At 33.2% G+C, this 144,179-nt stretch overlaps 1 protein-coding gene across 4 annotated transcripts; it reads left to right on the top strand.

Moving 5' to 3' along the window:
• The first annotated feature begins 73,103 nt into the window (after positions 1-73,103).
• On the top strand, positions 73,104-136,890 carry LOC143249396 (neuroglobin-like). 4 transcript variants are annotated; one of them, XM_076499183.1, is made up of 7 exons: positions 73,120-73,242; positions 86,416-86,442; positions 88,157-88,387; positions 119,390-119,682; positions 129,317-129,487; positions 131,986-132,046; positions 133,960-136,890. In XM_076499183.1, exons 4-7 carry the CDS (start codon positions 119,477-119,479, stop codon positions 134,134-134,136), a joined length of 615 nt encoding a protein of 204 aa, XP_076355298.1. In that variant the 5' UTR covers positions 73,120-73,242; positions 86,416-86,442; positions 88,157-88,387; positions 119,390-119,476; the 3' UTR covers positions 134,137-136,890. The 4 variants fall into 4 exon arrangements, with proteins under 4 accessions (XP_076355297.1, XP_076355298.1, XP_076355300.1 ...); XM_076499185.1 differs by lacking the exon at positions 88,157-88,387 and having other exon boundaries at positions 73,125-73,242; XM_076499184.1 differs by lacking the exon at positions 86,416-86,442 and having other exon boundaries at positions 73,138-73,242.
• The last annotated feature ends 7,289 nt before the right edge of the window (positions 136,891-144,179 follow it).

Here is a 144,179-nt window from a genome sequence, read left to right as displayed (position 1 = left end):
AACACACATGTAATGGTAAGATATTTTCAGAAATAAACGAAGAGCGGCATTACAGCATTTAAAACAGCGATGGTAATATTTTATATTTGTCTGAATGATTAGTTCTGTACATATATTTCTTTATATAAGAAAAATTGGTAAAGTGCAGTTTTAAACAATTTAAATTATGTCTCCACAAATCAGAATTAGGGTAAGAATAAAATTTTGTAGAATTGACGGCAACTGCCTGTTGTGGAGATATAACAGGCAGTTTCCGTTCATTCTCCTAAGTTTCATCATGAATACCCTGCCTAAACACTCTATCAAAGAATAGGGTAAGGATGCTCCTAAATTATGTTTTTATTCCTTAGTTATGTGGGAACTTAATCCTTCATCTGAACTGTAGAAATAAACTGATGTGTTAACTTAACTAACCAGACAAATATTTTATAATTCTTTGGTGCCAAGCTGTTTGTTTGCTGAGAAGTATACAAATATACAATGGACTACCTGTGATGTGCCTACCACTGTTATCGAAACCCGAATTTTAGCGTTAAATATTTCATACCTGCCCCTAAACTATTTGGGAGTAAAAAGGGGCTGTAGAGTGTTAATATAGCGTGTTTGGTTGTTATAGCAACTGCACGTTACGAAGTAAACAGAGAAATTTCTACTGTCAGTACGTTTTTTATCTTCTGTCCACGAGTAGTAAGTATGTTTGTTATTTTGGTCGTCACAAAATACAAAATGTTCATTTAGTAAAACATCTGTACTAATTTTTCAATCGAAATAATTTGATTCTGAAGTGTATCTGTTTGCTCAAGAAAAAAGAAAAGAACGCTACCTTGCGAGATTATTTCTACTGATGACGTTTTCTATGATGTAATTTCGTGTGTTAAATCTTACACTTACAATTATACATTAGTAGTCGATATTCCGTTTTGTTATGTTGATTATTGCATCACTCGATGATTTCAATGCTAATTTGGTTAAACTCAGATGTTGAGTCGTTTGGAAAATTCACTTATCAAGAATGTCGTTAAATTTTCCCTCCGCTCCGCAATAAGATGTTTTCAGGTAAAACTATAAGCATTCTAGTTTGATATATTGAATCAATGCGTATATATATTGTTGCAATATATAAAGATTGTATCAAAAACTTGGAGATGCTATTGCGATCTTTTATCCACAGCAATAAAACAATAATTAACATTGTTTGAACTTCTGGGTGCGACAGGAAACTTTATAATTGTTTCAGTTGATGAAAGGAGAGATTTGATTACTGACTTTAAGACAGAAATCAGCTTATCCTGAATTATTCAGTACAGTAGGAGCTGAGAAAAATAGTTATCTTTTCCGATTACATTTTAGCCAACGTTGAATTATTAGTTCAACAGACGATTTTAAGATTAACTAGTCATATCTTGTGAGGTGAAAAAGTAGGGAGTTTTAGCCATGCATTAAACATGCATTTTAAAATTATCTGTATCCATATGTTTGTGATATATATTATTCTACTATTGTTTGCGATATTTTATTGATGAATATCTATTTATTCTATATTCTATATTCAATCCACATTATTTTAAAATTTCTCTAACGAAGCACCTATAGTAAATGTATCTTCTCTAGGTAAAATGATATATTTTAAAGTGTTTTTACCCTTAAAGAACTCTCATAGAGGATATTGTAAGTATTAAATGTTTAACAGAAGCACTTAAACACGACAAGCAGTTACATTACATCGATATAATTCAATGATTTAAAACTATTGCACAATATTTCGTTTCTTAGTTATAGATATTGATTTTCTAAACTTTTCAAAGACAGCTTCGCTTAATTTGAACTTTTTATAGTTTCTTTTATTGACTTCTACCACGTAATTTTAGGTACAAAGGATTACACTGTTCTCAAACATTATTCGTGCTTAAAAACAAGCAAAAGAATAAGATATATGTATATCTATTCTTTTATCAGTTTAAGGTATTGAATTTCATATATTAATAAATCAGACTCGTAATTAATAATATGAAAGTTAAACTTTATTTTTTTAATTAACAACTAATAGAAAAACGTGCCTACATTTATAACGAAAATAAACAATAAACAATTTGAACACCAAGAAGAACGAGCAGAGCGCAGGTTTCACTTTTCATTATATGGGAAATTGATCACTAAAACTACAAAACACGTTATGAAGTCATGCCGTTCCTTTTAAAGTCTCCGTTTGGTGTTTGGTGGAGTTTATTTGCTTGTACTTTGCGTCTTAGTATATACTGTGAACTTTGACATTACATAAAGCAACAGGTTGTTGATCAGCATATTGTTAACACAATTTAAACAAAAATTATAAATTCTTTGAAATAAAATTTAAAAAAGTTTTCAAAGAAGTCTTATAAACAGACAAAAGTGTTATTAGTGAACTTTTCGCTAACGATTCAGCAAGTTGAGACATGCTCGTTTGTCACTATAGTTACATTGCACAAATGGCTTGTTTCGTGTTGTATTTCTTTAACACTTCATGTTTCGTACCGTATGGAATCAAGTGCATCAAGTGTACTGCGACGAGAGGATCAATACGCATGAACCAGAGGAAGTCACAGAACTCGTTGGATGAGGCATAAAATAGGCGCCAGGATAAAAGGAAAATGAAGATGTTACATTCGGATGTAGCACGTGGAAAGCGTAAGCTTCCGTTTCAAGCTGTATATCACCTCCAAACTACGTTTAATTCATATATTACATTTTATAGAAGAAGAAAAAACCCGATAAAGTGTGTATTGGTAAACTTGATGGTCATGACAGTCTTGGAAGTAGTATTTTTGTGTGGATATTACAACAAACATCATACATAAGTATTACAACTACATTAACAAAATTTTATTGTGACAAGTATAGATCGATATATAGATAACCTATCTAGCTGGAGTAATATAGAAAGTTTAAATGCTACAAAAATATGATAAAAATAAAATTTTCGGTGTTTTTACTTTCTCGTTTCAATAGTTTTTGTAGCATTAAAACTTTCTATATTATTATAGCTAATTAGGTTACATATGTACCGATATCTACTTGTCTTTATAAAAATTGACAAATAATTATTGTATTTCATTGCTCCTTTTTATTAGCTATATTGTTTGTGCACAAAACGACATCAAGCTTGGAGCGCGCATATACCTCATTCTAATTTATTACTCATCAAGATCTTTACCAACTTATCTTCAAATTTTATTACATGACGAAAGTAGTGTATCGTCCACACACACACACATATATATATACAAGTACCCTTTTCAGTAGAAGGAAGGAATCATTTGGACTCCAGACAGGAGAGTTCTACTAAAGAATTAGAACATTAAGGCTCATCTTCTTCTTTTTTTCTGTCTGGAGAAAAGTCACTTAGTTACTTACTTCGAAGAAAATTCGTAAAAATAGTAAAATTTTGGTTTACTCCATAAACACGTATGATTCCCAGATTGCCCCTGAAGAAGAAAGGTCCACCTTTCGAAAGCGCTATAGTTAAAATTTTTTATTTCAGTTTTAAGCATAAAAAGCTTAATTTTAGCTCGTCCAATATTGTGAAATAGTCATTTTTAATGTTCAGAAACTTTAAAGGTGTGTTTAAACGGACGACGTTTACTACCACCATTTTGTTTTATCCCGATGCATGCTATTAATTACTATTGTACTCCCCAGTGCGCAACAGCTCAATAATGATGTTACAGATACTGTCATGGTATTTTAGTAACTTAACCTAAAAAAAAATTCTCGTTTATACAACAACACAAATAAATATTAATGCTGGTTTTCTACTTTATTTCTTGTCTTCCTTATTTAATTTATTTTATAAAAAGGAATCAAAGTTTTAAATTTTGTAAGACATCATAGGAGTGTTGTTTTATTTTTAATATAAAGGTAATTTATTTAGAATGATGTTTTAACGCCCCCTGGTGGGACAACGGTAAGTCTTCGGAATTAAACCATTAAGATTAGTTCGACTTCCCTCAGTGGGCACAACAGATAGCTTGATGTGACTTTGCTGCAAAAAAACACACATACAGTTTTATTACTTAAATTCAGAAATGATTGATTTCCAGATTAGCATGTTTGTTTTCATATAGACACAGGAAAGACTTTAAACTAATCCAATGAGAGTTTTATACAAGAGTTTTGTAATTTCAAAAATATGTATATTTATATATCCTCCTAATTTGATGATGGAGTGTGTTGTGCTAAATTAATGGATATATGTTGAGATTACATCAGTTGGATGTCCTATGTAATACAAACAGTTCTTTTAGAACTAGGATCAATTAGCTCTGGACAGACAACATATAGTCTGAGCATCTTCAGTAAAATATCAGAAACGAATTTTTAATTTGATTTGAATCCTTTTAAAATATGGGGATTTGAAGTTCCAACATGAATCTGTTTCCAACCTATAATTTGAATTGCAGACAAGGATGAAAAATACTTTACAATGCTATTTACATCTTAAATAATTCTATTTCATCTATTTGCAAGTTACTAAATCTATGCATCCATTTTCACTGTTGACATTTCTAAAGCTATGTATGTTAACATCACCTAGCTAATTCCGTTCACACATCATTAACCACTGTGTTCATGTTGCTAACTGGTCACACATGCACGTGGTTGTTACACAGTGCAGTTAAACAAATTAAAAGGGACAATTTTTGCCAATGTTTCATAAACGTAGTCTGCTTATATGAGGGGCAGTAATTTTTGTTACTGTAGCAACGATATATGTGATAACAGTAGGCTTTTGTCTCTAACATATTGTACTTGTAAATAATCTATTAACTATATACAATAATAGTTTGAATGTATAAAATATCAAAAAACAAATCATTACAAACAGTTTAACACGAGCATACCCATTCATTCATCTGACTACTTCTGTTTAATTCATTGTTTATAAAGAAAATATCACACGTTACATATCATGGCTAATAACAAGATAAAAAACAAATGTATGAGTTGAGTTGCGGTTCAATGTTTCCTGCATAATGAAATTCATTTAATTGAGTTAAACATTTGTTTTATTTTGTTTTCTCGAAATCATAGCTTTCTAAAAACTGTACATTTAAAACGTATCTTGAATTGTATCTTGTAATGTAATATTACTTTCTTCGATAGTGATATGTAATGATGAAAATAACAAGATATCGATACATGTCTTGAAAAATCTGATATCCTATCACAGCAAATATTGTGACATTAATTGGTAATTGGTTATAGGAATGCCATCTAATTTTGAGATACCTTAAAGATTAAGGTATGTAGCAGTGAGAAAAAACACACATTAATAAACGTATATACTTGCGTTTATCGAAGCTAATATCTAATCCAATTAGCGTATCATGTTTCATTTTGCATTTATAAACTGCTGTGATCGAATATCAATATTTTTTACTGCCCATTAGGATATTTCACTTCACGATTTAAATTAACTGACGAACGAGTTTTAATCATTACAGTATAAAGTTAAGTGTTGTAACGCTGTAAACTTTCACAAATTGATAACTAAGAAAAAGTCCACTTCACTCTATTAAAACCTTGCGTCAATTTGGTTTCAAGGCAATTTTATTTCCTAAGAGGATATTTGTATTTTTTCCTCAATATCCAAATATAAAAAAAGATACTGGAAAAAGTTTGAAACTTATACAAAGAAGAAAACTTTTCCTTAAACCTAAAGTATAAGTGTTTGTTTTTGTTTAGCATGCACCCTCAACTATTCTGTTCAAAACGAATAGAAGTAACAAAAAACATTTAGATCATTATATTTTTAGCAAATCACAAACGTAATTTGATACGCCTTCTTAGCAAACAGAAATTAATGAGAAACGCTTTCCTATGTAATTGTATACACATGAAAGAGCATCGCAGAATGTCACAGTATAGATCTTCTCTTTTGAAGAATACTACAAGACATCATTAGCAAGACTTTTAAAATTAATAAATTAATTTTGAATCATATTTAGGATTTAAAATCACATCTAATTGCGTTGATCTAAACCTCACGATGAAAAACCGCATATATTTCTAGCGTAATATAGCACTCGATATTTTCATTACAAGATTATTGTTTGTTTGTTTTGGAATTTCGCGCAAAGCTACACGAGGGCTATCTGCGCTAACCGTCCCTAATTTTGCAGTGTAAGACTAGAGGGAAGGCAGCTAGTCATCACCACCCACCGCCAACTCTTGGGCTACTCTTTTACCAACGAATAGTGGGATTGACCGTCACATTATAACGTCCCCATGGCTGAAAGGGCGAGCATGTTTGGCGCGACGGGGATGCGAACCCGCTACCCTCAGATTACGAGTCGCACGCCTTAACACGTTTGGCCATGCCGGGCCCATAACAAGATTAAATGAGGTTATAAAATCTTTCATATACGTTTTCTGACTTTTAAGACACTAATATATTAAAATATATTAGTCAGAAACCATACTTATATACATATATACACAAGATAGAAATATATAATAATTTTAGCAACGTTTTCACTGCTTATCTTATTACAGATTCTGTTCGTAACACCACTAGTTTCTTTCGTGACAGGTGATAAATATTGGTATTAAAGATTATTATTTCAAGATCGTTCATGGTTATTTTTCAAAATTATATCGTAGATAAAAACTTCATCAGGGAAGATTTTTATGCCGTTTTTTACACTTATTTCCAGTGTAGCTGGTCATAAAGCTTAAATAATATTTTCTATGGTAAATAGTTTTCCATTATTCAGTGGAAAGAAAAAACAGAGCAGGCTTTTCGCTGCTCTTTGTTCTGCCCGCCGGGGAAAGCTATACGACATTAAGTTTTTCACTAAGAGATTAATGAACGTGACACCTTTTGGCTACAAACTGTTATTCGTAGTTACTGCTTAGTAGGTTCTATAATTGAACCAGTAATTAAAAGAATGAAATTAAAAGTGTTAATTTTTCACGGTATTATCGCAGTGTAACTTTTAGGTTCTTCTTACTTAGTGACGTAAACAACTTCAAATATGAAGACCTCTTATTTTTGTGGAATAGTTTTACAGAGAACTTCACTTTCTTGGTTTAACAATCAACAATACATATATAACATATAAGTGAATTACAAAAATGAGGCCACATATAATATAAATAACTGTGAAACAGTAGCATAAGTACGTTGTACCTACTTTTCTATCAAGCTGTCTTTAAACTCCAGTCCTTGTTCATCGTGATATTTGGTTAATTTTTATCGCTGGTGTTTGTAGAGCTTTCTGTTGCTCTAAATCCAGTCCATGCACCTTTTATATGTAAAATTGGTAATAATTATGGAAATGATAACGGAAAACGTGTACAAAAGGAAACCCACACCATACCACCCCTTTAGTATGTGAAAATGAACACTAAAGTACTAGCACGTGATGTAAGTTCACATAATAAGTGATCGTCATCGAAAGTGCCACATCAATATCAAGTGTGTAAACGTATAGATATTAGTAGCAGGTTCGGTGTATTGATTTTGTTCTGGGACAATTTCGTATGTTTCAATGATATTGATTTTATTATAGTTCTGAAGTTATTGATATGTTGTTTCGTAAACGAGGAGACATAGAAAATTCATGGCATGAAGCTATTTTTCTTTTAAGAATATCGTTTCCCTAACGTTAACGTGATTTGATATTATGTACCTTATTCTACTTTATAAACTATGCTCATGAAATATTTAAAATTGGTGTTTTCTAAACGAGGAGTCGCCATTCTCAATTTCCTATTTGGTTGATAAATTTGTGTGCAATATTATACATTAGAAAACATTCGATGCACCATGTTTGTTAGGTATAACTTTGAATTTTTGTTAGTTGCTATATCATTTCTTTTATTCGTAATGAGGTATGTTAATTCAAAATGTAATCGTGTGTATTATTCATTTTTAAAGACATCATTAATACTAAATTACACAACTAATAAATATAGAAATATTTATATGTATCTTAGTTATAATTTATATCTAACGTCATGGCCGATAAGTTGAAAAAAAAAAAGAGTGAAGTATATTAATATTTTTAGTTTTACACATAATTTATTTTTCTATAAATATATGAAAATACACAACTGACGCATAAATAAATATTTATCTCAATATTAGTTATAATTTGTCCCCCATTGGCATAGTGGTATGTTTGTGGACTCATACCGCAAGAAACTAGGCTTCCATATTTATGGTGGGCAGAGCAAAGATAGCCTAGTGTGTAGCTTTACACCAAATCCCATGTACATTTATCAAAATACGGACAAATAATTGACCGAAAATCCAAAAATAATGTTTTTTGTCAGTTTTCACCTTCAAAAACACTCAAAAGTAAACAATTCCACCTTTCTCTATGTCAATGTTTCGTGTGCATGAAAATTTGTATTTATTGTAATTTTCATATTTATTAATGAAACTATGACTGCACAGCAACCCCAGATTTACATTGTTAGGGTTTTTTACCGATGATCCCGTAAAAACCTCAAAAAGGTGACATAATTAGGTTTTGTTTGTTTGTTTTTGAATTTCGCGCAAAGCTACACGAAGGCTAATTGCGCTAGCCGTCCATAATTTAGCAGTGTGAGACTAAAGGGAAGGCAGCTAGTCATCATCACCCACCGCCAACTCTTTGGCTACTCTTTTATCAACGAATAGTGGGATTGATCGTCACATTATAACGCCCTCACGGCTGAGAGGGCGATCATGTTTGCTGCGACGGGGATGCGAGCCCGCGACCCTTAGATGACGAGCCGAACGCCTTAACCCACCTGGACATGCCAGGCCCATAATTAGGTGCGTTGACAGTAGTATGCTATAATAGCAGGTAGTTTCTATCTCCGTTATTTAATGAAGCAAACTATTACAGTTCACCTAGGATATTTTTATAACTTTTATACATTCATCATGCGTAAGAAGGATTAAAAGTAGAACAGTAGTCAAGAAAGTTGGCTAAGTTCCTTTTTATCTATCTGATTGTGCTGAGGTACCAAACAAAGGTGACTCACCATCGCATAGGTATATGTTTGTTTGTTTGACTGTAACATTATAACGCCCCCACGGCTGGGAGGGCGAGCATGTTTGGCGCGACTCGGGTGCGAACCCGCGACCCTCAGATTACGAAGTGCACGCCTTAACACGCTAGGCCATGCCGGGCCCAGGTATATGATAGGGCACAGATCTAATTAAACAGCTGCCATGCAAATTGCAATGGAGTGGTAAAGATATACCATGACTGTAATACAGCATATATTAAAAGATTAAAGAAACAGATTACATAGCCTTCACAAAGTCTGTGGTAATATTGAATAGTGAGTGTCAGAAAGATTAAAAGTTAGTCAAGATTCTGAATTTCAACATTTCATAGTCGATACCTAGATACACACTTGTCAAACTGGATGATGATAAGAGACTTCAAATTATATTCAGTGCTCGTAGTGATTTGTACAAATTATCCATTACCTTTAAGAGGCTAAAGGAAATTACACTAAAAGAGATTGCAATGACAGAAATGCTTTATTGTGTATGTTGATCATGTATTGATATTTAATCAAGTCTTAAGAGTATACTATTTAACACTTAAGACTGGTCTTTTATCAAATAAGAAAAGCAATCTTGAAATTAAAACCAAGGAAATGTGCAATCTTAACACACATGTGTACTTTGTCAGTTATATTGTTGTTAAAGACATGGTGAAGATAGTAATGATTCAAGATTGGTCTCAACCATGAAAATACCATTTTTTTTGATTTTCATCATACTATTTACACGCTAGGAATGTTTTTTAAATATTACCATACCATTATTTGCTTTCGCTAAAGATGATTCATATTTTAGAGGGATTGAAGAATGTGATCAAACATTTTAGTACTTCAGTTGAAGCTCCTGTGTTGACATGTTCGTAGCAATATCATGAATTCCTGCTAGATTCTGATACCAATAGTAGTGGAGTTGGGGCAGTTATTACAGTTGTATGACAGAATTTAATATTTTATCATATACTCTGCTTGTACATCTATGGTATTTGAAAGAAAATGCCACATGATAAAAAGAAACTGCTTGTAACTGTGGTCTTCATCAAATACCACTGATATTACCTGAATAGTAGAATGTTTCCTATTCACATGGATCATGTGACATTGAAGTGGTTCACAAATTAAAAAACCCAGAAGGAATGACTGCACACTGAATCACTTTAGATGACTTTGTTGTACTGCAGTACCCAAACCAACACTAGGAAAACACCGGTATATTGTCTAACTTTGCTGCACAGTAAGACACTGTTCATTCATTGAACGTTTATATCCTAGACACCATGTATGAGTTAGAGCCATTTCCGCTGTTGCAAATCAATCTGTACTGTAGAAAATTCTACCAAACTTGGATACCAAAATCCAAGAGTCGCGGGTTCGCGCCCGCGTCGCGCTAAACATGCTCGCCCTCCCAGCCGTGGGGGTGTATAATGTGACGGTCAATCCCACTATTCGTTGGTAAAAGAGTAGCCCAAGAGTTGGCGGTGGGTGGTGATGACTAGCTGCCTTCCCTCTAGTCTTACACTACTAAATTAGGGACGGCTAGCACAGATAGCCCTCGAGTAGCTTTTTGCGAAACTCCAAAACAAACAAACAAACAAGGATACCAAAATTGATACAAAAAGAGTTGTGAAAGAAGCAATTTAAGGTCCCTGAGCTAACATGGGTGTTTTTGCCTTGCAGAAAGGTAAAAAAGTGACCATCACAGATTGAGGAACATAATTCAGGCGCATATGGCTTTTGGTATTTATATTAAGAGCTACGACTGAATATAGGAAAGCTGCACCATTGTTAAGAATTATTAAAATGCGGTTCTAAATTTGTGTTTTGGCTAAATAACTTCCAGAGCTTATAGAAAATAAGTACGTCAAACTCTGCACAATGTATCTAATACGACTGTATTAGCTTGTTTTGGCAGGTTTACTAGCCACATACATGCAAGTCAAGACATTGACCATTTGCGCAAACATTGTGCAATGTGTGCTTATTCAAAGAAAATTCCTATCTAATCAGAATAAACTCTAGTAGTTATTGGATCGCAAATGCAGAGATCCTCTCCCATAAATTAATGAAGTAATCAGTGTATGTTGTTCATAGTCAGTGATTTCACTAACTAGGTCAAGCTTATCTATTGGCAGATACATCAGTATATTCTGTAGCTAATGCATTGTTGGGATACTGTATAGAAAATTAATTTCAGTAACTAGCTAGCTGATCTCTGAATTGAGTGGGTGGTGTTGATAAGACAAGTACTTTGCCATATCACCCCCAGTTTGATGATTTAACATAACAGTTAGTTACAAAATTAATGGGATCAAAATGGCTGCGAAGCTCTTATTTTCTGAGCTATTGAGTAGAATTTCAACAAACGATATCTACAGAATATCAAATGATAGATGTTCCATTGCTTCACAGTTAAGGCAGCTGTTCTTAGGATATTAAGTGCATAGGTGTAACATCTGTATAACTAAAGATAATTAGAAGAGTTTAGGTACTCAACTGACAGTGGAAAATATTTACTTAATATTTTGTTAAGGTCAGGGATTCTTTATTTAATAATACGAAGACAATGACGGAGTTCAATAGCTAGTGAGACATAGTTAACGAACGGAGAGGGAAGAAGTCTAATACACATATGTGTACGAGTGTAAACTGTTTAAGAAAATTATCTGAGAATACTTTGTCTGCACGAATAATGCACATTAGTATACCCAAGTCTTTAAAACTGTGTGTTGAACAAGGTAATACTTGCCACACTCTATGTCAAAAAGCAACTTTACATCATAACATAACTGAAACACTGCTATGAATGAAAGCTTTAGTGTCTGAGTTTTCATTTTAATATTTTGGTTTAACTTTAAATTTATATATATAATATTAATACTAAACAGTTAAGTAAAATAAAACAAAATCAAAAGGAAGAACTGCGTTTGAAACAACAAATCCAAACCTCTGACTAATGTCAGTTTGTTATAAACAAAAACAAGCCTAAATAAAAATTAAAAATACTGCTCTAATCGAAAAAATCCCCAAGGTACAGGCTAAAATGTGGGATATAAAATGCACCCTAGGTTTTAGAGGTGACTGAAGAAGTGGGACCCACATTGTGATTAGTGTATCATTTTTGATTTTTGTTTGGGCTTCTTTTTGTTCATAACAACTTACACATATATACACACACATACGTGCATGTTGCGCCATACGTAAATGTTACATAAAGTCCTCCATGAGGAATGTATGACACAAATGAATTAATTACATGTAGAACACGACTATCAAACGAAATATGGACGAAAATGAAGGACTTGCTCTCAATTTTGAGACTGAAATGTAAAGTAAACTGATTATTTACATGTACTACATTTTTTTTAAAGATAGAGTGTATCAACATGCTCATTAATGTTGGTAAGAACATTTTTCACATTTAATACTAAAATAATCAGAAGTTAGTAAATATTCGTTGAAGAGATAATAACAAGGGGTAAGCTCAAAATACATTAGGAAAAATACAGTTTGACCTGGGTGTTTGATAATAAAAGTGAATATTCAGACAGTGAGTACAAAACCAGGGATAGTAAGTATTCATGTAGTATTGCTTTGAAGTTGCCACTGGTCTATAATAAATTTGAATAAGAAAGTGGTTTGGTGGAAGAAATCCTTTTTATAAATGGATTGCCAAATTCAGGATTTAGTGTATTTCTTTTATTTGTGCAGACACTTTCTCCCACTTATTCCTGATTGGATACAATCTCTATTTCTATGACAACCAGGGAGTAATGAAGGGAAAACCTCATCATAATAGTAATGACAGTAGGCAGCACAGTTGAGTGTTGACAAAGCAAGAAAGCCGTTGAAGTTTGGGGAGTGGAATATCTACATGTAAGTTCAAAGGATACTTTGTTCATGGGCAATATAGGCTCGAGTACGTGCACGTTTGTAGAAATTGCACTTTGACAATGTGGTACTTCTCATACTATATGTATAAATGGAACTTTAGACTAGAAAGTAGATATAACAAGAGTATTATAATCTTAAACCACAGATATGCATATTCCATCAATAGGAACAACTACACTGTGAGGCCTAAGATAGCATTCCGAAAGTTTAAATTTGACAGAAACTCAAGAAACCTTGAAAAGGTTTTATTCTAATGCCTCAAGCAACCAAGTCATGAAAAATTATGTTCCAAAAATTGTCAACAACTGTAAGCAGTTGTACTGTCAGTCACCCAAACAGTTTAACACCCACCATTTTGAAGTAGCACTGGGAGATTTAAATCACCAGATTGATTGAGCTTTGTGCATTTTATAACCAGAAGGAGAAATATCGATTTTATGAAGTGCAACAACTCATCATCTCGGATTAGTTTGCTAAAGTATAACAACTCACCATCTCAGGTGAGTAGGTGCAGAAACATAGAGCTCAGGTGGTCCAAAATTCAGAAGCTCTGACTAGAGCAGAGGAAATAATCCAACAGATCACTGAATTGATCCCAAATTCGAGTTCCCTGCTGTTGGACTTGCTGTCAGAACACTAATTTTGAATTACCTTCTGTTCTGTACAGTAGTGTCTTATAACGTGATTTTAATTTTTTTTTGTTGCGATTCATTTTTTTATGCAAACGACCATCATAGAAATTGTGCATAATATAGTTTTTGATAAAATACTGCAATTTATGGGAAGAGAGGCGCAGGTGGTGTGATAACAACCAATGAAAGTTGCTCAGATATCTATAAAATACATTTAGAAGGTAAAAAAACAGCTGCAAATACCATAAGAATGCATTATTATCAATGAAAATTATAAACTGTTTTTGGAAGAGCATGTCTCTAGACATTCTGGTAAAAATAATAACTTTTTTTCTCTAACAGTACTATCGTCTTTTATATATTTCTACTTATATAGCAGTAATATGGTGTGCAATATACATATATATATATATATATATATGCGTTGTTTTATTTTTTTATATTTTGTCTGAGTGCAGTACTCATGAGTTAGCTACTGAATCACTTGCATTATTGAATATGGAAATATTTTGTGTATAAAACCTTAATTTTTTAAAATTATTTTATATAGAGAATATAAAATGTCATTTAGCCTTTTCCATTATTCTTGGATGTGTAAAGTTTAATTTTTTATGCAAAATATTTATTTTTGTCATTTTTAGTTTATGCCTTTCTATCAAGGGCTTTGTTTTGTTATAATGTAATTATAAGGTCATTTTAAGTTGTCATTTCATTTAATATCAAAATATTTTTCATTTTTGACCTGATTTTATGAAGAATTTATATGTAATGTCAAATAATTTATTTTTTAATCTTAATTTATTAGTCTTCAGTGTTTATTAATTGGGTTTATTTGGTACTTTCAACATTATCTCACAGGGTTGTTTTTGTTTTTACGAGAAAGGGTATATATTTTTTCTTTAAATTTTATTTAACATTTGAAAGGTTTGAATTGTGTTATTTATGATGTTAAAGGGCATGCTTCATTTATTTATATCTCGTTAGAGAGACATACTGTTATTCTATTGTTTCTTTTTTCCTAAATACTTTTAAATGGACCACCATTCTTTCATTTCTGGGCGGATAGACTTGAAACATGATAGGGCTAAACCTTGGTCTAGAACGTCCACCATTTTTCTTTCATTTGGAGTTAGGCCTTTTTAAGGATTTTATTGGATCAAAAGTTAAACGTTTATTTTGAGTTCCTGCACAGTTGTATTCATAGCAATCAATACGAAAATTAGCACAAATATAAATATTAATATGCCCTACACAATGACATATAAAAATGTTGGAATTGTTCATGTTCAGTCGTTTTATGGAGGTCAGAGTACACAAAAAAGATAATTTTTGGGTTTTGTTAATTAATCGCTCACATTTTGACTAATTTACATGGGATTTAATACAAAAATACTCTTCTACAAAACTCATATGTTGAGAAACAAAAATAATGGACTTGTTCATTTTCAACAATTATAGAATGGTGAAGATGCCATAAAAATACAAAACATAAAAACACGATTATACACAATTACTCCACTGTCTTTCAGCCAATTTACGTGGGATTTGTTACATAGGTACTTTCTACATGTTCCACACATAGACAAACATAAATGTGGGATATGCCTATTTTTTGTTATTTTAGGAGAGTCATAAAGTTAAGAACATCCATTATAATTTTAGGGGTTTTAGTAAATTATTGAGCCATATTTCGACGTATTTACTTGGAACATACTACAAAAATACTCTTTTCAGGCCGCAACACAGATATAGGCAATTTTGAAATTTTTTTACTTTCGCTTAATTTTTCAGTGAGAAAAGCATAGTTTGTGGTTTTTAGTGAAATATTGATGTGTCTGTCAACCAACTTATATGAGATTTGGTACAAAGATACCTTCTTAAAGATTCCAAGCAGTGATATAAGTAGTCCTCGGTTTGTCTGTTTGTTTTGAAATTCGCGCAAAGCTACTCGAGGGCTATCTGCGCTAGCCGTCCCTAATTTAGCAGTGTAAGACTAGAGGGAAGGCAGCTAGTCATCACCACCCACCGCCAACTCTTGGGTTACTCTTTTACCAACGAATAGTGGGATTGACCCTCACATTATAACGCCCCCACGGCTTAAAGGGCGAGCATGTTTAGTGCGACCGGGATTCGAACCCGCGACCCTCGGATTACGAGTCGAACGCCTAAACGCGCTTGGCCATGCCGGGCCAAATCCTTGGTATATCTGTGTATTTTTGTGGTCTTAAAATTGGCCATGTTGGGATTTTGTGGCAGAATGATGGTGCATTCACCAGCGAATGTTGGCCACTTTAATTTAATTTGCTTTATGAAGGGTCTTTTTGTTCCACATTTCAAGTTTTTGTAATATTGTGTTAGTTCCTAGTTCTTTGGTATGGGATTTCTTTATTATAGATGTAATATTGACGGATTTATTAAAAAGCTTGCGCTGTTTTGTATTATAATGTATTTTGCTTTTATATGAAATGTCTGTTTTGTTATTTCTTCGATATATTTTTAAAAAGCTTACGTTTAATGTGAAAGGGTTTGTTTTTCATTTTTGTATTTCGATGTTTTAATGAAAGGCTTATTTAGTTTCACTTTTTTTTATTTTATGTTTGATAACGTCATTGTATTGTGCAACATTTAGTTTAATTTTTGGTCTGTAATCGTTTGTGGTAAAACTATCTTACTTTCATTTTTTAATTATACTGAGTAAGAATTTTACAAGGGCAAAAGTAAATTACGCCAATTTCTTGATAAAATGTTCGGGTTTCATTAGATTTTGAATGACTAAATTAGGAACAGTCATGAACTATGCGAAAGCAAAGGAAGATATGTAGTATGCAACATACTCACTTATTTACCAAACTGCACAAAGTTACTTGTGCTTAAACATTCTTTTTAAAGAGCATGTTACAACGAGCAGTTGTGCGTATGCGACAAAGAGAAATAAAGTTTGATATATACATAACTAATATAAGATTAAATCGACAAAATATATTGTTTTTATTACTTTTTTAACATAGACATTGTGTTTCAATTCCGTCCAAAGTTCTCGTCAACACTAGATATAACAGATGCGGTATGTTTAACATGTTATTATTAAACATTTATCTTTGTTGTCATTTAGAAGTGCTTATAAATAATTACTAGTATGTTCTCCTCTTGTGGACGCTGTGTTTACTGGACCAGCTCAAAGACCAAAGAGACTAACGTTAGGATATATAGCTGTTGTTGTTGTTGTTTTGAATTAAGCACAAAACTACACAATGGGCTATCTGTGCTCTGCCCACCACGGGTATCGAAACCCGGTTTTTACCGTTGTAAGTCCGCAGGCATACCGCTGATCCATTGGGGAACAGGATACATAGCATTACAACAAACAAAAATATAGTGTAAAATAATTTTAAGATATCGACGTTACTACTGATACGTTGTATTGAAGTTTCATATTTGCCCCCTTCTTCCAAAATAAAAGGGTGTACATATAACTCAAAGCTTTTCCTACTATTTTGAGTTCCCTGGTGGAACATCGGTAAGTCTGTGGATTTATATTGCTAAAGCAGAGATTCGCTTTTTCTCGGTGACACAGCCGATAGCCCGATGTGGCTTAAATATAAGAAAAACGTAAACAAGCTATTTTGTTGCTTATCCGTTTTAATCCCCCTTTCCCTCCGGTAAAAACGTGATAAATCGCGCCCTGGGAAAATGGCTTCCCTAGTATTATATATAGCAAACACGAGTATGGCTGACATGTTATTGTAAAGTGTTCCGTATTTTCAATAGGAAGTTTCTGTTAATAATCCGTAATTAATAATGTCAAAATAATCACTGTTCTATTTTAGTGCTATCTTATGAAACAGACGTTACTGATGCTTAAATCCAACATTTTCGAGAAATGGTTTTTATTTTATATCGTGAAGCTAATTAATAAGTGAAGTTTGATAAAAGAGTACAACAAAGAGTGCCGTAAGTAGGTGTTAGTAAATCGTTCGGCTTTGTTTGTTCTATTATTAAACACGATGAGCTGTCTGTGCTGTGATCACCATGGATAACAAAACCTGGATTTTATCATCTCTCGGCTTAAATATCACTTAATACATAAAATAAAAAACTATTAAATAAATACAACCATCTTTATTGGAAATATTCAACCTTTCATTCTGAAACGTTTAATTAATTCAGAATGTTTACAGCAATGCAAATAGATAATCTCTTTCTAATATTGCCACATTTAATACAGCAACATATTACGAAAGAAAAGTTTAACGTTTGATCATATTTTAGTTGTTTCTATTCTTATCAAGAGGATATTCTAACCTGAGGAAGTTATGTATCTCAGGATGGCTGGTGTGGGTATTAACACTTTTACTAATAAAGCTAATACCCATACCACCGTCCTGAGTTACATTTTTACTTTAAGTGGGTTTTTCATCATCACGAATCGCTGAGGAAGTTATATTTACAATTAGTTTTTCAAGTAATTTCTTTCTCAGGTTGCCCCCCCCAGTAGCACAGCGGTATGTGTGTGGACTTAAACATTAAAAATCGAGTTTCGATACCGGTGGTAGGCATAGCAGAGGTAACTCATTTTGTAGCTTTGTGCTTGACTACAAACAGACAATTTCTCGTGTTTTTAGTTGTCAAATTTTAATTTCTTCCCAGGAATATTGTACCAAAATATTAGGAATAAAGAACGATTACTACGATTTTGGGCACAATGAAAGATTTATTAGAAATTCCAGCCAACTAGTGTCAATAGAACATTCATTAGCCTAGTGTTATCAAAACTATTCGGCTGAAATTTCTAATAAAGATTCTATCTTCATTTGTGCCAAAAATATCGTAATTGTTTTGTTTTTTTTTTTTTAATATTTAATCTTCTAGGAATATTTGGTAACTCCTAACATTAGACAGCCTGAATGTTATCGTATTTTAAACAGTAATCACCAAGCTGATAATTTATTACTTTTAATGATACAACAAATATTGGTTATATTATAATAACTGTTTTATTCAAATAATATGTATGATTTGTGAAACGTTGAAATAAATTATGTATTTCATACTTTCCTTGTCAGATAAAACTGTCTAAACTGTGAGACGAGCAATACCGATATATCTTTATGCACTTAAATGATAGCACATTAAAGAAGTTAGGACCATGTATCTAATTTTGTGTGTTATATTTAAACGACAAATATGCGAGTTATAGATTAAAACTTAGTATAATGGACGTAAGAGCTTATTTGGACTGCAAACATAATGGATTTATAAAACGTGAAAGAAAGAGGTATTATAGTTTATCATAATGAACTTGAAAAATACTGAAATAGAATTTCTAGATTGTTTGTCCGTTTTCTATAAACGATAGAAATTGTTGTTTTGGGCACGTGACCTGTCTATATGTGTCCAATTTATTCGTTTTATTTATACTGTCATATGAGTAAACAACGAAATATTCCCTAACGTGTGACACATGTCTTGATTTGTATGTCGAAGGCCAGTTTTAAACTCCAAGTAAAGTACTTGAATAATTTAATTTTCAAAAGTTTTGTACTATTTCTAAACTAAAGAAAACTTTCATTACTTGTGTAAAGTGAATGTTAATTAGAGTTTATTATTATAAAAGAAATTACTATAGTAATCAATGTTTTTTGTTACCAACACTGAATTATTATCGAAACTTTTATCACTTGGTTCTTCGACTAACTATATAGTATTGCAAAATATATTTGTTCATTTTAAACATAAGATTTTCTTCATGAATTGTAATATCATTCAAACAAATTGCGTTAAATAATGTTTTTTGACAATTTGTTATTATATTCTTGTCACTTGTTCTATAATAGTGATTAATAATATATGGATAATTAATTATGCTATAATTGTGCTATATATATAGCATAATGTAAGTTGTGATCTCATTGAAACATATTACATTAAATAATATTTTGAATACTGTTCTTTTGAGGAAGTCAACCCTAAAATTAAGTAACGTGTATAAATATTTCGTCACAAACTAGTATAAGTTTTAATCAGTACATGATATTTTAGGACGATTTAAATATATAGTCATGTACTGTATGCACCAGACTGAGTAAGATATAATCCTTTTAGGACGGGAAATGTAATAATGTGGTACTAAAAAGCTTTAATCACTTGACTAAGTAAATTTTAATTATTGCATTGTCCTTGTAGGACTAATTAATGATAATAAAATGTAATGTTATTTTTCAGAATCTGCCTTTATAAAACATGAGAGAAAGTAACATGTGTAAACTATTTTGTTGTATCAAATCAAATTTGGTTTGAATTTCGCGCAAAGCTACACGAGGGCTATTTGCACTAGCCGTCCCTAAAGGAAGGCAGCTAGTCATCACCACCCACCATTAGCTCTTAGGCTACTCTTTTATCAACGAATAGTGAGATTGAACGACATATTATAATGCTCCCACGGCTGAAAGGGCCAGCGTGTTTGGTGTGACGGGGATTCGAACCCGAGACCCTCAGATTATGAGGGCCGTGCCGGGCCTATCAAATTAGTAAAAGTGTTATTGCATAATAAATGTTTTATTGACAATGTAAATTGTTGTATAAAGTCGAATTAGTAAAAGTACATGTTTTAATTATTGCTTGATATCGGCTTAAATTTACAGACATGTATTGTGTGCCTGTTAAAATGTATGTTGTGATTATGTTATAATAAATAATATTTCATGTCATTTGAAATTCTTGATTGATTAAAATTTAATTACTGTATCATATTTTTAAGACTAATTAATTATAACTGTACTAATTAACTAATAATTTAGCACTGAAAATATTTAAAAATAAGTTTTAATTATTGTATCATTCTTTTTAGAATTAATTAATTAGTCTCAAGTGTCTTTTTTATAACAATTTTATTATAAATGATTTAAATAATCAGTGTTAAATTTCCTTTTTGGGATGATTAATTATAAATTACTTAATTAATTAATAACTAATTATTAATTAATGTCAAGCATCCTTTTTTAGGGTAATTTAATTAATTAATTGTAGACACGATGAGACATTTATTGTACGAGTTATGGCCGCGAACTTTGAATTATGACCTCGTCATATTTGATGACATTTTCACCTGAGGTAATCAATCACGTGAGGCGGAATTCTTCAGGCAGTAAAGTGCGGTCCTTACTACTAGAAAGTCTTTTATCTCTTCTAGTTAAGCTCCTATTTCAAGTATTGAACGATTTATAGATAGATATAGTTGCTGTAACACAATAAAATAAGGTTAAAACTAATTTGACGTTTAAATTACTAGTTTTATTTTTATAGGTGTCTTATGGTTAAAATGTTGCCAATAATAAACTTATACTTACACTATATTATTTTAATCTAATTTAAACATTTAAAAAAAAACACCTTTATACTGATCAGTGATGTCGAGAAAACCCACTTGTAGAGAAATATATATGTAAAAACGGCTCGTTTGGGTTGAGAAAATTTTTTACGTAGAGGAGTGAACAACGTTTCGACCTTCTTCGGTCATCGTCAGGTTAACAAAAAATGAGAGAGGTAACTGACCGGAAGCTGACCACATGTTTGAAAGGGGTTGTGTAACTGAGTGTCGGAATGTAGAGGGCGGGCTTAGATGTTTGAATATATAATTTTATATTTATTTTATTATTATTATTTATTATATTATTTTTAATATAGATATAAAGGTGTTCCTTTGTATTGGTTTATTTTGGGGCTTAAGTTGTTGTATAAGTAAGGCTTCTTTAATTTTGCGTTTGCTTATGTTTGTTTCTTTATTTGGTATTTGGGTGTTTTATATGGTTATGTGTTTATTTGACTTGCAGTGTTTGAAGACTTTCTATATTCTTTGAATCTGGTTTCCATTTTTCTACTTATTTCTCCAATATAGAAGTCGTGGCAGTTATTACATTGTATTTTATAAATAATGTTGGTGTGATATTTGTCAGTGTAGTTTTTACATAACATAGACCTTGGTTTTATGCCTGGTTTTTAAATAAATTAGGTATTAAATGGAATGTCATATTTTGTTACTACTTTTTGCCAAATGTTGGTTATCTTTCTGCTGATGTCGGGAATATATGGTATGCAGCAGTATATGGTTTCGTGATCTTTTTTTTTTGTGGGATATATTTACTTTTGTTGGTTGATTTTGCTTTCTGTCTAGGTGTGTGCGTATAATGTTTTCTACAGTTTGTGCAGGAAACTTATTGATGTTGATGAAGTATTGTTTTATTTTGTCCAATTCATCGTTAATTTTATCTGGTGAGCACAGTTTTATGGCTGTGTTTATTTGGTTTCTTAGTATGTTGAGTTTTTGTTTTGTTTCATGTGCTGAGTCCCAAGGAATGTATAGTCCAGTATGGGTGATTTTTCGGTGGATTTCTGTTTTAATTTGTGTATCGGTTCTTGTAATTTTGAGATTAAGAAATGACATTTGATTGCTTCCTTCCTGTTTACATGTGAAGTTGATGTTGGGATGTATAGCATTAATGTGATTGAAAAAATTAAGTGTGTGTTCTGTAGATGTGAATCCCGCAGTCGTGTCGTCTACATATCTGTACCAGTATAGTGGTGTGCTATAATGCTGTGCTAATTGCTTGTGTTTCAACTTGTGTCATAAAAATATTGGTTAGAACTGGTGATACTAGGTTGTCCATGCTTAGGCCATTTGTTTGTATATAGTTATGGTTGTTGAACATGAAGTTTGTCTTCATCGTGGTGAATTCTATAAGGGTTACTAAATGGTTGCTGGGAATGTCTATAGATGGGTTAGGGTCTCGGATATAGAGTTCTAAGGCTATTTTGCAGGCTTCAGCTGTTGGAACTTCTGTAAAGAGGGATATAACATCAAAACTGGCCATTAAGGCTTTATGATTAAGTTGATTAAGATTAGACTTGAAATTAAAAGAGTCTTTGATGAATGAGCTGGCTGATGTTGCATATTTGGAGAATGCTCATACTATGTATTTACCAAAATTGTAATTAAACGATTCATATGTGGACATTATTGGTCGTAATGGACAATTTGGTTTATGAGGTTTGGGGATGCCGTATATTTGTGGTGTGCGTGAGTCGGTTTTACGTAGGTAGGAATAAAGTGTTTGTGAAATTGTGTTGGTTTTTTTCATTTTTAGTAGTATTTTGTTTAGTTGCGTTTCGTGTGTCTTTGTTAGTTTGTATTGGTTTAAATTTGTTAGTGTCTGATAGGATGTTCTTCATTTTTTGGACACAACCCCTTTCAAACATGTGGTCAGCTTCCGATCAGTTACATCTCTCTTTCTTTGTGAACCTGACGATGACCGAAGAAGGTCGAAACGTTGTTCACTCCTATACGTAAAAAAATTGTTCTGAAGCCAAACGAGCCGTTTTTACATATATATCTTTATACTGCATTTTCAGATTAAATTTATGCAGTATGGTCCAGTCTTTTCCAAAAAGCATAGACTATACTTTCAGAAGTTTTAAAGGACAAACTGAGTTTTCCAGTTTTGTCTTTATATTAGTATATTAAACAATATTAGTGCATGTATATTTTATATGTATGCTGAAAGATTTTGAAGTAAAGTGAAATAGCTTTCTCAAAACAACATTCGTAAGTGTATTAGGAAAACTTTAAGTAATATTGTTGATATTATCTATACTTTTATATTGTAAGTATATTTACAGATGTTGAATTAATGTGCAAATTATAAAAGCAAAAGTTGTTTGAAAACATAAATTTATGTCCTATAAACAAATATGTTGCTTCTCACTTATAGAAAAACTTACAATAACAATATGAGTGGATTGTATGTTGTTTTTCAGAGGAAAACCACATACATCAGGATATTTACTGCGAGGAATTGATCCTAGAATTTAGTATTTTAAGTCCGCAAACCTATCGCTCTTCCATTGGGTTTGGTTTCCTTTTGTTTGTTTTGAATTTACACGAGAGCCATCTGCGCTAGCCGTCCCTAATTTAGCAGTGTAAGACTAGAGAGAAGGCAGCTAGTCATCGTCACCCACCGCTAACTCTTAGACTACTCTTTTACCAACGAATAGGAGAAATGACTGTCACATTATAACGCCCCACGGCTGAAGGCGCGAGCATATTTGGTGTGACGAGCAATCGAACCCGCCACACTCAGATTATGAGTCGAGTGCCTTAACCACCTGGCCATGCCATGCCTAAAATTGTTGAAGTAAAGATTAATTTTAATATTCCAGAATAAGCTCTTCGTTTTTCTTCTTAGCACATAAGCTTACTAGCCTTTTCATTGGTTATGATCATGATAAAACTCAGGTATTAGATCAATGAAATTTACTCATAGGTCGCCCATTGTACATCTTTGTACTTAAAAACAGATTATTCTAAATTGTTTTATGCTTTCAATATAACAGAAAAAAATGGAATTGGTGGTTTAATTTATCGTTGTCAAAACGACTTTTAGCAAAGCCAACAGCATTAATTAATAAAAGTTAAGAAAAAAATCAAATATTCAGGTCGGAGAAGAAATTACGAAATATTTTCTAGCTTTTATTAACCAGACATTTCATCATTTTCTAGATATTAGCATAAAAGTGAAAAATGACTTGTATGGTAAATTTACCGTCTATGAATTAATTTTATGCCGTATATTATCTCTATTGTTTTATATTATGGCCGTTTAGAACATAAAACAATGTTTAAAACTGTTGGATATTTCAACATCGTACATACAAAGAAACAAAGACAAATGTTTTCCGTTATGCTAATGAAAATATTTAGTAAGTTAAATTGTTTGTTAGAAAGTGCAACATTGTATATTCTGTATATCCCATGCACTTCTTTATTGTTGGAAGACGCGTTCTGGGCCAAGCGTAATCGGATGTTTAGCCTTCCAGAACTGTGAATCTGACAATTCACCGTTCATGGTCCATTGCCACAAATACGCGCTCGACACTGAAGGCGAAGGTGTACTATAAAGAATTTGTCTATCACAAATATTGGAAACCGGTTTTTAGCGTTGTAGATATACCATTGTGGCACTGGCGTACGTGTACTATAAGAGTAACAATCAAAGTCACTTTTCGATTATATCAAAGAAGCTCAAGAATTTGAATAAGTGTTGTTGACTACCTGACTCTTCCCTATTTTATCAGATCAAATAATTGGTGTAAGTGTTTTTGACTGGCTGACTCTCCCCCCCCCCTTCATTTTATCAGATGAAAATTAGGAACGGCTAATGCAGGTAACTCTTGAGTAGCTCTGAACAAAATTTATCGTTCTAAAATTTAAAGAAAATAACATTCTGTTACGTCAATCTCACTTAATGAATAGTTTTTTGATTATATAATTCGATGCAAAGTTATTCCAGGAATATCTACGCTATCCGTTCTCAATTTTGATGTAACATACCAGAGATTAGTGAGCCAATCAACACCACTCACCCTGATTCGTGACAGAACTTAGAGTTATGAGAATATTAATGTTTTCATCTATAATGTATAATTGAAAACCATGAATATTTTGTGGAAATCTTAAAAAGCTGAACTAGGATTTACTTGAAACAGTGAAATCTGCAGGGCGCGCTTTATTATTTATTTTTTGGCGCTAATAGATTGCAGTCCACGAAACCTGAGATTCACATTCCGACACGGTTAATGCGTTCGACTCGTAATATAAGGGTCGCGGGTTCGAATCCTTGTCGCACCAAACAAGCTCACCTTTTTAGTTGTGAGAGCGTTATAATGTTAGGTCAATCCATCTATTTGTTGGCAAAGATAGCCCAAGAGTTGATGGTGGGTGGTGATAGCTAGTTGCCTTCCCTTTAGTCTTGCACTGCTAAATTAGGTACGGATAACGCAGATAGCCCTTGTTTAGCTTTGCGCCAAATTCTAACATACAAACAATAAAACAACTACCTACGCTTAGATGCAAAAGTTTGAATTAGAGGTTGTCAAAACTTCTTTCACGAATATAAGTAAGTTCAGTACTTTGAGTTTTTGTATCTCAACATGTTTTAGAAACAACGTTCACAATGTGCACGTAATCTTTTCTATGTCCACTACAGTGATTGTACTTTACATTTTAGCGTTGCAATCTTTTAATTACAGATCCAGCATGGAGAGGCGGTTAGGACACTTGACTCCTACTTTGAGGGTCGCGGATTTGAATTCCCATCATACCACTTTATCTGAAATTAAGAATTTTAATTTATTATACGTTACTTCTAAAATATCGTTTGAATTATAATAGCAAATAAAAAATTAATTTTACTTATCTTTATGTTAAGATCTCAGCAAAATACACAAACACCGAAGTCGAATCTAAGTGACAAATCGTGTATTCTTGTATAAGTTTACGTTCAAATGTAGTTAGTTCACATACAATAAATGCAACCACAGTGAGAAATAATCAACTTCTATATTTGATATTGTAAGAAATGTTCTGTAGATTAAACATAAAAATATAGTCATTTGAGCTAATTTACAAAACACTAAACTAAATAATGTACAATTTTACGAATAGAAAAACATGAAACACATTAGAAAAAATGGAGTGAATTGGCTGTAATTATACAAAAGTAAAATACATCAAATAAAAATTAGATTTGATAATTAGTACTAAAATCATGAAACTGTATAAAAAAGCAAGTAAGTTTAATGTTTGCAGATAAGAACGAACAATGAAACAAACATGTAAGCAATGCAATACATTGCAATGTCAGTAACGCAATAAATGAAACTGCTGGACAGGTCAATTTTAGTCATGAAAAAGAGATAAAAATAAGGATGTTTAACATTACACCCAGAAAATCAATTGCGTCAACCACTACGTAAATGTCTAGCAAGTGAAAGGGACATTCACTTTCTGCCTAATCCTCCTCAATGTGACTGAAAACTGATCCATGAACTCAAACTTGTTGTCTTTTTTTTTGCAAGTACCTCCAATCAATTTTTCTCCCTTGCCTTGTGAATTCTGTTAAATCAGATAGGGCACTTGTACATATCTTAATCTTATGACATACATCTCACATGACACAGGTATTATACCCTTTCTTATGATAAAGAAATTGCTCATCGATATCTTTCACAGAATTTCCAAACTTATAACCCAAGTTTCTTAACATGAAAGTGTTTCACGAAGCTCTGTCCCATGTACAAAAACTAGTTTTATCAGGAATGTTTAACTATGTCCTAATAAACTGACTTAACCTTTACTACCTACTTTATAAACAAATAACTAATTAACAGTTTTCTTCCAGATCTCTATCAAACCAATAGCACATTCTTCAACGCTTATGATGGAATATGGTTTTTCTGAAAAAAATCTCAGCATACGTATGCATCCAAGCATTAGTTAGATATAGTAGGGGTATAGTTGGTTTTAGAGGCAGTCACTGAAGATAACATTTTGTTTCATAGACCAAAACAGTATAAACACTTAAATGAAACTCTTTTATTTTTAAAGAGGTAAGTAGAAGTTTTTAAGGGCAACAGCTATTGAAACTTCATGAAGTTTTGTAAATTTGACAGGAATGAAATTTTCGTGAGTAAATTTCCCAACTAAACATCAAATTCTCACATATAACAAACTTAATATACCACTTCAAGCTGAGGCCCTTATAATTACCACTTCACTTGAGTTTTCCTCTTCCACACTTTGCAGGGGAGGGAATATGAGAGAAACATTGATAACACAGCAAAAAAGTTTTAGGTGTCGTGAAGCGGCATTAGAACGTGCCGATTAATTGAGTGTGTGTTTTTCATATAGCAAAGCCACAAAGGGCTATCTGCTCAGCCCACCGAGGGGAATCGAACCCCTGATTTTAGCGTTGTAAATCCGGAGACATACCGCTGTACTAGCGGGGGGCCCGATTAATTGATTTGTTTGCGATTTAATTGACTATATATAAAAAGCTTAAAACAATGTATTACTTAATATAGTTGCACTGATTTATTATTCTGTTCTGTAATTACTGTTTTCATTCAAAGATACTGATGAAAGTAATTAAATCATGCCTGCACCAATGAAAACTTGACTAATATTAACAGTTGAAAGAAGTTAGAACATACATAATTTAAAAAATGGATTGTATGTTAAGTTTTATGATAGTTGGAATACTAAAATAAAAGACTGAATTTGTTATAAACCATGTACGTGAAAATATAATACAGTGAAACGTTCGCTACAGGTACGTGAATATTTGATTGAAGTTCAACTCCTTACACTACTTGACCTCGATCCTGTAATGGAAACCTAGAAGGAAATGGGATGTTTCTGAGCTCTATTTGTTTCTAACACAGCAGAAATGGTAGCAGTAACTATTTATGATAAAAATTAACATGTCAACATTTTCTTAACTAACCAGATAGGCCTACAGTATACATTAGTTTACAGTGTGTTTGCGTGTTTTTCTTATAGCAAAGCCACATCGAACTGTTTGCTGTGTCCCCCGAGAGGAATCTAATTCCTGATTTTAGCGTTGTAAATCCGTAGACTTACCGCTGTACCAGCAGGGGATATTAATTTACAGCAGTATTTAAGTTGTAGATAACGTAACATATACACCGCTGGCCACAATCTTAAGGCCAATGAACATAAAGAAAAATATCCATTTTACGTTGTTAGACTCAATCACTTATTTGAGGAGAGCTTCAAAAGATGAAAATAAAAAAGAGAAAATAGAAATAAAAAACTTTTTTATCATTTAATAGGGAAAATGTAAACATTATGAAATTAGTCTAAGTACTAGCTGGTCAAAAGTTTAAGACCATACCAAAAAGAACTCTTAAACAGGGTAGGAAATGCCCAACAAGAGGTCTCAGTAGTGAGTTGTACAGCCGTCATTGCGAATAACTTCTGGTGATGACTAGCTGCCTTCCCTCTAGTCTTACACTGCTAAATTAGGGACGGCTAGCACAGATAGCCCTCGAGTAGCTTTGTGCGAAATTCCAAAACAAACAAACAAACAAAGCGAATAACTTCAAACATTCGTTTTGGCATGGTCGATATAAGCGTTTGCACAAGGTTGGCTGGAATGTTATTCCAAGTGGTGAAGATGGCTTTACAAAGATCATGCACCGTTTGGAATTGATGTTCACTTCTATAGACTTCCCTCGCCATCCACGCCGAAACATTTTCAATGGGGTTCAGTTCGGGCGAACACGCTGGATGGTTCAAAAGAATTACGTTATTCGCCATGAAAAGTCTTTTGTCCTGCGGGCATTGTAGATTGCAGCGTTGTCCTGCTGAAAGATCCAGTCATTTCCACACAAACGCGCGCCTTCAGTCAATAAGGATGCTCTCTCCAACATGCCAATGTAGTCAGCTGCTGTTTGACGCCCCTGTATAACCTGAAGTTCCATTGTTCCATGGAAGGAGAAAGCATCCCAGATCATGATGGAACCTCCTCCACTGTGTTGTGTAGAAAATGTCTCCGGTAGGATATCCTTATCGTGCCAGTAACATTGAAAGCCATCTGGACCATCCAGGTTAATTTTTTTCTCATCAGAGAACAAAACCTTCTTCCACTTTTCTACGTTCCATGTTTGGTGCTTCTCAGCAAAGTTTAACCAAGCTGTTTCGTGGTGTGGAAGGAAGCGTAGAATTTGAAGACGTTTACGGTTTTTAAAGCCTTTCTCTCGTAGATGCCGTCTTATTGTTCTTGAGCTGCATTCTGCATCCGTAAGGGCCTTAATCTGGTTCGACGATCGGCTGGTGTCTTGCTGGACAACCCATCGAATCCTCCTGCTCAATGTCGGCGAAATCTTCTTTGGCCGACCATTTGAAATTCTCGTTCCGTATCCCTCAGTGTCTTTTAAGAAATTTGCAACAGTAGTTTTACTACGCCCAATCTCACCAGCGATGGCACGTTGAGAAAGACCTTGCTTTTGCAGCTCGACAATTTTGCGACGTTCAAACTCTGTCAACTTTTTACCCTTTGCCATATTTTTACCCAATGTAACACAGGAGATGTCAGTGGGAGGTGTTGACAACGCTAATGCTTGAACACAAATGACTAAATTTCGTTACGTGTTTACCGATTAACGCTTTGTTTCAGAATGGTCTTAAACTTTTGACCAGCTAGTATTTAGGCTAATTTCATAGTGTTCACATTTTCCCTATTAAATGCTAAAAAAAGTTTTATCTTTTTATTTTCCCTTTTCTTATTTTCATCTTTCGAAGCTCCACTCAAATAAGAGGTTGAGTCTAACAACGCAAAATGCATATTTTTTTTTTTTTTACGTTCATTGGCCTTAAGATCTCGGTCAGCAGTTTATATACGTATATGTATATATAAGCAGGTTACTATAATTTATATTCTTAATACTTAAAATTAAATGCACTTTTATCAACATTTATATATTTATGAAAGGAAACTAATTCTTTCTTATTTTTCTGCAAACTTTCAAGCACTCAAATACACATTTCTAAAGTATTTATATTTTAGACGAACTGATGCTCGACTTCAACACGCACATTAATAGCAGTTCTCATTCCAAGCTGTCTTCAACCTTTCAGTTGCTCATCGGTATGTCTGAAGGCTTATAAAGCAAAAAAAAACGACAAGATAATACAACAATCTTCGTGATGGGCACAGCACAGATAATAAATTGTGCGTCTTTGTACCTTATAACAAACAACCAAGCAGCTTCTCTATAAATTAAGTAAGAGTGTAATCCACACATACCGATTTTTATTCACAAAAATGCAACGTTTTAAAACTATGCGACATATACCTTTCAAATCTAACTAATGGATGAATATATGTACGCTAATAAAAACGAAACCTATGATCTCTACTGAATGAATATGTGAAAATGTGACCAACATTAGACCGGGGTTACTTACGCACTTAAACAAACTACTGCTGTTTATTCATTTGAATTAACATATCCTTTTTGTCATGAGATAGTTCAGTACAGTAATAACGTAAATGTTCATTACAGAAAAACAAAAGTGGTCTGAAGTAAGTTATCTTCAATTTCTTTGAAAAATCCTTAATTAAAAGACGTTAGAAATTTTACGTCTTAACTTCTATTGTTTATTTCTATAAAGTACTAACTTCTATTATTTATTTCTATAAAGTACTAACTTCTATTATTTATTTCTATAAAGTACTAACTTCTATTATTTATTTATATGATTGAAAATTTACATTAACCAACGGTTGATGTTGAATTTGTATTTTTTATATCATGAGGGTCCGGCGTAGCCACGTGATTAGGGTGCTCGACTCTTAATATGAGAGTCGAGGGTTTAAATCCCCGTCACACCAAATATGCTCTCCCACGAATATTTCCAGATTTGAAAAGATAAGAATTCTAGAAAAAATTATTGTTGAAAATCAACACAATGACAAACTCACGCTCTTAAATGTTTATGTCTTAAGTAACCCGGGTATACTTACCACTAAATTGTATCATAAATCCACTTTCGCTAGATCTTATTCACAATTTGAAAGCTTTAGTCCTTTAATATTTAAAGAAAATCTTGTTAAAATCCTGCAACACAGAATATTTAAAACATAAGAAGTTGAACGCGTTAAATAAATGCTTAGAATAATTTTACATGTCCATACAAAAGTTGAAAAAATTGATTACGCTATCTATTGTTACGTTAAATATTTTAAAGAAAGCTGTTACTTTAGTCATAAATTACTTCGGCTCATTTTTATACACAATTAACAAGAAAAATATGAAACAAAAATATCTAAAAGTTAAAATATATGTATTTCAAACAGACTCTGAATTAAAAGTTTTTCAACTTAAAAAGCAAACAACATTCTTTCAAAACTTTATTAATATTACAGTAGTTCATTTGTCCGAGGTGCAACTAGAAATATATTGAATCAACTAACAGGAGTTCCTACAGTAGAACAAAATAACATTGTAAGATTAAGACTTACAACAGAAATGGTATTACCAGCCATTATATAAACGAATGTGATGTTGTTCCTATCTCCAGTTTCTCCTGTGTCGGCCCGGCATAGCCAGGTGGTTAATACACTCGATTCGTAATCCGTGAGGGAATTATAATGTGACGGTCAATCTCACTACTCGTTGGTGAAAGAGTAGCCCAAGAGTTGGCGGTAGGTGGTGATGACTAGCTGCCTTCCCTCTAGTCTTACACTGCTAAATTAGGGACGGCTAGCGCAGATAGCCCTCGTGTATTTTTGCGCGAAATACAAAAACAAATTCTTCCGTGTCGTTTTCCATTCCTGGGAAGACTTCATTCTTAAAAAGATAGAATATGTTGTCTTCAAGCTAAGAAAACCAATTCTACATCGTCAACTGTGAACATATAAAAAAATAAAAACGGAACATGAACTTCGATTGTTGAATAATGATTGGAAAAGAAACAGGTAAAAAAAATGATTGCTTTCATTGTTGTTAACTACAACTCTACATAATGGGCTATCCGTACCCTGCACACAACGGATATCGAAATCCGAATTTTAACGTCAAAAGCCCGTTGACTTAAAGGTGAGCCACTGGGAGGAACTTCTAAACAAGTGAAAAATGTTTTCAATTTAAAAAATTCAAACAGTTAAATAGGTGAGATAAATAAAAAAGTGATATAAAAATATTACAATCATACATAGTGATATTGGTGGAGGGTATACATTGGTACACTCCTTATACCAATCATACATAGTGATAATCACTAATTTTTAGTAATGTGCATACAACCACCATTTCTGTTCAAAATAAGAGGGCTTGCGCAGAGTAATGGGGCGACAGTGTTTAGAAAGTATGCCATTGCCAAAAAAAATATTCTTTATTCGAGTCGAAATTGTAATAATTATTGAAAATGTTAGATAAAAACTATAGAAAATTAACTTTTGTATTTTATAATTACTATTAAATATCCCTACCATACATGTAAACATTAAAAGTAATTCTCACATCAGAGTACCTTGTCCTAAAAAACAACTAAATTAACCCATTGACTTTCCTTTGAATATGTTCCAATTTTATACCCACTTCTAGCTGACAGCCTATGGAATATGTAATGGAGAAATCTGGACTAATATATGAATTTTATGATATGAAATGGCATTTATTGTACAGTTATTACGGTGTTGAAGTTCGCAGTTTATTATAGTCTTATCTGTGTTTTAGTACTTTATGAATGATTTTTTTCTTTTCTTCGTGAAGCTAAATTCATTGTCTTTTATGATTTTATCAATAAAATATTGAGGATAACATTTAATTTTAAGTTTATATCGAAATTTCTCCTTGACTTTTAATTTAATTTTTTATGATACGAATATTATTAATACATTTACCATGATTAACGTGTGGAAGGTAATGTGAATGGTCATGTGTAAAAACGGGTTTTGCGCAAGTTTTACAATAATTGTTTGTTTGTTTTTGAATTTCGTACAAAGCTACACGAGGGCGAACTGCAATAGCCGTCCCTAATATAGCAGTGTAAGACTAGAGGGAATATAAGCTATCCATTACCAACCACCGTCAACTCTTGGGCTACTCTTTTACCAACGAAAAGTGGGATTGACCGTAACGTAATAACGCTTCCACAGCTGAAAGGGCGAGCATGTTTGGTGTGAAGGGGATTCGAATCAGCGATCCTCGAGCGCCCTAACAAATATTGCAAAAAAGTAATTTTCCGATTTCCTATTTTTCTTTACTGTTATTATTAAATGTTTATGGTACTTTTTGAGTAAAACGAAACCTAACGATAACTCAAAATTTCTACTCGTAACTTATGAAGTCAGTTAAAAGGAGTCATGTAAATAAATAATATATGTCTTAAAAATTCTAAAAAAAATCTACAGCTTGGTTTCGTAATTCTATAATTCAGAGGCTCACTCTCAGTTCATTATTTTACACTTCTCAGATGGACTTGTAACTAACAGCAGAGGGTACGAAATTTTTCACTTAGCAATAATGAAGGTTTATCATCAAGAGCAGAACACTGTCATTGATAAATAACCTAACGTTCCATGGTGTACGGTGCATGTTTTATTAAAGTTTTTTTCTTATGGAACAGATAGTCGAAGTGCATTACATTATCACCAGGGGTATTTTATAGCCTTTGTCGAAGTCAGTAATGAACATTTTGAGAGGTTGTCACGTAATTTCATATTCAAATACCAGTTCCCAGTGCTATTGAATGAAGTCTGGTTTTACGAACCATTTTAAGGAATAGATATAGAAGTTCAATCAAATAAGATATGAACCTTGTCGTTCCATAGTTACCGCACGCTCCGATAATCCCAGAAAAGTATGCAAATGATAAACAAACAAACGAACCAAATCCTCTGCAGCCACACTCTTGTTCTTGCTGGTAAATAAAGAATGTTTTCTGAAACGACACAAAATTTTGTTTGACAATAATACAAACTTCAAAGCTAACATTCACGTCAGAACAGTTTTCGACCCAATAGTTATATATTTTTTAGTTGCACGTGTTCTTTCTTCATTGAATTTTTTACTATGAGTCATAATTACCATCTGTTATGAAAAGAGCTAACTTTTGAGCTACGTAATATTTTTCTGTGATTATGTCATATTTTTTTATCAATTTCACACACACAAATAAGTATAAACGTGTATGCACCTGTGAATATTTATTCTCTCCTGTAAATGCTTATTTATCTGTCTCGTGGGCTGTGCATCTTTCCACTAAATTAAATATTTGCGGAAGTGCAGTGCACAGGAGCACAGAAGGAAGAATACGTGAACGTCCGTTAATAATGGGACTTTTCAACAGCGAACCATAATATAAATAGCATACATTCCTATAAAATATTCGTTTTGAGTTTATAAAAAACTTTCTACAATATATTGTAAGCGAAACAGCAGTGTGGACTTACATCCTCAGAATCAGTCGGTCCACAAGTAAAAACTGCTCATTCACGTACCAGCATACCAACATATTATTTGCATACGTTATTCTAAAAGTGAGATTATGACCTGCTTTCTCTAGATCCATCCACACAAATTAATATTAGAGATATACCAACCATCACTCGCATACACATATGCAAAATAAACTCAACCATAACTTTGCTTTTAATAACTTACAAAAGGTTGCGATAATCGCATATTAATCACTGTCATGTTTAGTGATGTATACGATCACTCAAGTCTACTTACTAATTAGTTCAGTTTTATTAGTGTCACTACCAATATGCGAAGAAAATCCAGTTTTTGCTAACTTCTTTGTCAGATATTGGCATGATGAATTGTCAGTTAGTTGGATATGTACATTTATTTTATGTGACTTGTACCCGATTATTTTATTATTATTAAGGCCCGGCATGGTCAGGCGGGTTAAAGCGATCGACTCGTAATCTGAGGGTCGCGAGTTTGAATCCCCGTCGCACCAAACATACTCTCCCTTTCAGCCGTGAGAGCGTTATAATGTGACGATCAATCCCACTATTTGTTGGTAAAAGGGTAGCCCAAGAGTTGGCGGTGGGTGGTGATGACTAGCTGTCTTCCCTCTAGCCTTACATTGCTAAATTAGGGAGGGCTAGCGCAGATAGTCCTCGTGTAGCTTTGCGCGAAATTCAAACAAATAGTATAATTAAACATTAATTTTGCTTAGTCTCACCCTCGTTATATTTTCGCTTGAGTGCAGTATAAGCTTTGAGCTATTGGTATTATATAAAACTTCTGGCTAGTGAGATCAAGGTGACTTTTTGAGAGTGACATATTTTTCTTTAGTATACTCTTATTTCCACTACGTTTCGACTTCATGACAAAAAGTTGGTAGATAAACAAGCAATGGATATAGCTTAATTTTTTTTAAACTTAAGTATTAAGCACAAAAATGGCCCTGTTTCTTAAATACATTTTTTTTTTCAAAAACTCAAGCAAGTATTGAATAATCATACGAAATCTGTATAATTTCTTCTGACATGATTCGTTACTCAAGAAAGGATTTGCTTATTAATTATCTGTATCTGTGTATGTGTTTGGTAAAAATTCAAGCTGAAAATAACAGTACCTTCTTACCGATTATTATGTCATTGTTACCACACGACAATAATAATTTCGAATGCCTTGGATAGTTGGTCACAATGTCGCTAGATGACGCTAAAATATATGAGGTTTTTTGTGTTTTTTAATATGGACTTTTTATGCAAAAAATACCTATATGATATTTTTTGTATAATATTTTTTTTCTTTTCGGTATTTTAAGGTCGTAAGCATGTGAAACGTATACTAGTCAATCAGGTCAAAGACCCCTGATGTTTAGGAATACAAATTCCTAATTTAGAAGTGCTGACCAAAGTGGGAGAACGAGTGAGTAAGAACAAGCTACACTTAGACTAAACGGGACTGACTACTGCAGTTATAAAGTTACACAGTTGAAAGTAATGACTTTTTAATATCTACCAGTGTTTTAAGTGCATACTAAATGTAAATATGTTTAATTTACTTATTATGGTGTGTTCCTTACGACAGTCTTGGCATGGCCAGGTGGTTAAGGCACTCGACTCGTGATCTGAGGGTGGCAGGTTTGAATCCCTGTCGCACCAAGCATGCTCGCCCCTTCAGCCGTGGGAGCGTTGTATAGTTCGGTCAATCCCACTATTTGTTAGTAAAAGAGTAGTCCAAGAGTTGGCGGTCAGTGGTGATGACTAGCTGCCTTCCCTTCTAGTCCTACCCTGCTAAATTAGGGGCGGCTAGCGCAGTTCGTCCTCGTGTGGCTTTGCGCGAAATTCAAACCAAACCCTTAATGCAAAGTTAAGGTTTACACTTTGATTTTAGCGTGTTCTGAACGATAAGTGGAGGATCTAGAGTCATATTATGGTACGATACGATTAAAACTCTCAGATGATACATTGTTTACGTTTTTTCTAAACGTTTTTCAGTCAAAAGGAAAAATATGATCGTGAGCATGATACTTTAAAGTTTTATTTCATCAATGAAAAATATTACAAGACAATATATGATGTTATTAGCGAATAACAATGTTATAGACTATATTTATATCTTCGCTTATTTACTTTTCGATTACGTGTTGCAACATTTTTCACTATGAAGTGTATCCAAAAAATAAAAAAAGGCCTAGTGTTAGTTAGTGCTATTCTAGTGTTAGTTCTTCTATTATGATTTTACCATTCAGCGGCACAGTGATAATTCTGAAAGTTTATAACCTTAACACTGGGTTTCAATATCCATGATGGGTACAATACAGATAGCCCATTGTGTAACTTTGTGCATTGCATAACTACGAACAAACTTTCATGATTTCACAAATAACAAGTAATGGAGTGGTCAAAGGCAGTTAAAAATGGTGATATATTGCTTTTTGATGAGGATAGATAACTTAGCTTTTTTCATCATGAAGGCTTTGCATATAAACACACTTCTTGTTCTGAAAAAGACTCGAGTGTGTTTTTATTAAAGCAAAGCTATCTGTTGTGTTTGCCGAGGGGAATCGGACTTTGAATTTAGCGTTGTAAACCCGACGACCTCCCGTTGTCCCAGAGGGGGACGTAAGATTCGAACTCACAAATCTATAATAATTTTATGCTGACATGGATCTTTTTATCTATGCAAAGTTATTAAAATAAATGCTTAAGTCTATCGAATACTCAATTTTTCTTTTTTTAATTTAAAGTTGTATATGATTACGTGTATAGAACATTCACTCACATGAATTTTAAACTCAATACATTAGCAAGTAACCACCGAAATCACAAAACCTTTTTATCAAGCTGTGACAGGTACTGCTTACACTTCTCAGAATATCATTTTTATTTCATCACCTCTTCAGTGTATTCTTTGATGATTATTTTGAGGGTCAAATCACATCATTCCATCTGACAAAAAGTACTCCAAAAATAAGCGGTGAGCACTCTTCATTAGCTGTCTTCTCTCTAGTCTATCATTTCAAAATAGGGACGATTAACGCAGATAACCCTTGTGTAACTTTGTACAAAATTCTGAAATAAACAAATGATATATTCAGACCTATCTAATTTTTTCAGGTTACTATGCATGCATATCAGTTTTGGATTATCTAACATAATTCAATAATATATACAGATAGTAAAACGTCGGCTGTTGCAACTGTTTGTTCCGCTAATTTACTCGCACTTGGTTTAGTCTTTTAATTTTAATTGAGGAAAGAGAAATACTTCTTATCAAGTTCTGTTTCTATAAGTGTTTATAAAATACTCTTTACATTACATTTTTACAGAATTATTGAGACGAGCTGTTAGGGTTATCAATAGTGTGAATATTAGAGCTATTTTTCTAGGCCTTATTATGTGTATTATTACTTTTACAACGTTTCGACTAGTAAATTCTCCTGTCATCACCACCTGTTATATCAGACGATAGACAAATGGTTAGACTGCCCATACTCGGATCACAGTTAAGGGCTTCGAAACTTGGTAATTCCACAAAAAGCTTTCTGGTCGTGACGCATTGAGAAAAAAACAACATGTATGTCATGACACCTGACAGTGTTGGGAAACTCGCTGATTGAAACGTTATGAAAAATAATAATACTACACATAATAAAAATAGGAATAATAACAATGAAATTGATTGTGTGTTTTGAATTTCGCGCAAAGCTATACTAGGGATATCTGCCCCTCATTTTGGAGTGTAAGACTAGACTAGAGGGAAGGCAGCTAATCATCACCACCCATTGCCAACTATTCGAGGGCCGCAGGTTCGAATTTTCGTCGCTCCAACAGTCTTACACTGTTGCCCCCCAGTGGCTCAGCGGTATGTCTGCGGACTTACAACGCTAAAAACCGGGTTTCGATACCCGTGGTGAGCAGAGCACAGATAGCCCATTGTATAGCTTTGTGCTTAATTTTAAACAAACAAACAAACACCTTGCCCTCTAACGTATAAGTATGAACTCTATCACTACATTGGAGTTTTACTTTTAGGGTCTTATTTACAACTCAGTTTCTTTAATTCGATGAATTGGGATTACATTCAAAATAATGACTGTCTGCAGATATTAAGTGACATTGTTTGTTGTTTTTTTTTAACTTCGCGCAAAACTACGCGAGTGCTATCTGTGTTAGCCGTCCCTAATTTAGAAGTGTAAGACTAGAGGGAAGGCAGCTAGTCATCACCACCCACCGCTAACTCTTGGGCCATTCTTTTACCAACGAATAGTGGGATTGACCGTTACATTATAACGCCCCCACGGCTGAAAGGGCGAGCATGTTTGGTGCGACCGAGATTCGAACCCGCGACTCTCGGATTACGAGTCGAACGCCTTAACACACTTGGCCTTACCGGACCATTAAAATACAAATAAACACGTTATAACAGTTTCGGTAGCAATAAGAACGCTGAACCACCAAAGGAAAGGGTGTACAAGTCAACTAAAAGTCGATAAAGCTTTGTCATCATTCTCTAAGGTGATATGTTAATCCTTGAGCTAACATTTTAAAGAAAATTAAAAGTAACTGAACCCAAACATGGCTCACTAGTTACCATGCTAGACTGGTGATCCACTATTTCCCTTACCACGAACCAAAATAGAAACCACAGTTTAAGCTGTGGGTTTGTAATGTGAATGACAGTTAAATCCCACTATTCAGAATTCGAAGGAGGGTACTGTTTATCTGTTTGTCCAACTCAACATTAGGGATGGTTAACGAGAATATCCGAAAGACACACAAACAAACAAAAGAGTGATTCTGGCTTGGTTCTATTTTATTACCAGAAGACGTTAAGAAGGTAATTTTCTAAGCAGGCATTTACAGCGGCTATTATATCGAAACCATGAAAATAGATTATCTCTCTACTTGCTTTATGAGAAGCAATATGAAATGTGATAAAATGATTACCAGCTATAACTCTGTATTGATTCGACACTCACGTACATGTTCGTAACATCGGAAAACAATAAACTTTATCATAATACATTTATTGTTTGGTTAGTAGAGTAGCGAATACTTTCTTTGTTTGTGACAGAACTTACGGACTTGTTTCTAATAAGTAGAGGATTCTTAACCGGTGGTCCTATGAACTAGGGTCTTCAGGGAAGGGCTTTAAGGGGGTCCATGAACAGAGGCAAAATATGTATGTTTTCTTGTATTATTCTTTGTGTGTGTATGTGTTAATGTGCATTTTTCTACGGAGGGAGACAATAGCTATCGAATTAGATTCTCAAAAGGTTCGTGACCCAAAGAAAGATTAAGAAACGCTGCAAAACAAATATAGCTCATGCAAATAAACAATAACATTTTGTAACATTTACTTTTCTCTCGGCAGTCATTGAAGTGGAGATACTAGCAAATCTCTGCGATGTAATTCAACCCAAATTTTCTTTGGAAAGTTTAGCATGCGCATGAAAATGTGTAATTGAGAATAAGTTTTTACTGGACCACTTTTGATCACAAGAAAACGCATTATGCTGCTTTCATGGTTATCGATTCTTTGTAATAAGATCTGATTTTCTTCAAAGTCGCAAGACACAAGGGGCATTTGTAAACATATAACATCTTGTCGATTTGACCGAAACAGTGAAAGTTCGATAATCTCTGAAAGAAAAAAGGTAGAAAAATAAACTGATACTTCGATCCAATTAAGACAGTTTGATACACACATTCTAAATCCCGATATGTAAACACGGCTTGAAAATTTAGGAATATAAATGTTTAATTTCATGTCTATTTTATACAGTAGCCATATTAATTTTAAAACAAATTTTCAGGCAACAAGATCAAGTAAATATAAAAGTTCAAGATCAGTATTCTATACATCCGAAAAATACCATTTACTGTCTGGAGCAAGTTGTGGAGATGTAGTTGTTTCTAAAGAAGCAAAACTATTTAAATAAAATTGAAACAGATAAAATCAGGCCATTGGTGGTAATAAATAAACTATATCACGGATATTGACCTTCCAGCTATCATAAATGTCAAATACATATGCAAACAGTGTAATAAAAGGAAAGATGTCTAGGTTAAAAATCTGTTTGTTTTTAAGCACAAATCTACACAATATGATATGTGTGTTGTGTTCATCATAAATATAGAAACTCGATTCTTAGCGTCATAAATCCAGAAGTTTACTGTTGAGCCATTTGGGATGTGGATGGATAGCTTAAGAATTACTATACATAACTGAGAAGATCGTGTGTGAGAAATGAAACTTACATAAACATGAAATACGACTTAGCAATAGTATCTATTCCACTATTTCACCTCTAAAGATAAAAAAGGATTAAAAGAAGAAACTGTTTACAGTCAATGCACGTGCATATATCAGCATACATAATAACAGTGCAGATTCAGTAAAATAAGTCCAGGGGGCGTAATGTGCACTAGAGTGTAAATAATTTTCACAGAAATGAGATTCAGTTTTTGTTTTGTTTTTCGAGTGGCAAACTTTATGACATTTGCGGTTCGATTTCTTCTTGTTCTAAACCTTCGATAGAATGCACACAACCTGCAGAATACGTTAGAAGAAAAGCCGACGTATTATCTTATGTACATATATAAAAGGCCATTAGTAAAATAAATTATACAATTTAATTAAGTAACAACATTAAAATAATTGATTTGAATATGCAACAATATGTATGCCTATAAAATAAAATCACTGTAAAAGCATAACATTTATATACGTTTGGTTTACTTCGCTAACTAGAGAAATTATTTAGTTTTTATTGCAACTTTGGGTTTATAGAGTGATTTTAGTTATTGCATTTGTCTTCCTACTTTGTAAGGATTCCATTTCTATTGACTACGTATTGCTAGCCTAGTAAAAATAATCTATATAAATATAATAGTAGTGTCTGTTGTATGTCCATAATTTCAAAGTTTATTGCACTACACCTGTAGAAATACTAAAGCTTATAATAACAAATGTTCTGTACATATCAATAAGCCATACACAATACTCTAAAGACAGCCATTGCAACAAAAAAATCATTAAAATATAAAACGTACTCAAACGAGGTAATTGGGTTCAGACTTAACTCCTGTTCCTCTCCCTTCGAGATGGGGCCAATGTAGCTATTGTTGGAGCCACCATAGAGTGATAAGGATTTATAAAAAAAAGGTAATGCAGCAAACAGGTTTCTTCTACCCAAGTTTATTCTTCTTAGGGATAGAAAAATGTATTATTATCTAAGTCGATAGAAGGAATGAACGTTGATGGACCATAGGAAAATGTAGTGCTGCACGGCTCACCCCAGTAACTCCCAAGCGTTGCCTCAGATTGGTTTGGCTTGTTTTGAATTTCGCGCAAAGGTAAACGAGAGTTATATACGCTAGTCGTCCCTAATTTAACAGTGTAAGGCTAGAGGGAGGGCAGCTAGTCATCATCACCCACCGCGTACTCCTGGACTACTCTTTTACCAACGAATAGTGGGATTGAACGTCACAGTATAAAGCCCCTACGGTTGAAAGGGCGAGTATGTTTGGTGTGACGGGAATTCGAACCCGCGACCCTCAGATTACGAGTCGAGAGTCTTAACTACCTGGCCATGCCGAGCGGGCCCTGATTGGGTCATATACCTCTAAGACGAAGTTCTAAATTAATTAACGTATCTAAGAATAACATGCATCGTTCAGTTAGAAACCGCGCCAGTACGCGAGTACAGTTGTAATTAACAGGAAAAAAGTATTCTCGATAAATTGTTGTAACTAGATTATACAAATAACATTTGTGAACAAATGAAATATCATTAATGAAAAGAAAGTGACCGGCTAACTTCTGCGTGTACTTAAAATTCAATTGGATTTTTGTGTAGTCATCTTGCTATTCAATACTTTTATAAGTATAACATTCTCGATTATTTGGAAATAAATCATGAATGGCCTGGCATGGGCGAGTGCGTAAGGCGTGCGACTCGTAATCCGGGGTTCGCGCCCGCGTCGCGCTAAACATTTTCGACCTCCCAGCCATGGAGGTGTATAATGTGACGGTCAATCCCACTATTCGTTGGTAAAAGAGTAGCCCAAGAGTTGGCGGTCGGTGGTGATGACTAGCTGCCTTCCTTCTAGTCTTACACTGCTAAATTAGGGACGGCTAGCACAGATAGCCCTCGAGTAGCTTTGTGCGAAATTCCAAAACAAAGAAACAAAATAATGAATGGATTTATAAAATACTTTACTTTTTGTTATTTAATGTTGTGATATCTAAATTACTATCGTATAGTTTTTCTTAAAAACATGAGTAGATGAATCCTCATTTTAACCATGAAAACGGCGCCCGTTCACAAGCCGATGCACCAAATGAGATGAACTCATGTTGAAGTAGTTGCAAAGTTAAATTTCATTAGAACTGAACGTTTTTCATGCTCTAAAAGTACTTTCAGTCAACGTGCATAGTGTAATAAAACTTCCTCTACACAACTTTACAAGGGAACATGTCCAAAATGCTGTTCATGTCTACTTCGTTTATTCTTTGTGTCCTGCCTACAATAAGCCAGGTGGACTAAACTTATCAAATTTAGCTATGCTTATCGTACAATACCTATGGGTTTTAGTGAATCGAATTATTATCATGAAGTATAAAGTCTGTTTATACGACACCAGAAGAACTAGATATTCGTGCGGATCCATAATTTGTATGTTTTTCTTTTTACTTTACAACTTTTGTATGCTTTTGCAATTGCATGAGAAGACAACAGGAGATGGATTATAATACAAAGATAAAAACTCCAAAGAAGTTTCTATCTATTGACGTCTGTTCATGCAAATTTTTTATACAAGGTGACATGATTTTATATATCATTAATTCATTTGTGTTGACTTCCTATACGTACACGTAGTGGTCAAAAGTGACCCATGCAGGAGTGCATACACACTTTCAATTTTGCATTTTGCGGTTCTTATGAGCGTTTTTGTGCTTTTTACCACTACTTCGCTGTCTGTAAATGATTTGTTTGTTTTGGTATTGTGCACAAAGCGTTCTGTGAATTTTTGTTTCTGCTGTGTTGACTTTCTCAAATGGTTCTATAACTTGTAATGTGTAGTTTGTTTACCAGCTAAGGATGTTTCTCAAATACTTTTGAACATTTATTATTTTGTTATATTCTATTGCCTGTATTGTGTATCCGACCTATTTCTAGTACATAAACTGCCGTAGTTATTATATTGACCTAATCACGAAATGTTGACATCTGACATATGTTTGTACAATATTAATTTACCTATGTCACTTGGTTCTTCAGTTACACTCCTTGAGCTTCCTTATAAAAGTTATTTGGTAAGCCATATTACCTGCTCAAGGGATGTCTGTTTACTTTTAGAAACTTTATGAAATGAGTTATCATCAAATATACATGGAATAAAGCCTAACAAAATACGTACAAAACAAAACATTTGATGTAGTTATGCAAAACGATTTTGCAAGATTCTACTCTATTATATGAGATCAATATGAATTTGTGAAGAAATCAGTGAACGTTTTATATTGCTGCGTTTCGTTTTGTATGCCTGTTCCTAAGCAACGATCTATACAATTCATCGATTAAGAATTTATAAAAACAAACACAATAAAAACATCACAAGTGATATGCAGCTCTTCAAGTTACAAAAGATATTCACGTATTTTATAGTATTACACAAACCTTGTCTAAAGATATCTACATCTCTCCTTATTTTTCATAGTCCTTGTTTGAAAATATCTACGTCTCTCCTTATATCATATCTACATATCTCCTTGTATCATAGACCTTCTTTGACGATACCTACGTCTCTCCTTGTATCATGCCTACATATCTCCTTATATCACAGACCTTGTTTGACAATATCTACGTCTCCCCTTGTATCATGCCTACATATCTCCTTATATCACATACCTTGTTTGACAATATCTACGTCTTTCCTTGTATCACAGACCTTGTTTGACAATATCTACATCTCTCCTTGTATCACAGACCTTGTTTGACAACATTTACATCTCTACTTGTATCATAGACATTGTTTTACAATATCTACATCTCTCCTTATATCATAGACATTGTTTGACAATATCTACATCTCTCCTTATATCATAGACATTGTTTGACAATATCTACAACTCTCCTTGTATCACAAACCTTGTTTGACAATATCTACATCTCTCCTTGTATCATAGACATATGTTATATCACATACCTTGTTTGACAATATCTACGTCTTTCCTTGTATCACAGACCTTGTTTGACAATATCTACATCTCTCCTTGTATCACAGACCTTGTTTGACAACATTTACATCTCTACTTGTATCATAGACATTGTTTGACAATATCTACAACTCTCCTTGTATCACAGACCTTGTTTGACAATATCTACACCTCTCCTCATATCATAGACATTGTTTGACAATTTTACATCTCTACTTGTATCATAGACATTGTTTGACAATATCTACATCTCTTATATCATAGACATTGTTTGACAATATCTACAACTCTCCTTGTATCACATACCTTGTTTGACAATATCTACACCTCTCCTCATATCATAGACATTGTTTGACAATATTTACATCTCTACTTGTATCATAGACATTGTTTGACAATATCTACATCTCTCCTCATATCACAGACATTGTTTGACAATATCTACATCTCTCCTTGTATCATATATTTTCTTTAAACTGATTGTCTGTTTATTCATCTTGACTACAGCTATATTCGATTGGTTAATCACACGTTATAGACAGAATTGAATGATTCATGTGCGGCAGGTGCGTACATCGGTACCTGGGCGTGCAAGTGCTTACAATGGTACATTCTAGTGTAGGTGTGTATACTAATATATGTGCGCACAGTTGCGTATAATGGTACATGCGTGCTTGACTACAACCACATTATTAATATGACTGTCTGAAACACATCTCTACCGATTCGATTACAACCATCTTATAAATTTTATCGTCTATAAAACCATCTCTCCTGACTCTATTACAACCTTCTTATTAATCTGATTGTCTATACAACCGTCTCTCAACATAAACCACTTTATTAATCTGATTCTCTACACAACCATCTCTCCCAGCTTTATTACAACTACCTTATTAACGGTATTTGAACCTTATTTTATCACATACATCTTGTTTGCTAACTCGTAATAAGTTTGTCATAAGTGTAGTCAATCTACTGAATTATTCAGTTATACTTTCCCATTGTCTATTCGCAAGCTGTATTTTATATAAATATGATATTTTATTCTCTTAGTAAAACCGATAATATAGTTTGAGCACAAAGCACGAACCTGATTGGGTAGAGTTATAATGATCACTATACACATTATTTGTATGATTATAATAGCTATTATTCAATTCAAATAAGTTTTGTTAGGTATGTTGGTAATTGAAATATCTACCATGATTAGCCATGTCTCAGCATGCATGTATTAAGTCTATAAAAACACAGGTGACTACCTACCTATACTATTCCCAGCAATAGTGAGGTAAATGTATTCATGTTTCCTAGAACAGACATGCCATATGACAGATATGAAGAAATCAAAGTTTTGGTCGGTAAATGTTACTTCTTCCATCACACTGAAGTGACAGTTTATGTTACATAAGAAGCTGCAACGGTACCTTAAATTATTGCTGTTGATAATAGAAGCGGTCAATTAGAAAGCTGAAGTTCTTCAAAAGTGGTGTTAAGTAACTTAGAGTACATGCGGTTCTGCCAATGATCTAACTGTAAGTACATATATAAATTACTAATATACACACTAGCACGAAATATCCTCAAAGGATATTTAGCTACTGAAAAACCACTGCTTAAGAGAACTGATTAAACTAAAAGACTGAAATGGCTGTCAGACTTCAAACCACGGGATAAGAAAAGCTGATTAAAGCTATTGTTTACAGATGAATTTAAATTATGGTCATTTGGCAGCTTGTTCGATAACTGATAGCATAACGACCAACGATCAACAACTGAAGTGAAACACATTGTAGGTTCATTACAAATGTTGACTACATAACACATATGATAGCATAATGATCAACAACTGAAGTGAAACACATTGTGGGTTCAGTACAAACGTAGACTACATAACACATTCATTAGTGTCAGAAATTAATGTCAACCTCGCTGCTGACAGGTACAATCAGATTCTTACTCATTATGCCATTTCTTCAGTAACAAAACCTATTTACATAGATCTTCATCTAGGAGCACAACTTTGATTTAAGCTTGTAAAATATGTGGTAAAACGTTACTTGAGAGAATGTAATATTCTACCGTGGCTTATGCTGCACAAACTTCCTATATGAGTAATATTGAGGCTAAATGGGCATACATGGAATCGGTCAAGGTAAAACGACAACCAAATTCGGTTGAGCCTTAGGGTCTAATATAGAAAATTTGAAATAATATTTTTTAATCACACACTTGTAAGATTATTGTAGCATAGAAATAAGGTATAATGTACTGTTTAACGGAAATACAAATTCTAGTGCATTGTAAACCTTATTTCTTTTCTTTATATGTTTAGTTTTGAATCACTATTTTTTTGTGACTACTGAATGTACATTTCCATGTTGATTTCCAATACTTGAAACCTTACACTGAACTTTATTACAAACTTTATGTTAAAGAAGTACTGTCGTCATCTTTGGTGGACAGAACACGGTGAATCACATTTTCTCAGCCAAGATGTAAACTGTCTTATAATTATAATGAAACTAAGAGTATCTATATTTATAAGTTACTTTAAACATATTTAAATAGCCAGAAGTCAGTATTTACGAATGTTGAATATTTATATTTCTAAATTATGCAATGTTGAGAAGGATAACTCATCAAGTAAACGGCATCCTGTCTTCAACACAAGAAGGCCTATATTGTACGAGGGTTGCTCGAAACGTACGTGACCCTACCTAAATAAAACAAACTGGAATGTACGATTTTGTTTCTAGTAAATACTACGCGTTACGCCTTTTTATGAGTTAAAATATATAACTTGACGCCCTTAGTTTATGTTGTGGATTTTGAAAGAAAGAAGTGAACCGTGTTAAACGTCATGGAGAAAATCGAACTTCGTTCTGTGATCAAATATTTTGTTTAAAAAAAAATGACACCGTAAAAATTCACCAGAAGATGAAGGCAACATTAAGAGATGGTGATACAGCATATTAAACAGTGTAAAAGTGATGTGTTGAGTTTAAGCGCGGTTGACAATTATGTAAAGACATCGACCAAAACAGAAGTTGAATATAAGCTTCACAATTTAGTTATAAATAATAGAAGAACTGTCTTTAAGAAGTAAGCAGAGGGAATGGAAATCGGTAGAAGCACTCTAGGAATCATTTTGAGTGAAGGTTAGTTCCAGATGGATTCCAAAGATGTCGAGCTTAAACTAATATAAGCGATTCAAAGACAACGCCTATTCCAAAGGTTTTAGTAAATTTATAACTATGGATAAAACGTGAATTCACCACATTAAACAAGGGATAAAAATTCAAAGTTTTGAATGGAAACACCAAATTTCACCAACCCCAAAGAAGTTTAAGTCACAACCCTCTGCTAATAAGGTCATGACACAGTTTTTTGGGGGATGCATTTCACTAGTTGATTATTTGTAAAGGGGTCATACCGTTACAAGTTTTATATCTATTACATATGTATTTCAACACCTCACATCGAAGTTATTGAAGATTCACAAGGTAAATGTGAACACGTTCAGTCACTAAAAACAATAACACTGTTTTACCAGTATACCATAACATCCACGTAAGAATAGTGATATTTTTTATCTTCGACTGTCTTCTGGGTTACGAATAATCCAATGTTGTGTACACTTGTTACAGCTTCTTTCATTAACATTAAACATCATTTTTAAGTATTCATGGAAAGTGATTTGGCCACTTGGAGTAATTAGTTTGATTAAGTTACGGAAAGTTGAAAGAAATGTTTACTTAACCACACTAAGGTTTAAATTGAAAAAAAATCAGAATTTCTTTTTTTCTGAACACTTATAGGATCTTTGTTTCAATCATTTTCTTATCTTACGACAAACTGGGAGAAGCTTCTATTTACCGTGTTTATAATAATTCTAGAAGTATTATTTCTACTATGACACAATTACCTTTACCATCACTGATATTTTCTAAAACCTTCTACAACGGAGCCAGAAAATATTCTGAACGATTGTACAGTTGTTATAGAACCATAAAGTAAGATCATTCTGTAAAGAAAATTAATTATTTCAAATCTACTCTTTTTTTGAATGCAGAAGAATCAGAAATTTAAGTTCATGTAGTAGTCTACTGATTCAGGGAAAAACAGGATCTGATTAAAATAACTTGATTTCAGATTCCTCTAAAGCAGCTGTACTTTACTTTACTATAGTTTTACTGAAAAATTGGTTTTTATGATTTTGTATAATAGTTGTACACTAAAGAGGGCTTTCCAAAGTAGTTGTATTTACAGTAGTTTTACTGGAAAATTGGTTTGTATAATTTTGTATATACTCATAACATATATTAAATCAAACTTAATAACTACATTCCAGTACAAACATAATATAATCTTCTTAAGACTCTGTTGTTTTAAGGATTCAATAACGGTAAATAACCCACCCGTTTCTTGTCATTTGTTTCGTAAGCTATAATAAATAAAATCCCAACTTATCTGGTTAATACATTTCTTTCAACTACCATTCTTATACGTTGTTGTTTATTACTTTCTTTCTTCTCTATAATAGCTTTCTTCTCTCTCTCTCTTAGAATACATTGTGTTAAGTATTTAGTTGCTATAAATGTTTTTAATACGTTATTATTTTCTCGATAAACTAATGTAATATATTAAGGACCAACATAGCATTGATAACTTTTTATCAATGGTTAAATGCTTGTTAGAACAGGTGGAATATTGTTAAAATGAAACTATAAAATTCCACAAGTTAAAGCTCTATTTAATTAAAAAAAACCGTATAGATATGGAATATACTTTGACTGAGTCAGAGATCTAAAAAGAAATAAGTGTTTTGTTAGATCTATAGATTCTGTCATCCCGAGAAATCAAACCTCGTGCGCTTTAATATCGGAAGTGGAAAGTTAAGTACAGTTAAAAAAACATTCAACATCAAAAAGAATGATTTGCCTCAGACAAGTATTGATTCTATATCAAATCATTTACCAAAGATGATAAAAAAATCAGGTAAAGAAAGACCATTTAATTACTGGTTCTAAGTTGAAATGTCCACAAAGACAAAAAGAATTTAGTGTAAAGAAGGACATCTGACTAACATTGGCTCTACTCCAACTACATACCACAGGAAAAGATATTTTATCTGGTTAAACAAGGCTGGTTTCAGAATTTTCACGCTATGCTATACAAAGGGAGCCTTCCCTAATTTCAAATTCACAAAACAGAGAGAAGACAGTTGATCAACATAACTCACCGCCAACTCTTGAGCTACTCGAATCGAATATCGTGAACTGAATGTTACAAATCACAGGTCTCAAAGTAAGGAGCGCGTTTTTGAAGCAATGTGTTTCGAATCACAAACTCTTGCAGTTCGAGCACATTAACCATTAAGGTCGCAAGTTAAATGTAAATAAAGGTGTATATTTCTTTTACTCTTCAATACTTTGTTTTCCTTATGCTTAAAAAGATAAACTTCGACTGGCCTAATGTAAAACAAACATGTAATTAGAAGGTAAAGAATGTATCTAAAATTCGTTATTTCAGTTGAATCGAGTGAAGTAAAAAATGATATTGAATTTTAGAAGTACTACAGTGACTGAGTTTGGCTTAGTACAATGGCTACGTGTTGAATAATTTATGGTCCACACACCGTAATTTCAGCTGTAAGTTCATTATAAAAATGAAAGTCAATTCAGCTATATTGAAGACGGCGAATAATTTTGATTAGAAATTATAAATTAGAAGCACTTATGAATTAACTTTGAGGTATTTTATTTGAGGCGTAGCCAGAGTGTCACACAAGGTGCTGCTAAGGTCAAAAATTCTAAATCACCCTCTGATGACCTCTGGTACTGAGTGAAAAACCTTTTTGACAGCTACATGCAGAACATATAGCGCGAGAATTAAATACCATATGAGTATGTAGGACTAGTGAAGAAAATATTACAAACTATATATCACTATTTACATGCCTGATGTATATACCATGTGATTTGAAATCTCATAAATGACTGTTGAAAATAGTATTTCAACTGAGATTCTACACGCTCCATGCCCAGCTGACCTGAGAAATTCCGATATTTATCGAAAGATCTCTTTATCAGAGTCCTTCGACATACAAAGAGCACGGATGAAATGCTTATAACAGTCTTACTGAGAAAAGATTTGTTAAAGAATTGTGATGATTCTTACTGATGTAATAGCACATAAGTCACTAAACTTTATTCTACCCTAGAATGAATTAAATGTTGTTATTGGCTGAGAGTGCATCACGTGGTATAAAGTATTTTAAATGGTGCCTTAGAAACGTAGTCGCTTAATCACCTCACTATTGCCCGGTTGTCATGGTCAAGTCATGAATGCGGTATATCGTGGGATAACTTTGTAGATGACAATTTTTTGCTGCACCTTGAAAATACATTGATTCATTAAGGCCTAATTCACAAACAACGTAGAAAATCTCGATAGTATTCCAAACATCTTTTACTGCTGATATTGGACACATGCGTACTTCATATAATTATTCATATGGTTATCATCCAGTTATGGGCTGTTACATTTCGAAAATTATATTGTACCATTTCTAATCTAATTCTTATTAATTTATGTATTTATTATTCACCCTTAAAATTAAATCCAACTCTTCAAAAAAATGTTAAACTTCAAGGTTCATAGGTTGTATACTAAGTATATTACAGGAGAGTGATAATTAGTCATCTATTACCAAAACTAAATGTACAGAAGGGGATTAGAATAAAACTATAACTGGTAAACTATTTCGGGAAACAGATCATAGTGAAAGTGGTCAACACCTGATTTCTTCGACCTCTGAAAACAGATTATTGCAAGTTTCACTCTCCTGGGAAACAAATGATCTGTTACCTTCATAACCAATCAATAATTATTTATTATATACTGCTTAGAACTCCATTATAAAATGCAGAGTCCAGTTCGTTTTTTTTTCTATCACAAACCTAAAAATTACTAGCTTAAGATGTAAAGTTGAGATATTAATAACCAACACACTCATTTAAAAGAAATGTGAATACTTTACCGCTTACATACGTGTAGATTACACCTTTTCTAAAGAATTGTATCGTGTTGTATGAAACAACATCGTTTTCATGTTTTCTAAATAACAGTTTAACATGAACAAGTGATCTGCCGTTTAATGCGTGTTTTTTAGACTAGTCTTTGAAATATTATTGAAATATAATACACAAATAGGTAACTAATTAAATATTAAAAGCTGAGAGGTACAATTTTAATAAAATGAAAACTCTGTACTTCCTTGGACAAACAAATGCAACTATCTTTCGATATTGGTACGAGATACGAAGCAAAACAAAAAAAAAACAAATGGTGCAGACTAATACAATTAAAGAGAAAATTGACTGTAATATTATTAATAGACTGAAATTATGGATTGTATCAGAATTATTACGGTTATCTGTATAGTGTAATGGAGGATATAATTCTGTTGATGTAAAGATTGGTTTAGTTGTTTTTGATAAAAAGCATCAATCCATTTGAACATCAATCCATCATTGTACTCTCTATCCATCCATCCATTTATCCATTGTTTCACCTGCTTAATTATACACCCATCTTAATATCTATATATCTATGCAACCATTCATGTGTTACTCTACTTACCTAACCATACATACATTGTACTATCTAACTATCCATCTTCTATCTATCTATTCATCTATCCATTGCTCTGTCTGCTAGGCTTTGATCTAGAGTATGTGAGACAGTATTTGGACATATTAAGATTGACATTCTAAGAAACCTATAAATTTAGACAATTAGCTTCCAAAACAGGTAGCAGTTACATCATTAAAATGACTAACTTTTTAACTTATTAATTATGTTAGATTTTTATGGTAATCATTCTCAAACAACGCGGTAATTAGAATCAACATGTGTTGTGTACTCACTTCGTAACTTTTCATAAATTATTCATCATAACACAAAGCAAATTTAAATAGAAAAACTAACAAATATTGTCGTGCATCTGTCAAGCGAATTATTAAATTAAGGCCACTGTTTACTGGAGCAAGCCTCTAACATCATTAACTTCCGGTAAACGAAGCGTCCCGTCATAATTTAAAATGTGCCATCATTAACGTCAGAGTAACAACATCACGTGATTATTTCCGATTCCATTACTGAAACCAGAAACAAAATTGATTTTAAAAACAAGACAAGGGGCGTAGTACTCACTAGCTTGGGTTTTTTTGTTTTTTGTTTACTGGCGCTGTGATTTCAAAAAAGGAAAAGGAAAAACGTTTCGTACATAAAAAAGTCACGAACTCTGAAAACACAACGTTGCATTAAAGGCATGAGATGCATAAAAATCATCTGATATTTTTTATGAGTAGAACTGGTTTTAAAAATCAGTGTGACAGATAACACTATGTGTAACTAAGCAGCAGAAGCTCAACAGCTGACTGTATATAATCAGCACTTTCATAAACATGATGTGGTGAGTTGAAAAATTTGCTAAGAAAACACTGCCTGGTGATACATAATATATATGTGTGCGACAGTGAAACAACTTTCTTCTCTGTACTTTCAGTTGGAACCATAAACAGTGAATAAACATAACTGTGTTTATACGTTTGTCTTTCATTATATAAACCTTCCTACGATATTTTAACACTTAACTTGTACCTAAATACGTGAATCGTATTTTAAGAAAACTGAGTTTGTACGTGAAACGAACATCGCAATTAAATTATCGAACAAAACGATGAAAGTAGTCGAAAAAAACGACAGGTGGCCAAATCTTGCAAACCAAAACCTTAAGTGTGGCCAAATCTTGCAAATCAAAATCTTAAGTGTGTTTTAACACACTGAATAAAAAGAATTCCCTGTGATAGCTGTGAAATTGTTCAATAAATATATTATTTCACAATATTGCATATAAACAATGAATACACGATGAACAATGTTGCGCAAGATATCCATAAATTTATAACCTGAAACGTTGTATAACAAACACAGTTACCTAGTAGAGGCTAATATTGAAAAAGATACCCGTAGCTTTAGGACCTGGGAGACTGTATAACAAATACATTCACCTAGTAGAGATTAATGTTGCACAAGATATCTGTAGCTTTAGAGCCTGAGAAAATGTATAACAAACACAGTCATTGTTGGAAGTTAATATTCAACAAAATATCGATAGCTTTAAAACCTAGAAGACTGTAAAACAAACATAATCAGTTGGGGTTAACGTTGCACAAAATATATGTAGCTTTAGAAACTGGGAGACTATATGAAAAAAATTACTTATCTGAATTAACGTTCATAAAATATTAGTAGCTTAGGATCCTGAGAGACTATAAAACAAGCATAGCTGAGGTTTATATCATTCAAAAATTAGAGTTCTCACTTCTCCAAAAACTTACGCAGAGATATTAATGTTGAAAGAAAATTGTCACGCATCTATAAATACATGTCATAGTGACCCCAAGTTAAAAGTTCAAATACAAGTGTAAACACAGTGCACACGTTACATGAAGTTTGAAACAGTTTTGGCAGACGTATGCTTTAATGTTTGATTCTATTTGTTGTGTTTTTTATACTGAAAGTAGAACATTTCAGTTTTCGTTACCATAATAGACTCCATCTGACCTTTTCCTGATAATGTTTGAAAACTATTGTTTATTTGAAACGTAGGTTTGTAAATGCCTTAAAGTTATAGTTTTTCAGACCTTACTTGTGTGAATTTAACGTTTTTTCTGAGTGAAACTAGAGGCTAAACACGTAATTTTCAATGATAAAACAAACTTCGTATGAAACTGAAGACTAACCACATACATCTTAAAGATGGAAAATAAAAATAGTGTGAAACTGAACTTAAGCGATAAAATTTTAGTGCGCAACTGTACATCAAACAATAATTTCACTGATTAAAAATAAATATCATAATAAAGCCAATTTTATTTTAAGCAAGAAAAGTTTAATGGCAATTAGCAAACATATACGAAACTGATCATTAAATTCTAATATTTCAACGACATTGTATGTTTGTTGTTAAGTAAAATAGCACAACGGTCTGCTCACCAAGAGTATCAAAATCCAATTCTATACGTGAAATTCCTTCAGTCTAACAGGTGAGCCACTGACACGTGGGGGCTTTCAGTGTTGAAAGACGAACAAAACGTTAATACAGATATATACGAGATAAAAGGAGGGATGTGAACTGAATTTGCCGTTAAAATATGAATGTACAACAGTTCATCATATTTATAAACACTGTTGAAAACGTAGCTCCCTAGTTCGACATATCTTTGGTCCTTTTAGATAAGCATCAAGTTAACATAAGGTGTAATAAGCTAGTTTAACTTCGAACATCTCAATTGCTATGTTGATAGAATAATTTCTCACTAACTTTGTATTAAATTCTATTCCCTCCTTTAGTCTTATGAATTGAAGAATAATAAATTGAAGGAAAAATTACCAGTGTAACTAACAGATTTACTGTTACACAGATATTTCAATATCTACGTTTATTTCAGTTTAATGTATGTAACGCATATTGTTAAATGTGTATTGCGTCAGTCTTGCCTGTTCTATAAATTTTATAAAATCCTCAAGGGTAAAAATCAACGACATATGTTTTACGAAAATACTAGCGTATCTTCGAATATTTTTAACATTCAAGAATCTCGCCTCAAAGTATATAAACCGACCCGCCGAGAGACATTAATAGAATATTGTTTAGTCACTACAGTCAGTTAACTATAAGACTCGGAAGCTTTAACTATCATTAGCGTTTATTAATAGAAAAAACTAGAGATATTTTGACCAGGAACGTTTATAGATTTCGAACATTACAAACTTCAGTGAATTAATAAACTTCGGTCGTTAATATTTCTACGAAAACATTATATATATCTTCCTCCGCGAAAAGTAAGCTTGTAAACCGCGTTACGCCAAACAAGAATAGAGCTAGTTGGTATTCCTCTCAAGTGAAGTACATCTGTGTATAAACATAAAATTAATTAGTTCATCGTGAACCTGGACCGTCGATAAAATATTCAGTTCTAGTAGTTCTATTCAGACTTAGCATATTTTGTAAGTTTCTAAAGTCATTGTATATAAACCAATATTTCTAATAATCGTTATAAATTATATTGTTCTTTATATATTAAAATATATTTGTGTTAATAAAGTAAATTGTGTATATCAATATTGTTGGTAAATATCATAAATTTGATACATATTGACATTTAATTAACTTCTAAATTAAAATTAAAATTTCCGGCTATTTGAAATCTTAATACGTAACATACGTAATTTAATAAATCGAGGACTCGTCCGAGATAAATTATAATAAGTAACACCTAATAATCATTACAGTTTGCTAAATTATTTCCTAATAGTAGAGTGTGTTGTACATAAATTAAATGTACTTTATGCGTACAACAAAAGGTCCAAGGTTCGAGATGTTGTATAGCTGTATGTGCTCAACACTTTCAGTTTTTTACACATAAACAAACCAGTGTTTTTTACTTGGGCATCAGGTAACTGCTAGTTACCTGCCTTCTCTCCATTTAATGTAGCTCAGAATTAGGGACGGCTATACCTGAAAACACTGTTTAGGTTTAAATTAACTAACAATTCCAACTCATCATTCATTTATTCATTTTACTTTGTAATATGAATAAATAAATGATAAAAATAACCCAGTTCTGTTATGATTTCCTGATTAAAACTCAAACTCATTTAATATTTTACCATATTCTTTGTTTAATTTATTACAAAGAATTTTACCTCAAGTTATTTTATAAGATAGAAAAACAAAACTCTGAATGGCTAGTAATAACAAGATAAAACGATAAGATGAAATCTCGCATTTTACTCATACTATAGATTTATCATTGTTAGTTATTTAAAAATAATGTAAATATTAAAATGACAACAAGAACCTTTCTTAAATGCGAAAGTAATAGTTGTTGTTGCTTTCCTTTATTATGTGAACAAATAATTGCTATATATATGATTAAAAGAAATTCGAGGCAAGTTGTGCAATGACTCAGGTCATGCCATGAAAAATTGAAGAATCTCTTTGTCTGTTTGTTGTTGTTTTTGAATATTTACAGAAAGTTTGTTTTGCTGAATCGTGTTCAAATCTAATCGGGAACTTTTTGTAATAGCCGGTCATAATTTTGACAAAAGCAACTAATTAACACTGTCCACCACCAATCTTTGGAATGCTTTTGACGGACAGAAAACAGAATATTCTATCTGACTGTCACCCTCATAAAATATTCACGGTTCTAAACTGCGAAGCACAAGGTATTTCGAGAGAAGCGTGACATGAATATTGGTTCTTAGATGTATAAGATATTAAACACGCTGAGTTTTTCTATTATATTGGCAATACACTGTAGGTCCGGCATGGCCAGGTGGTTAGGGGCTCTCGGATCATAATCTGAAAATCGCGAGATAGAATCTGTGTTATGCCAAAAATGCTCGCCCTTTCAGCCGTGAGAGCGTTATAACCTGACAGTCAATCCCACTATTCGTTGGTGAAAGATTAGCCCAAGAGTTGGCGGTGAGTGATGATGACTAGCTGCCTTCGCTCTGACCTTACACTGCTAAATTAGGGACGGCTAGCGCAGATAGTCCTCGTGTAGCTTTGCGCGAAATAAAAAACAAACAAACAAACAAGCGACTAGATAGCCCTTTTCGATATCCTCTTAATACGTTTTTTATGTTCTCTGATTTAACTTACTTTACTGAGGTCATAAGTTTATAAAGTTAGCACTGACGTTTAATGCTACTCTAACATAAAAAAAAGCAAATAAAGTATAGAAACTATTTTAAATAATTTATGACGTAAAGAAGGTCTAATTCATCAAAAAAGTATCAGGAAAAACTTTTCAACTTATTAGTTTGAAACATCATAAAAGTATTGATAAGTGTATTATAAGGTTTTCAGATAAAAAAGATACATAAAAACTTGATTAAATGATGTTATATAAACAAAATTAATAGACTAGGACAAGAAGAACGTTATAAAATTGTAATCGTAAACTGATGGACTACAGAGAAGGCAGCAACTTAACAGTATTTACCACCAACTCTCGGACCACTCTTATCTTAGTGTACACAGCCCAAAGTGCATACATGGAACGTTTCTGAATTTACAGTCTCAGCAAACGAAGTACTTGACTGTTTCCCGCTGGGCCAGCGGTAAGTCCTCAGACTTACAATGCTGAAATCAGGAATTCGATTTTCGCCAGTAGACAAAGCAGATAGCCCACTGTGGCTTTACTGTAAGAAAAATACGCAGTTGGTCATACTGTAATTACACACTTTAATGTTTTGCTAATTACACCGATAAAATAAACTATCAGAACGCTGCAGTAAAATTTCACTACATCTTTACAGGCCACGGACTCAAAATGTTGATGTTCACTCAGTGATATAACAATTTAACACTTTCTGTTTTAAGTAAACAGCCATCAATAGCCTGCGATCGAGTAAGGGATACGGTTCACTTCTGTGGTTCTCAGTTTGTTTATTTCGATGTTTCAGAAACCTATCTTGTTTTTCGTAATCTGTGGCTCGGTGACACGTAAGTTGCTTGTTTCAACTGCAAAGTGAACGAATTTGTTTTCTGTGTTCTGTTCTCCCTGTGGAATTGAATTCCGAAGTTTTAGAAGGCAAATTTTTCAATAACTCAACTGGGGTTGTTGATATAAATGTCGTCAATGCATCGCTTACGAGTTCTTGGTTTCAGATTAATATATTAAAAATATTAAGTTGAACCATTTTCACAAGAATCCATTGTTTTTCTTCAACTGTATCACCACACAAGATTAACATAAACTGGCGCGTAGTTGCTTTGCGCCATATAAAACACTAGACAACCGACTAACTAATATAAACTCAGAACTTTGGAATTATGTCATGCTCTTAAATTTCAGTATTTGATTCATTATAGTTGTGAGTAGCGTTATAAAAACTTACTTTTACAAGTCTTTTTTTATTCACTTACTTATTTACGTTTTTACACAACTCAATTAAGTCGTGTCAAAGAATAACTTTAAACCTGTCAAAAAAGAAAAACAAAAAGCCAACAGTAAACTGATAAATATTATTAGATTGGTTTGAATTTCTCGCAAAACTACACGAAAGCCATCTGCGCTAGGCATTCCTAACATATCTGTGAAAGACTAGAGGAAAGAAACCTAGTAAACAAATAATTTGATCGACTGTCACAATAAAACGCCTCTACGGCTGAAAAAATAATTTGGTAAGACGGGAATTCGAATCCTTAATCCGCAGATGACAACTCAAGTGCCCTGGGCATCTTTAAACAAAAGAGAAGAATTACATTTGAGACAAAACGAACGTAACAAAATAGACATTATAAACAGAATACAAATAGTGTAGAAAAGCATAATTCTCAACCCTTCAGTTATGACTTGCTTACTCTTGTACCAGAAAACACACGCATGAAGTGAAAGCAGAATTAACTAGGAGCTTAAAAATATCTTTATTATATTTTTATGACGGACATAAACCCTAACGTACGAGCAAGTCTTCTGTTTTATCGTTTCCGTTCAAGTAAAGAAAACATTAATATATTTAACGAAATACGTCGTATTTTTGTCAACTGAAACAAGTCTACCTTTCCTAACATTGGAAATATTTTAGCCCCAAATTAACCAACTGGATTGTTGCTCGAACAGTTTCGATGTTGCTTAGAAATTTTACTACAAATATTGTACGTAAGTTTGAACTTAGTTCTGTTCTGTTACTCTGTCCCTCTTGTTATTTCTAACTTCTCTGTTAATGACGTGGAGCACGTGACACCTCTGTTATTAGTTTAGTTATCTTCATAGCTACCTCTACACATGTCAACAAATCTTAGGTCGAGTCAAATAATGGTGTAATTTGAAAATTTTCAAGAGCAGATCATATTTCACATCCAGCTAATAAACACCTAGACCATTTAATTATGCTGAAAATTTTATGCAAGTTGCTTGCCCACAACTCTGGTTGCACAGCGACTCACTACAACCACACGCCCGGATCACGTGCTTGATACAGCACTTATGAGATGTCTTCTAACTGAGACCGTAAAATTTATTTGTTAGTTGTTAGGCGCAAAGTTCCACAATTGACAATGTGTGCACTTCTCGCTGCGGGTATTGAAATTCAATTTTTGTGTTATAATTCCTCAGACTTTCGACTCAGCTACCACAAGCTATGACGCAGTGAATAATTCAAATGTCACTTCTAAACAGAAAGTTTCGTAACAAAAAGATTTTTATGGAAACCTTGCTCCTGGTAATTTTGTCGTTTTATTTTTAGGCCCTCTGCAGCTACATTTTTGCCTTCAATACCCATATTTTAAGTTGAAGAAATCATCGCTGTTTTTGAAAAGATTCCTGTAACATTTGTTTGATAAAGAAAAAAAAGCTGACAAAACTCACCATTTTCGTCTTTGATCTTATAATTGTTAGGTGTGCACAAATACTATATATAGGGTTCATATTCACAGTAATACGTTTCTTGGAATCTATTCATAATTGTGCTAAGAAGGGTGATTTTACATGTTTGATTAAGATATTCGTGCAAAATAACTTAATGTATATGTACAGTAAACAGCGTCTATCACTACCTTTGACATGCAAATGTCTGATCAAAACTGACCGTCACCCTTATAATGCACCCGCAGCTTTAACATGTGGAGAGCAAGTTTTTCGTATTGGAATATGAGCATTGAACCTTCGCATCCATAGTCCATCATGTCAATATAGAAAATGTAATCAATAGTAGTAACTTATTAACATTATTATTCAGAATTTTCGCTAATTTTTTTACACAATTTCACTTTCTTGAATAGATTTATTTCCTTTGGTGCTGGTTGATAAAACTGTGTAATTAATAATAATATTCGTAAAAGAGTGACAAATAATACCAGATTTTCCTCAGAAATATATTTTTAAGTTAATAAACATGAGAGGTCAGGAAAGTGTACTAAAGGGGTAACTGATTTTTTCAAACTGTTTGCTCTGTTTGATTCTGTGTAGCTATTTAATGACAATTTACTGAAGAATAATTATTAAAGATGTTAAAACTAAACCAGAAGTTCATCTTCGAAAGGTAAACTCTTCTTTTTAAGAACCATAAGGGTAAATTATCAGGAACACTTGAAGAAAAGAGTCCACTCTTCGAAAATGTTCGAAACGATGACTCAGTTTTAATATATTTAAACAAAAGGGAAACCTAATAGTCGTAACAATCGAAATTCTTCAAGTAGAATTAAAGCAAATTAATCTACGACATCTTTTGTTTTTATTTTTATTTCCATTAGCTTTATTTTTGGGCCCAATCAATGCCAAGTATAGGGCGCTCGCATACCCGAATCGATTTTATTACTCATCAGGATCTATACTATCCTACCTTCAAATTGAAATTATTTTAGATATAATTAGAGTAAATTAGCCTATGAACCTTTGGTTGTGGTTAAATACATCAATCAAATGGGTTTGACTTCCTAATTACAAAATTATAATCGGACCTCAAATCGGTCAAGAGACGGCGAAGATATGAGCTAAAAGTTTGAATTTAAACCTGAAAAAAAAACAATTCAAAAACATTCTAGGAGCTGCTATGCCACAGTTATGAATAAGAAATTTTATATCCCTCAAATATCACCACACTGACCAGTAGAAAACGTCACTGTTGACGACGTTTCAAAAGTCGTACTCTACACTTGTGTTTCCACAAAAGGCAGTTGACGTCCATTCTTCAAAGTTCCATCACGAATACTCTGCTTAAACAATCTATCAAAGAATATCACTTTTGATTTTTGTATGGTTTGTTTAACAGTATCCTTTTCCTTCTAATGATAAAGGCGTCATCAAGTGAAACAATGGTCGTAAATAAATGATGTACTGGTGGAACATACACTTGTCCTGTTTTTAATCAGTTTAAATCAGAAATTTTGGAATTTCACCAAGTATCAACGGTTCCAACTGTCAATTATATCTAACATTTTTTTTTATAATATACATTTTCACATAACATATTATCAGATTTTCTAAGCAGACAAAGTCTAACATATAAAATTTAGGAAAAAGTAAAAAATATTGAAATTGTCTTTCAGCTGCTACTGATAATCTCTAAAAGATAATAATTGTGTTGATAATGGTATATATTCTTTCCTATATGCACAATAAACCGACTTGTTACTCTAAGCTAAACATTCAAACTAAAAAGAATTATCCGAAAGAGAATTTTGAAATGCCCTAAATGTACTTGATCATTCCAGTCTGTCTTTTATTTAACTAGGGGAGTTAAGGCGTTCGACTCGTAATCTGAGGGTCGCGGGTTCGAATCCCCGTCGCACTAAACATGCTCGCTCTTTCAGCCGTGGGTGAGTTATAATGTGACGGCCAATCCTACTATTCGTTGGCAAAAGAGTAGCCTAAGAGTTGGCAGTGGGTGGTGACGACTAACTGCCTTCCCTCTAGTCTTACACTGCTAAATTATGGACAGCTAGCGCAGATAGCCCTCGTTTAACTTTGCGCGAAATTCAAAACGAAAAGAAACCAAACCTTCTTCTTGTCGACAAATGGTGCCGTACACTTCGTAGCCATGTTAGGTTTATAAGAGTGGCAGTTAAATTCTAATCTTCCAGACTAGCCCAAATCTGGAATTTAAAGTGAATTTAATTACCAATATTTAGGTAAATAAATGCCTTCCATCTAGTCTATCGTTTCGAAATTATGGATGATTCGCCAAGGAAATCTTTTTTGTTTCTTTGTGCTAATATCCATTACAAACAAATTACAGCCTTCGAAAGCTCTTCCATGTATTTGCACAGAAATTACGTTATGTATAAGACAATAAAATGTCTTTAGAATCCCTTTTTATCTTCCTTCTTTTGTCTTTTAAACTATGAAAAATACATTTTTACTGTTTTTGTTCTTTCATGTTTGTGTTCATGTAGAAGTACCTTTCTTTGCTGCAAGTACTTATTGTTTAATTTGTTTGCAGTTGAAACAAATGAGTAAATTAATTCCTATGAGCCACCACAGCGTTGGGGAGTGTTTTAAAAAAAAAAGTGCCTTCATTGTATAAGGAAAATGTCCGTATGTTTAATGTTGTTTTTCCAAGCATGGATAGTATTCTGCCGAAGCTATGTGCTGCTGTTAAATAAAAGTTTGTTTTTGAATTTTGCGCTAGCCATCCCTAATTTAGCAGTGTAAGACTGGATGGAAGGCAGCTAGTCGTCACCATCCACCGCCAACTCTTGGGCTAGTCTTTTACCAACGAATAGTGGGATTGACCGTCAAATTATTACGCCCCCACGGCTGAAAGGGCGAGCAAGTTTGGTGTGATGGTGATTTGAACCCGCAACGCTGGGATTACGAGTCGAGTGCCTTAACCACTTAGCCATTCTGGGCCTCAATAGGAAGGATTGTTTTTTGAATTTTGCCCAAAGTTACTCGAGGGCTATTTGCGCTAGCCGTCCTAATTTTGCAGTGCAAGACTAGAGGGAAGGCAGCTAGTCATCACCACTCACCGCCAACTCTTGGGCTACTCCTTTACCAACGAATAGTGGAATTGACCGTCACAATATGACATCCCCATGGCTGTTGTTATTGTTTGTTGTCGTTTTGAATTGAGCACAAAGTTACACAATGGGCTATCTGTGCTCTGCCCACCACGGGTATCGAAACTCGATTTTTAGCGGAGTAAGTCCGCAGACATACCGCTGAGCCACTGGCGGGGCCCCCACAGCTGAAAGGGTAAGCTTGTTTGGCGACGGGAATGCGAACCCGCGACCCTCAGATTACGAGTCGCACGCCTTAACTCATCTGGCCGTACCGGGCTGAATAGGAAGGAATGATGAATCTTCTGCTGTACAGTTCTGTAAGTAAATTATAAAATTTCGTCCTTTTCCATATTTTTATTATATAATATACATATTTTGTTTTTGTTTTTTAGAAAAATTGTGAAATAGGTTACATAAGACATCGTAGGAAGTTTTTTTGTATATATTTATTAGATCAGGGTTCTACATCTTTGGGTTAATTTGACGGGTCGTATTGTAAAAGGGGACCAACCAAGTATTGAATGTTTAATACGAACTGATATGAGATATAATCAAGTGGTTATGGCGTTCGAATCGTCATCTGCAGCTCGTGAATTCGAATTCTCATCACACAAAACTGGCTCGCCCTTTCAGCCGTGGGGTGTTATAATGTTACAGTCATTCTCACTCTTTGTTGATAAAAGAGTAGCCAAAAAGTTGGCAGTTATTAGTAATGATTAGCTGCCTTTCCTCTAGTCCTACGTTGCTAATTTAGGGACGGCTAGTGCAGAGAGCCCTCGTCTAGCTTTGCGCGAAATTCAAAACTAACAAATGTAAGGTTACAGGTGCTATTTATAGCAAGATGATGTTATATTTTATAATTAAACAAGTTTTGGTAAGGCTTTATTGTGATGGGTGAACACCTAAATTACACATCTTTTTACAAATGTTTGATAAAGTTGTTTACTGTTCTAATAAATCGTTCATGATGTCCATAGAACCTGCCTTATTGTACAAATTACGTATGAGATGGATTTATCAGCTTACCGCTCTAAGTGTACTTGTATTCCTGTTAATAATAATGATTATTTGTTACAAAACATGTAAACATTTTGGCCAAGACTGTACGTAAGAAGTATTTGTAATTTGCACAAAATATTTCTATTTAAAACCATTCATGTTAGTTGTGTAAAAGTTTTATTCCACACTTTGCTGATTACCACAGGAACTTGCGACGTATTAAGGCTAGTTTTTTCAACGTGAATCCCGACAATTCTTGCAAACATTGAAAGTGTTTACATTCAACGATAGCAACTTTCTAATGTAAAGATATTGTAGATTTGCTTCTTTGACACATTCATCAACACTCAAATCACCCACAATAGTTATTGTTGTTGTTTTATTTAAGTATCGAGTATTTCTACTCATTTATACTTGTATTTGTTAACGGAGCTCAAATATAAGCTAGCCTACACTTGATCAACTCAACTTTTATTTTATACACAGTTATTAATAATACCTTTGAAAAATTATAAATAATGCAGGTATTGAAATTGAAACCATTGGTTTCAATTAAACTGGTTGGTGTATGGTTAAAAATTTATTCCGCTTGGCAACCTTAATCTCTTTCAGTATCATCAAATTTGTCGCTCAATAATAGCATACGAAAATGATAGAGTAAAAATTGACTACTGTCAGTAAGTCTGGAAATTAACTGAGGCTTGTTGCAAGTTTTTTGAGCGATCACACATTGCCCGTAGCAGGGTATTAATGACATTAAGGTTGATCATACTAGGCAACGGGCTGGTTGTTACAGCCCTCCACTCTTGATCTGTTTTTGGCTTTGTACCAAAACGGGAAGTTAAACATAAAAAAAGAAAAAAATATTCAGTCTTCTGATCTTAACATCGAATGAATTATTGAGAACCAATTCAGCAAAAACATAAGGAAAGTATGTGAGGAACAGCTTTCTTGTAAAAATCTCTACCAGTGCAACAAAGTACTCCGTACTTGCGAATACTTCATAAAATTCCGAAAAAAACGTTTTAATTAGTTTCCGAACTTGAGACTTTAACTTGTAAAAGGAGGTTTTTTTTTTCAAATTCAGATACTGCTTTCAGTTTCTCACACATCCCAAGAACATATTCCACAAAGTTGTCGAGGGTTGTTAACGCTAGATAACTTGTGTGGAATAAATCCTTGACAGCACGACTAGTAAAATAAAGTCTTAGTGGATTCCACTGTTCAATTATTTTGCCAGCTACCTTGTTTATTCCAATTTCTGCAAATTCTTGGAATTCTTTGAATGTATGAGGCACATATGTGATACAAGTGACAGCTGCAATTCAAATTTACTATTCATGAAAATTTGCTTTGAATTTGTTACTGACGAGATGGTTTACTCAAAACATAGTTATTTGGGTCTGAGCATAAGCCTATCTTACTGTTTAATGACACACCAGCACATCCAAGTTTTGAAAGAGATTCGCATAATTGTTCAATAATTCTATTTGTAGTTCCATTAGGGCATTCAACTATGTCAGGAACACCCACATTGGGTTTCAGGGTATCAGCAACAAAGCTTAAACAGATGGTTAGCTATTTAGCTATAGAAGTATCCGAGTTTCATTGATCAGTATAAAAATGAAGTGTATTTAAGCTTATTCATTAACATAGCATCAAAATGTTTCTTAAGGCCTTATATAGCAACATGTACAGCTTTCTGTTTTTCATAATTTATTACTCATCAGACAAATAACATGGGAAGTCAGACTCCATAAGAAAAGCTACTAGCTGAACTTCAACGAAAGTTATTCAGTCGACAACAGATTTTTCTCAAAACTCCTGATCTATTTCCATCTATCCCATCCTCTATATAAATATCTCTTTTATCGTGATTCTGCAGCTCGAATTTCTCCTTCTTACAAAACATCTTTCCTATAGTACAAGCGCTAAACTGTCTTCTTTTAATTTTAAAGATGCTTCCTTCAACCAACCCAGAATTTTGGGTCTTGTTTCAAAACTATTTTGCTCTTCTGATTTTGATTCACGTTCTTCAGAGTTTGTTCCACGTGACACTATAGTAACTAAAACCATTCCGTCAACATTGCCATTTCTATGGAAAAAATATCATGAAAAGTCCATGTAAAGCATTAAATCTATCCTATTACTTTATTTCACAGCTAAATATAAGGTGGCAACTGAAACTCAAATATAGATTAAGCTGTTGAAAAGTTTGTTTGTTTGTTTTGAATTTCGTGCAAAACTACTCCAAGGCTCTATGTCCTAGCTGTCCCTAGTCATCACCAACCACCTCGCCAACTATTGGACTACTTTTTCACCAGAGAATAGTGGAATTGAACGTAACATTAAAACACACTCACGGCTGAAAGGGCGAGCATGTTTGGTGTGATAGATTACAAGTCGAGCGCCCTAACCACCCAGTCATGCCAGGCCCTGTTGAAAATAATGGGTGTACGTGACTGTGTGTTTTCTTATAGCAAAGCAACATCAGACTATCTGTTGAGTCCGCTTTGAAAATAGTAAATACTTAGGTTTGTAAAAAAACTGAAAAACAGAATATGAACAGAACAACAAAATAAAACAATTCTAAAATTTAGAACCAATGTATCAAAGTTTCGATACTCTCAACAGTAACGCTAAATTAAGATGGTGGAAAACGCGTTGTGTACTTATATACCATGCTTATCTAACCAGTTGGAATTACGGTAATTAAAAACAATAATATTGAAGTTCAGTGTTTAAAATAATAATGTTATGCACATTTGATGTGTATACTTTATTAAAGTAAATGATATTTTGTTTTGTTTCTTTTTAAACACAAAACAGCAGAATGGAATATTTTTAGCGTTATAACCCCTTTCACTTACTGCTGTGCCACTGGAGGAAAGCTGGTACTTCTGTACTGAAATAACTTAAGATACAGCATATTACATTGTGTCTAACATACTAGTTATGTAAGTTTCGTTATCTTTGTTTTAATATCGATCTGTAAAACTTTCGAGCTGCAATCGTTAATTCCGCAAATTACGTTCATTAAATTTACATATTTTGCGTGTATTTTATTAGAAAAAGAGAGATCGAAAATACGCCATCATACGATTACATCACACAGAGAAAAATATTTTACAGAAATTAAATACTGTATTTAGCTAGAACTGTTTATCATTCTAATTTTGACGACTATTTAGTAGACAAATCAATAATCAATATTTAGAAAATCGGTATAAGAACACTGATCAGAATAGCTTTACCTATGTTTAACATTCTCGAGTCTTTCCATTAAAATAGCTTTATCTTTATACACAACATATGAGCATTCTATAGTATTTTCTTCAGAATACTTTTTATCTTTGTATAGAACATACTAACATTGTAAGTCTTTTCTTAATCACATAATCCCAACTTATTTGCTCTTGAACATTGACTAACTTTACGATAAACTGAAGACTTAAAAAGGATTAGACCTACAGTGTCATTTATTTAAAACAATAAATATTCAAGACACATCAGTACAGCTTCGATCAGCAGATCAAAGAAATACAGTTAGGCCTCTTATAATGATGATGTGTATATAAGAGACATTGTCCGCTATATAATATCGAATAATGAATTGTCATAATATAATTTACAATCTCAGACTAGTTTAGGTTTCTATACGGCGAACGAAAAAATTGCCAATATCCAGTTGTAAGTTAACAGAATAACGCGAGTTTATTTCAGCGCATACTTACAAAGGTATACTAATAAAGAAGTATGTTCTAATATTATATGTATAACGTTTTACATAACATAGGAGTTTCCACCATATCGTAAATTCACGCAAGATGTAAAATATCCATATCATGGTAGAATAGTGCCAGAGAAGTGTTAGTGTTAGCTAAGTGTGTAATACAAGTTTCTCAAGATTATCTTCATTATTTGATTTAAACTTTGATATATGATATTTGAAATGTGTAGCTTAAGAGATATTCGATTGAGAAAGAAGCGTTTAATACAAGTAGAAAAGTTTGGATTTCTTATAGTTGAGATAAAAAGCCAGTAGAATTAAAATATAAAAAGTTAAAAGCTATCTGACCGAATAAATTAATACACTTTTGGATTCTTAAAGTTAAATATGCTCAACGAGTAGCTATTACAAGATATCTGTTTTTAAGTTTTAATTGTGGACTATTTCATTATAAATGAACTGCATTTTTAACTTCTTTCTTATTCCTGAGGTATACGTTTTTTTAAAACATGTGCTTAGAAAACCTGTTATGAATTCTTAGTAGAAAGAATCTCATTTAATTTTCAAAGCAGGATGTTCAACATCTCTCAGAAATAAACTTCTGTCTCATGAGATATGCGGTATGTCATCGACCGCTGTATCTTGTGCGTCAGGAAAGGGTTTTAAGTCGGTTAGTTTAAATTAGTTTTAATAATTTTCTAACATGGAAGAAGTTTAGATCTGATATTAGGAACGTGCACGTTTTAGAGGCCATTTATTCTTTCTTCGTTGTTTGTTATCGTGAAGATAAAGCAGCCTTGTTTCACAGTATATCACGAATGTTCCTATTCTATTCTCATTTCAAATTTCCGTTATCATAACTGTAATTGGTCGTTTTCAAAAAGTGGTTTCTTATTAAAGGTCGAATTGAAAGTTTATGTACTCAAGTCTGCTTAAAAAGCTGCTGAGCTTATATAATATGCACTAAAGTAAATCGTACCTTATATTAACACTAAATTATCTCATCTTTTGACAGCTTTACTCTAGTATTACGTATATGCATTGAAGTAATTTAACAGCTGCTATAAAATAACTGGGGAACATTTAATTGTCCAGAATTTCCTGTAAATGTAAGTTTAAAAGGATATTCAAGAATAGTCCAATCTAATTTTTTTTTATTTGCGTCAAAGTAAAAATAGTACAATTTCTTGATGAACTCAAGTTTATTGATGAGCATTTTAATTTGCCATTACATTGTAATTTGTAAAGTATTAGAACTGAAATAGTAATTTTCCACCTGAATGACATTTTAGGCTCACGTAGATTGAAGTGCCAGATCAGAATTACCCAGTTTGAAGTGGAAACAAGTAGGAAGACATGCAGCTACCATAAGAGGGTTTTTATTAAACTATTGAATCTAATAACAGTGTTGATTGTCACTTTTATAACATCATTGCAGAAAATCAAATCAAATCATGTTCACCAGTACCACCTCTTTGGCCTAGGGCTCTTAGATCGCCCTGGCACGTTAACTGTTAGTCCACAAGAGGCCTACTGCATAAAAAATAAAAATAAAAAATGCCAATAAAGACATGTACTATATATATCTATATGCATATGTGTGTGTGTGTGTTGATGAGAAAAAAGACCTACAAAATATTATGAAAAATTACAGTATGTGTCGAATAGACGCTTTACTAGAGCACCTCTGTTGTTACGCAGATGAAAAATAGCAGTATAATACAAAACCAATAGTTTAACCTAAGTAAGATATTCTGCAGTTAACTAATTACCTGATGTGATCACTTTTATATTCGAGAAACGAATGAATCTGTTAAAAAGAGCTTGCAAGAAGAAGAGTTACAGTCAGTGACCAACAGAGATGATAAAACTCTAGTGTGACATAAGTTAATCTGAACTTTATCAAATATTCTAGTGAAGTCTGTTATCTATTGCATTACAACCTATATAGTATTCATAAAATGCAATATTAATAATAAAGATAGATATACTTGAAATACAAACGTTTACTTCAATAATAACAAATCAAACTCTACACAATTTTTACCGTTTTGGTTATTCAACATTATGTAGCGAAATAATACATTAATCAGGCTAGACTGCCTTCATGTGGAAGAGACCGCGATAGTTACTTATACGTAATGTTCTGTTACTTAGTAGTCAGTAGCGAATTGTGAATCAAAAATACGGAGTTCATATTCTTAAAATTCCTTACATCAGGCACTCAATAAATGTTTGTGAAACCAGTTAGTGCATGTTTTTGTTTGTTCGTGCAAATTACAATCCCTTTAATCTACTTAATGTACGTATGAAAAACAAGAAGGTAATTTTTTCATTCGATTTTAATCTGCAGTCTTAATATTGTGATCAAAGCATTCTTTGAACTTAAAGTTTGGATAACATCAGCACAAATGCTTAATTAAAGTATTTACTTAAAATATTAATGTCTCTTGGCTACTGGAATAATACTGTAAACGTATATATTTGTTTCAGCTGTATATCATCATGACTGTTATAAATTCAGTTCCTGCGTTGAGTTAAAATATCAGTATATTTAGGTTACAGCTACAAAGTAATTAATTTAAGATCCTATACCATAACCTCTACAATAGATAAGTAGAGTATTTAAGGGATTAGGGTAAGTTTCTATAATTAAATAGCTGAGCTCATACGGTTAAATTAAGAGCAGGACCTGGAAGTACCAGAGTCCAAAATCCGACTGGGTTGATTAAAACATCAAATTTTAACATATATATTACGATCACCGGTGATCTAGTAAGCTAATTCAGTTACGAGGAATATCAAAAAATATATGAAATAACACTAACATAAAATAAATTACATTTAAAAAGTATAAAATTAAATATGTTTTGTAGTCTCACAATAATTATAAGATACTACAACACTCAAAACGCAGCTTTAACACAACAGTCACTAGGCTTAGAAACTCTGGAAGCTTCGAAATTATTAATTATCTCTCCGTTTTCAAACAATAGTTAAACTTTATCTAATACTTGGAACTTAAAACAATATCTTTAACATAAAAATTCTGTTGTTTTGAACCATGATACTTTAATAAGAAACGTAATGAAATTTCTCTTTAATTGAAACTAAAAGTTAAATATTGAGCTTAAAACGTTGATTTTAGATCCATAGTCCGTTATATATATATATAGTGAAAGTTCTGGTTAGAATATCAGGAACAGCTTGTTAAAAGATTCATAACAATATATATCACTAACTTCTGTTTATAATAGGCACATTACTGTATGATACAAGCGTATGGATTGGAGATCCATAACAGCATGCATTATTAATTAAAAGCGTGTGCCTAAAGCATCAACATTCAAGATTTTATGACAAGAAGCAAATAGAAAGCTATTTTCGTTTAAACTTTCAAAGGTCACGTTTTCGCACAAGAAATTCTTTAGAAATTTCCAAAGAATCAGTCTAATAGCACATTGTAACATACATTCACAAAAAAGTTCGTAATTTTTCAGGCTCGGCTATGTTAATACATGAAATATTAGTATTTTATCTGAAAGTTTCATAAGTAGACTATTTTATCACAACATTTGAATAATTTTTATCCTAACTAGAAGTATAACATGTATTTCTGCAGATTATTTGAATTTATTTGAGCTGAAGATTCTTAACTACTGCTATTCTAACGTCTAATTTACTATCTTATATTTTTTCTTCGAATAGCAAACTGTACTTTAAACTCTCAGTTCCCAACATTCTTTTGAATAAAACGTTTCGAAACAGTGAGCAATAACGTCTTCTGCGGTGATCTTGGTTATATTATCGAATATACATGGTGAAGTAAATCTCCAGAACATATTTGGAAAATGTACCTAATAGCGAAAGACATCAATAGAATACGGAACACAAACATCATTGTAAATAAGTAAACACTCATTAATCAAGACAATCAAGTATACACTTCTATTTATTTAATCCATATCATGATGATATGATGATATCAAGACAATCATGTAGACATTTCTATTTACTTAATCTATATCACGATGATACCAAGACAACCGTGTAGACATTTCTGTTTATTTAATCAATATCACGATGATATCAAGTCAATCTCCAAGGGATTTCAGATTTCAACAACTAACAAATGCATTCTAACATCTTATCTGTTTGTTTGTTTTGAACTTCGCGCAAAGCTACACAAGGGCTATCTGCGCTAGCTGTCCCTAATTTAGCAGTGTAAAACGAAAGGAAGGCAGCTAGTGATCATCATCCACCGCCAACTATTGGGCTACTCTTTTACCAACGAATAGTGGGATTGACTGTCACATTATAACGCCCCCATGGCTGAAAGGGTGAGCATCTTTTGTGTGACGGGGATTTGAACCTGCGATCCTCGTATTACGAGCCGAGTGTCTTAACCACCTGGCCATCACCACAATTTAGACAAATAAAGTTGATGTTTGTATTTAAGTACAAAACTACAAAATCAGTTATCTGTATTCTGACCTCTAAGGATATCGAAACCCGGATTCTATCATTATAAGTTTACAGACATAATAATGTAATTTTTTCTTTATTACAGCATTGATTTTCCTATTCTTCACCTCATTGCTCAGGATTCTTTTCCCTGTTACCATCTTGAAACCTGCAAACTATTTTATATATTTTTAGTTTACTCGCTACAGTTCATTCAACTTGAAACAATACTGTTGGGAATTGAAAATAAGTGCGAAAGATAAAAGTTCCATCATACAAAACGTACAATTGAACCAAACCCTTTTAGTTAATATTTATTGATGACAAGTAACTGATGTACAGTTAGTTATATGGAGATACTATTTATAAATTCAATAGTTTCTACTGCAATTGCAATACCAGGATTTACCAGGAAGACAGGGGAAAAAAAGGGTCAATCCTAATTATTTGCAACTGTAGTTACCATTGTTGTAGGTTTTTGTGTTGTTGTTTTTTTTTTTTTCGCGTGAGACTTAAGATTGGTATTATGTATTTCCAACTTCAGGTAGTGCGACCCCCAGCGTTGTAATTAAACCATCAACCTCTGACTGGAAGAACGGCTTGATTAAACCACGTTCAGTCACCCCTTGTAATATGTCGACCAGACCATGACGTGATAAAACGCAAGTGGTTTTTTGGGTATTCGATTGGTTGGTCTAACTTTGTAATAGTCACTGTACGACAAGCAGTGTTCCCATCAAAACAGAATTGTACGTTATTCTGTTCTAGCGCCATCTCTGTCACGAACTACTGGACTACTTACTCTACAGAGCTTAATCGCTGAGAACTAGTAGGTAAGCCAAAGACGAGTAAAAAAAAAACTTTTTATCTGAAATCCTTTATTGGAACTGAGTTGCCTGTGCTGGTATTTATAACTGTATTTCAGAAATTAAAAGTGGCCATTTACTTCTACGTAAACTGTATTGAGTTGAATCTGAATGTGTTTGAGCTTATCTTTTGAATTAACGTTTTTACCGTTTGTCTCTTTTAGATTTTTCTTACAAAATAGGTATTTTTATAAGTTCTGAGAAAATCCACGATCAGACAAACAAATCAAATTAATAGGCAGAGAGAGAGGCAAGTTTTCTCAACTGTAATTATTTCAATTACCGAAGAAGAAATCATTCACTTACTTGAGTGTACGTGTTTTTATAAAAATAGAAGTATATTACTGTCTTTGTGGTACTGATAAGTTCGTAGAGAATTTTGTGACTTTTATCATGCGGTAATAACAGGGTTTTTGTGAGAGGAAATTATTATAAATTTTACTATCCCTACATTACCCATCCTGCTAAATCACCATCTAGCAAGTTTACTATCCCCACATTACCCATCCTGTTAAATCAGCCTCTAGCAAGTTTACTATTCCTACATTATCCTACCTGTTAAGTCAGCCTTTAGCAAGTTTACTATTCCTACATTATCCTACCTGTTAAGTCAGCCTCTAGCAAGTTTACAATGTCTGCATTACTCATCCTGTTAACTCAGCCTCCAGCAAATTTACTATCCTTACATTATCCTACTTGTTAAGTCAGTCTTCAGCAAGTTTACCGTCCCCACATTATCCTACCTGTTAAACCAGTCTCTAACAAGTGCCATCCATACATTATACACCCTGTTAAACACATTTCCAACAAGTATACTATCCCTACATTATACATTCTGTTAAACCAATCTCTAACCAGTTTACTATTCCTATGATATACATCCTGGTTAATCAACCTTCAGCAGGTTTGCTGTTCCTACATTAATCAAATTGTTAAACAAATCTCCAACAGGTACTTGATTATTGATTTATTGAATAATTTTTTATGCCGAGCGTCACGTTTTACATATTTGTATATTTTAGTGACTTTAGCTTCAGTTGCTACGACGGCCAGTCTTCTACTTCAACTGTCGTAACAGAATGTTGAAAACTTGAATCTCCATAAACTCGTTAAAAGACACATTAATTGTTTCAAAACCAAAATCAGTAACCCTAAATATTAAGTAGACAGACTGGTTTGCAACTGTACTTGGTTTTTTTTTCAATAATGTCTCCAAATATTGTTGCATTGTTTTTGTTTATTTTTATTCTGTTAGGCAAATTCTCTTCGCTTAAAAAATTATTTAACCTTTCCTATTATCTCCATTGTTAACTTACCGTGTTACTAGTGTATTTGATAATAATATATATTGTTAATCCAACACTATTTATTGTTAAATATATGACAAACACTACGTGTGATTACACATATAACGAATGTATTGCATGGCTAACTACAGGGGCGAGCACTTAGTAGAACGCATATTCGCGACGCAGCGTTGATCTTAATTCTACTCTTGAAAAATACGAAAATGTGTTCATATATCCGTCGTTTTAGTAGAACAGCGTGGAATAATATCCTACATAAGTCCTTCAAGTTTCATCAAAATGCAATCATTTTGCACTGAGTTATAACAAAATAGTGTGAAAAACCAATTATAGATAGGGAATTTGTAGATTTTCGTAACATTGACCCTCTAACAACTAATCACTTCTAAGTTGATTCATAGTCCAAATGTATATTAACTTTCGTCCAAATCTATTCAATCGTTTTCAAGAAATATTGCTGACAAACACACCAACGCACACAAAGATAAAGGTGAAAACAACTGCAGTGGCGAAGGTAAAAAAAAAAGTTATTGCACGAATATTAAAAACAAAGTTTAACACATGACTGACGTTGTATTTTTCGCAATGTATTTTTAAAAGTTTATAATAAAACAGTACCTTTCCGCTTACAATACCCTACGTTATTTCATAGTATTATTTTACGTGAGATAACCTGCACTCATGATTTCATGAGTTGTTACTTTCTTGCATATTACTGTGGCCTTTACTACTGTTTTCTGTTAACTTAAGAGTTTTGTAGTACTGAGTGTTTTTTTTTTTCACTTTTCCCGCTAAGTTATGTTTTTGTAACAACTTCCACTAATTTCGCTAATATAAATAAGCATATAATATCGAAAACTTCTGCATGGCCACCATAACAAGCCTGTGTTCTACTGTTTTCTTGTTAGGGGAAAAACGTCAAATACCTCAGTTACTGCATTCGCCTCTATAATCCATTCATTCTATCGTGACAACCTACTTAATTAACTTGTGTGTGTGTGTTTTCTTATAGCAATGACATATGGGGCTATCTGCTGAGTCCACAGAAGGAAATCGAACTCCTAATTTTAACGTTGTAAATCAGTAAAGTTACCGCTGTACCAGAAGGAGAAGTCAACTTCAGATGTCGAGCAAATGTGTGTGTTTTTTTTTAAGTTTCTCAAGTCACGATTTTGCAGAGAATTGTGTGTATCGTCATCTAAGCTATTTAAACGAACAATTTCAAATGTTTCAACACGTTTGGTAGACAATAAGTATATGACAGACTCTAGAACTCTAGAACCGTAAAAAAAAAAGTCGGCTTTTGCAGAAGTGAGTTTACTTTAGTGTGTTTGTTTTCCAGGAACAACCGTTATTGCGTATGCTTTTTATTGTCGACATGCCGTTTAAACATTCTATATGGAGGCAGAAATTTTGTTCATCTCATAGTGGTTTACTGCAAACTCATTTTACTCGGGTTTTCGTTCAACACGTTTCTTAGTTGGAATTAGAAATTCGAAGATACAAGTTCGTCGTTCATAATAACATTTTGTGAATAGTGGATAGGCCTTAGAATAAACTTAGAATTTTCCAATGTCCAGCTAAATATAACAATGAAAATCAAATAATAAACATATATACGTTTAACATCTTCAAATATCAAAGTAACTACTGCTTAGTAGCCTCAGTTATTACCCTAATCTGCCTTTTCTATCTCACCAAATAAATTTATTTGTTACCAAATTAAAATTAAAAGTTCGTATTTACTAAGGCAAAATTTGTAATCACTTGTGTATAATATAAAAAGTACCTTCTTAACAATTGTTTATAGTTATCATAATATATTTTAAATTCTTAGCTCATTTATAAACCTGATGGAATATCATCCTAAAAATTGAGCTTCGATACCTGCGGTGAGCATATCACAAAATGCTCATTGCATAGACTTGCTCTGGTCAAAAATATAAATGTACGTAAGAAAACTTCAGAAGATGTTATTCCAGCTGTGTAAACACATGATTTGAACACATTTCAAAACATAAATGGAAATATACCTATAAGAGAGTGAAAGTAGTTATACTTTAAAATGCTTCTTTTAAATTTACACGAATTTATTATTATTCAAAATAGATTAATGTACTCTTGATCCAGGAGTGTTTTTGCTTCAGCTTTACTTTATCTACAGTGTGCTGTTGGCTGGCTGTTATTGTTATCCCATTGGCCAGTTATTCAAAATTGGAAACTTATACCAAGAGGCCATAAAGTGCCGTTGAGATTAGAACTAACAACTTTTAACATAAGATATCTGAGAATCTTACTCGTTGTAGTGAACGTGGTAAAGATTTCTTACACCAGTCATAGAACAGACGTTAATGTTTTAAGTCATGAGGTCGAAAGTAAATAGTGGAATAGAGTGAATAAATGCGAACATTACTGCTACATTTCGATTTGTTCATAACACTATGTAACACAAATTTTGTTCCTTGATAGTATGTGTTATTTCTTAATTCCTTATGTTGTAAAAGTACAGAAAATGGCCATTATTCCCTTAAAACTTTGCTTTTGTGACCTGGATAATGAAATTTAAAAATTAATCTATTTTCTATATAAAAACGGGCAAATTTGCGCATTTTCATTTACATAAGGTCTGAATAAAACAACATATGAATCAAGATTTGCATGTATTTATGCTAAAGTTATGCAAAATGTTTAGAAGTGAGTAGTTTCTCGAGATTTGCAACTGTAACATAAATCACTTTCACGTATCAGCACCAAAATATAGTCTCCCAACATGTTTTTGTTATACGCTCCCAGGTTACAAAAGCAAAGTTTGAAGAGAAAAATAAGTGTTTTCCGTTTACTTTAGGTATAAGCAATTGGGAAATAATATTTTATGCCCAGGAACAGGAAATAGTAAAAATTTTGTAACATAGTGTTATTCTTCTTGTTTGAACACACACTACTTCGACAAAAGAATACACACACACTTCAACAAAAGAATACACACACACTTCAACAAAAGAATACACACATACACTACTTCAACAAATGAATACACACACACTTCAACAAAAGAATACACACACACTTCAACAAAAGAATACACACATACACTACTTCAACAAAAGAATACACACACACTTCAACAAAAGAATACACACACACTTCAACAAAAGAATACACACATACACTACTTCAACAAATGAATACACACATACACTACTTCAACAAATGAATACACACACACTACTTCAACAAAAGAATACACACACACTACTTCAACAAAAGAATACACACATACAACAAAAAGAATACACACACACTACTTCAACAAAAGAATACACACACACTACTTCAACAAAAGAATACACACATACACTACTTCAACAAAAGAATACACACACACTACTTCAACAAAAGAATACACACACACTACTTCAACAAAAGAATACACACATACACTACTTCAACAAAAGAATGCACACACACTTCAACAAAAGAATACACACATACACTACTTCAACAAATGAATACACACACACTTCAACAAAAGAATACACACACACTTCAACAAAAGAATACACACACACTTCAACAAAAGAATACACAAATACACTACTTCAACAAATGAATACACACACACTTCCAACAAAAGAATACACACACATACACTACTTCAACAAAAGAATACACACTTCAACAAAAGAATACACACATACACTACTTCAACAAAAGAATACACACATACACTACTTCAACAAAAGAATACACACATACACTACTTCAACAAAAGAATACACACATACACTACTTCAACAAAAGAATACACACACACTTCAACAAAAGAATACACACATACACTACTTCAACAAAAGAATACACACACACACTACTTCAACAAAAGAATACACACATACACTACTTCAACAAAAGAATACACACACACTACTTCAACAAAAGAATACACACATACACTACTTCAACAAAAGAATACACACACACTACTTCAACAAAAGAATACACACACACACCAACTTTTATGCTATAATAACAGATACTAGTTAAATTAGGATATAGTAGGATGACTTTTCATATGATTGCAGAGTTCATGATATCCCAATCAGTTACTATAACTGAATATACAGTTATATTCAGTTACTTAACTACAAACTTAGTGAGGGCGTCGTTTAAAAATAGCATTAATTACCCTGTTTATAACAGATATAAGGTATATTCAATCTACCGATATAGCGTTATTTATGAAAACTGTATAATTTCACGAGTCACCTTTTCAGTTACAATGTTTCATAATTTTTAAGCATTTTAACTGGTTTTTCTGCTTGTTTGATATTTACTTTTATCCATTTACCAAAAAAAAGTTGATTTGGAAGTTCTACGAAACCGATTCAAGTAGGACATAAGATATGAAAGACTCCACAACATTGTTTATATAAGTATTACAAAAAATCAAAACTTAAAACAACTTTGATATATCAGCTTCGTAATATTAAGAATGAATCCAGTTTCTACTGGTTAAAGCTGTAATATTAAGTCTAATGAGAAACATATTTCTGTCACTCTAGTTTTCAACCTTTAACCTTATCGTAACTTTTTATTTAGGTGGTCGTATGTTTCTAAACACATTGCACATGTGTGCCTTGAGGTTTTCTCTTTCTGAACAGTTTTATAACGAATATTCTCATTTCTGTAAACAATAAATTCTGTATTAAAAAAAAAAGGTGTAAGTACATCAGTAGGGCCAAGTTTGTATCTGGAAATACCTTGACATTATATTCATTGTGTGTGTGTGTTTTATGTTCAGCGTTTAATGAATATTTGATCAAAACCAACAGGCATATATTGTACACTAAGAGGATCAAATATCATAACTTCATGTGTATGTGTTTTATATTCATTGTTTAGTGAAGACTTGATCAAAACGAGTATTCATATCCTATATGTTCGTAGTGTGTGGTTAGAAACATGTTGACTTCATGTTTATTTCTGTCATTCATAATTTGTGTTTGTGTTAAGTGTCTAATGGTGATATATATGCTATACACGTGAAATGTTAGAGCACTGGGCGCTTCATAGTGTTTTTTTTTTTTTTTTTAGCGAACGCCTATATTCCCAAAAGAGATTATGTAATGGTTTCTAGATAAAATGGTGCCGGAATCTAATTGAGGCCTGTATAATGTCAAAACTTGATTATCTACAGTGGGGTATAGCGTGCTCCAAAAGCTTTGTATAGACGTTTTACTCGTATATGTTCTCAGTTATCTTTGTCCTTTATGTGTACTAGAAAGTTCTATCCGTCTTACTGACGAGAAAGCTGAGGTTGTAAGAGAGAGATGTCTGGAGCTATAACTGAGCTGGCTAGTATTTTCGACATTTGATTTTAGATGACCAGTGTAAAAGTAATTTCTGTTTTAAACGAAACCTTATTCAATACTGTAGTTATCACAGCCACAGCAGAATTCGGGATATGTATATATAATTACGTATACACACATTCACACGCATATATATACACACGCGTAATTATCCTAATATAATGGTAAAAAATATATATGTGTATATTCTACCATTATATTAAGATACTTATGTATGAAACACGCTAAAATGCAATGTATGCACTTTAGTTATTGTACCGTAAATCCGAACGGTTTCTTTCACAACAATAGTCTACGGACTCACAATGCTAGAATTCGAAATTCGATCCTTTGCGGTGAACTTAACAGGTATTTCAATGTTTGCTCTGAAACAATTAACAAAACATTTCAACAACGTCATGGAACTTCTTATGTTAGTTAATAAAATAACTACTAAACGTATACTCTCTCAAATAAGAACGTTTTTTTTTAATCTAGTCGTATTTACGCATGACATTTTTGCATATATACAATCAGTGAAAGACCTACTGAACAACCGTATATTTCGATTAAAAGCTCTGATAAAATGAAGTGCTGCACGGGAAAAAATGATCAGGAAACGTTTCAATTTAACTCCAGCCGGGCATACTTACTATTTCTTAAAATGGATGTCTCTTTATAACCTCGACAGATGGGTGGCGGGAGTTGTTATGGAGATAGAGGATGAGTTGTGCCGCCGACAAGCATACGTCTAACTTAACGCATAAAGGCACGAGCTCATAAATGCCTCATTTGTTCGTGGTGTTAAAGCTCACGTACCGTCGGCGCCATGATAACTCTACTGAATTGTATTTGAGTTACCACATGTTGAGATAATTTCGAGAACTCATTACATTACTTTTTTCTAAACCTCAAGTTAAAATTTACATTGTTTGAGTACAAGTAAAAGTGAAGCTACTGCAAATAATTATTTATTATATTTCAATATCTGCATTTCTGTTACTTGTCACAGATATTTTCTTATGTAGAAAATTTATATTAAGGTAAAAATACGAAAATCTGTATATTTGTACTTTTCTGCAGATATTTGAGAATTAAATAATTTAAAAACATTTACCGTAATTTTTAACTTAAAACGTAGAGAATCAAAAACAAAACTTTATGTTAAATTTTATCTGCAAATATTATCAATACTATGAGATACGTTAATTGTCGTTTTTGAAAATTCTGACATTTCTTGTACATTTATAAGTTGTAGTTTTGGTCTCCTGAGGTTTCTGTGTTTATCAAGTAAATGCAAAACGACAAATTAGATAAATTTTACAAGTGTGTAGAGCACTCACATCAAACATATAAATTAACACTCTTTTCAAAGTGACATTTCATCACATCTCACACAAGTCGCTGTGAACTCATTTTGTACGACGATCGCAAATTACGAATTAAGTCACAATTTGTTTTTTATAACGCCACATTGGATTTTTTTATGTTAATTATATAGGAAGATAAAATATACGGATGGATTCTCACGTTTCTATATTGAGAATCAATATAAAACCACAAGTTCCAATTAAACGCACAATAATTTTCAGATACAACTCATCCATCATGCACATTGAACGGTCGATTTTTAGTTTTTATTTGTAGATGCTATGCTTACTGCTGTCGCTGTGAGATATTTTCTGATGGATATTTTTAAACTTTTTTCCTTTCGTTCTTTTTCCTTAATTATCTGTATGGTATATACTGCAAGTGAGTGTTTGAAGACGATGCAGCAACGACTCATTTCACTAAAAAAGAAAAGAAAAAAGTACGACTTCCAGTTCAATATTGTAACACCAATAACTGGAGATAAGGCAGAAAATGTACTGCAGAGTTAAGTTACAGTTTTTAACCTACCTAGCTGAGAAAATGTATCTGGACATGATGTAAAACAACGTGAATAGTTAGCGATTTATTTCCTTAAGCACAAATCAACTCATACATTTTTACAGGCAAGGCAACTGGACTATGTACAGGACAGCACTTCCCTGTAGATACTGAGATACAAAATTGGTAGCAAATCCTAACTAGACTGAGATAAATAACCACTATATATTACAATTACTCTTAAGAGTGCACTTATACACCCACGTCATATGGTCATCTCACGAAATAAAATATGACGGACACAAATAATTTACATTATTTATTAAACAATCAAAAGTTTGTTTGTTTGTTTTTTATTTCGTGCAAAGCAATACGAGGGCTATCTGCGCTAGCCGAATCTAATTTAGCAGTGTAAGACTAGAGGGAAGGAAACTAGTCATCACCACCCACCGCCAACTCTTGAGCTACTTTTTACTAACGAATAGTGGGATTGACTATAACATTATAACTCCCCACGGCTGAAAGTACGAACACGTTTGGTGTGACGGGGATTCGAACCCGCTACCCCCAGATTACGAGTCGAGCTCCATTCTTACTGATAAAATGATATAATTTGTTCTTTCCCAGGACTTTCTATTTGACATAGTTTCATAATAGTGCTTGATAATCGACTTTACTTTGGCCTTTTTATGCAAAATGTATCTAAGTCCATGAAATTTTCAAACCAGTTCCACTTGTAAAGAATATAAAACATCACTTTATTCCCCAATGGGAAATCAATACCAAAAACTTTCATTATTTTCGGATATCAATTATTCATTCATAAATTTAAAAAAATATGAATAAAACTGAACTGTGGAAAAATAACCATTAAAAAATGTCTCTTCCGAAGCAATCTCGTTACAGAAAATAGAACGAAATAAAATTCACTGTATAACATACACAACGAAACGAGTTTGTGAAAATAACTGAATAAAGAACATGTATTTATTAAGACATGGACCACACGTACTATAGACAGACCTTTGATTACTGAATCTGGTTGGTATGACGGGGATTTGAACCCACGATCCTTAGACTGTGAATTGAGTGTCCTAACTACCTGCTCCGTTACAATCAAACATTGTTCCCAGATGTTCTGATTACACATGTATTTTTCTGTTAGAATAGTGTAACTTGATTCATGTTATATACAAGTTAACATTTTTTATAAGATTTTCAAAGTGATCCTGAGCTTATGTGTGTTCGGTACGAAATGTATAAGTTTTCAATGTCTTATATGTGTTGAGAAAAGACAAGTTAATGTGAATATTGATTATAACCCGATCAAAGAAAGGGCTTCGTTCTGTCCTGTTTCTGTGATTAGCTTCGTCTGTAAAAGATAGCTATCGTTAAGAAGGTACAAAGTATCTTTGACCTACATCAAGATATTTGGAAAAAAAAACAAATATATTGGATTTAGGAAAGGGATTGTATGGAGGGAAGCTGAGTGATAAACAACAGTTACCAGGACTTATAAAAACCTGAACTTCCTCTTCCCTCAGGTAACTTAAACTTTAAGAACCTTAGTTTTAATAATTCTTATCCTTATGAACCTTAAGTACTGCGAAAAATAAAACCTGAAACTCTTAAATACATGAAAGGAAAAAAAAAGACAGACATTAAAATTCTGCTGTGTTCTTTCAAATAATCTACAAATAAGGAGTCATTTTAAGGATTAGGCGTCCTTGAAATAGATACATCTCTTCAGTACAGTTTAAAAAGCACATTTTAACATTTGGTACTTCAAAATACAGTAATGCTACAAAATTATGTGACTCATTCTCTATATGGATGTCACTCTTAAGAGGAAAACTTTTGTTTTTAGAATGACGCAAGCGTTAATGGTCAAGATGACTGATTATGCTCGTGTTGTACAAATATTTTTACAGCTAGTGCGTACGTGTTCTCTTCAATAAGTAAAGGTATTTATTAGTAAGCAGCAGACCCATATTTAATTGTATTGAAAGAAATAACAAATTTGTAGTTCATGTTCCAACATATTTAGTTCAAAGTATTTAAACTGCTATACATATGAATACACAACAATATATGATTCATTTTCTGGGAAGATATTCGCCTGTTAACTCTGATATCAAAGGAAATATATTAACGACTGTGGTATCTAAGACGGACATAAAGCCTCGAAAGTAAATACTTCTTCTACCAGGTTGTTAATTACGTTATATTGTGTTTAATACAAGATCTTTTGACAAGTGCTATCCAGCATCACACATAAGTGGCAAGCTTATTTGTTTCAGACGTTTTACATTAGGCTATACAGAGGGCTATCTTCTCTTAGCCAACCCTAATGTTGAACTGATACACTACAGATAAGGCGACTAGTCAACAGCACTTACCGCTCACTCCTAAGCTACTCGGATCTGGCCGTGAAGTGGGATTTCAACGTCATCTTTACAACACACCCACGCAAAGTATGAATCGTCAAACTAGACCACGGGGACCTGTAAAGGCGTCTTGTGGCAGTGAATACAATCTGGTAGAAGTATTGCTTATTGGAAGCTTTGTTAAGCGCGCTATTTGTAGTGGTGGAATCCTGTAAAAGCAAGTGACAAACAAATAAATGCGAGGACAAACAGCATTTATCTTCATTAAAAATTCCCTTGACATGCCTTCCCCCACTAGCACAGCGGCATATCTGCGGAATTAGAACGTTAGAAACCTGGTTTCGATGACCGTGGTTGGCAAGCATATCACAAATGTGGATGTTTGTGCTTAAACTAAAAACAAGCAAACGATTTACATAAACATTCTAATATTAGTAGTATTCAGTGGTCAGTTTAGAAATCGCATTTTAAACACCAGTCGTTATAACAGAATATCGTGATTTCAACTCTCAGTATTTTCACGTGAATACAGTCTAATAAATGTGTCAGTATTTTACATTCTATGTTTCATCTTTCAAAGTACGCATCATTTCAAAGAAAGAAACTTTTTTATGCAACCACTCCTAATATGGAGTTATTCTCCAGATTGCAGTTGATTTAACTTATCAGACCTGATTCATGTTCTAATGTGGATAATTTTAGACCAGAGATCCTATAAAAAAAAATTAAATACTTCTTCTGGTAAAGTTAAGCGTGTATAAATCTATCTGCAATTTGGTAGATCGTGAAGAACTGAACCGACTGTTTTAATTAATTGAAGATTAGATATAAGGCATAAAAATTCAAATTTGACTTATTTTCCCTTTGATACTTATAAAAATATTTTTTTAATACTGAACTGTACGTTAAATATAATCATAAAAAACTGAGTAGCGCGAACGAAATGGCCCAACGTGGTCAGGTGGTTAAGGCACTCGACTCGTAATTTGAGGGTCGCGGGTTCGAATCCCTGTTACACCAAACATGCTCGCCCTTTCAGCCGTGGAGGCGTTATAATGTGACAGTCAATCCCACTATTCGTTGATTAAAAAAGTAGCCCAAGACTTGGCGGTGGGTGATGATGACTAGCTGCCTTCCCTCTAGTCTTACCCTGCTAAATTAGGGACGGCTAGCACAGATAGCCCTCGAGTAGCTTTGTGCGAAATTAAAAAAAACAACAACAAAAGAAACCGAACGAAACAATTACTACGTTTATACGTCACAGTTTCTTTGCTGAGTCATTACTTTCTTAACACTCCTACGAAAAGTGGGGCCTAATAGGCCCCAGAGCAACCTGAAAGGTTATTAATATTAGGCTAATAATTTTGTATTTAAATAAAATTGCCATTTAAATCCATTAATGAATGGATTAACGAGATTCCCACTGTCCCTATCTACTATCTAGCGAAACCACAGCCAGGGGAACGGGCTTGGAGAAATCAGGACTAGAAACGTCTTTTCGTAGGAGTGTTAATTGTCATTTTCAACAGCAACAACTTTTTAATCAATTATATTTGCCATAAGACAACAGTTTTTGGCTTATTGCGTTTTTAAATGTCATTGTTTATTCGGTCCTTAACGGGTTTTTGTCAGAAGAAAAGTGTATAATAGCTTTTTAACCACACCTTACTAATTCCCGACAATATCAGACTATGAATCTGAGATTCAATGATTCCTACTCTAATACCGCTGAAAATAAATTGTTCTCTACACTCTGGGACCATGAGTGTATTATAAGAATGACGGACAAATCCCATTAAATTAATTAGAGTATTCCATGAGTTGACAGTGGATTGTGTTTACTAACTGTCTTTCTCCTAATCCATCACTTCAAAATTAGAAACTCGCAGCTTTCTGCGAAAATCAAAAAAGAGAAACCATTTCCGACAATATTTCTAGCGAAATAACATATGACAATGACATACGTGATGTGATTAGGATTTCTGATTTTCGGTTTTAATCGGTAAATACATTATAAAACAAACGCCCTTTACACATTGATTGATAAATATATATAAAAACAAACACTTTGACACAAAGAAAAATTAAATCAGTGTTTTCCCAATAAAAAACACAGGAAATACTTATTTAGCTTGTTTCATCCCCACTTTCCTGAGTTGCTCTGATCATAAGATTTTACTCTTTCCATACGAACTCCACTCCATTGGGCTATTTATTACTCTGAAGGAAAAGAATAAATTTCATCCGCAAGTGGTAAGTTTGTTTTTGTAACTTCATATCAAATATTAGCTCTTCCTACAGAGATTTAACTTAAATAGATCTGTTTTTAATCTGATATTACACCAATAATAGAAATTAGTGTAAAGAAAATGTATATCAGCGTACTTCTTACGTTATCACAAGCTCTGTAACATACTGATTTTAATATATCTGGAAAAAATATAAAATAGCCAGAAATAAATACCGAAAACCAAAAATCCTAAGTGTGTTTGTTATTCGAAAATAACAAATGTTTAGAAATACAATAAGCCTGATAATGTAGTCTTATCACAATTATAATAAGTGGTTATAACCACCCTTTACTGGTGAATGGCCATTCATTATATAACAATTGTTGAAGGCTATTTTGTTTTTGTAAACTAATAAGTGAAATAACAATAAACAGCCTTCAAACACTGTGTACAGCGACGTAAAGCACGCAAATTCTGTCGATGGGAAAACTAAACGCAATTATTCAACAATCCATTTTTGCTTTCTCACAAACGTCAGAGTTAACAGACTTAGCACATGAGAATTAAACACTGTCGTTTACTGTTAGAAGCTTCCTATTAAAAATATTTCGATTACAACTTAAGATGTAGAGTACTCGCTCTTTTTACTTTTGCAATATAGAGATCTCCACTTACAAAATTCGGATAAAACCCAATATGCTAGGATGTCTTTGTAGTATAGGTAACAGTGTCTTCTGTGATAATCACAATAATATTTGATAGAATAAATTTATTTTTCCTTCCCTTATCCTGCGCCCTCTAGAATAATAAAGTTTGTGATAAAATATTTCATACTAGACGTGTTTTAAAAGAATCTGCAGACAAATGATATTTTTGTTTCACTTTAATCATGATGTATTAGTAGCCAGAACAAATTTCATGCAGTAATAAGTGTTTAGTTCTTGAAGTTTGGTACCATGTTGCTCGAAGAACGTTCACAGGGGAAATTAGAACTCCGCTTTCACGCAAAAAATTTTTTTTATTCTGAACTCAAATGTACTAATATTTGAAGATTTATTTTCGCCAGAGTTGTTTTACTAAACGCAATAAAATTTTTTCACAGACATATTTTTCAATATATATTTTTACTCTTCTTAAAGTTGACTAAATGTATACTCACTTTTCAATAAACCTTATCTCCTTCCACGTGCTTCTCTTATTATCAAGAAACAAAAACGTGCCCACGCAAGTTAGATACTATATTTTTTCAAATCCTTTTCCTCACTTACTGATGGAACAGTTTACTTACGTACGAATGACTTGTATTAGAAAAGTATGTAATCACTAGCCAAAGCCTTACTTTTGCTCCATGCTCTTTTTTGTTTTTGTTTTATTTCTTTACTAAGTTGAATATTTCGCGTTAACTTAGAGACTTTTTTAGACAAAATCGTATTCACATTACTTTTATAGTTATATAAATAATTTTATTTTGTTCTTTCTGTAGCTTGTAATCAAAATCAAGATATTAAAGTTTAAATTCTTGTAACGATTTCTAGTATACATAGGGTCATTCTTTAGGGGTAAACAATTTTAACCTACAGAAGAGGTCTCCGTCAAGTGTTTATTAGACATCTTTTTATCATTATATTAAATAAATAAATGTTTATTTGCTATATCTTATGCTTATGACCATCGTGCCTTTTAGATCTAATGGATCAGCTATTGATCAACCATGATTTTTTTTTTAAATCGTACAGAGCTCGTGATGATTCGACTTTGCTGTGAGGGTAAAAATTATTCAACATGAAACGTCTGATGACATATGGGGAGTAGGGTTGGTGCTGATATGTAATGTGTAGGGCAACTACTGACAAGGCGTGATATTCCCCGAAATCGGTATAACCCAGTGACAAATGATGAAGCGAACAATATATTGGGCTTTATTTTTCTTTAACTGATGATTTAGATTTGTCTTCTATATAGTTCAAGTAAGTCGTTCATATCATTTTGACATTCTTAATCCCACTATAACTTGTGTCTTCAACTAATCTACCTCTAGCGAATAAAGAGTCAGATAAAGTAAAAAGAATTCGTTCTACTAAAGGTCAATCAATAAAACACAAAGATCAATTTATTTTTCTACAAAATCGAACTGTTCGCTATGTACCTACATGCCTGCCTTCATTTTACGTTAACACGTTATGATAACAGTAACTGCCTGATATCATTGAACATGTAAACACGTCTCATGTTACGGCCGGAATTTCCGGTCCACACATGTATATCCCAACAATGATCCATTCTAAACTAAGATTTTTCTCTGTAGATTAGACTAATTACTCTTATAGGTTGTTTCTTTGAATTTTCTTATACCTGAAATCGATCCACTTAAATTCCAAACAAAGGTGTTTGTGGTTTTATATAGTTTTAGTGGTGTGTTGTACATTGACGCAATGTATTCTCGACACTTAAGCTTTCAATGCATCACAGATTATGAATTAATTTATTTATACTTCTTTTCAAATTGCTTTTGATTTTACAGTGTAAGACTAGAGGGAAGGCAGCTAGTCATCACCACCCACCGCCAACTCTTGAGCTACTCTTTTACCAACGAATAGTGGGATTGGCCCTCACATTATAACGCTCCCAGGGCTGAAAGGGCGAGCATGTTTCGTGCGACAGGGATTCGAACCAGCGAGCCCCGGAATACTTGTCGGGTGCGTTAACCAGTTGGCCGTGTCGGGCCTTGAAATCTGTCCTTTGATAGACTAATTTAGAAACCAAATTATTCTGATTATCTTATGATGTATCATATTTGTTTTAAAAATCGTGATAGGAATAAGAATTTGTCAATGAGCAGAGAATAAATCTGAAGTAATATATTTATTGTGATATTGGTCAAAATAAAGACCGCGTTACTCAGATATTACCAACCCCATTTCGGTATTGTTATCATGAAACTCTAAGCGCGATTACGCAGACTGTTGGTAAACAAAAAAAAAAAAACACAAAAAAAACACGTTTCCTAGCACAATAGGCATGCGATCTTCATCACGCTGTCTTTCTGATATTTATCCCAGTTCGGAATTTAACTGGACAATGAACAAATAGAGTTATTAACTAGTGGATGTTGTTCATGAGGAGTTAAAAATCGATGCTTTTGATAATTTAAGAATTTCGAAAATTAGCAGGGTTGTAGTAATATTGGAAATTGAAGTAAAATGTGTGCATATATATATATATAAACAAAATAAATTTACACTTAAAATTAAGTATCTTTCGTGATCAAACTTTCAGAGCGTAAGAGAACAAACTGGTCAGAACATCCAGCGCACATTCTGTCACTCTTCCGCAGGAGCAAGCATCAGACACTTTGATACAGCTCCATCTCACGAGCAGATGTCAAAAATTTTAAACTGTAAACTACATTTTTGCATTCATCACCTAGTTATTAAAACACACGAATATGTTATTAAATTGTGCTTAAAACCTACAAATTTTAAAAGCTTATTATTTACATAATACAAAACCAAAGTCACTTTTGTTTAATTATTCATGTTTGCAGGGCAAGGGGTGTGCTAAACGTTATAGAATCCAATCTTGTTATTGCTGTCAAATACTGCAGTGCAGATAGAAATACAGTAAATTTATAAGATATGCTTTTTTATAGTTGTTACAGTATTGGTGGTTTTACATGGTACTGTGTTGTTATCGTTGTTTTAATTTTTCTTCTTAATTGAAAGGAAGTTGAGTTGCATGTTTTATCTTGTTAATCTATATGAATTCAATTTAGTACTAGAATAAATACTCATATATTTTTCTTGATTTAAAATGAAAAAATAATGAAAATTAGGTTTAATATATGAGATCTTTACTCTGTTGGTGGCGTCAAACGTCTGACAATTTTTGGCAAGATTCTGGCACTACTCACGGAACATAAGAGATTACACGATGTCAAAAGAGACTTTACTCACCATCTTTTTTATTAAAACATTCTGTATTGAAATGTTTATATAGATGACGTTAAAATAAAATTTGTTTGTTTAGGATTTTTAGGCGAAGCTATGTAATGGCTATTTCGCCCAGCTGTCCCCTGATTTCTGGTTCATAGACTAGAGGAAAGGCAGTTAGAGAACAGTTCCCACTACCACCAACTCATGAGTTATTTTTGTATGACTGAATAGTGAATTTTAACCGTCACTCTTTTAGCGTACTCTCGGCCCCAGAATGCTTTGGGCACGTTAGTAGCTAGGTTATACCCGACCTTATCACAAGAACATTTTCCAGATAGTTGTGTTTCAGGCATCTTATGTGTAAATGGACATTTGCTTTCCTATATGGTAATTTCTTTAAAGAATAGGAAATGCAACTTGAACATGAAATTATTTTATTATTTTATGTCCCCAAAACTCAACTCAATGGTTGATCCATCACAGTAGTCCATACTTACTTGAGTGAGTTAAAAAACAGATGTTGATCACTTGACTTTGATAATACTGGTGTTTAAGTTATCAAAGTATATTGGTTTTATCAATATCCACAATAAATCCGTACTTTATAGAAAGAGATATTCCTGTATCATGGTTAATTAATATTGTAGAGAAAGATACCCATCTGTATCCTGGTTAATTTATATTTTATAGAAAGAGATCCATCTATATCACGAACAACCTTTATCCTATATACAGAGACCCATCTATATCACGGTCAATCTTTTTTCCTTATAAAAAGACCCGTATGGATCACGGTTAATCTTTATCCTATATAAAGAATCCTATCTGTATCACTCTCAATCTTTAACCTATTTAAAGAGACCCGTATGTATCGTGGTTAATCTTTATCCTATATAAAGAGACCTATCTGTATCCTGGTTAATCGTTATTCTGTGTACATCAACTCATCTATATCCCGCTTAATTTGTATTTTATAGAATAAGGCCCACCTATATCACAGTCAATCTTTATCCTATATAAAGAGACTCATGTGTATTACGGTCAGTTTTTATCTTTTATGGAGATACCCATCTGTATCACGATCAATCATTATTCTATATAAAAAGAACCACATGTATCGCGGTCAATTAATAACGAGAGAAAGATTGTCTTGGATTGTTTGTTTGTTTGTTTTAGAATTTCGCACAAAGCTATTCGAGGGCTATCTGTGCTAGCCGCCCCTAATTTAGCAGTGTAAGACTAGAGGGAAGACAACTAGTCATCACCACCTACCGCCAACTCTTGGGCTACTCTTTTACCAACGAATAGTGGGATTGACCGTCACATTATGACGCCCCCACGGCTGAAAGGGCGAGCATGTTTGGTGCGACCGGGATTTGAACCCGCGACCCTCGGTTTACGAGTCGAATGCCTTAATACACTTGGCCATGCCAGGCCGTGATTGTCTTTGCTGAACGTGATGCCATATTGTAAACAATACATGATGGATAATATAGGAGGAATGTTTTTTTTCAGAGGTGTGGTTGATATGATGAGTCTGTTTTACCAAACTCAGATAGCTCAGAAAAAATATTCAAAGTTTTAGTTACAGTAAAATAAATTATTTTTATCTTAATATTAATGATATATTTTATGCTTCGGACTTCGTAGACACTAACATCTTCAGTTTTCCAAAAGGTGATTTATGATACTGCATATCAATTGCAGCTCCAAAGGTCTGGTTCCTTTGTTAAAACAAAACCACAACATACTTCGTGTAGAGTAATTGCAGCCTACGTGAGACATGCGTGTGTAAACATTACATAAATCATATTAATATTACAAATAAAATTTAGGAAAGTTCGGTAACAGAATTGGATTCACGGAAGTGTAAATTTGACAGCAATGTTGCACATCATTACTAACGAGCTATTTTGGAAGATAACGTTAGATCAGAAGCTACGTTCTTATAATTGTAGTTTTCCTTCAACTTTTCTATCGTTATGCTACATTCCTAGCATAAGTTTATTCATAGGCTGTGAAAGTTTTATGAGAGATTTACTTCCACCACGTGTATAATAATTTGATATTTTTAAAGTTTGTATTTAAAAGCCATAGATAAATAGTAGAATATTAAGATTAAGCTAAAATTTTCAAATTAAATATGACTACAGGATAATATTCAATAACCATACTGTAAACGTGAAGATATCATATAGTGTGAAGGACAGCTCTAAGGTTAAAGGATAGTTGTCTTGTTTGTTTTAAATTTCGCGCAAAGCTACACGAGGGCTATCTGCGCTAGCCCTCCCTAATTTTGCAGTGTTAGACTAGAGTGAAGGCAGCTAGTCATCACAACCCACCGCTAACTCTTGGGCTATTCTTTTACCAACGAATAGTGGGATTGACCGTAACATTATAACGCCCCCACGGCTGAAAGGGCGAGCATGTTTGGTGCGACGGGTATGCGAACCCGCGACCCTCAGATTACGAGTCGCATGCCTTAAAACACCTGGCCATGCCGTGTCATTAAACCTTTCGTCCCCTGCATACTGCAACTTACCCTTTTCAGTTGAAACAAAAATTACAACTCGGAAAAAAATTAAACCAGTTTTCGATGTTTTTTATTTCTATTCATTATATATTAATGAGTTAGTTGTATACGTTTAAATTATATTGCGGATTAATGTTTCCTGTATTAAATTAATTCATGAAGTAAAAGTAAATGGTACAATACTAAATCAGTAGACTAAGAATTTTTATGGTTTCGAAAATGTAGTTTATAGCTTTGTCAGCCATTCTTTTATTTATTAAACTAACAATAATTGTGTTCACTTGGTTAGAGAAATACTCATAGAAATTTAATCAATAACAAACGATAAGCTCGATTCTACTAAAACGCAACTATGATCTGTCTATCTGTTTGTGTGTGAAAACTGAAATATTAATAGGCCCGGTATGGCCAAGCGCGTAAGGCGTGCGACTCGCAATCCGAGGGTCGCGGGTTCAAATCCCCGTCGCACCAAACATGCTCGCCCTTTCAGCTGTGGGGGTGTTATAATGTGACGGTCAATCCCACTATTCGTTGGTAAAAGAGTAGCCCAAGAGTTGGCGGTGGGTGGTGATGACTAGCTGCCTTCCCTCTAGTCTAACACTGCAAAATTAGGGATGGTTAGCGCAGATAGCCCTCGTGTAGCTTTGCGCGAAATTCCAAACCAAACCAAACAAATATTAATAATTCACGAGTTTCAGCAGAATTTTTACAGGGGCTTTGTTTCTAAAATCAATAAAGACATATAGGTATAAGTCAGCAATGAGTCAGTAACAGTCCAGTATACGACTTATAGTCCATATCAGATTGATAAAACGCATTGCCAAACAAAAGAAGTTATGAATATGCAATATTATAATCCCAAACTGTTCAGCTTTTGTGCCATTACATTTTCATGATCATTTAAATATGGTTGAAGTGTTCAAAAAAGAATCTATTTGTTTGCACTCGACGACTCACCAGCTTCGGGTAAAAAAATCCATGGATTTATTCTGCTTGACTTTACTTTGGAAACAAAATTGTAGTTGACCAACTTAAACAAAATTTGCGAAATTTCGTTCACGTTTCGTTGCAACTTCTTATGTACTTAGCGGTTGTATAATTTTTATTCGTTTTTGTGTATCTTTGCCTTTAACCTTTTATTATCAGATATTTGGATCAAATCCTAAGCATATGTGATGAGTGATCTTTGAAGAGCTTATATATGCAAAAACGGCTCGTTTGGGTTGAGAAAATTTGAAAGGTTTGAAACAAACCTTTGTGAACCTGACGATGACCGAAGAAGGACGAAACGTTGTTCGCTCTTCTATGTAGAATATTTTCTCAACCCAAACGAGCCGTTTTTGCATATATATTTCTCTACAAGTGGGTTTCTCGACATCACTGACTTTGAAGAGCTTGTCTATCAAACTGTAAACTTTCAAAAACTCTGAAGTTTCTAAATAAGATTTGAACAAATCGTATTACAGTGATTTAAAAGGAACAAAAATCCTATAAAATAAATAAAAATTAAATGTAGCAGGTTTATTTTTTCGTCCTTGAAGCTATTATATGGATCGAGGACATGTACATCACAATTTTCCTATAAAGTTTTTTTCCAAACAAATCAAGTGCGTTTACAGAAATATCCAAGTGATTTTTATTTCTTAGTGGTTGTATATTTTTTTAAAAATCTTTTGCGTGTCCTTACCTTTAACCTTTTCTTATCAGACGTTTAGTTTGTTTGAATTAAGTACAGAGCTACACAATAGGTTATCTGTGCTTTGCCACTGGGGAGCCAGACATTTGGATGAAATGCTAAGGATATGTAATGAGTATAGATATGTTATGATATCTATGAAGAGCTTGTCCCCAAATACTCTTATTTCTCGCTTCGTTTAGCACAAGTGTTTTCTTTTACTTTATATTAACGAAACTATATGTTCTATATTTCTATCCATCTATAAGTCTGAGCTGGGCTTGATCTAGTAATTAGGGTGCAAGACAGAGAATCCAAGGATTCATAGCTCGTATCCCGCTACCATAAAATTAGGTTCAGCATTTTGGGGTCTTAGAGTAATGATAAAAGCTCACTATCCCATTAGCGTTGGTGGTGGGTGTTCTTTACTAGGTGCCTTTCCACTCGTCTGTTGGTTCAACATTATGGACGACTAGCGCAGATAACCATTAAGTAACTTTGCGCGAATATTAGAAAAAAAAACAACTATCTATTAAGAAAGTTAGATATATCGTAGTGAGTAGATATTTAAAACTTTCGGTTAGCACAAATAGAAAACGGTTATGTAACATATCTATCCACATCAGTAAAGATTAGAAACTCGTATGGCAAGTGTGAGTTACACTTGACATTCTAGCCATTCGTTACTGCTCTTTAAGAATATAATGACAATATTCAGCTCTGAAAGACGTCGCTCCGACAGACGTTTAGTGTGGCTTTTTTTTTGTTAAGATAACTCTGAAAAGAACACTTTGGCAATTTAATTGTGGAACTTTAAATTGTTGCTGACACAAAGAGTCTTAGCTAAGTGGCTTACGCAACTCTTAAGGATCGTATCATTCATTTGGATTTTTTTATCTATGGATAAAAAATCCTGAAATTGCCAGAAAGAATAAAGAACACTTGAGCCACTTTGATCAGGGCGTGCTCGAAATTGTATGGCTTATGAAGCCACTTTAAAGTCTGTGCTCAAACAATATATTAATACTAGTTTGTTCAAATGTTATGCAATCATAGCTGCTAGTTTAAGAGATAGAATCTAATATAGTAATTTGTAATTTATACTTTTTATACAAAAATTTAAAAGTAAAAATATAAAATGGTTAATAATTGTACCTTATCTAATTAAATCTGTATTATATTATCCCTGAATGTTAAACCTAAGTTTTAAATTAACTTGTACTAGTGATTTTCGTGAATACATTTTTATATATTTTTACAACGTACTCTACTGTGTGTTACCGCTGGTTTTTTTCTTCTCAGAATAGACTTTAAATATTTCATACTGTGGCAAGAACCAAACCATTTAAATCTCTAGATACAAAAGATGCATTTTTGTTTATGTGCTTAGGGGCTGTATAAATGTTGTACTTTTTTTGTCAGTTTGTATTTCTTTGTTTTTACCTTTTTATTAATTGTTTATTTGTTTTTTGAATTTCGCGCAAAGCTACACGAGAGCTATCTGCGCTATGCGTCCCTAATATATCAGTGTAAAACTAGAGGGAAGGTAGCTAGTCACCACCATACACTACTGGCTCTTGGACTACTCTTTTACCAACGAATAGCGGAATTGACCGTCACATTATAATACCCTACGGCGTAAAGGGCGAGCATGTTTGGTGTGACGGGGATGCGAACCTACGACCCTCAGATTATGAGATGAACGCCTCAACCCACCTGGCCACGCCGGGCTATACTTTTTTATTAAACAGTTGGATGAAATACTAATGAGGAGTGAAAAGAAATTTCTTAACAGCCTCTTCTTCCACATGTATAACAGTAACAGTCTGTCGTCAATACGTTTTTTATTTGTCATCCATAAGAATGTTTTCATTACATTTCTTAAAATCTTCCTACACATGTTGGGAACCGTAAATTCATTATATTCAAATCTCAAATTCGAACAGCTGGTTTGTGTGGTTCACTAGATGTAATTTCCCCAGCCTACTCGTTCAAAATTAGAGGGTTAGCGCATACAATCCTTGTGTAGTGTTACCCGAAACAAACAAAGCTGCTACATTTCACTTCCTATTTGTTTTACACGATTCTCGCTCCCTTTTAAAATCACTGCAATACGTTTTGCTCCTAGCTTATTTAAAAACTTCAGTTTTTAAGCCGTATTTTTGTATACGAAAAGCATTTGTGTTATTCTTCAATAGAGCACTTTTCTTGAAAAACTATAATTAAACAATGTGACGAGTGCAAATTGGTATCGTGAAAAATTGTAATAAAAAACATAAACATATGGTTCTAGCAATTAGTGTTTCACACTGTTAAATTCATGTATCTTACGTTAACATATCTTTATGTAATTAAACTTGTTCATGTGGTGATGACATATTCGATCTTGCACAACACTTAAGAATAAGTACTTTACGTTTTAGTTCAAGTGCTTTTACCAGATACTCATATACGGATAGATCGCACACTAAGAAATGAAGCTTAGTATTATAATATTTTTGTGTAAAAGTTGAGGTTTATTTATGGTTTAAAATGATAATTGATGTCCTGTATACACTTCTGAATCTGGTAAGAAAAAATTAAGTTGAAGAGACGTTGTAGGCGTTTTACGCCAGTTCAAACCTTCCTTGTGTTGCTTGGTTGCTAAAATTTTTAGTGATGAATTAACTTTCCGTTTATGCTGAGACAAGTTCGGGAGAAACGTATGTACTGAGTACAAAACATATGGACACTAACTCGTGTATATATATCTAGGTATATCTCAAACACCTAGAAAGTTGTTGAATAATGGAACTTCTACGAAACAACACACAAGAACATGTAAATCCTTTATTTTGAATTTGTTATTCATTGAATATAATTTGCATACTAATCCAACCAATTTACAAAGTACGCTAGTAAGCAAAAGGCATTTAAAATGCAACATATATATATAGCACACTGCATGGTCAAAGCAGTTACGTGTTACTAAGGTTTTACATATTTTATATCTTATTGTGTTCTAACTTATAACACTTTTTTGCCAGTAATATTTATGTTTTAACAAGTTTGTCTGAAATATAATAATCATATTGCTCTTAACTGCCAAAACATTTATAGAACTGCAGCTTCAGTATTTGTAGCAACATTTTACCATATCTGAATTTTCTGAGTTAATCCATTTTTATTTCTTCTCTGTAAGGTAATTTTAACATTTATCTATCTATTTCGAAACTAAGAGTAGAAAGACATGAGTAAATGTACGTAAAAAGGAACTATATATATGTAAAAACGGCTAGTTTTACATATATATTTTTCTCTACAAGTGGGTTTTCTTGTCATCATTGATTAAAAAGGAACTAGTTGTATAAGCTCCACCTGGATTTCTTAGCAAGTGTTAGTATTTGGCTGATACCATACACCGTTGCGTATTGAAACAACGAATTCAATAAAAGTTTAACAATAAGACAAAAGGCGGAAGCCTCTTTTTGCTCGTTTTACAACGATGTACCTTCCCTGACAGCTGTAAGGGCACAGATCTATTTGCTCGTCAGAAAAACATTTTTTTATACCGAACAATGTATGCAGTTCGTGTACAATAAAAAAGCCTTTGAATTTGTCTTTTGCTATACTTACGTAAGTATGCAGTAAAATAAATGACACACAAACAAGAAAAGGGCAGTAAACGCTCTCGTTTCTCTCGAGCCGTAAAACAACCATAACAAGATGAAAATAAATATATTGTATGTATATTCAACAACCGAGAAACTCTCGCGGGAAGAAATAATTTGTAACTCCTTCCTGGCTCTTGAGTTACACCCTTTCGTCATGTCACACCTTTGAGTAAATTGACTCGGTTCGCTTTCAAAACAAACGAAAAAAATTACAAGATGTGTTGTTTCGGAGAAGATCAGCTACGCAACCACGTCTGGCTTTCGCTCTCACATTTTTTTTAACCTTACAAACCTGAATACGACTTAACTGCTGCTTAACCTCAAGTCATAATAAACCTCTACTGATTCTGATTCCTTCTCTTTAACACTCCTACGAAAATTGGGGCCTAATAGTCCCCAGAGCAACTTGAAAGGTTATTAATATTAGGCTAATAAATTTGTATTTAAATGAAATTGCCATTTCATTTGATTTCATTTCATTAAATTAAATTTAAATGAAATTTCCATTTCATTTGATTTCATTTCATTAAATTAAATGGCAATTTCATTTAAATACAAAATTATTAGCCTAATATTAATAACCTTTCAAGTTGCTCTGGGGCCTATTAGGCCCCACTTTTCGTAGGAGTGTTAAGCATTGTAGTTTCAGTTTCGCAGGTAAACTAAAAGCTTATGGTCATGTGATTTCAAGCATTTAATATATGTACATATGAGACATAAAACTTCTTCATTACGATCAAGATTTTTGAAACCATGAAGAAAATAACAAATCTGATCCCTCTTTTCAAGAACTTATTTCCGGTCACATTGGCACTAGAGCCACCGGCCACTTCAGTATGATAATTTAAAACACTCATATTTTTGCTTGCTCATACCATTAACTTATTTGTTGTTACGTAGATAAAGAACCAGTTGATTTCTTTACTCCAATATACAGTAAAATATGTCTAAGGAGGATTCGAACAGGACCGAGTAAAATTTCCGGTTTCAGCAGGTTTTATGGCTTAGACATAGTGAACATGCATTTCCTTAATTATATATAACTTTTGAGCGGAACGTTATACTTGTTTGACTCAAGGGAAGTAAGACGTTGGTGAATAAAGTTATTATACTGTTTATGCTATATTTATTAGAATAAGAACAAAATAGACATTCGAAATATACATAAGTACACAAAATCTTAATAAAATTTTATTTGAAGAAAGTGTCATATTTCAACAGTCTCGTTCTTTTAATGGGCTTTCTCATGCGGTTAAAACAGAACACCAATTCTGCGGCCTTTTCATGAAGTTCGTTTTGTTTTTTGACTTTTGCGCAAATCTACTCGAGTGCTATCTGGGTTAGCCATCCCTAATTTAGCAGTGTAAGACAAGAGGAAAGAAAGCTAGTCATCACCACCCACCGCCATCTCTTGGGCTTCTCTTTTACCAGCGAATAGTGGGATTGACCGAAATATAACACCCCAACGGCTGAAAGGGCGAGCAAATTTGGTGCGACGGGGATTTAAACCCGGGACTCTGGGTTACGAGTCGAGTGCCTTGTCCACCTGACCATGCCGGGCCTTTTCATGAAGTTCATTTTCCCCCTTCATTTTTGCATACAATTTGACAGCGTTAACATACCGTAATACTTGTGTTGAAGTAGGATTTTCTATTTCCTCACTATCTTTTCCATTTTGTTCATCTTCTAAATCTCTCACACTGTAACCATCTTGTGATTCTGTTATAGATTTTAAATCAATTTCATCAGTTGCTGTTAAAACATTCTTGTCAACGTTCACAAAACTTTCCGCGTTCACAGAATCATCTGTATCAATGTTCTTAATCAGAGTTTGTATTTCACTAGAATCGTCATAACAAATAATTTCTCCACAATCTCCGCCATTATAAAGAATAAATCCACGCTTTCGAAAGCACTTTATTACACATTCATCTTTTACCCATTTGATTGAATGACTTAAAATTCCAATTGCATCTAACACGTTAATTTTCATGGTCAATTCAGATGCTCTCTTACAGTCGTCCATCCATGTTTGCATCAATTTTCTGTATTTCAATTTTATACGCTGTATAGTTCCATTATCTAGTGGCTGTAGAACTGATGTACATGGAGGTAGAAAGACTAAACGAGCATTTGAAAGTTGAACTTTTGGGTCAAAAGTTACATTATCTAGGAAAAATAGAATATTCTTATTCACTTGTTCCATTCTTTTGTTTTAATTTGTTCAAAAATTCCCCGAATATAGCACTCGTCATTCACACTTTATTATTCGCTTTTTATTCCACAGGAAGTTGATTCTTTCTTAAATTTTTGAAACAGCGAGGATTTTCACTTTTATCTATTACCTATGGCTTCTCTAATTTTCCATCAGCAAATGTGACCAAAAGTGCAGTCAACTGTTCTATGGAATAGCGACCTCCGGAATAATGATGGCAGAAAAAAGAACAGATTAAATTTAACCAATACTTGCTGTAACAAAATGTCTAAGAATTTATTAATATTTAAACAATAATTTATTAATATTTAAACAATAATTTATTAATATTTAAACAATAATTTATTAATATTCAAACAATAATTTATTAATATTTAAACAATAATTTATTAATATTTAAACAATAATTTATTAATATTCAAACAATAATTTATTAATATTTAAACAATAATTTATTAATATTTAAAGACATTATTAACTAACCCTGAAATAAATTAATATTTAATCAAAAACATTTTATCCGCCTTACTCAGGTTCTCATCCTACTTGTTGATAGATGAGGTAGGTGAAAGATAGTTTTCCGTCCGTGTTACACAGGATCTGCCATATAGAGAGCCTCTAAATAACAGAAATCTTAAGATAATGCTGCAAAATTTTGATATTTCCGGCTTGTACAGGTTTCCGCCTTATGCAGTTTCTTGTTTAGACAGGTTTTACTATATATATTTTAAATTACATAAAGACAGGCCTAACAGTCACTTCACTACACTCATTAATTTAAAGTCACACAGAGTAACTTTACTGGACACTCCATTCTAGCCATTTATTCAGGTCATTTAAAAAGATAGCATTTCACAGTGTAGCGAATTTACCACACTTACTATAATATATTCTTAACTGTGTATTCCGCAAGTCCCACATGTCCATGGAATGTGTAAAACGTTCTTGGTTGTAAAAATCAACAATCCTTATTTCATGAAAACGCGCAAAAATGTTATCGAAATTTCTACAAACTTGCGTAATTTTTATAAAAAGCGGCTAGCCGAGAGACGGAAGTGAGAGAATATTACTGGACAGCTGCAGTCAGTGTCAGCTCTATAGTAAGCTATAATTATGTTTAACACCAATTAATTCGAAAACTACTGAATTTTACCAGGAACATTATAGATTTCGAACATTAAAAACTGTTCAACTTCAGAGAATTAAATTGAGCGTTAGAAATTCTACGAGGACATTAAATATCTTCGCTGGAAGGAGTCATCTTGTATCCGATGTGAGACCAATCAAGAAACGGCAGCTAGCTCAAGCGATGTGCAACAATATTAACTCAGAATTAATTTGTTCGTCGTGGACTTGGATCATCGATAAAATATTTAGTTTTAGACCAGATATAAGGCTTAGTGTTGTCTGTAAGTTTAATATTTTTGTATATTTATCATCATTTGTAATAACTACCAGTAATAATCATTATTATGAATTGAATTGTTTTTATTTATATATTAAAGCATATTTCTGTAAAAAGAATATTGAGTGTATCAGTCTTGTTGACAAATGATATAAATTTAATACGTATTAACATTTAATTAACTACTAAGCTCGAATTCAAATTTCCGATTATTTGAAATGTTAATAAATCGGAGACTTATCCGAAATAAATTGTAATACGCAACAACAGCAATAAATAATTTCAAGTCACATAAATTAGAGAGCTATCAATCCTTCACTTCATATCATACAAAATAGAGATCGAACAACTGTTTTTTTTCATTTTCAACCTATCAGTAACTTCATTAGATATGATTTAAAGTTGCACAGAAAACGTTACCAGTTGTTTTATCTTAATTATTTACTTCAAGTCACATAGTAGACAACTTAACAGTTATTTAATATCAGTAGATCATTTCAAGTAAAATAGAAATAAAAGTTATCGAACCTATCTTTTCGATCATTTAATAACGTGCCTGATCCAATGCTCGCGTCTCGTTTCTATGAAACATCGCTCTCCGACATTTCGGGACTATGGATACATTGTACGAGTGACAATTATATCGCACTATTTTATTAGGTAGCTTAGAAGTTGGTGGTGATAACTGTTGTTTAACTTCCTTTTTTTTCTTGTATGTCAGTTCATAATTATGAGCAGTTTGTGCAAATGTTTTCTGTGTAGCTTTGAGCGGTGCCCGGCATGGCCAAGCGTGTTAAGGCATTCGACTCGTAATCCGAGGGTCGCGGGTTCGAATCCCGGACGCACCAAAACATGCTCGCCCTTTCAGCCTTGAGGGCGTTATAATATGTCGGTCAATCCCACTATTTGTTGGTAAAAGAGTAACCCAAGAGTTGGCGGTGGGTGGTGATAAGTAGCTGTCTTCCCCTTAGTCTTACACTGCTAAATTAGGGAGTAGCTTTGCGCGAAATTCAAAAGCAAAGCTTTGAGCGAATGTCTGAAACAAAACACAAGATATCCCATAGTATTAATAACAATTGCCTCGTCATCTCATAAGCCACTGGATGTTCCACGTTGCTTTTGAGCAAGAATATTGAGGTAATTTTCGATAATTCAACAGTGTACTACAGGAACTGAACAATGAATTGTGTCTCAGTAATTTATGTAAACCCTCTTCCACGTATTCGATTACTATGTCAACAGTTTTGTTAAAGAAATTAGCCTTGAAGCTATGATATGGATCGTGGATATGTTCATCACAATATTCCTATAATAAAAACTTTCCTTCCTAAACAAATATATTGCTGTTACAGAAATGTTCCATTCATTTCTATTTCTGCAAAATTGTTTGCATCCACAAGTGCTTTTGTAAAATATTCATCAATTCTGTGCTGATGAAGGAAATATTGTGTTCATATGTAGATTTAGAATAGCTAACATGATTAGTTTCATAAGCCATGTAACACTACGAGACTTTCTACAAATTTGAAATGTAGCATTCTATAAGCATTTTTTTTTTCACTTTAGAATGGAACTTTTCTTTCCACTTGCTCTTATGAAGGCATAGTATTCTGCAATGAAAACCAAAAGGTCGTAGATCTCTCCCAACTCTATGGGAGTGCACAAACAGCATTGATCATACCTTCCGATTGCGTGCCACTCAACGATTTCATATTAACTGGGAAACGTACTTTAACACTACCACTCATTGATGAGTCGAAGCAGAAAAGTAAATGTAGCTATTAAAAAATCAAATCAAAGAGCGTCATTGTCTAAGTACAACAAACGGCTGCATCGCTCAAAGCTAAATGCACTGTACGTTCATTGCTTAGAACAATAAACAGCTCTCTGATTTTAAGTTACAAATTATGTTAAATGCCATCATTTGTGTTTTTCAAGTTGGCGTCATTATACTCTCATGCTACTTTGAACAACTTTGGTCATATCAACTCTACCAGTGTATTTCAGTAACAGACAAATCTTAATAAATGACAATTTCTTGACCTCACTATCTTCAATCACAAATGCCATAGTAGGTGTGTCAAACTGAATGATCATTGTCACCTGCTCTGTAAAGCTTATGTGTGGAACATAACTGGGTAATATTTGACATGTCTAGCCAACACATGGGTTTTGTGTTTCTAATACTTATCAGAAATACGAGGCCTTTCATCAACTGGTTCTTTCTTCATATATTTCAGTCATGTGTTATTTGCTGTTTTGTTTTATATACCTTCGTGCTTTAAGCGATTATTTTGTGTATTTTGTTATTTGCTTTTTTACATATAATAAGTATTTTAAATCGAATTCATTTGGATACTTTATTGAAACTTATGCAAAAATCGTTTTGGAGTATTACATTAACATGTATTTGTAAAAATTGACTATTTACGTACTTTTATGAGCCTTATAAAGGCCAAAATGTAATAATATTATGGGATATTAAATTATTTTCTGTACTCAGCACAAAGAGTAAGAGCAAGTTTCTACTTGACTTTCAAAACTGTAGTTCCTAAAAGGCGGAGTTCGATTTCTTGCAATGGACACAACAGATAGGCCAATGTGGTTTTTGTATCAAAGTAAACAACTAAAACGTTGTTTAGTATGAAATAAACGAGAATTATATTTAAGCTTCGGAAATATAGCACTTTTATTCAACTTTTGAGTGTTTACTCAAATGTTTTACGCAGGATCAATAACATTCGTATAATCATTCTTGTTATATATTTCCTTCTGTTATAAACGCAGAGAAAATATGTTTTTAGTATAAGCAGCAATATTGTGTTATGTCTTTTTCATTTGGTGTTATGATGAAGCATTCTGTATGAATAAACCAATGACACTTTGAGATTAATATCGTTTGTATTGCAAATGATAATGCAAAATATTGTCAGACAAACAACTTAACAGTTACAATATAATCTTACAGTAAATGTGTGAAGTTTAAAAATGTATTAACTACTTTCTATTATATCTTACGGTTCGTGGTCCGTTTCCGAAAAACTCGTTCCACACTTTGGGGCCGCTATGGATATAACAAAATAAACTGTAAAACACGACAAAATTGAAACAAATTACTGTTACAATGAAAGGATCCAATCCTTCTATTCCGTCAGGTAAGAGTTGACGGTAGGTGCTGTTTACTAGCTTCCTTTTCCTTCTAGTTTATCATAACCAAAGTATTGACTCTGCATGGAATGTCCCAAAACACTACCGTTCAAGACTTTTGAAACACTACCGAAGTATTACGAAGTCTACTTTCTGAACGGTATCCTTGCGCTACCCTGAATCATGGAATGGTGTTATTAAGCTTACATGAGATACGAGTTTTTGTGTGTTATTGTTGTTAATACTTCTATTGTGTATTTGATGCCAGTTATTAGTCATGCAATGGATAAGTATGTGCACTTTTAAAAAATGTGGTAAATTGTATAGTAAAATCCTAGAATCACAGATGCAAGGCATTCTACCATGAGTGTTTGTTGTGACACCCTCTTTGAAATACCGTTTATCATAGTTACTGTATAAAAATAATAGTAAGAGATCACCATTAAAGTTACGATAAAATACTTTGCAAGTGATAAGTGAGGATATGACTGTGACACATACGATAGTTTAGCAATATTTTGTTATTTGTGTAGGATTTTGTAATTCATATAATAAATACAATTGCTAATACCTAGAGTTACGTGATAAATTTCGTTCATTAAAAACAAATTTCAGATGTGAAAACAGTCTCGTGCCAAGAATATTAAAGGTAATATCCAAAGGAACTATCTATATCTATAACGTGTAGTAATTTTATATCCGAAGAAGTATACATGGAATATTTTATGTAACCGCTGATATCGTGACGTCTAAGAATATATTAATTCGAGAGATACGGAAAACAATAGCCACAAATACATAAATCATTGTAACAGCTGCTGTTATAGAAACACACGTTCTTGATTTGAACGTGTTGTTTCGTTTTAGATACGTAATGACTCAAGTAGTTTTCGAAATAGTTTTATACGTGCAACAAAGAATTATGTTTACAAGCTCATCAGTTAAGGACTATTTGTAAAGTCTACTTTAATTAATTACGTGAGGTTCAGTGTTTAATGAACACTTCTAGACTTTTGACAGACCAAAGAAAGTTATTTAATAACTACTTTTTTGTAAAAATGTATCACAACAGAGGTACCTTATCTTTTTTTAAACTTCTGTTTTGCTTCTTATGATATAGTAGTGTTTACGGGATGCAGTATTACAGTGGGAGTTTGCCTAGTTAGGCTAATGAAGAATGACTTAATGTTAATCAGGTTCACAGACGGTACTAAAAGTACACTTTGTAAATGATAAACAAACTAGATTCTCAACGAGGTTTATTTTGTGATAAACGAGTGTGTACGATCTTTGTGTGTGTGTTTTGTTAACTGAGCATGTCTTTCAAGCATTGAAGCACGAACTTTAATTTAAATGCTTGCTTATAAGTGAAAATAGAATTGGTTCCAAAGTCCAATATACTTGTAATGTGTTTGTAGAAATTTCGATTCAAAATCAAGAGGGATATGAACTGATAACGTTTTAATTAAATTGTGTTTAGTGTATTCATTTGATATATTTAAGTAATTGTAATGATTTCAGAATGAAGTCCTCTTGCTGGTAGAGCGGTAAGTCTACTGATTTACAACGCTAAAATCAGAGGATCGATTCCCCTCGGTAGACTCAGCAGATAGCTGATGTGGCTTTGCTATAAGAAAAACACACATTCAAAATGAAGTAATGTTTCAAAAGGTTTGGGTGTTTATTAAAAGTACCAGCTCCACGTTCTGAGAGCTGTTAGTTTTATAAAATAACTGATATTTAGCCTTGCTAATAGGCGAAAGATCTCATCGGCACTGGATATGGTAGATATAGTTTAGTTGATATATTAAACTGTATTATTATTTATTGTCATTGATAAGTTTCAGTAGTAGTGAGTATTTAATGCGGTAAAATAAAACTGTCTCACCGCTGACTTAGTTATTTCAATTGTGTCACCACGAAATACCTTTTTAAGAAGTACCTGTATGGCCAGGCCTCTTGTAAGCTGTGGTAAAGTTATATGCTCTCTTAGCACGTGATTTTCAAGCTATAGAACAGTTTTATTCAATACAGGATACTTCACACATTGCATTTTATTGTCAAATTTATGATAGAACCAGAGAACCGGTTTTGTCCATTCACTTTTTAAACTTTTTAATAGTAGTGTCACTCTTTATTAAAATATAATTAACTAATAAACACAATGAAATGTTTCAATCATATAAAAATGTATTATCTGTAGAAGCAACGAAGTTGAGCAACAGCAATCGAGCTTACAACGTAGGTAACTGTTGTAAGTGAAAGATATTACTTAAGTTCAAATCACCACAGTTTTGAATTTTTAAGTACAACCTTAAACTTTTAAACGACTAACTAATCAACACTAAGGTTATATGTTGAACTTTAAGTGCTACCTTTCATTTTCAAATGATTAACCAATCAACACTATGGTGATGTTTTGAACTTGTGTGTACCATATTTCACTTTCGAACGATTAACCATAGTGTTGATTAGTTAATAGAGTGAAAATGAAAAGTTATACTTAAAAGTTCAACATTTCAATACAGCGTTGATTAGAGTGGTGTTTTTAAAGTGAAATATAATATTTCATTGTTTGGTCATGTGATCTGAGAGATCAGGTACACCTGGACTTCAACTTTCCTACTTGACTTTTGATTTCGTTTGAGTGTTGAATGAAGCCCACATTAATTCTTAAGTATGATACAATGAGGTAACTAAAAAACACATTCTTACATACTATATAGCAATAGTTTATTCGCACATGCGAGTAACCATTTACAGGACATGACCATGAATGTATAATATCGATTTTTTTAGTTTTCTCACATACAGTTTTATTTTTGTTCACTTTCATCATAAAGTTTTTTGCTCAAATGAAAATTACCGTAAATATCAATTGAAAACATTTAACACTTACCCTATCTTCTTATAAATAAATCATTTTAAACTAAAATTAATACCGTATCTAGTAGTAGGTAGCCACTGATTGCATAAACAGTTTGCTAGATTTAATAGTGAGAGGTACCTAGATCTATTTCCTTCACGTATGAAAAAGTTTTTCTGCGTTCTTAATTATTAATTTTGTAACTTCACGATAGTGTTGATTTGCTTAGTGGTGTGAAAGTATTAGAATTGTTGGGTTTGACTCTTTTTGTAGCTTCGCACGAAAATTCTGAAACAAACAAATTTCACGTTATTTAGCTCTTGAAGTTTTTCTACTACTGTTCGTTAAGTTCATTTTCTAAGACTTGTGTTGCCCCATCCTCCAGTGGAACAATGAAAAGTCGCTGAGGCAAAATCTTCGCATTTTGACACCCATGGTGTGCACAACAAACAAACTTGTTTAGCTTTTCATTCAACATCAGTAGTTGCAAATTATGCTCGTCCCCAAGTTACACGGCTGTATGTAAGCGCAATTATAACGCTAGAACCTGAGTTTCGATACATGTGGTGGGCAGAGCATAGATAGCTCATTGTGTAGGCTTTGTGCTTAATTTCAAACAGACAAAATTTGCAAATTGGAACAACAATGGATGTTCAGTGTACTAAAAATTAAAAACGTTTTTATCTAATAATTTTCACAAATTTTAAGATTACTCTGCACATCAGTCTATTTTGATTAAATCGGTACACTTAAAAATTGTTCGAAAATTTAAGATTTGTGTTTCATCGTGTAATCGATACAAAAGTTTTAAATGTTAAATGTATGTATACATACAAATGCAACTGATGCCTTAGGTGTTAAATGAAGGTCTAGAAGATCCAGTTATAAGTATTTAACGTAAAAACATATCTTTTAACGATGTTGAAAAGAAACTCATTTCTGTGTTAACAATCTTTATGTGTTCATAAAGTGAATTTTCGAAATAAAAATCCATAATTTAAATAAAATGCATAGAATTATTTTCATATTAAATGACTCTACGATAAGCTTGTTTTTTGTTTTTTTTTTCTTTTGACAGTTTTTTTCTTTAGACGCTGTTAGAGATTTATGTCGTGTTTCCTAAGGTGAAAGACCTTTTAAAATAGTCTAGACAGATAGTCTAATTTTACTTCCTTGTTTGCATCTTATGACATAAATCTTTTTATCTGTGTTTTTGGTTTTGAGTCTAAGCCATGTGTTAAGACAGAGTTCTCTTGTGACTTGATAACGTAATAACTTCATCAGAAAAGTTGCTAAACCTCTTCAACAAAAATCAGAATTAATAATAATTATTCAAAATTATAATGACAAATAAACCATAAAAACAGAGTTAATATAGGTGTACTATAATCACAACGTTTCACTTTGCTTCATTTTACAAAATAATCTTAGATTTCGTTTATCACATAATCGTGTTGAGGTATATGACGAATATTTGTCTCATTTCAAGTTTTTTCTACAAACTTGTTATCGCTTAATAAAAATTTATTCTTTACTTTTTCGCTTTATTAATGAAATTAAAAACTTAACAAGGGCTCGAAATGACAGTTTTTGTTTTCAAATCTGACTCTGCAGCGGAGCGAAATTCGAACAGTTGGGAACATGATATCAATAGAAACGGTTTAATGTTAACACTAAATTCGAAAGATCAGCCAAGCGATAGGAACAAAGGAAACGTTGTTATAAACTCGGCTAATATATATCTTTCCTAGACTATGTAGGCACTAAACTGTGGCCGAATCTACACACTACAACTAACTCTGTATATTTATTTTACATTGTGACGTACAACAGTTGTTTCTGGGACTAGATCTCGCAGGATAACTGCATAGAGTAACAAATCATAGTCAAGTAGTGTTCAAGTGCTTACTTTCAACAAAGTATTCAGCCCTCAGTTCAAGTTACATGACTTATGTCGTTTATGTAAGCCAAAGTTGTATAACAGAACTGTAGACATTAACACTCATATTACTGAGATATCGAACAGGCGTATCTAATGTAATATATGTATGTTTCTATTGACTGCTTTAAGTAATATATCTCTAATGTGTGGAAACAATAACCTAATTATTAATTATCTATTGTTTTTTAAAGTGCTGGATCAGTGTTTTATTTTTATTTATTTTTTAGTTAATGGGCAAACTTCCGTACATATTGCACCGTGTTATAGTAATGTAATTATTAAAATTAAAATTTAAACCTTCATTAATAAAGCTATTGCACTTGCATCATTTGGTACCTAATGTTTTGGTCAGAGTATAAATTATTTTAATAATAGTTTCCTCGTAGGAGAAGATATATCTCGGCCGAAAGACAAGTTTAGAGAACCCAAGGCTCCGGCATAGTCATTCCTAATATAGAATTAATGTCAAAAGAAACCATTCAGAGGCACCCGTCGTCCAAGCAGCTGCTCGTTACCAAACAGCAAATTGATTGACGAAGTTATAACATTACACAGTTGAAAGTTCAGAACATGTTCATGGGTACAACGCAGTTCCAACCTTCAAACCCAATAAGTTAACCACTAGGCTATACCTGCCCCTTACATGAAATGAAATAACCTTTGTCATCACCATCGAACATACACAAGATATGACTAATGTTGAGAAAAGACTGTCTAGAACATTGAATTAATGCAAAGAACTACAAACGGCTTAAAAGGACCAATGTTCAAGCTAATAATTTATCAGTTTGAATACGATAGGTAGGTTTAGAGAAACCATTCTGAATGAAGACCTGATTAGGTCTCGAAATAGTTTATTGAGAAGACTAAGAAGAAGTTTTTGCCATCTTGTCGATAAAAAATCAGTGTAAACTGGAAGGGAAATACGAAATTAAATTTAATCAATTTAAGCTAAAAACGGGTAAAGTAAATAAAGAAATTAATGTCCAAATGTGAAGTTAGGCAAGGTTTTGATGGCATATTAAATACTTTCAAAATGAAGGATTCAAACTAAGTGATATAATAATGACTTTCACGTTCCACATTTGGCAACAGTTCGTCCTAGTTAGCATCTTGGGCAGTTTTAAGGCCTTATAGTGAATCTCATTTTAAGTCTGGCAAGCTTCATACCAATAACGGTCTATGGTTAAGAACTTTGCTCTAGAGTATAAAATAGAGAGAGGTTAATAGCGTACATTATTTAATTTTCTTTAAGCTCAGTATTTTGATTGTTGGAGTAAGAGTGACTAGTATAGACAGTAACCATAGGAACGCAATAATGTTCCAAATGTCATTCCAATGATTTCGCGAAACCTACTTTCAGTGCCATGAGAGATTCAGAGAAACCATTAAAATTAGTGATTGCCTGTGTCATCAGTTTCATTATTTTATGTTTTAGCGTTGACGTTAACAAACGTTATAAAGTAGTATTAAGTAAAGTACAGTTGAAATAACGAGAACATTGCAACCGTTTATGTTAACAGTTTCTAAAAAAATGCCTTTAGAAAGTAGGAAAGAAATTCCTCTAAAAAAGTAGTCTTAGCGAATTATAATTTGTAACTCGTTTATGTGCTAGCAAAAAGAAAATACAAAACATTATTGATGTATTTAAAACATTTGAAGAGAGAAGAAAGAGAGAAGTGACGGTTTTTAACTTTTTTCCGTTCATGAGATATAAGGAAAGATCTCAGTTCGTGTGCAAATATTAAAGTATCTCAGAACTCACTGATGGTGCAGTTATATATGAAATATTAAAGTATCTCAGAACTCACTGATGGTGCAGTCATATATGAGAGTATTAAACAAAAATATCACTAAACTTCACTAGTTTTGTAAATATCACTAAACTTCTAGTTTTGTAAATTATTTTTTATCTGGGAGATAATAACCATTCGTAATAAAATGATTTTTGATGTTTTTTTTAACCTGATACATTATAATAACAAACAGAAGTGATTCAATTTGCTATGTACCAGAAAATGGCGTTATAAGTACTTTTGGGAATGAAAATCCTTTTAAGAGTGAAAAAAAATGTATTTGCACTTTTTCATTTATGCAAAATGTATTAAGCCCGCAGTTTCAGATTTTGAAGCACTAACTAGATAGATAGCACTCAATCAGTTGCACTCCACTACCCAGCTTCCATGCTAAGGAAGTGATAATCACTCTTTTAACGTACCAATAATATTTTGTGGCATCCAATAAATTTTAACCTGTTTCTCTAGCTCCAAAAACCAAAACTCTATCAGAGAATCAACCCGTGCTCTAAGGACGGATAGTATCTTAGCTAATAAGCTCCTTGTTTTAACAAGCATATTCTGTCCAAGCTTGTTCGACATGTTCTGTGTCGATAGGCCCAACATAGTCAGGTGGGTTAAGATGTTCGACTCGTAATCTGAGGGTCGCTGGTTCGAATTCCCGTTGCACCAAACATGCTCACCCTTTCAGCCATGGGGGCATTATAATGTGATGGTCAATCCCGCTTGTCGTTGGTAAAAGAGTAGCCCAAGCGTTGACGGTGGGTGGTGATGACTAGCTGCCTTCCCTCTAGTCTTTTATTGCTAAATTATGGACGGCTAGCGCAGATAGCCCTCGTGTAGCTTTCTGTGAAATTCAAAAAACAAAACAAACAGTCTCAATATGTATTTTTTAGCATCTTTGGACAGTTTGCTGAAGTTCGTCCATTTTAATTCAAGAAAACTATTCTCAGAGTAGTAATAAAGACTAATGAAACTACTTTTATCACCAAGTATTGAACAACTATATGAAACTACACCATACAGTGAACATTGCTTTTAGTAAAAAGCTTATTTTGGTTAAGCGAGCATTTCTTACTCTTGAGAGACATTTCACACCTCGCTTTTGTGAGAGAACAGTAATGAAACATGAAAATGTAATGTGATACATACCACTTATGTCGGCAATGTTTGTTCAAAAAGATAAATAGTGAAGTATTAAAAAAGCTGCTGACAGAAAGAAATATGATGCGTATCAGTCAATTTAGGTCGCTCCTTAATGTTATTTTGAGAGATGTTTTGCTGACAGCATTAATAATTGACGTTTGTCAAGTATTCCCTTCCTTCTCCCCTGAAATTTAAGTACCAGAATGTCATCAAAGTGTTTAAAGTATAATATTTGCTATTTTTGTACTTGGCCTCCTTTATTTTTGTCTTGAAGTTTGTAAAACAAAAAGTGGAAAAATTAAAATAAGCGTTGTTAAATATTTATTTTACACAGTTGTAAGTATTAATGGAATTGAACTCTGGAAGCTTATAACACTACCATTCCTGGTTCGACTTCCACAGTGGAAAAAGACAAGATAACCCATTGTGCAGCTTTAGTCTTAAATTTAAACAAGCAAATAAAAGCAACGAAACTGTATCTTCATTCGACACTAAATTCTACAAAAAAAGAGAAAAATCCAGGTCCTTTAATCCTATTTGCTGAAAACATCAGTAACAAGTTCAAACAAACTCCTCCTACAAAACTAATAAATTAATAGAAACATTTTCTAATATCTGACGTTGAAACAAGTTTACCCAATAACATTTTATTTGTCGTCTCACGGATCTAATAATCTTGGTAGTCCTATCGTCTGTATTATAAACAGGGACAACTGAAACGCTATGTTTAGTAAAACCCTTATAAAAGACGTCATTCTCACAGTATTTCGTACGCAAACTAAATATATGGCTCATATCAACTATACCAATGAGGATATTAATGGAAAGACTACTGCCTATCATTGACGTTCTCTATATTATAGAGGTTTCTTCCTATATAACCATTAATGCAGGTTGTAAAATAGACATTTGAGTGTAGTGCTAAATCTTTACATTACGTTGAGATGAACGATTCACTTTCAACACGACTAAGGCGGTTTTTAACTCGGCTTGCTTATTTATAGATGATATTAAAGATCTACTTTTACTGTTAACTCTCACACTTGAAATAGTTAAATTAATTATGTTTTCCTTATTTGGACAGCCGATGCTGAATCACTTCAAAACGTTTTTCATGTGCTGATCACCTACATAAAACTATCAGATTACTTATACACACACATAACATTTCTTTATCACCCTTTCCTTAAAAGGAAATCTTTTACTTAGGGATACAAACATAAGAATAACATCAGAAAAAACAGAATATCTTCATTACAAAAGCTGTCATCTTACTTGCAAAGAGAAATACAAGTTAAAGAAAAGCCCCCTTATTTTTAAAATTTGCATTATGAAAATATTAACAAAAGAGGCATCAAAACCTTAAACAAAGCTTAAAATAGTATAAAGGCTTAAATTGATAAACAAACTGAAAACGTTACTGACACCCAATGAGAAACTGCTCCCCCCCGAAAAAAAATTTCTTGTTTTTTCACATCCTTCTCAACTTAAAACATCTCAAGTAATCTGGGAAAAAAACACGTATTTACCCTGGTTCAATGGCTGCATAAAGCATATCATAGCTCGTACTAAAAAGTTATATTCAACCATAGTATTGTCGTTTTCTTAGTAAAGAGGTCGCGTTGTGGCCCACTTTGGGATGCCTGGAAAGTAAATACGATTTCTTCTCCTTTAGTTTGCATTTTGAGGCTATAAAAACGCATTCCGCACTCTTGGTGTCAAAAATGAGATGTAAGAGTGGTGGTCAAATCCCACTATTCTGTCAGATAAAAGTAGCTCGATAGTTGACTGTGGGTACTTGTGGCTATCTGCCTTCCCTTCAAAGTCAGGAGTGACTGTGTGAGAGCCCTTGTACATCTATGTACAATAATTCTCGATACTAACAAAATCAGAACAAATAAAACAATTGCCAAATCTACAAGTTTCTAAAACCAGCCAACATCTTCCCAAACAAAGCAATAAACGTGATTATACCATAACCACACAATTATTTTTACCACACTTTTTCGTTTTTAGGTTGAGAAAGTTACAACGACTCTTAAAAAGAGTATCAAAAACTACAAGTCTATTAGAACACAATAATAAAAAGAAACTTTCTTGTGTGCATTAAAATCGCCTTGAAGATTCTGGGTCCGATCTAACGCGGGTACATTGTTTGTTTGTTTTGAATTTCGCGCAAAGCTACTCGAGGGCTATCTGCGCTAACGCGGGTACAGAGACAAAATAAGATTATGAAATTGCCACTATAAATACTTTCGTCTTTGTGGGATTGCCTTTGATTTAAGTGTAGTGATATTTTCCTTCTGATAATTATCTGTCATTACCCATAGCTTATTTCGTTTCCGATCGTACAGTAAATGTATCAATAACATTTTATTTGTGTTGGGGAAATTTTGGTTTTTCTTGGTTATTATTATTTATCTACCTTAGCATATCTGTTTAATTATTTACGTAATTTTCATTTGTATTACTATTGTTATTTATTTTTTAATGAATTATGTTTGGTGAGATTCATTCACACCTTTCTTTCATATTATCCACTTTATTGTCAATTTTTGTTCTTGGTTTGTTCGAGAAATTTTCGTTTTTTTTTCATTATTCACTTTTTCCCTTCCTTTACTAATGCCCTAAGTGGTATGTCTGTAGACTCACATCGCTTGAAACTGAGTTTCGATACTCGTAGCTGGCAGAGCACAGATATCCCATTATGTAGCTTTGTGCTCAATTCCAAACAATCAATCCAGCCAAATTTTAGTTTATCTTTTATACTAGAAATCACTATTTCAATGTTGTAGAATTAAAACCCACTGGCCCACCATTGGCAAAAAAAAATTAGTATTACAGTCAAATAAGGACAGCATTGTCGCCTGTCATTTTAACTCAACAAGATCGTTGGCAGATATTAAAACTCAGTAAACCCGAATATAATTTTAGGTGTGGAAAGTAGCTTGATGTGGTGATTTAGATAGATGTCTTCGAGAGGAGGGTAGTTGTAATATAATATCCTCATACTTTCATTTGGAAAGGAATATAAATGTGTGCGCTTATCTGAAAACCACATCAAGTCATTTTACACTTCTAAAATCATAAACTTTATTGGATAACCACCTTTATGGTTGATCTACTTTAACCTCAGAATAGCTAACACTGGTTGAGATTTACATTCTGTTTCGATACATATGTATTTTCGTGTTATAACACACGAGTAAAGGAAACTTAAGCTGGTAACTTAAATCCTTCCAACTTGGCTGTCGTAAAGAATAAAAAGGTATGTGAATATGGATAACTTCATCGAGTATCAGTTTCACCCTACCCTGCTTATTAATAGGAGTTAAAGTACACAATAAACTTATTTTGTAGTTGAATTGGGCTCAATTTTATATATAGTTAAAAAAATGTTTTTTTTTTAATTTCGTGCAAAACTACACGAGGACTATCTGCGCTAGCCGTCCCTAATTTAGCAATGTAAGACTAGAGGGAAAGCAGTTAGTCATGAGCACCCAACGCTAACTCTTGGACTACTCTTTTTACTAACGAATCGTGGGATTGCCCGTAACATTATAACGCCCTCACGGTTGAAAGGGCAAGCATGTTTGGTGCGACGGAGATTCGAACCCTCGACCCTGTTATGTGGCTACTTATTATTCAACAGCGAGAATGACTTTCATAATTATAACCCTCTCGCACGCACACCCACACACTGGCACACAATTGAATGAGATGGACGTGTTCAATGACACGTACCTCGAACATTGGACCATTCCATCCACGACCTAGTATATTTTTCACTAGACCAAGTTTGATGCATATCCGTTATCACGCATACCAGTGGCATACTATATTTTATGATAATATTTTAAATAGATTTATCATAAAAGCATTGTAAATGAAATATATATTTCACCTTGCTTTGATAAGTAATTCAGTTCCTTTTCGACTATATGAAACATAATGTGCGTATACAGTAGTTTTTCAGAAATTTTATAATTTAATTCCATAAAAACACATTACGTCTTTCCTTATAAAATAGGAGATTATCACCATATCTTGATCAGTTCGTGACAAACATTTTCCTTGTTACTATAACCTTACCTTTGAAAACTTTGCTAGAATTATTTTATTTAAAAGTAAAACAAATACTGGCTCTTATCATTTCTACATTACTCTGATCTGTACCGAACGATTACGTTATTATGAATCAGGCATGTGTAGTGTATCTGACGGATAAAACCTCTTCAGTATATATGAATCTTCTAAAATGAACAGTTACGCTTGACTTTTATATTTGGTACTCTCAGCAAGAGAACAAAGATGACTGAAATGATTTTTACCAGTGTTAAATTTGTGTAATATGTTCAATCAGTTTTTATTACTATAATAACATTTTAAGAACACTATGTCAATAAAATGTTTAGTTAGAAATTGTTTCGAAAATGTTATCTTTTGGTTTACTATTAAAGGAAGTGCTAAGCTTGATATTGAAACACAATAAAACATTAACAACACTTACACTTGATAAACGTGTTACGTTTTACCTTCAAGGAAGTGTTTAGTCTGATATAATTTATGCTTTATCAGTTACACTGAAGAATATAATACACAAGGAAGTAGTAAGCTCAATATGGAAACACAATAAAATATTCACAACGCTTACTCTTAATAAATGTACTATATATTTTATCTTGAAGAAATGCTTTAATCTGATATCATTTTCGTTAAGATTTTAAAGTTTTGTTACATTTAAAAATATGATTTTTATATAATTCTAGTTATCCTTCATATATTTAGTTGTGTAGACGTTTGAAGATATTAAAATGAATAAACCCAATCTGAATTATCCATCTATATGTTTTCCATATCCAACTATATTACAAAAATGATTGATATCCTGGAATCAGACGGCTTCTTATGCGCACGTGGGATGAATGGTCAGGTCAGAAACTTCTAAAATTCAGGTATATCTGTCCTTAATTCTGCGTTTTTGACGAAGGGGAGGGCAGTCAGGAGCACCCACCACTACAAGGAGTCTTCTCCTCTCTATGAACCGAACAATATGTCCACGGTTTAAAGTGCCTATGTGTTTAAAGATGTCGCACCTCGAACCTTAGACCCTATGAGATGCACCCAACGCGCTGAGCAGATTACCATGACAGACCCAGTGGAAATTCTCGAAAATGTTCTCGCTTTCTAATTTCGAAAGTGAGTCATTTCATAAAGACTGTTTGCTGCTATAGTAACAATAAATGATAATGTTCGTCACAACTATATATTCAATCTGAGTTCACATTATTGCACTTATTATAGCAGCTTGAAACAAAACAAAAATACTTATTGTATTGAGACCAAGAACGTGCCAATAGAGTAGTATAGTAGAACTGAAATTATCCATCTTTTGTTAAAATGCTCTTCAAGTGTTTATTTTATTAATGATCAAAATAAATTATTCAAGCATGTTATAGCTTTTGTTTTTTGTTGATAAGTTGGGAAGCATACAATAGTAAACACTACATGTATTTCCTGTAGATACAGTATAATTATTAACTTGTAAATTGTGCACTTTTGACTAGGCTTTTGAACTTGGCAAAAAGGGAAATCTGTACTTGACAAATTTCAAATAACCAGTGTTATTAATGATATATTAATTTACACTTTTTTTACTTTCACTCAGCAGTTATTATTGTTTACACATTCTTTGTTCGAAACCCCTTTGAACTTCAGATACTTACGCTCTCAGACTATCTGGGTGTTACTCATAAACTAAAGCCATCTGAATAGTTGAAGCTCACGTACATACTTATTAAGTGCAGTGAGTACACTAGTGACTTCAGTGTTGAGAAAAATAAAGACACTGCCCTCCAGCTTTATTTAAAACGGGGAAAAGTAGCCACGTTTCACTGAAGAAAAGGAAAGAGTGGATATTATTATTATCAAATAATGTGTTGGTTCGAAACCATCCGCACCATCATGTCTCTCTGTGGCTTTTGATTGTTTGCACAATTACCATAAAATATATTTTTCCTATTTGATAATAAGTTAAAGCAAACCCTTACCCTAGTTGATTAGCCCGTAGATGAGTTTTATATTTTTGAGATATCTTATTAAACAGTTACCAAGTAGCCTGGCAAATAAACAATGGTAACTGACTGCTTTTAGAATTTTTTGCCTGCGAACCAATTATTATTTTTACGTGGTGTTATGATACCTGTAGTAGCTATGATATCTTATATACATCAGATGGTTGTCTATGGTTCGATGGTACTCAGAATGTGTACATATATAAGTACGTTAAATACATGTCATAGAGATGTATTGTACTATTTTTTATTGGTCTTACTGGTAAGATTGAAAAATGTTCATCAGCTATTTTTTTTTACATTTACCCCTTTGAGTTTTCAAATATTAAAAACTCGAAGCAAACTTTGAAATTACAACACTTATCATTTTATTCACATTGTGTGAGTAATTCAAAAGCGACTAGCTATTCTCATAACACTGGTAGTTTAAAACCTGACATCGTAAGGAAATATAATGATTTAGTTAATATATTAAAATTCTTTCTCCATAACAAAACAACTAGTATATGTAAAAACAGGATTATTATTATCAAATATTCCTTTATGAAACTAATATAGTTTTATTACGTTTTTTCACGATTTCAGGTCACCCAACTGAGCAGAAGACAATTTTATGGAAATGCCTAGTGGATAGTTGTAATTGCTTACTGCAAAAGAATAACAGGTTGAATTATGGGGTGCTCTTTCACCAAAGGACTACAAGCCATCAACAGGAAGAGCCACGATGATAAATTGCATGATCCTCTGGACGATCCTCCAGTTCCTGCTCCTCCTGACCCACGGCTCCCTCTTACGGCCAAACAAAGATTTAACATCTCTAAATCATGGAAGGGTATTGCTCGTGCAATGGAACATACAGGAATTACGATGTTTGTCAAGTAAGTACACACGGGCGAGTCTATTCGCTAAGTCAAATTTTCATAATAGTGAGAAACAAAACAGTGAGACAATATGGATGTTCGCTAATTGCAAATATATCAGCATAATTAAATTATATTGGCCAAAATCTAGCTTTAATGTAGCATTAACTTAGATAAGCTAGATGTGATTACGTTAACTCCGTAAGTTACTTAGAAGACCCTTATTATAACTAAAACGATATGTGGCTTGATTTACTGGGGAGGGGAGTTAACTTTACCTGGTTATTGCTCGTTTTGCATGTTTAATCAGATAAATAAAATATACCCAACATATCACAAAAAAATATATCTTGAACTTATACATTATCCGGATTAAACTGGTAAACCTGTAGTATATATTTTCTACATATATAAGTATTTTACAAAATGAAATGAAACAAATACTAATGTTATCATTTTACAAATTACACAGCATTCATTCTCAGTCATCCATAAATTTCCGGAAAAACCTATAACAAGCGAAACATAACTATAACTATAATTTACAAAATATTTACACATTAATAATAATAATACAATTTTATAAGTACGAGTTCTTTATAGGCCATCATGTATTAGGATTATCCATTCTTTTAAATTTTACGTGCTCTGAAATATACCTGTTTGTTTGTTGCTAAGCGCAAAGCTACAGTGAACTGTGTTATGCCCACCGCAGGTATCAAAACCAGGTTTTTAGCGCTATAAGCCTTTAGACTTTCTGGTGAGCCACTGGAGGGATGCTTACGTGTTCAAGATACTTTTTTCATTTATAATTTTGAATGGGTAAACATTTTTTCCTTTTGTGTGATTTTAAGTTTATTGTTAAGCAGGAGGCTACACAATGGGCTATCTGTACTGTGCTCACAATAGAAACTGAACCTCAGTTTTTAGCCTTTAAGCCTTAGCTGAGTCACAAAGGAGGTCGTAATTTTGTGAAAGATGTTTCTTTTTTCGAATTATCGTTTCTACAAAAATGATTCATTGTGTTTAAATAACAGTTCTACTGCGCTTTATGTCTTTCTACTGGTCACAAAGTTTTGTTTATTATGATTCAGTGTGACAATGGTAACTGTGTGCCCATTTTTGCTGAAAGACTCAGTCAAAGTTTGTTTTCGAAAATATATAGCTTGAACAGCGATGCTTTAATACAAACGCTGGTGATCACAGTCCGTTTTGATTAGTAACGAACTTAACAAACATGGAAAAGAAAAACAACTATTTCTACATCACCACTAATTGTAGCTTTCTCTGCGTTCAGGTAGCAAACGCAAGAGATATACTTTAGAACCGTACATGAAATGACAAATTTAACACTCAACACATTAAACAATGTATTGAACAATGTCTTATGTTATATGGCTTGTTGAACATCACTTTGTTTGACGCTCAATACAAACAATATGTTTAAAAAGTTACAAATCGTTTAGGTTGCTAAGCACCACTTACTTTGATGTTCCATTCACGAAAGAACTCATTTAACTAAGATTATATTTCACATGACTTGCTGAACACAACATTCTTTCACGCTTAATATACGAAAGGGCATGTTGAACAAGGTTGTATATCACATGGCTTGCTAAAAATCGCCCTATTTGGCTCTCAAGATGAGTCTTGTTTCACATTCTACATATAATTCGATTTCATTTGATTTTCTAGTAGTATACCCGGGCACTACAGAAATCAATGTTTAACTTAGCTCGCATCACTAAATACGATTAGAACCTTTCAAATTGAAGCCGGATGTCATTAATCCAGTTTATTTGAGGCCTCTTTAAAGAAAAAATTCGGACATCAACAAAGAGGTAATAATAATATTATCAGTACCAAGATCTTAACCTATTATTGACCTATTATTTTGAAAACATTGAAGTATGTTTGTTTTTCAAACTTTGTTATTGTTTGTTTATAAATAACGACATTACACGATTCATTAAAAATGAGTAATAGGTAAAAATACGAGAAAGTTAAAGAGTTCGACATTACTATTTCAACTGTAAGTACAAAACAAAACAAACAATAAATTTTATTTTGTATAACTAAACGCGATGTGTTTTTGACGACATTTCATTTAACACGTATGTGTGTTTGTGAGCAGAAACAGAGACTAGTCCTTACAGATGGATTAGGTTTCATTAAAAGTACATGTACTCCATCACACCAGTAACAAACAAGTGAGAATAAGAGATGTAACTCGAGACTAGAATCACTACGTTTTTCAATGGTGTATAACATCGAGTTTATTGAAGAAAGGAAAGATTACATGCAATGTTTATCTGCAGTTCACTAAGCATTATCAAGTATAACAACAAATAACGAAAGATTCTAGCTTAAACGGTCAACTCCTCTCATGTGGACAAAGCGAATTAGGTTTCGCGATTTGGTATTTTTACCCTGAGTCACCTTGTGCAACACATGAGGTAAACAATCTGGTCAGAGTCCCTAAGTGACAGAACCAGAATCCTTTACTTCGAAACATTTACCGGAAGAAAGGTTTGTTTTGAAAGGTACACGGGGACTATCTGCGCTAGCCTTCCCTGATTTATGATAGCACTATATGACTAAATGGAAGGCAGCTAGTCATTATTACCCATCGCCAACTGTTGGGCTACTTACTCTTTTACCAATGAATAGTGGGATTGACCTAAACGTTATAACGTCCCATGTAAATAAGTTTTCAATGAAACTTTGTGATACAACTTCATGCCATATTTTTGACAAAGCATCTTTCATTCGCTCTCAAAAACACACCGTGGACTACAATAATAAACATGTCAAACCGAGAAATAACCACATAATCGTACACCACAACAATAAGCACGTCAAACTTAGAAATAACTCCACACCGTATACATCAATAATTGGAAGGTCACACCTGGGAATAACCACACATCATGCATTGCAGTTATGTCTATGTAAGATTTAAATATAACTGGAAAATATTATTATTTTACTAAACTGTCTTAATGAACTGTTTGTTGCACGTTTGTTGCAGAATTTTATGTTTGTGATTTACCCTTCACTCTTCTGGGCAACTAACTTTAAAGTTATGTGCATAACAAGATTATTTTGTGATCTTAATACAAGAGACTGTAGAAGAAAATCCACACAATTAAATGGTTGGGTTGAAGAAGGTTGTAAATATAGGGTGGTTTTAAGAATACCATTACCAATAAGTATTAGATTTAAGATCGTTGTAAGTTCTTAGTTCTTTCAGAGATTAACATTTTATTATTTTAAAATATGTTTATAACCAAGGCTTCAAAAATCCAAAAGCAAAGTTTCAGTGGCGTTGCATAATAAAATGATAAATTTGATGTCTAAATAAAGTACTAGACAACTATGCATTTAACAAATATTGTTACAGAATAAAATAGATTATACGTGATAAACTAACAATAAAAATTCATGTGTGCGACCATTCAAAAGCACTATGAATCTTGTGTTAAGAGACTTTTAGGTATAACCATCATAGTTTTAATGCCCTCAAAACTGAGAGCATGGATGGTGATTTACAGAAAATCACGGCTCTAGTCTTGAACCTCCCGACAAACAACTAGCATTCTAGCCCCCTAGGAAATGTTTTTGCCGATACTTTACGACATAATAGAGGAGTCAATGTACTAAGTTAGCCTTAAAACACTGATGAGTTGCTAGTGAAATAAATTTATTTTGAACATTAAGCTTCAGTGATACACACATAGGAATGACGTTAGATCAAACTGGAGAGAAAGGAACTATTCAAGAAGATAATTCATCTTAAACCGTTTTGAAAAAGAGAATTGCATAAAGGAGACTAACCATTTGTTTGTGATGTAAGTGACAAGCAGTAGAAAGTTTGCATCTTTTGCTAATGTCGCCAACCTAGTTTCATATATATATATTTCATTCAGTAAGAAATGGACTTATGTAATGTAGTAATGGTCTATATATAGCGGTACCATCACTATATTTTTGTTTGCATTATTTTTGTGGTTTTTATTTGCATAAATATGTCAATGCATTAAATTGTTATTCTAAAATATCGCAAAAAGCAGTAGAGCTAAACCTGTGACAGTTCTTGATATCTGCACAAAACACTCATTAGAGATGGGGAGAACAATTGTGGCGTATAATGTGAAGAGAAGATATGACGTCTCAGTGTATCTATATCCACAAACTCCACTATAGAGTGTGGAGAGTTTGATGCTAGATGTAACCGCAGTTTTATGGCTACTACTTATCAATTTTTTCTCCGAAAAGTCCAATACAACCATTCTTTTTCAAGCCAACCAAATCTCATCGTGTGATATAAATGTAATGAAAATGATTGTGTACAATGTCAAATGGGAGTCACTCAGTCTGGAACCATTTTATTGTTGATTCTCATAGTGTAGGGCCCGACATGGTCAAGTGGGTTAAGGCGTTCGAGTCGTAATCCGAGGATCGCGGGTTCGAATCCCCGTCGCACCAAACATGCTCGTCCTTTCAGCCGTGGGGGTGTTATAATGTGATGGTCAATCCAACTCTTCGTTAGTAAGAAGAGTAGCCCAAGAGATGGCGGTGAGTGATAATGACTAGCCTTCCCTCTAGTCTTACACTGCTAAATTACAGACGACTAACGCAGATAGTTCTCGTGTACTTTGCGTGAAATTGAAAAGAACATTTTAACCATACATATTTAAGCTCTATTTAACTATAAAATAAGTTTATTGTATATTTACTTTAAATAAATCTGATATTCCATGAAGTTATTAGTATTCACGTTCCTTTTTACTCTTTACGAGAGTCAGTTTTTTTTTTCATCATAAATCTTGAAATAAAGTCTGAAAAATTACCATATGAAAAACAGCTATCTTTGAAATTGTTATGTGACAGTAGATATACTGTCGTTCACTCTCTCGGTTGTAGTTACTAAATGACTAGTTTAACAGGATTGTTATATACACAATATACTTATATCACGGAAGTAAAAATCATTAAGTCGATAGGACTATGATGTATTATACAGATTACCACTTTTACTTGCAAGCCTTTTTTGCATTAAATAATAAAGTTTAATTATAATTACGTAATCCTTAGATTAATTTTGCTGTAATTACATTTGTTTGCTATTTGTGTGACTTTCATGAGTCTAAATATTAACTTTGCTTTACCTTAGCAGGCTAGAACTGTGTTGGCATTATTTTAATCGTGATAACCTTATCAAAATATGGAATGACATTTGAACATTTGGAAGGTATACATTAATCACTTTTACAGTCGTTTGTCGATACAGGGCGATGCAAAAATCGTGCATCACCATTCTCTTAAGCCCCATCCTTTCTATGTTGTTGTTTTGTTTTAGTAACTGTTTTTTGTTTGTTTTTAAAATTGGTTTTCATCTTATTAACCCTGGAGAAACGTGTTAATCCTTGAGATATTGACAGCTGTAAGAGAAGGTTTGTTTGCTTAGGATTTTTGCACAAAACTACATAAGAGCTATTCGCTCATAGCCGTCTCTAAATTTGAGCTTAGAGTTGTAAATTAGAGGGAAGACAATTCGTCAACAGCCCGCGCTGTCAGCTCTTGGGTCACTCATGTCTTACCAAATAGTGGGACTTGACCATCACTCTTACAGTGTATCCACAGCCTCAGAGTGCGGAGTGTGTATTTAAGGCGACAGGACGCAAATCAAGAACCTCCTGATCCATAATCACTAACTCTAAACTTTTGGTTTGATTGTAGTTAAGCAGAAAATTACACAAGGGGGTATCTGTGTTTTGCCCACCACGGTTTCTAGCGTTGTAAGACTGAAGACATACCGCTATGCTAATGGGAGACCACGCTTAACTACAGTCAGTTCTGTAAGTACAATGTTTCACAAGATTTGCATCACCCTGTAGTGTAAGATGAGTTTGTACCTGTAAGGCCTAAACAAAACTTGTTTAACCTATAAGTAAACAGTTAGTTGACGAATACCGTTATTAATTTCATAGATAATAGAATCGTCACAGCCAGGTGTTATGGTGCTCGACTCGCAATCTGAGAGTCGCTGGTTCGAATCCCCGTTACACCAAACATGCTTGCCCTTTCAGCCGTGGGGGAGTTATAAAGTTACGGTCAGTCCCACTATTCGTTGGTAAAAGAGTAACTTACGAGTCGGCGGTAGGTATTGATGACTGGCTGCCTTTCCTCTAGTCTTACACTGCTAAATTAGGAACGGTTAGCGCAGATAGGTCTCGTGTAGTGCTGCGCGAAATTCAAAACAAAACCATTTAAATAAGCTAATTTTATTAATTTTTAGACGTACGTGTACTTTGCATCTAAATTATTTATAAGCTTAAACTATTAGAGAAGTTAAATTCATATAAAACATCAAATACATTTCACGTTATTTACTAAAGTTAACTCGATTACAAGTCCTGCAAGTGTACCTAGACATATTGATTTCTCAAATAGGTTTACTCGCTAAGACCTTAGAGACAATAAGAAACACTTGGCCCAAAAATTATGTAAATTGTGTTAAGTATTATAATTTATCTCTGACAAACCTTCACGTCCCCGCTGGGACAGCGTTAAATCTTCGGATTTGCAACGCGAAAATCAGGGGTTCGATTTTTCTTGGTTGACACAGCAGGTAGCCCGATGTGGATTTGCTGTAAGAAAACAAACACTAATCTCCAATTTATTATGTTAGGTACGTTACGTGTTACGATTTCAAATAGTCCAGCATGGCCAGGTCGTTAAAACACTCGAATCGGTTCTCGGGTTCGAACCCCTTTCAAACCAAACATACTTGCCCTTTCAGCGTGAGGATGTCTATAATGTGATGGTTAATCCCACTATTCGTTGCTAAAATAGTATCCCAAAAGCTGGCGGTGGGTGGTGATGACTAGCTGCCTTCCCTTTTGTCTTACGCTGGTAAATTAGGAATGGCGAGCGCAGAGAGCCTTCATGTAGCTTTGCAAGAAATTAAAAACAAATAAACTATTTCAAATAATCAGAAATTTGAATTAAATATTGATAGGTATGACATTTATGATATTTGCCATGAAGATTGATACACATAATTTTCTTTCTCTTGAGAAAAATTATTTAAATATACAAAAAAAACAATTCAATTTATAACAACGATTATCACAAGTACTTAATACAAATAATTATTTACATACAAAACTTTTACAAACTTACAAACAATATTCGGTCTTTTATCTGATCTCTAACTTATATTTTATCAACGGTTCAAGTCCATGAGACGTAAATTACTTTTAAGTTGATACTCTGATATACTTCACTTGACAGAAATGCTAGCTAGCTGTATTTTTATTTGGCCTAACGCGGTTTACAAGCTTACTTTTCACAGGGAAAAATAGAGATCTAACGTTTACATTTAATTTTCTGAAGTTGAACAGTTCGTAATGTTCGAAATCTGTAAACGTTCCTGATCAAATTCTATACTTTTCCGATTAATAAACATTAATCACAATTATAGCTTCCAAGGCTTGTACTATACTGAATGTAGCTGACAAACAATATAAAACTGTCTCTCTGCGTCTTGTGATAACTTGCTTTTATGTACAAGTCACGCGAGATTCTCGAACGTTTAAAAATGACGGAAGACATGCTAGTATTTTCGTAAACCACATATTGTAGATTCTTGCTCTCAATTATATTCTACGAATTTAGAGAACAGGCGGGACTTGCGAAATACACATCCAGCAATAAGTAAATGTACTGAAATAAAATAAATGTATTACAGTACATCTGTTACAATAATTATTGTTTGTTATTTGTTGTCGATTTATAATCCAAAATGTATATGAAATTCAATAAGAAGCACACAACAGTTAGTTATACCGTCTAATTAAAAATCTAGCTTAAAAATAATTTTATGATAAAATTTTGAATCATCGTATAATTAAATTTTTCCTTGATAAAAAACATATAAAAATATACGTATATACATATATAAGGTAATTGCATTTTCATGAGATTTACCCAAGTAATTTAAAATATTTAGAAGGTTATTTGATTCCAGAAAAACAATAGTATAGTTATTCTATCGTAATTTCAATAACATTATTCGCTCTATTTTTGTAAAGTGTGTGTGTGTGTGTTTTTCTTATAGCAAAACCACATCGGGCCATCTGCTATGTCCACCGAGGGGAACAGAACCCCTGATTTTATCCTTGTAAATCCATAGACTTACCGCTGTCCCAGCGGGTAACAACTTTTACAGATGGCATATAAATATATTATTTTCATAATTATTTTCACCCAACTAAACACATTTCTCAAATCATAGCCGAGCATTATTGTTTTCATCTTAACTGTGTTTTTATATTTAAATGTTGCACTTGCATTGTATTTATATGTTGTTGCTATTCTGAAAGGTGTATTGAAATGTTATTATTACATTAAATAGCTTACGTGTACGTATTTGGGGGGCCTGGCATGGCCAAGCGCGTAAGGCGTGCGACTCGTAATCCGAGGGTCGCAGGTTCGAATCCCCATCGCACCAAACATGCTCACCCTTTCAGCCGTGGGGACGTTATAATGTTAATGTCAATCCCACTATTCGTTGGTAAAAGAATAGCCTAAGAGTTGGCGGTGGGTGGTGATGACTAGCTGCCTTCCCTCTAGTCTTACACTGCTAAATTAGGGACGGCTAGCACAGATAGCCCTCGAGTAGCTTTGTGCGAAATTCCAAAACAAACAAACGTATTTGGTATACTTTGTGTCTGTTGTGCAGTCTTATTAAATTTCACAGCATTCTTGTTATTGTTGTTTGTGCGTGGTTTTATGGTTATATCATACTAATAAACACCAATTACGTTATAAACGTTGTATCAGTTTTATCTTATTTTTTGTATACTACGTTCTTCTATTGTGTTCTACACTGATAGAGCCTCAGTATTTTGTATAATATAAATATACATTCTCTTTTTTTTCTTCTCTTTCGGTTCTGTTGATACGCACTTGCACTCTGTATTATATCGATGCATTCTTATTACTCGGTGTGTTATATTGGTTTCTTTCTATAACAGTATAGTATAGTATTGTCATAGTATAATGTGTAACCTTCTCTTCCGACCGTGTGTAATGCCCATGTTCTTTCCACTGTATGGTTTGGAATACGCTTTTTTTCTTGTGCAGTATGAATGTTTCCTGTTAATGCGTAATATGTAGCATGTTAATGTGTAGTATGTAGTATGTGTGTTTTTTCAGTGTAGTTTATAGCATGCTCTTCTTGCTGTATGTGATATGCTGATAAGTTATTGTTTATTTCTAAGACGCGCATCATAATTTGATGACTTACCAATAGTTTGATTCAGACGAAACCCAAGCCATGTGTTTTTTTTCATGACTTAGGTAGTGTGATAAAACAGGAGGGAAGAATTCATTCTTCAAGTTCTGCTTCAATAGATGATTCAGTTGCAAACACGTAATACGTTTGTGTGAGTTTGTAAGAGTGGTTTTTAAATAAAAGTTTGCAAAATTTAGTTTTGACTGTGTATTTAATACGTTTAAATTATTACAGTATTATCTGAAAATACAAGACGAAACTCAATAAAATAATTTTTCTTTAATGAATTTTGAGTAGTAATCAATCACACTTATTTTTATCTTACTCTAACTGATCGATTTTCTTCAGGTTATTTCAAGAAAACGAAGACTTAATCGCCTTATTCGAAAAGTTCCAGTACCTTCGAACACAGGAGTCACAACTGGAGAGTCTTGAGTTGGCCCAGCATGCATCCATTGTCATGGCAACACTAGATGAAGGAATACGTTCCTTGGATAAAGTTGACTATTTCATTGATTACACTGGTCAACAAAGTTTTTGTTGCATTTATATCAAACACTTGGTATTACATAATTTCTTGCCCTGATTTCAGATCTGAAGTTAGTTTTTTCCTCAGTGCTCTACTTTTTTTGCAATCAAGGTATTTGAAAATCTCAAAATTTCGTCATCATCACATTGACGTCGTAGTCTATCATGAAAAATATGTGATAAAACTCTTTAATATAGCTGGGTAATAAAAAAGAAAATGCAAGATAGTATAAATGTATTCAAGTTATTTATATAAATTCAATTTTATATCAAGTTATAATTCAATTTATTTGTATAAAACTGATTAGTAGATAAGACACTTGCTACTATGAGGAGGCAAAGCTCAATTGCAGTCTACTCAGGCATGAATTTCCGCTTGTAGTTCTTGCGTTTGTGGACTGTCTCAGGGCATTCTCGTTTAATGCTCCAGCAGTAATCTGCCATCATATGTTTGTCCCATCTCCCTTGGTGACGCTCTTCCATGGTCTTGAGGTCCTGATGGAACCGCTTGCCTTGCTCGTCACTTACAGCTCCTGGGTTCTCAGGGAATCTATCAAGATGACTGTACAGGTAATGGAGTTTGACACTCATGTTACATCCAAGATCGCAAAAAGCTGACAACATATTCGCTACAAGGGTTTCATAGTTGTCAGCTTTTTTATTGCCGAGAAAGTTTGCCATCACCGCCACAAATGAAAGCCATGCAGTCCTTTCCGTGTCGTTCATTTTTCTGGCAAATTCTTGATCACGCACAAGTGCACGAATCTGTGGTCCATCAAAAACACCTGCCTTGATCTTCTCGAAGGACAAACCAGGGAGCACAGAAAATATGTGTTGTAAGCATTCACCGTCAGTATTCAACGCCTTCATAAACTGTTTCATCAAGCCCAGCTTGATATGGAGAGGAGGAAATATGATCTTTTCTCGACTGACAATTGGATCGTTGACAATATTTGGCATATCAGCCTTCAGAGTCTCACGTATGGGCCACTCCTTCTGGTTCCAGTGCTTTTCTCGAGCTCGGCTGTCCCACATGCAAAGATAGCAGGGGTACTTTGTAAATCCTCTTTGTTGACCTAGGAGGAAATTAACTATTTTGAGGTCCACACAAATTGTCCAGTTGTGCTCGTGGTATTTTAGTAGGTCAATCATAGTCTTAATGTCATTATATTCCTCTCGTAAATACACAGAGTGTCCAATTGGAACATCTGCATAGACATTGTCATTATGAAGTAGAACGCACTTCAAACTTTGCTTAGAACAATCTAGAAATAATCGCCAGTCATTTGGATGGTATACTGGCATTTCTAATTCCTGGAGAAGACCTGAGATATTATGACAATAAACAAACATATCCTCTTCTGTAAAAAATGGCACAAAAGCCTGCTCCCGATTTTAGAAGTATGACACTTTAGTTGTATGGTTCAGCTGATTCTTTTCTTGCATCCTGGAAGCTAACACTTAAGCTGCATTTTTTGGAGAGACCCAAATCACGCACAAGGTCATTCAACTCTGGCTGGCTAAACTGTTGAGGAGTTAATGACTGTGGGGTCTCATAAGAAGGATCGCCAGATTCTGAAAGTATTTCTTGAGTTTCATCAGCAGTCTCTTGCTCTTGGTCACTACCCACATCTTCACATGGAAGAAATCCTTTAAAAAGTGGGATTGGGAGCTCATCAGAGTGCAGAGCAGGTCGGATTGCTGAGGGGATACTAGGATATGAGATTTTGTGTCTGTTTTTCTTGCCAATGCCCTTTGTATTGACCAGACAAAAATAGCAGTCAGTTGTGTGGTCCATCGGTTCTTGCCAGGTCATGGGAATTCCGAAAAGGTAAACCCTTACGTTTCTCTTTTGTCCAGTCACGCAGCATTTCCTCGCAGTTATGACACACAATATGTGAAGCCCATTTCTTGTCTTGGTCACCAAGAGCAAGTCCAAAGTACGCTTTATAAGCACACCTCACAAACGATGTTATATTACGCCTTTGACGAATAAGCGTGAAGCATCCACAAATATAACAGAAAGCGTCCGGCTTGTTCTCACATTGACGTCTCCTTGTAGCCATGATCAGATCTGAAACAAAATCAAAACAATTTTAATATCTCTGTTGATAACATAAACGTGTAAGTAATTAACACGTTTCCTGCGATGGGACCCACCGGTGTCCCACTATTGTCTTACCTTCAACTAAGTTGCAGGCTAGAGACAAGTGTAACGACAACCTCACGTTATCATAGCTCATGCAGCACTGAAGCTGTCAGATGTACAAGAGCATCGCAGCAGTTGCCGGTTTGTCAATATAGGCATCGCAGGAAACGTGTTAATTTGACCACAAACGGCTAGAATGAAAAACTTAAAATTGCATTAAAACTAGAGCATGTAGAGCTGAACCGTTTTCATATTTGAATTTAGCAGGTCACAAAGAATAAGAATGAGTAACAAAATCTTATGCAACTGAGATTTCGAAAAAATTTGTTGACCTGTGTTATCTTCATTCGGTGGGAAAGTTGCATACGAAAATTTCAGGATTCAAAAAGGAAAACTTTTGGGTACTGTGTTTAGTTCAGTTCATCAAATACACATTGTAAATATGCGGATTTAGTTTCTGCACACAAAACTAAACGCATAATTTTGTTCACTTCTTGGATAAAAGGCTTAGCTCTAACAATACCTAGCCCTTTTAGCACATCTTTTTACAGAAACAAATACGTAATGCAGTTCATTTAAAGAAATGAGAGCATTCATTATCAAGCATCAAAACTGCAACGTGTTTATCATATAAAACGAACCGATCAAATATTGCAAGCTTGGAATATCCAAAACCTCCAAATTATTAGAACACACACAACTTGTAGAACATTTAAGAACACAATATAAACATTTTTGAAATAATTATCCGATACAAAATAACATATTTCTAGAACCCAATGTAGCTAATGACTTATTTAAAAGTTTAAGGCATTACAAACGACAATTTTAATAATTGTTAGTATCATAAGCTGGTAATCACAGGTTTATAATTTAATCTGGTAATAAGTTAGGAACCATAGGTGTTTTTATTTCCAGAAATATCATTATTTTGGCGTGATATCTTAAGAAAACGGTCATCATAACCTGTTGTTCATTTACAATGATACTAAAACTGAATTTTTAAGAAAGTAAAATCTCAAAGAAGGTGGTTCAAACTTCCTTTTAAGCACAGTAACCCATAACCTTTTTAGACTCCATTATAAATTCTACAAAAATAAAATTATATAACCTATTCATTTGCACATTTCATCTTTAGTCAGCAAATTTCGTTTCTTTCCAAACGTCCTGGAAGTTGAAATGTAATTTCAAAATATTTTTATTTGAATCAGTATTTTTGATTAAAACAAAGAAAAAACAATTGCAGTGTAAAAACATCCAATTGAAAATGCTCATCAAGTCAGAGAGAGAAAGCAAATTGTGCAGAATGACGAAAAAGAGCAAATGTTGAAGACACATTGGTAGCAAATATTTTACAATTATTTGATTAAACAAATCGAATACCGGATAATTCCCTCACTATATTGTGCTTTTTTGTTATTTTGAGTTCCTTCTTTCTTTTATTAGCGATGGTAAAAGTGCTATTGATTCGAATAACAATTATTTAAATTGTGTATTATCAAAAATTAACTGTTCAAATTACAAGCGGTCTTCTGACATCTTGATAATTGTCATTAGTAGATTTGGATTTTTCGGAACTATAATGGAACTTACGCACAATAAAATGGGCATCATAATACTTACATACTGCATGACAATTCACAAACGTTACAAAAATATACCTGTCATATGCATATATATTTAATTTGAAGAAAATTCATATTTTAAAAGATCGATGTAAGTTTCAGTACACTGAACGTAATTGTTCATTGAAAGTTGCGCTTTTTTTATAGAAACTAGTTACGAGTATCCGTTTAAAACGCGAGAACTATAAACGACAAAACTAAATAATGTAACTCTTCTTCCTTTTTTTTGTTATTAGATCTTTAATTACCTTATTTGAAGCTAATTACATATCCTGCTTTGTGGAATGTAATAATTAACTTATTCAACTGAATAAGTAATTGTATCCTTAAATTCAAAGCCAAATCTACATTAAAAACTTAAAATGTATTGCATTTTATATTATTTTTGTACCGCTTCTCGGACAAAAATCCTAAACAAAATAATCCATGTACACTATCGGATAGTTTTCAGTTACCATACAAAAAATTACTAAACGATCCAACCAGGCAACTCTGGGTAATGGATACTAATACATACCCACGCAGATACACGCATACATGCTCATAATGGACCATTCTTATAATAAGAAAATATATTTTCATTTCTTAAAGAAATGATGTTTTTATCTATAAATTGTTTAGAAAGTTAAAGATAATAACAAAAGTACAAGTTTAAAGTTCTGTTCTTCATAAGACGTTTCTGCTTTCAGAGAATCGAAGAGCCGTTCCTTGCAGCTGTCAAAGAGACTTTAGGAGATCGGTACACTGAAAACATGGAGAATATTTATAAAATTACCATTCGTTTTATCCTGGAAACATTGACCAGAGGCTTTGAACTGGGTGAAGAAGACACCAAGAAAAACGATGTACTGTCAAATAGCATTTAATGGTCAAAAGGAAAACAATATTTTGTAAATTTACAGTTGCTGGCAATTATGTCTTTATCTATAAACACCCGTCCGCGATCATTTGGAAAAAAATACAAAGGTCAGAGCCAAATTTGAAAAATACCTTGACTTTGGTAGGAAGGTACCAGAAAGTTGTGTTTTAAGGAAAAACAATATGTGACATATTATTATCACAAGACAAGGAATAAAGTCAGTGAAGAGTGCTCTCTGGCGAGGTATCGACATATTTACTTTATTTGACCTCCAATAAATGAAGTGCATTTTGAGAGATTAAGGTTCATGACTATAAATTCTTTGGAATCGAGGAACTGGTGAAACAAGGAACATTATCATCTTAAATCTTGCTGCCAACGTGACATGACTTTCCATCAACTGGCTTGCTTTGTGCTGTATCAGATGTTTATGTACATTAATATTTTGATGAATCTTGTTCGAGATCTGTGTGTAAAATTCACCAGGCATGTTTGGTTGCAAATGCTAGGTTTAAGTAACACTTCTAACTATTGTTTCGTTTAACTGAAAAGCGACGTTCAACCTTAATTAAGCTAGTATCATGTACTAACCTTACCGATGTTGAAAAGACACACTTCTGTCGCAAGTTTCAGGAGAGTGCTATAAAATATACAAAGTTTAAAACGCAGCGTTGCCATTTATATTTGGTGACACTAAACAAATAGGTTTCTATAACGTTTAGATTTACTGTAATATAGGTGACGATCTACATAAAAAAAAGTCGTTATAACCATAAATTTGTCAGAAGCCTAAATCTATATATTATTTTAGAATATCTAGAACATATGAGTATTTTTCTAAAGAGATTTCTTAGGTTTCTACAGTTTTCTGAAACAAATATATTTCTTAACTTAAAATCGTGCCATATATAAATGACACAACCTTCTTGAATACTTGATCATCCCTACCACGTTAGATAAATAAACGTCAGTAAACAATCAACATCTTCTGATTTCCACAGTGTCTAAACAAAATGGAGATGTTGTTTAACAGGAAGTAACTTTTAGCCTAAATACTAAAACTGGAAATTATTTTCTAGCTTCTCCATTAACTTAAAAAAAATCTAATTTTCCTGTCTTATGATAAATGAAAAATCGTTTGAAAAATGTTTTTAATTACACGAATTATTTTATTGGAGTTATTTTTCATCAGATGTCGTGGTTTATAAAATTCTGCTTGTCTGTTCTTAACTTTTAATTACAACACTGCATTGCATTTACGTTCTAGATTGCATCAGTAAAATATTACAACAAGCAAACCTCGTTCATCATTAATTAATGTTGTTTCACAAAACGTGAGAAGAACGGTTTGGATAAAAGATAATAAAAAATAAGTTGACACTTCTAAATGAAAATTGCATATATATATATTTTGTTTTACAACGTTTCGGTCAAAATACCTACGTCAGGCAAGGTCTTTACTCTCAGTTTATTCATTATTACCTTCGTCAGGCAAGGTCTTTACTCTCACTTTAGTCATTATTATCCTTTATACAAACTGTTTATCTTAATCTATACAGTAATATTTTTCCTCCAAAACAGTTTTGCGATTACCTATTACTATTCGACGTAACGAGATGTTTCTTTTTATGCTAACGAATATGATTATTAAAAACTGATAACTTTTTTTTATGTAGGCCTGGAAAATACATTTTATATACAAGGTGGAATAAACACGATTAACAACCTGTTTCATATAGAACGTAGTTTAAGTATCGGTTATTAACAAACAGTAATTAAAATGTTTTCAACTGTATTTTATAGTAAACGTGTAATGGCAACTGTACCAACCGTATAGTATGTTTGCCTCCACCGTGCACATGGTGTTTGTGGAAAAAAGAAAAAAAAATACTTCTTTTGAAAACAGTGAAAATAAAAATTAACTTTCGTGTTTTATATATAATAAATAAGAAATCGCTTTAAAATTATTGTTATAAATTTACAAAATGTGTGACAAGAAAGGGAAGAAATATATATGTAGGATACCAGCTTTACTGGATAAATCCATGAATCAGTAATATGTCTTTATGATAAAAATGATTCTTAATATTATCAATAATTTCTAATTTCTTTTAATCTAAAACCCTTACACCTAAACATTTTGTCTGAAATAGTGCCAACTAGTAGGAAAAAGTGAAATTGTCCGTAATGTAAAGTTTTATCACCAAAGGATATAATATTTTTTCTTAACTTGAGAAAATATATCCTGTATTAATATACATTTTGTCTTCACATTATAGTGCCTATTCTCTAAAATACCTTGGTAAACAAAAATCCTTAGATGGAGTAGAAAATTCATATTTTATTCTACAGTTCATCAAATGGAAAGTTTCAATGAACATTGTTTGGAAATTAATAAATGACCATTTCTCCTCTGAAACTATCTATATCCGTACTTTCAAGGTATTGTTTGACCCCGTGCGCGTGAGGCCATTTATTTTCCACAACGTTTGTCTTTCTTCTTCCTTGAGTGTTTTCTGTTAATTGGTATGTAAAACATGGCTAATTTTGACACGCCCTTTATAACTAGTATCTTTAAAATTTTCATTCATTATGTGGTGGAAGGACAGTGTTCAGAAAATGACACGTAGTTAGCACTTTATACAAAAACGTAAAAATCTGCAGTACTCTGACTAACCTCTTTGTTGTTGTTTTTTTTTAGAGTGTACGTATCATTAGCGTGAAATAAAATCGAGCTTTTGTGTTTACTTCAAACATAAAAGTTGGTAGTCATCTCATTGCTGTCTGCGTAAAGTAGATATGAATATGAATAATCACTATACGTCAACATAAAAAAAGAGATTACTTCAACACCAACAATGAACGATATATCCAAACACATTGCCAACATATGAAAACTGCAACTTCAATGCTAACAATGGAAGATAAACGAAAACAATAACTTCAATACCAACAATGAAGGATGTATTTACTCTTAATGTCAAAATAAGAAAACAATTACTTCGACATCATTAATAGACAATGTATTCAATAACGAAGTTAAACTAAGAAACCAATAACTTCAACATCAACTTAAGTTCAATGTTGCATGGATGAACTTTATTGTAATTCAATTGCTGTTGTATGCTTGATTTTTTATAACAATTTATTTCCAGCATGGGGGTATAACAGTATTCAACATTTAAATTTAAACAAGCCATGTCACAAATATTAACTATTTCCGATTAATAAAAAATTCAGCTTCGCGTAGATTAAAAGAGCAAAAGATAATAATAAAACTGTTAACAGAAGGTAAAAACAAAACTAAAAATTATTTTAAAGGGCAATAATGCTTATAGATCACTATTTGAGATTTAATGTGAGAATACTGTTGTAATACACCATCTTCTTGGTATATGCCTATAATCACAATTTAACCAAACTGTTGGTACATTTTAATTTAAAACTTAACTTCCGAAGAATTCCCCATAACAGACCGTTTTTAGTAGTTCACTCGAGAAATCGGCAAGCTCACACAACTGAAACTTTACCACTATTTAGCTTTAGCAGATCTATAAACGAAAGCATAAAACTGTGAGTGAAGATATTTAGAACCCCAAAACAGATTTTTTCTTTCCTTAAGCATAAATACGCACAACGGGATAGTAGGTCTGTGCCTAAAACAGGTTCTATTCTCTCTTTTTTTTTTTTGAAATTTCGCGCAAAGCTACACAAGGGCTATCCGCACTAGCCTTTCCTAATTTCGCAGTGTAAGACTAGAGGAATGGCAACTAGTCATCACTACCCACCGCCGACTCTTGGGCTACTCTTTTACCAACGAATAGTAGGATTAACCGTAACATTATAACACCTCCATGGCTGAAAAGATGAGCATGTTTCGTGTAACGGAGATTCGAACCCGCAACCTTCACATTACGAGTCGAACGCCCTAACCATGCCGGGTCAGGTTCTATTCTAAGAATTATAAATTATAAATATATTTAGCAGCATCCAAGTCTTTTGCGGTAAAACTTTTAAATTTTTGAAACTGTTTAATTATTTTGTTTAAACAAAAATCTCATGTCTTAACCTTATAACCTAAGGCCTATATTATTCTCATTTCCTGAATAATGTTTGTTTTATAACTTCTTGTCCTCCGGTTGGAAGGTGGTAATTTTACGGACTTGCAGTCTAAAATACGGGGTTCGATTTCTACAGTAGGCACAACAGAAATCCCGTTGTAGCTTTTATATGAAATAAACAAACAATACAATTTATAATACGTTTATTACAAATAATGGTGTATACACAAAAGTTCCACAAACAGTATTAAATCTTCTATCTGGTCTGAAACTGAATATTTTGTCGACAGTTCACGGTGAGCGAATTAATTCTGAGTTCATAAACAAGCTCACTCTCTATTCTTGGCTTGTCTGACGCCATTAAAAGCTGACGTTTCTCTGACCAAGATATCTAATCACAGCCCTGCATGGACAGTCAATCCCACTATTCGTTGGTAAAAGAGTAGCTCTAGAATTGGCGGTGGGTGGGGATGACTAACTGCCTTCCCTCTAGCCTTATACTGCTAAGTTAGGGACTGCTAGCGCAGATAGCCCTCGTGTAGCTTTGCGCGAAATTAAAAAACAAACAAACAAGATATCTAATGCCCTAATAGAAATAACAACGTCCAAAGTTTATATATTCTCTAAAGTTAAATGGCTTATAATGGTCAAAATCTATAAAACTTTCCGGTCAGTTATCTGTAGTTTTCCGATTAGTATGCGTTTATTACAGTTATAGCTTCCGAGATTTATAGTATATTAACTGCAGCAAAACAATAATATAATAATTGTCTTATGGCGCGTCAGTTTATAAACGTTAAAGCAAGGTTCAGGAAATTTCTGTTCTCAACAATGTAGAACATATATTGTTCATTCTTACACTCGATAATCTGATAAAAATTTAGAGAACAAGCGGGAAATTTCGCAACACGTATTTAACACAATAACTTATGTGCATTACAAACATCGGTATTAAAATAAATACATAAAAATAAATCAGTTATTTTTTACGGGCTTTTTTTCACATCTAGGATAACACAGTCTTAAGTGTGAGTCTGATTTTAAATAAAAACGAAATACGCCGAGATAAAGCATGACAGTATTATGTTGTAAACATGTTTTCACATACGAATATAAGCATTTTTAAACCATTTACTACTATAGTTCTTTTATCAACGAGCATAACAAAAATAAGGGGAAAATCCGAGAAAAATAATGCTTTTGAGTACCACATATATAAAAGAAAATAATTCACATTATTTCAGTTTCTAAAGTTAATTTCAATAACCTATATGCAGTGCATACTTTATCTATTGCCAAGTTAATAAATTTCAACTGATTAAACTGGGAATACAGTTAACCCTAGTTACGCTTGCCAAAGTTCTTGTACGACTTCCTAGTTCCTTTGAACATGCAGGGATTACAAAATACTAACTACAGAAACAAAGTAACGTGGAATATTGATCATGACAGTCGTCATATGGATGGTAGATTGAAGTAAATTAATTGAAGTATTTTCATTTGTGTATTCAAACACCTTTATTAGAACGTTCGTGATAGAGTCACTAGTTAGATATTTTATGTATTTTTAAACTGTAGTTAAATGTAGTTATTATAAGTAAGGAAATAATTTCTATAAAGAGTCATCAGAAATGCAATATTTTTGTTAATAATTAACAATATGAGTTGTTTTCAGTTTTATGTGTATTTTTGACGTACGTGGCTTGCTTAAATTAACCCTCATCAAATAATAACTATGATGTGACGATTTTAATTACCGGAGACAGAAATTGAAATAAATATGAAGTCCTACATATAGTTACACGTTATGGAAAATAAAACAAAAACAAAACCAGCGAAATAATGCGTAGCTAAATAAACCAGAGCTCGAAATTAACGTCAATTAGAGTAGAGCGGATGTAAACACTGCAAACTGTTACACGAAATGACGAGAGGGTCGACTATTCGTGTTCATCACAGTATTATACAGAAGTCAAAGAACTGTAGCTAATGAAATATTGTTTACTAAATAAGCACGTTGCAAATCACCAAAATATGTATAAATCTATTTCTAGAAGATGACGTTTTGACTTAGCGCTCTTGTCAGATCATAAATCTTGATCAAAAGCACGTGCACAGAATCTGATCAACGCGTGCGCACAATTTTGAACGTTGAGTTGCACAATTTGGCCCGGCATGGCCAAGCGCGTAAGGCGTGCGACTCGTAATCCGAGGGTCGCGGGTTCGCGCCCGCGTCGCGCTAAACATGCTCGCCCTCCCAGCCGTGGGGGGTGTATAATGTTACGGTCAATCCCATTATTCGTTGGTAAAAGAGTAGCCCAAGAGTTGGCGGTGGGTGGTGATGACTAGCTGCCTTCCCTCTAGCCTTACACTGCTAAATTAGGGACGGCTAGCACAGGTAGCCCTCGAGTAGCTTTGTGCGAAATTCCAAAAAAACAAACAAACAAAACAAACGAGTTGCACAATTATTCGAAAATCACATATTTTAGATAAATATTGCACAAGCTGTGAATAAAAAACGGAAACAAATAAAATACAACTTAAAATACAATCAAAAATCGCGGAACAAGTGAAATTCTATAACAAAGGAAAATATTAATTTACATTAGAAGACTCTGAAGTCTCCAAACTGTACACGAATTTCATTTTGTAGTCTCTGTTCTGTTTGTGTTTATCGAAAAGTCCTGGAATGTACGTCTGTTGTTGGTGAAATATTTTCTTATGAATACATCGTAATTTTGTAGTTTAAAACAATTCTGTGCTCCAGCGTTCAATCCTCGAATAGGCGTTTTGTTTTTCAACTGTATAAATTATTATAACTTATAAATACTATACTATTAACGATATCTTCAATAACTCGTGTAAAAAATTGAATTATGTTAAACAAGTACATCTGCTTGAAAATAACTGATGACGCATCGGGTCCTAAGGTGTCTCAACAATCGTAAGCGGCAACAACACAAAAAAAAATCAAAGAACAGGAGCATAACATAGAAATATATGAAAAAAACTTTAAAGAACATGTACGTGAAAATCGACAAAAAATGAGCAATAATTTCCAAATCACGTCAAAATCTCAACAATGATCATATTTCAGATGAAAGATTATTATATTTTTCTTGGTGTCGTATATATTATAGTGGAGTTTACTTTTGAAAGACAGCTAAACTATTGCTTAGTGAACTCGGAGCTCTTGAAGTGCAATATACAATATATATGCGTCACTTGGGGAACAGTAGTAAGTTTACTGTCTTAGCGATGTTGAAATCCGAAATTCAATTACCTGCAGTGAAAATCAGCATTTTCAAGCAAATAACCGAATAATTGATTACTACAACTGTTTGAACCGCTCAACACTTAAATTAGTGTCGGTTCGATTATTTGTATAGCGATTGCTGTATCAAACAGTTTTCCACGAAATTAGCCAAGGACTTAGAAACGTATCGGATTTTATTATGCGTGATAATCGTACAGCACAATTGTTAACATTTAATGACTCGGAAAAGTAAATGAATTATTCTTTTCTTACTTATTTTATTTCAAGAAGAAAAGTATATTAACCTAAAGTCAGGCTTTACGTTTCCTTTTTTCTCTGCGCTTAACGGTACTAAGTATTTAGCATGAATTCCAGGGTTCATGGTTCTCGGTCCGTAAATGTGTGATCCACACTAAGAATGACGGTCAAATCCCACGGAATGGTGACATAAAAGTATCCCATAAGTTGATAGCCAGTGCGGCTAAGTAGCTACCATTCCTTTGGTCTATCAGTTAAAAAGTCCATTTAGCACTTTTTGCATTTGTGTGTGAAATTTCTGAAACAAAAAAACAAAAAAAAGATGTGTTTGCGCTCGGGTGATACCGGTTTAGTGAACATACCAATAACAGGTGGCGCCTGTTAAAAATACTATTTTTTAAAAACATTTCTTTCTTAATGGTTGAGTAACACTGAACGTGGGTCAGGCTTAGACTAGGGTTAGAACTTATCGTTATTTTTTATCACAACACAAGAGGAACTTCCTATAAATTGTGGAAACTTGTAAAAATTTGTTTGAAATGATCCAAGTTGTAAAAAATTGTTTGAAATGATCCAAGTTGTAAAAAAATTGTTTGAAATGATGCAAGTTGTAAAAAGTTTGGTTAAAATGATGCCAACATATATTTTTTTTATTTCCGTTTCATTTTTTGTTAACTTACAATACTTGTTGAATACCAGTAACAAACAGTAAAATAAAATTTGTGAAAGTATCTAATAGGAATATAACACGTACAAGATGTCAGGCATTACAACAAATAGCTTATCAATACAAGTACATAATTTTGTGTGTTTTCTTATAGCAAAGCGATATCGAGCTACATGCTGAGTCCACCGAGAAGAATCGAATCCCATTTTGTTAGCATCATTTTCTGATACCCTAGAGAGGTTTTCTAGAGACATATTTTTGATATTTAAAGGGTTGTGAAGCCTTGTAAATCCTAGAATTCGTGGTGCGTGACCAGTTGTAAAAATGCTGCACCTCTCATTTTAGAGCCATGGGTGTGCTGTAAGAGTGACAATCAATTCCCACCATTCGGTCAAGACAAGAGTAACCCGAGAGTAGACACTAGGTTTTGTTGACTAGCTGCCTTTCGTCTGATCTATCAATTCAGCATTTTTAACATATATGACCAGATAAAATTTGTATAGCTTTGCATGAAATTTTGGATAAAAAAACACAATTAAAAGTGATCCTGAGGCTATAACGAACCGTTTTAAATTTTGCTTTAAAATAATAGTTGATTTTAGTGGAACATCAGTTGTATAATGATGTTAGTTTTTTATGGAACCGCGAAGAATCCAAACCTAAATAATGAACAGCAGCTATCTGCTCTTGGCGAAACACGAGATTTTATCATAATTGAACTAACCTGATTAAATTTTAGTTCATTTAAAACAGATGGTTCTAGTAATTATGGTTAAATGTTCAAATATGTGACTTTCTGCAAACACTTAAGTAATCTCACTCATTTTCTTCTTTGTTTTTTTTTAACTTTCTTCCCAATAGAGCCTATAATCTATGCATATGTCTATAATCTACTTTAATCTGGTGAATTCTATCCTTTAAGTACTGAAATATTGACCATTTCTTATTTCTAGAATGTCTGCTAGCCAAAAAGAGACTAGTTATGATTTGTCATATATTTTTTTTCTTCATAATTGGACAGAAAGCAACTAGGATTCTGTTCCTAATGAATGTCATTACAGTAGACTATTGTTTCCTCCCCACCCCACCTATATCGGAATTAAGTGAGGTAATCTTAAAATGTGGGAGTTAAAGTTTAAATAAAATGCGTATTGTCAAAAACAAAGAATTGTGTGTTTCATTATAATGTAATTTTAAAAGGTATACAATTAACTAAAGTTTTTTATGTTAATTTTAAAATGTTATCCTCTAAAGACTTCATATCAGGAGTATTAATATTTATATACTAAATCGTTATGTTTATAAAAATCTATTTTCTACGAAGTTCCATATAATTATTAAAAAGGATATTTTTTAAAACACACTTTAACTTTTCTATTACGATACAATCCAGAAGTGAAGTTACGAACGGTTGAATAAATTAAAAATCAACCGCTTATTGACTATACAAACAATCTGATAACAACCTGTTCTATGTATCTTTGTGTTCGGGCCCGGCATGGCCAGGTGGGTTAAGGCGTGCGACTTGTAATCTGAGGGTCGCGGGTTTGCATCCCTGTCACACCAAACATGCTCGCCTAGAATTACCGTCACTCCACCGTTGAACCATTGTGTTAAGTAGACACGAAGAAATTATTTTGAAATTCACGTAATAAAAGGCAAACTTAGAAAAGCTAAGAAATACTTCGTTCCTATACCCATTATACAAGTAAATAAACTTTTCAACCGTCCAATTTCATTATAGCAAAGGAAATATATATTAACATACATACAGTATTTATAAATTAGAGATGTGTCATTATATAAAT

Source organism: Tachypleus tridentatus, chromosome 4 (genome assembly GCF_004210375.1).
Source record: "Tachypleus tridentatus isolate NWPU-2018 chromosome 4, ASM421037v1, whole genome shotgun sequence".
Lineage (NCBI taxonomy): Eukaryota > Metazoa > Arthropoda > Merostomata > Xiphosura > Limulidae > Tachypleus > Tachypleus tridentatus.
Note: the sequence above shows the minus strand (reverse complement) of the source record. Positions and strands in the feature narration are given on the sequence as shown.

Coding starts and splice junctions, on each gene's coding strand:
- LOC143249396 (XM_076499182.1), top strand. CDS start 119,477: ATGGGGTGCTCTTTCACCAAAGGACTACAAGCCATCAACAGGAAGAGC. Junction 129,488..131,985: donor GTTGACTATTTCATTGATTA/CACTGGTCAACA, acceptor TGACCTGTGTTA/TCTTCATTCGGTGGGAAAGT. Junction 132,047..133,959: donor TCAAAAAGGAAAACTTTTGG/GTACTGTGTTTA, acceptor TTCTGCTTTCAG/AGAATCGAAGAGCCGTTCCT.